Below are 144,179 nucleotides of genomic sequence, written 5' to 3'. Positions count from 1 at the left end.
GAAAAGGGAGCCCTCGTACACTGCTGGTGGGAATGCAAACTGGTGCAGCCACTATGGAAAACAGTATGGAGATGTCTCAAAAAATTAAAAATAAGAATACCATACAATCCAGCTATCCCACTACTGGGTATCTATCCAAAGAACTGGAAATCAACAATTCAAAGAGACTTATGCACCCCTATGTTCACTGCAGCATTATTCACAATAGCCAAGATGTGGAAGCTACCCATGTGCCCATGGACTGATGACTGGGTAGAGAAGATGTGGTGTATATACACAATGGAATACTACTCAGCCATAAAAAAGACAAAAGCACATCATTCACAGCAACATGGATGGACTTTGAGGGAATTATCTTAAGCAAAATAAGTGAGACAGAGAAAGACAAACACTGCGTGATTTCACTCATATGTGGAAGATGAACAAACACACGGATAAAGAGAACAGATTAGTGGTTACCAGAGGGGAAGGGGGTTGGGGGTGGGAGAAAGGGGTAAAGGGGCACATATTGGTGATGGATAAAAATGAGACTATTGGTGATGAGCACGATGCAGCCTACAGAAACTGATCTATAATAATATATACCTGAAATTACACAATGTTATAAACCATTACAACCTCAATAAAATAATTAAATGCTCTGCTAAAAAAATGACTATTTAAATATGTTAAAGAAAATAGCGGGAACAATGGACAAAATGGTGACAAGGTGGAGAATTTCAACAGAGAATTGGAATTTATAAAAACCAAATGAACACTCAAGAATTGACAGATATAATATCTGAAATAAAGAATTCAGATGGTCTGAGCAGCAGACTGGACACAGCAGAGGCAAGAGATAGTAAAGTTGAAGACAAGCCAATAGAAAATATCCCAACTAAAGTACAGAAAGATAAAAAAACAGAACAATGTTGACTACAAAGTTCTTATTTAATGTCTTCCCAGAATACAATATTTAGCCAAGAACATTATTCATTGAATCTTAGAATATTTGTTGTAGGGAATAAAAGGGAGTTTATTTAAACTGGAAATAAATGCACTTTATAAGTCATATTGTAGATGCTCGCTATTAGACTCCTGGATCTAGTTTTCCCCACACAAGTTGTAAGTAACATACAGTAAAGCTTCTAGTGGGTTTGAATCTAGAAACCACACTCAGGGCCAGCCTGGTGGCAAAGTGGTTAAGTTCATGCACTCTGCTTCCGCGGCCCAGGGTTAGCAGGTTCACATCCCAGCATGGACCTATGCACCACTCATCAAGCCACGCTGTGGTAGCATTCCACATACCAAACAGAGGAAGATTGGCACAGATGTTAGCTCAGGGACAGTCTTCCTCAAGCAAAAAGAGGAAGATTGGCAACAGATGTTAGCTCAGGGCCAATCTTCCTCACAAAAAAATTAACTAATTAAAACCACACTCATTTTACAATTCTGAATTTCAGATTCCACATTTGCAAAACGGAGGCAGTACTACATGTCTCATAGTTTGAGTATGAGGATAAGTGACATAAAGCCTTTAGCATCAAGCCTGGCACAGAGGAAATGTACATCTTTATTATTAATTTTTCCTCAGGCAGGTATATCTGCCATTTCAGAAGAATCATCAGAGGGCGTAGGAGGTAATGGACTCCCAATAAATGAGATGAACTTAAATGAGATCAGGGATGTGAAGCTCTCAGTCAAGTCCTTATAAATGGTGGCCTTGAGGGTACAGCATGAATATCAGCTCACCAATTTAGGTTTGCAACAAATAGTATTTTCTTTATTTCTATATAACAATTTATCTTTTGATCTCCCATCTGCTAGAGCGACAGCAAATTAACCTCAGGAATTTGGGGTTTTCCTTCCTTTCTGCTATATGATGTCTGAGTTCTAGAGGCTCACATTGTGCCAAGGAGTGGGTTGGACAGTGGTTGGTCCTTATTTTCCTTCCTCATTGGTCACAAAGAAGTACCTTGTTCCTGTGTATCCGCCTTCTTCAGGTCTGTAAACTCTCCTCAACTTCTATTCCTACTTTGGGGGCCCTGGGAATCTTTCTGCTGCTTCAGTGAGAAACAAGGGCATGGAAATCTGGGAGAGGCTGCCTGTGGCATGGCTTGCCTACACACCCTAGACAGTAGTGCCCTCTCTCTTCCTTGGGATGCTGCCCATGGAGCAGGGCTCTGAGCCTTTCGTTCCTGAACCCACCTCCTCACTGCTGTCACACATCAATTTCTCCTTTCTCTTTCCCCTGCTTAAAAGGCTTTTATCAAGTCTCCTTAGAGAACTCTATCTTCTTAATAGGCTTAGGTTTTTGGAAACTACTGTTTTTGGACTATTGTTTTCTGCTTTTATTATTGTTTCATCTCTGAGCCAAAAAACACAGAACTTGCTTAAATGGGTGAAGAGGAGGGGAAGGAAGGATGCCAGAAGGAAATAGAAATATATCAGGTAAGGGTTCCAGCTATAATGTAATTCCTGGTACCAGATTAGCCTTCCTGCCATAAAAAACCATAAAACTGGACAAAAGGTATGAGTAATCATTCCCAGGCATTGGACAACAGCCAGTGCATGAGAGTGTTTCCTAAAAGAAGAAGCATGCATGTGATGAGCCCCAAATCGCTTTGGCTTTCTGCTGGGGAAGGGTTTTCCAATTACAGCCCAGCAAGCTGGAGTCCTAGTAGAGTAGGGACGCCCTACTGTGTTGAAGAGGCAGAGATCAGAGTTCAGGGCTGCTGAAGCAACTGCAGTCTACAGGTCCTGGCACTGGAGAGGATGCTGCTGTGTGTGTGTGAGACAGAAATCTATGTGGCAGGTCCCCCATGAGTCCTTGACCACGGGCTGGGATGCACATGTGTAGGGGAAGACTACATGAGGTATCCCAGAGAGAGGCTGCTGCAGAGTTGAGAGTAAAACATATACTAGAGGTAAAGCAGGTAACAGAATCTGGAGCCTCTGCAGTGTATTACTCACAGCCTCCATTAAACAACCTAAAATTCTTACACATGTAAGAAAACGGGAAAATGTGACCCATAATAAAAACAATGATGACCAAGAGTCAATAGAAACTGACCCCAAGATGGTCCTGATGTTGGATTTAGCAAAGACTTTAAGAAAATTAAAAGTACGTTCAAAAATCTAGAAGAAAATATGTTCAAAGAATTAAAAGAAGGGGTCGGCCCAGTGGCACAGTGGTCAAGTTCACACGTTCCGCTTCAGCAGCCTGGGGTTCACCAGTTTGGATCTCCGGTGTGGACATGGCACTGCTTGGCAGGCCATGCTGTGGTAGGCATCCCACATATAAAGTAGAGGAAGATGGGCACGATGTTAACTCAGAGCCAGTCTTCCTCAGCAAAAAGAAGAATTAAAAGTAAACATGGTCACAATGAGTGAACTAATGGGAAACCAAGTCCAAAGGTTTGCGGTGGGTAAGAGGATCAAGGAATCCAACTGCTTTCAAACTGCTTTCATCCAATCCTTGTTATTTGAGACCCTCCTTTCGCTCCCAATTCCAGAGATACCTGGTTCTGTCAGTTGCTGTGCTTTTTTAGGATTCTGTGGTATAAACTGGGTTGATTTTCACCTTTGCCCACTACTGGCCCAGGAATTGGCCCTTCTTAGATCTGCTAAAACAGTCAGCACTCTTTTTTTTTTTTTAGATTAGCACCTGAGCCAACATTTGTTGCCAATCTTTCATTTTGTTTTCTTCTTCTTCTCCCCAAAGCCCCCAGTACGTGGTTGTATATTCTGGCTCTGCTATGTGGGATGCCACCCCAGCATGGCTTGATGAGCAGTGCCATGTCCATACCCAGGATCCAAACTGGTGAACCCTGGGTGCGTGCAAACTTAACCACTCGGCCATGGGGCCAACTCTTCAGCATTCTTTTTCTGCTATCTGGCTTCCAAAATTTTGTTACTGTTGTCTCTTATGTTCTCCTCATCCTTGTAGATTTATTGTAGTTTAAAAAAAACCCACTTTACTATGTTTTTTTAAGGGTTTTTAGAGTGAGTGAATCTAGGTGTGCACATTCAATCTGCAGTTTCAGCTCGGAACTCCTGTACTAATTCTTAAAAGTGATTTAAGTATCATAACATTTCCTGAAAACTGTGTTCTCATCCAGTACGGTAACAGCCGTCTGCTGGCCTCCTCCTCACTAAAAGGCCTCAAATGAGATTTCTTAATCTCCCTTTTCTCTTGTGCCCTCAAGGGCCACAGAGCCTCTAAAACAAATTACAGTTATGCCTGTCCCAAGCCTACTGCTTGGATGCTACAAATCAGTAAAAGAGAGACACGCATTTTCTTCTGGGGAATTAGCCATGCTCGAGCGACCTGGGCTCACCACAATCGCACAGATGCATACCTTCTTGGACACATCTGGCTTTTGCTGACAGTAAATATTAAATCGCACTTCAAATATAAAACCTCTACTGCATCTGACTCAAGAAGCTAACAACATTAGATGATTACATTAAATGATTATCTAGGCCTTCAAATCTAAAAGGCTTTTTCTTCCTTTAAACAAGTCCTCTTGGCCCCAGCATTAGGTATCCTCGATTCTGGTAAGTACTTCACTCTTTTCTGCCATTGAAAAAAGTTTACCTCTGTTGTACAAAGACTCATGGAGACAACTCCCTATCGCCTGTTATAATTCTCCTTGCAATCGGTAGACCCGGGTGTGCCTCCAGCCTGTGTTCTGTGGCTCGGACATCTTTCCTGTTGGAGAATTCTATTTTTGCCTTGGTGCTCCTCTAAATGGGGGACAGGGGAAGTCTGCTCCCCTTCAGGTACAGGGCTCCTTCTAAAAACCAAAATATAATTCCAACATACTAAAAAACTCATAATTTTTTGCACACGTCTGTTTGCCTTCACACAACCCCTCTCTCCTCTTTTTCATTAACAGAATCTTGATTTTGTGCAGACATCTATGCACATCCTTCTTCCCCTAGAGACTGACACTCTATGTAGCTCAAGGGCAAATCTGGATGAGTCAGGTACCGTTCCCTAGGATGGGGATTGGTCCAGAAGGGATATGTGATACATACATATCCATTCTGAGACACAAACAGAAATCTCCTGGGGAGGCTTCTGAGGAAAGTTTCCTCATTCCTAAAAGAAGATGCCCCAGGGGGCCTGGCCCTGTGGCACAGCGGTTAAGTGTGCAAGTTCCGCTTTGGCCGCCCAGGGTTCGCCGGTTCAGATCCCGGGTGCAGACATGACACCGCTTGGCAAGCCATGCTGTGGTAGGCGTCCCACATATAAAGTAGTGGAAGATGGGCATGGATGTTAGCTCAGGGCCAGTCTTCCTCAGCAAAAAGAGGAGGATTGGCCGCAGATGTTAGCACAGGGCTAATCTTCCTATAAATAAATAAATAAATAAATAAGGACCCTCTTCCCTCCCCAGGAAGTCATTGTTGGGCCTGAGTGTGGCACCTGGAGCTGCAGTGGCAACAACCTTCTTGTGACCAGGACAGAAGCTAACCTGGGGAGGGCAGAGTAGAAAGATGGAAGGACTTTGGGTCTTCCATGACATCACTGATATACCAACCATGGAGCTGCCCCACCTCAGAAAATCTTGTTAAATAAAATACTCTAACTTTTCTTTTCTGCTTTTTCTCCCCAAGTCCCCCCAGTACATAGTTGTATATTTTAGTTGTGGGTCCTTCTAGTTGTGGCATGTGGGACGCCACCTCAGCATGGCTTGATGAGCGGTGCCACATCCCCGCCCAGGATTCGAACTGGCAAAACCCTGGGCTGCTGAAGCGGAGCATGTGAACTTAACCATGCGGCCACGGGCCGGCCCCAAAGTACTCTAATTTTTTAACCCAATTGAGTGCGTTGGGTTTCTTCTGTTTGGCCCTTCAGAACCACTCTCTGCTCCCCTCCGTGAATCAGGAGGTTGGGTCTGCCCAATGGCACGCAGAGGGTGGGAGTAGAGGCCAGGCCGTGGTTCAATAGTGGTGCATCCTTTTACCAAGGCCATATTACTGAGGCTCCAGGAACTGCTCCTTCCCTTTGCCTTCTCGAGTCTGGCGGTAGCTTCCGTCTGTTGTTAGTTCCATCCCTTGCTGGTTCCCCCAACCTGCCCATATTTTTGTAAATAATCCCTTAATTAGCCTCTCTTAAATGCCCCCTTTTGAGTGCACCATCTCTTTTCTGCCAGGACCCTGACTAATACATTGGGTTTTCAACCGATACACAGTTACTGTCCAACTGACTGAACCTATATTGGCCTCAAAGGCATCTTACTATTATCTTTTACATGGACAGATCTGTTCATCGGTTCCAGGGCACGAGGTGGGGTAACGTTCCCCTTTGATGTCGGACATCTGCACAGTCATGAACTGTCTGGATATTTTATTTGTTTTTGTTTGGTTTTTTTTTTTGTGAGGAAGATTAGCCCTGAGCTAACATCTGTTGCCAATCTTCCTCTTTTTGCTGAGAAAGATGATCCAAACTCACAAACCCTGAGCTGCCGAAGCAGAGCGTGTGAACTTAACCACTGCGCCACCTGGCCGGCTCCTGAACTAACTTTTTTAATCAAAACATGTACCCTTCTAATCAATCTGTCAATATTTTTATTGATTCTGGCTATGACTTTTGGGTTGTTCATATCTATGGAGAACTGGAAAAACAATGAAGAGCAATAAATCTCCAAAAGTCTTTAGCTTAGTGACTTCTCATGCCTTACCAGCTATCTTCTAAAGAAGCCTTATGAGATGAAGATGCTTTGGCTACTGCAACCGTTTTCTCTCTTCTCATCCATGGCTTTGTTGTCCTTACCCACCAACTAGGCTCCTTTGGCAACTTTCTTAAATGTTGCTCTTCTCCAAAACCAGGCCCCAAACTCAGAGGGAAAGTATGTAGAGGCTGGTGGTCTTCACCCAGATCACCTTACAGGTATTCCCCCAGATGGCCACTTGAGGGCGCCCAAGAGTCTTCCCCTTGGCTTCACTCACATGATCCGTGGCGCGGCTCACGTGAATGAAGTGGGCAGGATGAAGGAAGTCTGATGGAAGCTTTTGATGTGTTCGAACGTGTTCCATTGTGGACCATAGTACTGTCATTTTTTAAGCATATAATGGAAAGGCACAATCCACAAAACAATTACTTCTGTTTAATTTCATCCAGATGAAGAAATATTTATCACATAAATATAAATCTATGTTCACAAGACATATAGAAATATCGCTATATGCAAAATATAATATACTATTGTCATCAAAGAGCTGTTAGGGGCCAGCCACGTGGCCAAGTGGTTAAGTTTGAGAGCTCTGCTTCTGCGGCCCAGGGTTTCACTGGTTTGGATCCTGGGCACAGACATGGCCCTGCTCATCAGGCCACGCTGAGGCGGCGTCCCACATGCCACAACTAGAGGCACTCACAACTAGAATATACAACTATGTACTGGGGGGCTTTGGGGAGAAGAAGAAGAAGGAAAAAAAAAAGATTGGCAACAGATGTTAGCTCAGGTGCCAATCTTTAAAAAAAAAAAAAAAGCTGTTAAAAGCTTTCACACTCAGATTTGAAATACCCCTGTCCTTTAATATAATGTGAAGTACATTTTATAGGACAAACTGGAAAGGAAGTCTGTGAGGCCTCTCAGAAGCAGCAAAAATTTACTGTTGACTTTCCCCGTAGATTCAGCAGGGAGGGTAAAATGTCAAAATAGGATTTTGAAAATGAAATTGGCCAAGACATGTGCAGAAACCTGAACCAAATGGCTTAGATCTTGCCCTTAGTTCTTGCAAGTATAAGATGCACAGCTATCAAAGAGACAAGATGTTCTCGGGGCTGGTCCCGTGGCCGAGTGGTTAAGTTCGCGCGCTCCACTGCAGGCGGCCCAGTGTTTCGTTGGTTCGAATCCTGGGCGCAGACATGGCACTGCTCATCAAGCCACTCTGAGGCAGCGTCCCACATGCCACAACTAGAAGGACCCACAACGAAGAATATACAACTATGTACCGGGGGGCTTTGGGGAGAAAAAGGAAAAAATAAAAAAATCTTTAAAAACAAAAAAAAAGAGACAACATGTTCTCACTTTGAAATATTAATGGGTTTGCCCATGAAACTTTCCACTATACTCCTAGGGGCACCCACTTAAAAAAAATTATATATTAAGTGATGCTCTACTAAAGTCGTGCAAAGCATTTTTTTAAGTGTGTCAAGGCCTTCCATTCCTAAGTGCCCAACCACAGCCAATGCTGTCGGTGCCTCGCCCATGTCCCCTTGAATCCCTCTAATGCTGATTCCAGTCCTGATATGTGGGGTTACTTCCCCACACCAAACAATTTCCAATACCTGCTGAGTGTCCTACAATTCAACTCAATTCTAACACTATCCACCTGGAGATAGTGTCAGATTCCCACAGGCCGAGGGCTCAGTCCTACAAGACTGCTCCCACCCCACTTCAGATGCCAATCGCAAATCCAGATTGTCACCTGGGCTTCTGACAGACCGGCTATAGGTCGGAGGTTCCCACCATCCCCTCCTTGGGTTTGATGAATTTGCTGGCGTGGCTCACAGAACTCAGAGAAACATTCTACGTACTAAATTACCGGTTTATTATAAAAGGATATAACTCAGGAACAGCCACATGGAAGAGATGCATAGGGCAAGGTATGTGGGAAGGGGTGAGGAGCTTCCATGCTCTCTCCCAGCTCGCCACTCTCCCCGAATCTCCACGTGTCACCAACCTGGGAGCTCTCCAAACCTCGTCCTTTTGGGGTTTTGTGGAGGCTTCATTACATAGGCATGATTGATTATATCATTGGCCACTGGGACTGAACGCAATCTCCAGGCCTTTTCCCTTCCCTGGAGGTGGGGGGATGGGACTGAAAGTTCCAACCCTAGAATCATGTGGTTGGTTCCTCTGGCAACCAGCCCAACCTGAGGTCACCTAGGGACTTCCCAAGTCACCTGATTAACATAATTTTAAAAATGCCTTTATTGCTCTCATCACAAAAAATTCCAAGGATTTTTGGAGCTCTGTGCCAGGAATTGGGACGAAGACCAAATATACACATTTCTTCTTATTAATCACAATATCACAATCCTTTTCACTGTTTCTGTTTGGTCATCCTGCAGCTTCTGTGCCCTTTGTTTCCAAGGGCTTGTGCCTGTGACCTTGTTGAGAGGATCACCCTCGGCTATTGGGGCTACTCTGCACACCAGCACACAAAGGGAGCAGGAAGTGCCCAGGAGTTTATGTGCCCCTCCTCCCCACGGCCGTGGCTGCTGACAGGTGCAGGAGTACAAAGCCGGGCTCCTTTGTTTGAGGAGGGACAAACTCCGAGGGGTAACTTACCCTTCAGAGCTCCCCTGTGGATCAGGCTGAGGTTGGGGCGTGGCCGACATCCTAGTCTTGCTGGCTTCTTCCCCTTCCTTTACTTCTTTCCCTCCGCTGTTTTTCCCTGGAGCGCTTCCTTAAAAAATTATTTGCACATGATTCCTGTCTCAATATTTGCTTGGAGGAACCCAACCCAAGAAACTAACCATTCCTGATAAACCATGCTGCCATGCAAGCCTAGGGTGAGGATACACATCAAAGTTCGCCAGAAAGAAACTGCACTGAAACATGCTGAAGGGAATCTTTGGTCTTGAATCTACAATGCAGAGAGACTTCTGCTCCACTGTAGGCAGAGAGGGGCTTGCAGAGGAGAGTAATGGTGCTTACAGCTTTGCTCCTGACGAAGAAACAGGAGCAGCCAGAGAAATGCCCACTGCACTCATTTGTGCTTCACGAGGAGCAGTCACAGGGGCTGTTGGTTGTGACTTTGTTCTTCCTGGTTGCTATGGAATGGTCCTGGGTCTCTGTTTTAACTTGAAGTGGAAGATTTGCAACCACAAAATAAAGATATTCTGCTGATCCAAACACGTTTTTAAAAAACCCAGTGTCTCCTGTATTGGGCACTCACTTGGCTGTAACTATAATTTTCTCACTCATCCTCTCACCAGAAAGAAAAAACAGTGCTTTTCTTTGACTGACATATCACCGTGCTGCGTGCATTTTTTCTTGTTGGTCTGCTCGCAGGGGACCCACAGTTCCTGGAAGCAATGATATGAAATATAGACATTTTCAGACAAGCGAAACAGAAAATCCTTTCTCAGGAGACCTGCGCTACAAGTGCTAGAGGTTGTTTATCAGGCTGAAGGGCAAGGGTATCAGATAAACACCTGAATCCAGAAAGGAATGAAAAGCATCATATATGGGTAGCTATAAAAGACTATATTTCTCCGCCATTTCGTGGACGCCGGGGTAGCGTGAGCATCTGCGGGGTCCGGGCGGGAGGGGAGCGGGAAGAGCCTTCCGAGGGTGTGTGGATTTGAGCCTCCGCATTTCTATCCCAAGATCTCGAAATGCATCGTGATTCCTGTCCATTGGACTGTAAGGTTTATGTAGGTAATCTTGGAAACAATGGTAACAAGACTGAATTGGAACGAGCTTTTGGTTATTATGGACCACTCCGAAGCGTGTGGGTTGCTAGAAACCCTCCCGGCTTTGCTTTTGTTGAATTTGAAGATCCCCGAGATGCAGCTGATGCTGTCCGAGAGCTAGATGGGAGAACACTATGTGGCTGCCGAGTAAGAGTGGAACTGTCTAATGGTGAAAAGAGAAGTCGAAATCGTGGTCCACCTCCCTCTTGGGGTCGCCGCCCTCGAGATGATTATCGGAGAAGGAGTCCTCCACCTCGACGCAGATCTCCAAGACGGAGAAGCTTCTCCCGCAGCCGGAGCAGGTCCCTTTCGAGAGATAGGAGAAGAGAGAGATCACTGTCCCGGGAGAGAAATCATAAGCCGTCTCGATCCTTCTCTAGGTCTCGTAGCCGATCTAGGTCAAATGAAAGGAAATAGAAGACCAGTTTGCAAGAGGAGGGGCGTACAGGAAATAACTTCATTTGACAGGAGTATGTACAGAAAATTCAAGTTTTGTTTGAGACTTCATAAGCTTGGTGCATTTTTAAGATGTTTTAGCTGTTCACATTTTTTGTCTCTTGGAACAGTGACACATAAAGTTGTAATTCTCTATGGTTTGAAATGGATCGTATGAGGCATGTAATACCAGTTGTTACTTTACAATGTTCCCTTAAGCAAAATTGAATTTGCTTTGAACTTTATTTAGTCTTGCGTAGACTGATAATAAACCTCTAACTCCTGCCCAGCTAAAGTGTGATGTTTAATATGAGGGAGACAAAACTGGCAGAAATTGAACTAAGACTGACTTTTTCCATAGCTGGGATATGGTGTACAACTGTAGTTGAAAAATCAGTCGTTAGAAGTTGCTGCGAACACAAGGCAGCAGGTAAAAATTAAAGTTGTACCATTAAACTAAATTGGTGGGGGTTTGGTTTTGTTTTAAAGAATCCAACTAGTCTTCGCACTGGGCAGAGGTTGTCTAGTTGGTGTAGAATCTAAGGAGTTTCAAGAAAGTTAGTTTACCTTTGCTTTAGGTCATAAGGTCCTTACGTGATTGCTGTATATGAATATATAACTCTTTGTAACATTCTTTATTTGGAAATTTGAGACTATTCAAGATACCAGTGTCCTGCCAGTTTAAGGGTACATTGTAGAGCTGAACTTTTGAGTTAACTGTGCGAGATTTTTTTTCATGCTGTCATTTGTAATATGTTTTGTGAGAATCCTTGGGATTAAAGTTTTGGTTACAAAAAAAAAAAAAAGACTATATTTCTTATTACAATTCTTTTAAAAGACAACTATTTAAAGCAATAATAATAGCAATTTATTATAGGGTGTGAAACAGGTGAAAGTAAAACATATGATTATAATATAACAAAGACAGGGAGGGTAAATGAAATTATTCTCTTTTTAGGTAATAAATTTTATGGAAATTGGTATAAATTAATTCTAAGCAAAATGTGATAAATTAAGAATATATATTGCAATCCCTGAGAGCTAAGCCAATAATATTATACAAAGAGGTGGAGCTAAAAAGCTAATGGAGGAAATAAAATGAACTGCTAAAAATCTTTGATTAATTGAAGGCAGAAAAGGAGGAACAGAAGAACCAAATAAAAAAACACCAAGTGAAACTAATATAAAACAAATAGCAGGATAGTAGATTTAAACCAAATCATATCAATAATTGCACTAAATGTAGATGGACTATGCACTTCAAATAAAGGGCAGAGACCATCAAATTGGATAAAAATGACCCAAATCTATGTTGTCTTAAGAGACACACCTGAAATATATAGACACAGATAAAGCAAAAGTAAAAAGATGGGAAAATCTATTATGTAGATATAATATAGATAGTAAGAAGAAATACAAACAAAAATAACATAAGAAAGCTGGCAGGGTCATATTAATATCAGACAAGTACGCTGCAAGACATGGAGTACTACAAGATATAGAGAGAGATATTTCATATTGATAAAAGGGTTAATTAATCAAGAAAATGTAACAATCCCAAATACGTGCACTTAGTAACTGTATTAGTTTGCTAGGGCTGTCATAACAAAGCACCACAGACTGCGAGGCTTAAAAAACAGAAATTTATTTTCTCACGGTTCTGGAGGCTGGGTATGTGATCTGATGATGCTGGCAGGGTTGGTTCCTTCTGAGGGCCATCTTCTCCCTGTGCCTTCACATTGTCTTCCCTCTATTCATGTCTGTGTCTACAACTCTATGCCCAATAACTACAGAATACACATGTTTTTTCAAGGACACATGGAACATTCTCCAAGATAGACCATGTGCCAGATCTTAAAATAAATAAACAAATATTAAGGGATTGACATCTTACAGAGTATGTTCTCTGATAACAATGGAATTATATTAGAAACAATAAAAAAAGAAGTCTAGAAAAGCCCCAACTGTTTGGAAATTAGCACACTAGTAAACAACTCATGAGTCAAAGAAGAAATCACAGGGGAAATCACAAAGGGAAATTCAGTTTATCTTAAACTGAAAGATTATGATAACACAACATATCAAAATATGTGGGATGCAGGTAAAGCTATGTTTAGAGAGAAATTTATAGCTTTAAATGCTTATATTACAGAAGGAGAAAAGTTTTGAATCAATGATCTAACTTTCTACCTTAAGTAGCTAGAAAAAGAAGGACAAATTAAGTCCATAGTAACAGGAAGAAAGAAAATAATAAAAACAAGAGCAGAAATCAATGAAATAGAAAACTAACAAAAAATAGAGAACACTAGAAGTTGGTTCTTTGAAAAGATTAATAAAATTGATAAACTCCAGCAAGACTTAGCAAGAAAGAAAGAGAGAAAGTAAAAGTGGGGCCAGGGTAAAGGCTATATGGTGGTTCTTTATACTGTTCTTACCAGTTTTTCTGTATGTTTGAAATTATATCAAAACAGGGGCCGGCCCCGTGGCCAAGTGGTTAAGTTTGTGCTCCACTTCGGTGGCCCAGGGTTTCGCTAGTTTGGATCCTCAGCACAGACACAGCACCACTCATCAAGCCATGCTGAGGCAGCATCCCACATGCCATGACTAGAAGGACCCACAACTAAAAATATACAACTATGTACTGGGGGGCTTTGGGGAGAAAAAGTAAAAGTAAAATCTTAAAAAAAAATTATATCAAAATAAAAATTTAAACAAAGCAGGTGAAATGTGCAAACTGATAATATTGAACGACTTAAATTTTGTGTCTATTTTTGCTGAAATGAAGATGGGAGTGGGAGAAATGTGGGAAGGAATAAAAATTATGGTTGAAGAAATGAGAGGGCCGAGTCCTTAGATGCGCCACGAAGATGCCCTTAACTGATCAGGTGCCAGTGCACGGCTTCTCTAACCCAGATGCCTACACAGCTGTGCGGTGTCGTTGTCATCTGGAGTCTCCTGAGCTGCACTAGGTTTCCACGCCAGTTTGCATTCTCTCCTGGATGTTTCTTGCACCCAACACTTAAACTCCTCTTGCAGCTCTAACCTAAACGCCATGTGAGGCCAAGTTTTTTCTACAATGTTATGGGAAAGAGGATTAACTTTTACAGGGGGAGAAGACAGGCATTTAAATTTAGATGTGATGGATGAAAGCAAGTCTCATATTGCATCTGAATCAGAAATGAGGCAGAGCCATTTCTTTATTCTAGAAGGCAACAGCTGCTCAGAGACTAGCAGACTGAACCACTTCCTCCCTGCTCAGAATTTCTGAGCACACACACACACACACACACAGGCATTCATATACATATATAGTTAGAAGAACAAAGAAAAGGAGCACAAAGATAAATAATTCATTGATAACGTCATTTACAACTTCAGCGCACCGTTATATGTTTCATACCATGTGATTTCCTGCAAGAAGCACGTTCATGAGTCCAGGCAATTCTCTCAAACCCAGAGGTTAAGGATTACCTTGCAGATAAGCACTAACCAACCAATTAAGATTGACTAGTTATTTTTTTAAAAGAGAGAGATATTTCCTTTTTAGACTTTTATTTTTTTCTCCCCAAAGCTCCCTGGTACATAGTTGTATATATTTTTAGTTGTGGGTCCTTCTAGTTGTGGCGTGTGGGAAGCCACCTCAGCATGGCTTGATAGCGGTGCCGTGTCAGGGCCCAGGATCCGAACCTGAGAAACCCTGGGCCCCCGATGCAGAGCATGCAGACTTAACCACTCAACCACGGGGCCAGCCCCTAGATTTTTATTAGGAAAAATTTCAAACATCACCCAGACTGAACAACCCAATTACACTGAGTTGGAAGAAGTCATAAAAGAGGAAGTCTGCAGACTGGGATCAGAGCAGAGCACAGTGAAATTCAGCTTCCCTGGGAGCTCGCTCCGATTTGATTAGTCAGCGGATCAAAGCTCTTTGTTTAATTTAGTTTCCTTATGGATGTAAAGAAAGGCTGTTCCCAACCGCCCCGTCTGCACCAAGTTTCTTTGGGTCGAGGTCAAATGCTCACGTTCTGCTCAAGATTCTTTTTCTTAGTTGATTCAATCAAGGTTGGGGGAAAAGACGGTTTTATGTTATTTTCTACATTTCTTTCAACAAATGTGAGGCTTACATTTTCTCACTACAATCTGCCGTGTTTGAGATGGTGACAGGGTATCTGTGTGGAGATGATCGTCGGGCAAATAGACCTATAGATCTGGATCTCAGGAGAGCGTTCTGGGGCTGGAGACCTGTTAGAAGTGGCAGTCCATAAAATTGGGAGACGATGTCAAGAAAAAAGGGTGTGGAAGGAGAGTAAGGCCTGGGTGGAACTCTGGAACACTCCCACTCGGTTACAGGAGGGACGTGCAAGAGCTAGGTCATGAAGCACGTGGCCCTGGGAGAAAAGAGGAAGTAAAAGGGTTACCCACCGACGAGAACTAAGGGTGCTGGAGCCCGTCAGAAGGAGGCAGGAGACAGGCACGGCCAAAGCCTACAGACAGAGATAATCTAATTTCTATCCAGCGCATCTTACTTGTCCTGCCCCCTGCTGGAATCCCTGGTCTCTTGGGGAAACGGCCCTTACTACTTCCCCCCACCCTCTTATCATCTCTTCCTCCCCATTCCTCCTGGACTGGGTAATTTCTACTCGTCAGTCAGATCTCAGCCTAAAAATCTCTTTTCTGACCTTCCTGTGAGATCAGATCCCACTATTATCTACTCTGTACTTTCCCTCTACAAAATGTGTAGGTTGTCATTGTGTGTTTTCATGACTCTTTGACTAACACCTACCTCGCTGAGTAGACGGTTAGCTCCATGAGGGTAGAGACCAAGTCTGTTTCATTGGCAAAGTCTACGCCACGTGCCTACCTCAGTGCCTGGGCCAAGCTGCGCTCAATAAAGATGGAATGAATGAGTGAGCGAATGAAGGCAAGGAGGTGTTGGCACATTCCCAGGACTCAAGGCCAGATATTCTCAGAAGTTCCACTCTATCATCTGCAGTTCCCGCTCAGGATCCTGAGCAACGCTGACTGTTGTTGTCCCCTGCTGCGGCTCATGTGGCCAGGGTCCCGCCTGGGGTCAGGCCAGCCTCTCCCCTGCCCTCCAGCCTCAGCGCAGCTCTGTAGAGATCACTGGCCATCTCAGTGAGAGGGGTTTCGGGGGACTGATGCAGTGGAAGCCAGCCCGAAACAAGTGGGAGGTGAGGAAAGGAGACAGTGGATGTAGACAGCTTTTTCTCACGTTTAGCTTTGAAAGAGAGGAGAGAATTAGGGTGGGAGCTGCAACAAGCTTTTGGGCCAAAGCAGTTGTTGGTTTTTTTTGTGTTTTTTTTTTAATTCTGAGAGAGATTTGTTTAAATCTCTTGCTTAAATGTCAGTGGTAAGTTTCCAGTTAGGAGGGAGAGGTTGAATAAATAGGAGCGAGACAGAATCCTGAGAGGAGGAGCAGAGGCACCTCCAGTGGGCACATGGATGTTCATACAGCTCTTTCTGGGGCTGGCCTGGTGGCCCAGTGGTTAAGTTCATGCGCTCCACTTTGGTGGCCCACAGTTCGCCGGTTCGGATCCCAGGTGTAGACATGGCACCGCTTGTCAAGCCATGCTGTGGTAGGCATCCCATATATAAAGCAGAGGAAGATGGGCATGGATGTTAGCTCAGGGCCAGTCTTCCTCAGCAAAAAGAGGAGGATTGGCGGCAGATGTTAGCTCAGGGCTAATCTTCCTCAAAAAAAACACAAAAACACCCCCCAGCTCTTTCTGCCTCACAGTGGGCTGAGGCCCCCAACAAGTGGGGCAGCTGCTCCCCCGTTTCAGCGTGGGATGCTAGACTGCCTAAGCAGGACTGGGAAGGGAGATGTCCAAAGACTAGTTCTGAGTCACTATATTGACCACCCACCTCCAGCTCATAAAGAGCTTGGATAGACAGAGAGAGGAACCAGAAATTACTAAGCAGATTTCTGTAGGAGAGGCTGGTACTGTGGAGCCCACCCCCAGCCACCCCCACGGAAGACGGGAGATGTGCTTCCCCTTTTCTCAAGTCAACCGAGGGGGACCGCTTGGAGAACTGGAAGGGCAGTCCCTGGAGCCACAGAGACAGAGGGGTGTCTGGGGCCCACCTGGAATGCAGAGGGGAGGCTGCGGCTGTGCCAGCTGTCACCGGCTGGGCTTTTACAAAGGGCTCTGTTTGAGCGGAGGTGAAGGTTGGTCAAATGTGTGCACTTCCTATGGATCAGATGTGAGCCACAAGCGCTAGACAGAGTGGCCAGCGGCTCTCTAGATCAATGATTTTCACCTGGGGCGATTTTACAGCCTAGGGGACATTTGGCAATGTCTGGAGACACTTTTGATTGTGATGACGAGGGGGTGCTACTAGTGGAGGTCAACTAGGGGACAGAGGCCAGGGATGCTGCTAAATGTTCTACAATGCACAGGACGGGGCAGCACAGAGGGGAGGAGGGTATAAGTTTGGGGTTGAGAAGTTGAAGGAGTCCCCATGTGATGGTCTAAACGCTTTCTGTGGAATAAGAAACTCATCTTCTGCTGAGAGTGAGGGGGAAGGGAGGCCCACGGAGATGTGAAAGAATGCAGAATTGAAACAGTCATTTCAGGAGTGAGGGAGCTAGGTGACACATGGTAGGGTTGCCAGACAAGATGTAAGAGAATGGACGGTCCAGAGGTGCAGCCCGGACAGATTCCTGGAGGCCACCCAGAGGAAGGGGGCTTTTAAAGGGATGCCATAGGAGAGCCTGTGTGCCCAGGCCCCTCAGAAGAATGCTGTTGAACCCTGGAGTGGCACTGAGGGTCTCTCTATTAACAGCCTCATCTTCCTTTGTTGCTGTAGGTCTCAGCTGTCCACTGGTCCAAGTTTGGCACCCCCACTGGTCACAATCAATGAGTCAGTTCCTGGATCAGCGATGACACAGTAACTGCAGGGAGCTCTCTGCCTCAATTGTTCCCATTTTGCCTTTACAGAGGGGACACCTGCTGACTGCACCCCATAAATGTCATCGAGCATGGCTCTGGCTCCATGCGGTCTTGGTGCTCCCGCACAAGTCTGTGGATACGGACGCAGGAGACGCTGCTCTCCGTGCTTCTTACAGAGATGACCTGGTGCTATGGTGGTGAGCAACAGACACGGACCCCGACCACAAAAAAAACTCCACTGGAAGGATATGGAGTCCCTCACAAAATAGAGAGGAAAGTTGAAGAACCTAGTCTGTAAAGGACAGGAACCAGGGAGTCGTTGGGGACCCAGAAGCAGGAACTGATTGATGGTCTCATCCAGCTACTACACGGATGTGTCAGCCCCCACTTCTCTGCTTTTGCTACCCTCCATCCAAGAGTCAGAGTCCAGGAGAGAGTGCCCGGGTGGGCCCAGTGTGCTCCCACCCCAGGGAGGAAGACACCGTCTCTGATTCCTGTGGGTAATCAGAGTACCGTTCCCAGAACCCGGGGAAGCAGAGGCAAGACTGAGAAAACAAGGTTCGTGGATCTCCTGGGCTTTGTCGGGAGAAGAGTTCTGGACGCTCATATCTGGAAGACACTCCACAGTCCCCAAGCGCTCCTTCCCCCATGATAGAGATTCCCAAACTCTGAGTCTCAGGCCCCCTTGCAACTCAGGTGGAAACGCAGGACTGCATGACAGTTTCAGGCATTGCTGGGCCTGCAGTCCAGACCCTTCTCTAGAAGTCTCTCAGCCTCTCTAGCCGGCGTCTGCCTGGCTCAGCTGCACGTCTCTCTGGGGACCTGCAGTTTAACCATTTCACGCCCACCGGCACGTGGGTCATACAGGCTGGGCCCTGAGCCTTGTCTTAACCTCGTAAATTTTTTTCTAAAAGGGCGAGACACTATTTCAGTCGCTGTTTTGCAGGGAGAAAAAGTCCCGTTTGTCCTTATGATTCATTTTGGTGGTTTTTGGATGATGTTGTATTGATTCATGACGACTCACTCGGCATCTGGTATGAATTAAACTGGACTTTCTCTTGGTGACAGTAAAACGAAAGATCTTAAACAAGGCTCACATTAAAAAGAGGCCTGGTGGGAATACGAGGGTTTGAGCAATCTTTAGGACTTGAGTCAGCTCAGTGAGATGCTGTACCGTCTCAGCAAGTTGAGCAGAAATCGACACGCGGCCTCAGTGTGGTGCTGCCCATGACGTGATGTCTGCTCCTCGTTTCCACCCCGCTGACTCCTCGCGGCTCAGTCGGCTTCCCATAATGTGTGGTTTTACCCTGTAGCCCTTGCCCCAGTTAGACACACGGGGAAACAGACAGAGGAAGCTGCCATGGACATTGCATCAGGGGCCAGATTTTCTTTCTTTCTTTTTTTTTTGGAGGAAGATTAGCCCTGAGCTAACATCCGTGCCCAACTTCCTCTGCTTTCTATGTGGGACGCCTCACAGCATGACTTGCCAAGCGGTGGGTAGGTCCACACTTGGGATCTGAACCAGCGAACCCCAGGGCATTGAAGCACAATGTTCAAACTTAACCACTGCACCACCAGGCTTCCCCAGGGGCCAGATTTTTCTCTGGTTTGTTCCAGGAAGTTTTCTGCGGAGTCCTAGAGGCCATCCAATAGTCCTCAATGGGGGATGGTTTTGCCACCCCAAGGGGCATTTGGCAAAGTCTGGAGACATTTTTGGTTGTCACTGCCGGAAGGGTGCTACTGCTCTCCAGTGTGCAGAGGCCAGGGATGCTGTTAAACATCCTGCAGTGCTCCAGACAGTCTCCACAACAGAGAAGTTTCCAGCCCCAAATGTCAATAGTGCTGAGCTTGGGAAACTGCTCTAATCCAAACTGACCCCAAATCCCAGGTGACGTAATGGTTTCAGGTCATTAACCAACTTCACGAAAAGGCCTCCAGCTACGTAAAAGTAGATCTTCTGAAAAACCACGTAATTTCTGCATTTAAAAAGTGTATATGTCAGGGACCGGCCCTGTGGCCGAGTGGTTAAGTTCGCATGCTCCCCTTCAGCAGCCCAGGGTTTGCCGGTTCGGATCCTGGGAGCGGACCTACACACCACTCATCAAGCCATGCTGTAGGGGCATCCAAAATGGAGGAACTAGAATGACTTGCAACAAGGATATACAACTATGTGCTGGCGCTTTGGGGCGAAAAAAAAAAAGAGGAAGATTGGCAACAGATGTTAGCTCAGGGCCAACCTTCTTCACCAAAAAAAAGAAGAAAGAAAGAAAAAAAAGTGTATATGTCTTACTTAGATCTTAGTCTCTAAATACCATTCTCCACTAAAAGGAACCACAGCTGCTGAGAAATGGCCGATCCAGGGCTGAGACAGACTAGTGAGGAAGATATCAGAGACTATGGGGCCAGAAAAAAAGGACACAGGAGCCAATCTGAAGGAGCTCTCTCTGGCCAAATATGGAATGATTTGAGCACCAAAAAAAAATAACGCAAATATGTCAAAATCCATACCTGCAAATTGAAAGAGGAACTTGTGATCAAAAGATGAAAAGCTAGCTCAAAACCATGTGGCTTCTAGAGGTTTCCTTTATTTAAAAAAAATGGTGCTTCCATTGTCTCTTAAACCTGGATGTTTTCATTTTTCTTTAGTGTTACCAACAATGGGGGAAAGGAAGTTTGCATCATCTTTGCTGAGCTCCTATATTAAAGCTGTTCCAGATAGACAGCCAGAACGAGGGTACACAGTGAACACACAGTCATCATCAAACAAACCGTGACGGTACACGAGAGCTGGGATGGCTGCAGCTCTCACATGGGAAAGAGAGAAGGAGAGAGCAACGCGTGAACAGGCGGAACAGACAGATCCATCCAAGGTAGGGCGCTTCAGCTGGATTCTTCTTATAATCGAAAACTCAACTCAAATGAGTTTAAACAGTGAAAAGAAGTTATTGCATCATATAATCAAGAATTCTAGATGGTGCTACTCAGAGTATGGTCCGTGGAGTGGGATGGCTCACAAGCTGATTGTTCCTGGTCCATAATGAGATAGCACCCCGTGCATGAAATAACCCTGTGCATGATCACCTTTCTGCAGACTTCCTTTCCTCCATTGTTGATAATGCTGAAGAATAATGAGAACACCTGGGTTTAAGAGGCAGTGGAAGTACTACTATTTATAAGGGAAACCTCTAGAAACCATACGGTTCTTTTTTTTTTTTCCTGAGGAAGATTAGCCCAGAGCTAACATCTGTGTCAACCTTCCTCTACATTTTATATGTGGGACACCACCACAGCGTGGCTGGTGACTGGTGAGTGGAGTAGGTCCATGCCCGGGATCTGAACCTGGGAACCCAGGCCTCTGAAGTGGAGCATACGGAACTTTAACCACACGGCCACAGGGCCAGGCCCCCTATTCGTTTTTATTGTATGTTACAAAAATATCGGTCAGTAAGATATAAAATATAAAAACTGGAAACAAAAAACAAAACTGCTTTTGTCATGGACAGTGTGAGAAACACTGGCCTGACATGGTGATTAGCAATCCTGGCTGCTCGTTACAGTCACCTGTGAGTTCTGACAACGCCTCACACTGGAGCCCATTCCCAGAAATGTTGATTTAACCGGTCTTGGGCGGGGCCCAGGCAGGGGTACCTTTAGAGACTCACCAGGTGGTTCTTATGTGTCGGCAGAGCTGAGAAGTGGCCGTCTGGATTTCAGCTGGCCTCAGATGAGGCTCGATGCGGACGTCCAGAATGTCACCAAGGACCTGTGTTCTCATAGCACTCAATGCTTATATTCAAAAAGAAGAAAGAGCTCAATCAGTGACCTCAGCTTCTGCCTTAAGAAACTAGAAAAAGGTGAGTAAGTTAAGTCCCAAGTAAGCAAGTGAAAGGAACTAACAAAGACCAAAGAGGAAATCAGTGAACTGGAAAACAGAAGAACAATAGGGGAAATCAATGAAACCAAAAGCTGGTTCTTTGAGAAAAATCAATAAAACTGATAAACATCTAGCCAGACTGACTAGGGAAAAAATAGAGAAAACATAAATTACCAACATCAAGATTAAGAGAGGGGACATTACTACAGATTCTATAGACATTAAAAGGATAATAAGGGAATATTATAAACAACTTTATGTCACTAAATTCCATAACTTAGATAATACGGACTTTCAGTTTCCTTTTAAGTCTCAAACTCCCAAAGCTCACCCAGAAGATGCAGGTGACTTGAATAGCCCTATATTTATTAAAGAAATCAAATTTGTAGCTAGAAAAACCTTCTCACCAAGGAAACTCCAGGCCCAGATGGCTTTACTGGTGAGTTCTACCAAACATTTAAGGAAAAAATAATGCCACTTCTACACAAAGGCTTCCAGAAGAACGAAGAGGAGAGAACACTTCCCAGCTCATTGAGTCCAGCATTACCCTGACACCAAAACCAAAAGCATTACAAGAAAATACACAGAAATCCTTAAAATCCCAACACCCACCAAATTGGCACCCTTTCTGGAGACAGTCGTCACTTGCCGCCTGCCCCTCCACAGCTCTTGTGAAAAGAAGTTACCCCAACCCAGGACGGGCCCTGAGATGGCCTTGAAATGTGCTACATGATTTTCTCCCCCTGGGTCCAGATGTTTGGACCCAAGGGCAGCCATTTAACTTACATCTGGAGGCTGGCTTGCAAAAGCGTGCTGGAACCCAATCAGATGCCCTTCTCAGGAGGCTGATCCAAGACACTCAAAGGGAAAGAACACTTGACTGTGGGAGCGGAGGATGGAGACTCATTTTGACTCAGCAGCTCTGGCAGCTATATTGGAACCATGAGGCAAAGCAGAGGAAAGGTGGGTCCAAAGAGGAGAATGGGGCAGATGCGTAGGCACTGGCAGAAATTGCCCGAGAGAAGGAGCAGGCAAGCGAGCGAGCAACGAGGGAATACCTCACGCTTCTGTCCCTTGTGAGGCCTAGCTCGTCAGATTCTTTTAGATTCATGTAAGATCCTTTATACTTGAGTGACACTGAGAGGGACTTCTGTTTCTTAAAGCCAAAACCACCCTAAGTAAACAAAATGCTCCACGAAACCCCCAATGTGGCTATCTTTGGAGATAAGATCTTAGGAGGTAATTAAGATTAAACAAAGTCATAAGGATGCGGCCCTAATCTGATAGAATTGGTGTTTTTGTAAGAAAAAAAGAGACCAGAGCTCTCCCTTCCCAGCCCACCCCCAACCCCCACACAAAGAAGAGGTCACGTGAGCACACAGTAAGATGGCGGCCACTTATAAGCCAAGAGAAGAAGCCTCAGCATGAAAGTTGTCTTGCTGGCACCCAGATTCCAGCCTTTGAAACTGTGAGGAAATAAGTTTCTGTTGTTCAAGGCACCCGGTCTATGGGATTTCGTTATGGCGGCTCAAGCAGACTAACATACCGTGTGACCCACACCTACCCTTGGTGGGAGCCAGGGCAACTGGCCCACAGTACAAGCAGGTGGCCTGTGCCCAGCGTGGGGCGGGAGGAGAGTGCCAGCAGCACAGCCCGGAGGGAGGCCGTCCCTGTGGCCACCAAGTCCAGGCCACTTCCAAGCTGACATGGACATATTGCAAGGAGACGACTGATAAATTTGGAACTATAGTTAAATGTCAACCAGCCTCTCACTCATCTGTCCCCTAGGAAGTGCTCCAAGATGTGCCAACGATCCAAGAGGGCTTTCCTTCCATTTTCCTGGTCCAAACATGAGCCTGGAGGGTAGACCCATCTGAGCACTGACTTGTTAGGAAAAGCTAACCCCTCCCGGGGGGATGGACTCAGCGCCATTCACCAGCCAGGTTACACTGGAGCACTTCCGGAAAGAGCGTGCTGTCTTGCCACTGCTTCACTCGGGTACTGAACGGCAGGCCCTGCTCGCCGGGATACTGCAGACACCTCGGCCCAGAGTAGCTGGGAGGGGTCAGTCCTGATCCAGCCCCCTTCCTCTGTCACTGCCCTATGGGTTGTCCACTCACAGACTTCTGTGTTCTAAGGTGGCCACTCACTAACCTTGTCCTCCTTGTGTGAGAGCTAACGGATCAGTGACCGAGAGCTCCTGGTCTCCGTCTCTGCAGTTGGGTGTTTCCATCTCTAAGGGAGAGTTTTCATGCCTTGTTGGTTGCTTCCATGATTTCTCCTTCTATTTGCTTCTGCAATGCTGCGAGGCAGCCCCTTCACCTGCCCGCCATGACCCACCCAGAGGCCTGCCCTCCTGGGGCTGCCATGGTGGGAGGGGGACAGGGAGTGGGTGCCTCCAGGCAGGGGGAGGGGACTCAACCAGAGAGGGACCCGCGGGGGCTTCAACTCTCTTAGTAACATCTGCTTCGTTTACTCACACTGGGTGATGGGGACGTGGGCGTTCTGTATTATTCTGTATGCCTTTTTGTATATCATGATTCATAAAAGCCTTGTAAAAAAAGGTTAATACAAAGGAAAGTGGGTATATATGAGTGTTATAAAGATAGCAGAGCAAAATTCACACGGCGCTGTGGTGCAGAGACCACCATCTCCCTAATGCAGCTGAGCACCACCTCCCCAGCAGAGCCCCGAGACCGACAGCAACACCTCACAGGCTGAGCTGGAGAAGGTGCTGGAACCGCTATGCAGTGGGTCCAGAGTCCTGGGAAATGCTGCCCTCAGCGCAGAGAACGAAGCTCGGCAGTTTGCGTGCACCGCAGACGCTGCAGTCTCCATCAGGAAGTTTGGGGCTTCTCGTTGATCTGAAAAGGAGGCACCTGGTGGACATGGTTGGGCTGGGAAAAAACCAGCAAGCATACAAACAAAAAAAACCCCACCCCTGTTTCTGGTCCTTGGGCGACCATTAAATGTTCTACCACCATGGAGGAAGGGACAACGGATGTCGGGGCCCCCACACTAGGGAAAAGCTGTATTTGTATGGGAGTGTGTAGGGGAGAGGTGCGAGATAGACAGCTTAATCTTCATTTTCCCTAGTAAGGGGTGGAAATCAGTAGATCACGGTTCAAACTGAAAAATCAGTCAATAGTCATAAAAGCATGTTATTGAGAATGATGGAGGTAATTATCAAAAGAACTAACCAAAGAGTCTGGACTTTGCGGGGCTAGCCTAGGACACGGTTGCTGTTTAACCGATGTTTATTGTACAACTGACCAAATACAAATTAAATTAGGAAAATAAATAAAACAGATCAAATCAGAGCGGCTCTGTCTGGGCTGGGAGGGCAAACCCCGGCCCCAGCCCACCCCTGGGACTTTCACAGCTTAATTTGAAACTAGACAAACCAGCGTTTCAAGACATTCCCAGGAAACAAGAGGGAACCGCCAAACGCCTTGGAGGAGAAACAGACCCTTGAACAACAATTAGTCTCTGTGATTCAGGACGGGAGAACTTTGCTGCGTTCCGTTCCTACAAAGAAGCTGGGCAGACATCTCCCTTTTGTAGTTTATTCAGCTTTCAGAATCTAGAAGCAGCTGGAGTCTCCCTCTGTGGCTGTAGTCCCTGAAACCTAAGAATTGTCATTGGCCCCACGTTTAAGCAGCTGTGTCTTTCTGAGATGTCTTCTCCTGGCTGAAGATGTGCCTTCCTGGTCCTTCACAGGGATGTGAGGAGGGGGTCTTGAGAAAGAGCACAGCAAAAAGCTTCTTGCCCAGAGCCGTCTCTGACAGTGTGTAGAATTTTTCAGACACAGTCTTGGCTAATTTAAATAAAAGAAACTGCACATTTTGGTTAGGTCCTTCCTGGGCCAAGTTTTTACATAGATTTCCAGCAATGTCAATGCATGGTATACAATGATAGTCTCTTTAAATTGGGAAGAGGCTGCATGAAGATGCGAATGCAGTTGGAAAAGCTTTCAGCCTGAATCATGTAGAACAGGGACGTATTTTTACTACATTATTTCAGAGTCACGTGTGAACAGTCACACGTGACTATGTCCTTTTTAAGCCTTAGGAATTTATATATTTATAAAATCTGCAAAAGGGAGCATTACATGTGGGGTCTGCCCAGGGATTTCCAGGAACACCTTTTTGGGGGGTTTGTAATGTAGAAGAATTTTTTGAGGTGTGTCCCAAAGGTTGCCTCTTTATCTGAGAACTCTCACACCCACTGCCATCCCCAAGGGTGGGCCCTGCCCGCTCCCCCATATGTTCATGCTCACTAAGTTGAGCTGTATGACAGTCGGGGGGTCTGACCCAGAGGAAGCACTCCAGCAGCTGAGCCAGTCGCCTTCTCTGCCCTGGGGATTTGGGTCAGTTAGTATAGGCACCAAATTCATTAGGGTTATGAAAAGACCAGCCACGTTTCAACAGAGAGGAAAAAGCCGGTCTGCAGAGAGACCAAGCGAGGAAAAAGCAGGTGTACCGGGAAGCAGAGATGAGAGATGCTGGGTCTTGAGTCAGATCATCAGGCAGAGACCGACAGAGGCCAGGAGACAGCAAGACCAAGCGACAGGCAGATGGAAGGACAAAGAGACAGAAACGCAGTAAGAGAAAAAAGAGAGGACAGAGAGACACAGGAGCATAGACTGAGAAAGACGAAGCGGGTGGGAGACCGTGCCTGGGCTCCCCACACGTGCCCCCACCCCCAGGCGGGCTGCTCCTCATTCCAGGATCCCAGAGCGGGCCCTGCCATCATCAAGTAAATCGTTACTCTTTCTTAACCTGGTGGACGAAACTCTGTCCCTTTTGGCACAATTCCTGGGTGAGTCAGTCATCAGACAGTTCTCGGGAGTGAAAGAAGCTAGGGCTGCTGTTTTGTGTCTGTTCTGATCATTTATTTTTATCTTTTTTAGGAGGAGGGGGCATCCAGTGCTTTTTTCTTCTTTTTTCCCAAAGGGAAGGGAATTAAGCATGTCAGTCAGTATAATAAAATTCACGAAGTACATCTCTTTGTTCAGACAATGGTATTTTTTTCCTATCTCCAGTCATTAAGTCATTGCTGCTGTAGGAGTGACACTTAAGTGACTGGGTTTTTATTTTTGTCCCCAAGGGACAAAAAGTACTGCCTACTTTCTCACTGTGCACAGGGTGGGTGATGTGTCCAAGGCGATTGTTCCAGAGCTTCAGAGAGCTGGGAATGGTTGACCTGTGTAGAGACCAGCGTTGGCCATCTCTGTAGAGTGAAACCCCACCAGCTTCTAGCGCACAGTAGGTACACAATAAATACAACTGAAAGAATGGACAAGGGACGCACATGAGTGCTCGTGGATATAACCTGGCCACAGTAGCCCAAGCTGGAGGAAAGGAGCGGTGTGGGGACCTGGGCTTCAGGAGTCTCCTCCGTTTCCTTTCCTGCCATGTGGCAGGCTGAGTCACCTGCCCACCTGGACAGAGCTGGGGAGGGTCCTGGGCTGTGCCTGCCCTGGGACCCTGAGGCTCAGGAGGAAGGGGAGAGAGTAGGCTTCTGTTCACTGCTGGTGTGGCTGATGTCAAAGCACAAAAGACTGCTCCAGGTTCAGAGGGGTCCAGCTCACTAGGGTGGGGGCCCCTGGGGATCTGCGGGAGGGACCTGGGCTGCCATTCCCTCATCACAATGAACAGGGGGAGGGGTGCCCAGTCCCAGCCCCCGTCCTACCCCACCGCGCAGAGTGATCACAGGGTCACAGCCCAGGGTCAAGGAGTCTGCAATGTCACAGCTGGAGTTGCCAGTGGCAGGCTGGGCTGCAACCTGCGCAGCTGCCCTATGGGGCAGATGGAGGCTGCCCTGCCAGCCCTGCTGCCACCAACGTAAGGCAGCAGGCCAGCCCTGCCCTCTGAGGGTTGATTCAATCATTCTTTCACTTGTTTGTTGACTGACTGCCTCCTCCCCCTGGAACCCAGAACCCAAGGCCCAGGAGAAGGGGACAGGCGGCCCACAGACGGCAGTCCATCAGCGTCAGCAGACTGACGAGAGCTCTCGCTTTCCAGGTGTCCTTTAGTCTGTGTTTCACTCAAGGCCCCTGAGGCCATTTTCCTGAGGTTCTGGGTCTGAGGTTGCCTTTGACTGTCTTCCGGGCTTCGGGTTTTGGGCACCTGGGAGGCACATGTCCCCTCATTGATTCTCCAGTTTTCACTCTGTTGTCTCAGGTGATGACTATTGCAGTGTGAAGTTCAAAGCTGTTCCAATTATCAAGATTTTTGAAAGTCATCCAACTGTTTTTTGTTTGAAATTTGGGAGAAGTCTTTATTTTTCCATCGGGTTTAGGGATTTCACCAGGCTAGATCTTCGAGTCGGGGTGGCTTCTCATTTTCATTGGTATGAGATGACCCATCCCAGTCCATTAGAAAGTCTTTCATTCATTTATTTAACAGATATTAAGGGCTTACTCTGAGGGAGGGAGGGAGAAGGAGTGAGAGAGAGAAAATAAGCTTTGATTATTGACTGTGTTCTACTTGATTTATTCAGAAACACTAGGAATTTTTCCCCATATTTTATCTTCACACTTTATCCTAAAAGTCTGGTCTTTTCCCTAGCTTTCCTTTCGTCTCTCCATTAATCCTCCCCATTTGCCACATACGTTTCTCTTGTCTGTCTTCTGTTTAATCACCCAGTCTCCTGTAATCCTATTAATCACAGCTTCCAGTGACAAGCTAAAGCAGTGGGGCCCCCGGTTCCCCCGCACTGTCCTTGTCTAATGGCCCTGAGAAGAGGGAACAGTTGTTCTCTAAAATCTTCTCTCACTTGGTGTGAGAGATCCTTTTCAGAGAACAGGGTTATCCATACAATTTCACTGCTTTCTTCTTTTACTTCTGTGCTGGGGGCTTTCTCACTGGGATCAGATTAATTTTTTTCCTCTCATATTCAGACTCCCTTGCCATTCATGTGTAAATCCAATAAGAGTAAGTGGACTTTTTTTTTTAAAACAATCACTAAACCTTGTAGTATATGTGTGTTCAAAAGGGAGGAAAGAGAGGAAAGAGAAAATGAGCGGAGGGGAGAGAGGATCCTGTTTACCACTCTACTCGAAGAGTGCAGGCCCCACACGAGCAGAGACAGAAGATGTGATGGCAATCTGTGCTTCTCTTAGTGGGTCTGGGGTCCCATGTGCCTCTTGTACTGTGAGCATCTCAAAGTGAGAATGTGATTCCGATGTCTAAAGATGTGTATTTTTCATATGACAAGACCCATAAGGCAAACCAACTACTTCATCTGGTGCTCAAGCAAAGAAACAGCCATCCATCCCCACTTGGAAGGGAAAACTGGCTGAAGTGGATATTTCATAGGTGATACTGTACAGTAGAGATGTTTGGGTAATTTAAGGAGTTTTCGTGAGTAACTGACTATATGGGATAAAGTCTTACCTGGAGATTTTAGAATCCAATCCTCAGATAAGATGTGACCCCATTGTACAAGACACGTCAACCACGGTGTCGGGGATGCCACAGCTCCTTCTGGTTGAATAAAGTGGACAGGCACCTCTCCTCATAGCCTCTAATTTACAGGTCCCCTGACAACCTATGACTTGGTCCAAATAGACAATATGAGCCAGTCAGATTCCTCATCTCTGAAACTGGGGACAAAGAATGAGGCAGTTAGCCATGGGAGCTGAGACTTGAATGTCACACACTGCCATTTCTGCAATGTCCCATCAGTTGCACAGGTCAGCCCTATTCAGTGTGGGAGAGGACTTTGCAGACACAATTCATTAACACTTGTGGGCACCTGTGACATTGCAGGCACTGTTCTGGGGACTGAGGGGGCAGGGATGAAGAAGATTCCTGTTCTCATAGTGCTTACCCAGAGGGGTGCTCTCGGCAAGGCATAAATAAATACGTGAGCAAGAGGGTCAGAGAATAGCAGAAAACCCTAAGTTCTGGAATGAAGCCATGAATTCTTTTTGCAAGTAACTATTTCCTTTTTGAGAAACCTCTTGGCTTGCTTTTGGGTTCTGTTCTTATCTGTAAGTTTAAGCATGGAGGAAGGGCTGATGATGAGGTTAAGTAACCAACGGGGTAGACTAAAGAGGATGTATGTCAACAACTGACTTTGGCTTCCCCAAACCAGGGAATACTCTGCCTCTATTTTGAGAATTCCTCACCTTATGGACTCACCCCTCCACACGGTGGAAGCCAGATGCTTTCCCAGCCTTGCTTACAGAATAGGCCGAGCATGCAACTTAAGAAACCACCACTCAGATGCGCCTGCATGAGGCTAAGTGACACTGAGAAGCAGGTGCCAAGGAATCCTTCCTGGCGAGGACGGCAGCAGACCCATACGGCTCTGAGAGGCAGCAGCAGCAGGCATCCCAATGGGGGAACCGTCTTCAAGTGCCCACCAGGGCAAATGGCAGTGTGTGTGCATTGGGGGCTATCTGAGGACCGGTCCATGTAAACAGCTTCCAAGCCTAGTTTTCTGCTTTCACAAGGATTTTATAAGGCACCTAATATCCTTTAATAAATTCCTCTTCAGCTTCCACCAGCTAGAGAGGAATCTGTTGCTTGTAAGCAAGGTCTCTTACTGGTATGTGGAGGGAGAAGGGCAATAATCCAATGAGTGAGATACTTTCTGACAGAGGTCATGCTAGGAAGATGTTAACACAAGGAGATGTGAATGGAAACGGAGCATCCCTTTGGAACTGACTGCACTTGTAAATACATCACACGGCAAGTCAGAACATGTAAATTGAGTAGTAGCTACAAATTTGTGACAGTGGAAACACATACACACACAAGGTGATGTGAGAGAAAGTGACAGGCAGGGGTGGGGGCAACTTTTGATAAGGTGGTCAAGATACCTGTCTGAAGGGGTGACATTTGAGCTGAGACCTGAAAGATGAGAAGGAACCAGCCATGCAAAGATATGGGTAAGCAGACTTCCAGGCAGAAGGCACAGAAAATATAAAGGACGAGTTGATGATGTTGAGGGACAGATGGAAAGTTGGAGTGTTTGAAGTTAGTGCAGGTGGGTGAACAAGGACACGCTGAGATGGAAAGCGGGTAGGAGCCAGTTCATGCCAGGCATTGCCGACCACGGCCAGGCATTTGTATTTTATTCTAAGAGTGCTGGGAAGCCATTAGAGGGTTTTAAACAGGGAGTGATATGGTACCCATGGTAGCCAGCCTCCAGAATGTCCCCCGAGGATCCTGACCTCCTGGTATTTACAACTTTGTGTAGCCCCTCCCACACAGAATACAGCTGATCTGTGTATGTACTAAGATATTGCAGAAGTGACAACATGTGACCTTCCAGGTTAGGTCATGAAAGACATTGTGACTCTGCCTTCCTATGTTGGATCACTCTCTCTGGGGAAGCCAGCCACCATGTTGTGAGGACACTCAAGCAGCCCTATGGAGAGGCCCACTGCTGTGGCACTGAGGCCTCATGCCAACAGTCTTGCAAGTAAGACATCTTGGAAGTGGATTCTCCAGGCCCATCAAGCCTTCAAATGATTGCAACTCCAACCAACATCTTGCCTACAACTTCAGGGGAGGCCCTGAGCCAGAACCACTCAGCTAAGCAGCTCCGAATTCCAGATCCGTAAGTGCATGAGATCATAAATATTTGTTGTTCTAAACCACTGAGTTTTGGGGTAATTTGCTACCTCTTTCCATTGTTCACAGCTGGTGTCTGTTTGTTTGGCGGGTGCCCATGCTTTAGAAGTTGTTAGGTATTTTGACTATCAGCCCTGAGTAGGAGTGATGACACAGAGAAGAGTCACGAGTGAGATGAGACCAAATGGTGGAGGCAGAGAGAAAAGCATCTCCCTGGGGAGGGATGACTCACTGGTGCTATTTGCAGGAGGACAGAGCAAAGATCTGCAGCCCAGCTTGACTGCAGTCTTGGCTCTTCCTGCATCCGAGTTGTTTTCCTGGGTTCCCAAGTTTCCGTGTCCTCATCATAGATGCCCCACGACTTGGGGTGAGACAGGTAATTTTCTTCCTTGTTCCATTCAGAGCAATTGTGAACCTGATCTTGGAGGCCTGGGCAGTTGTCCTGGTTCCCTTTCCTGGGCTGGGTGCTCAGCCCAGATAAGAGCACTGGGCGAGGGCCAGCGGCAGGAGCTGCCTTCCTTCTCCCTCCTCCGTGCAGTTGTGGCCACTCCAGCCAGGTGTGATGGAGGTTGTGTGAAGGGAATCCACTCCTTCGTCTCTTCCCATTGGAGGGGCTGGACCATGTGGATTCAGGATTCAGAGCTACGCTCCTCCATTTTTGCTCTGGCTGTGCCTGAGAGTTTGTTTGGGCTGATTTCAAGGACTTTTTAATGGGATTTAGGGAGAGGAGATGCTGGAATTTCAGCTCACTCTCATAATTTCCCGAAAATCAGACACAGCATTTCCCCCCTTTTTGGCATTAAATTTAAAACGTATTAAATAGAAAAAATTCAAACAATATAAAAATAAAAGGTGAACTCCCCTTTCTCTTCCCACTCTCTGATTGTTCAGATTATCTCCAGCTTTTCTCTAATACAAACAGTTCGGTGAGGAGCATACTTCACTTATCCATGTACTACTGAGCAGGTGTCTCCAAAGAACAGATGTCTGGAAGTTTATCTGCACATTTTACATCTTGACACGTTCTTCCAATGGCCTTCAAAAGGCTGTCCTGGCACAGAACGCCCCCAGCACACAGGAGCATTCCTTTCTTTTCGCCAATGCTAGATATTACCAAATTTCAAATTTGCATTTCTCTGATCTCTAGTGAGCATAAATGTCATTTCTCAATGCGAGGCCATTTGAATTTCTTCTCCTGTGAATTGCTTGTTCTTGTCCTTTGACCATTTATATACTGACATATAAAGCTTTAGCCTTTGATATGAAGGGACTCTACATTTTAGGGTTATTACGCATGTTGCACCTACTGTCTGTCATTTGTCTTCTATCTTTGATATGGTCTCTAGCCCTACAAAAGTTTTAAATTTTTATGAGGTCAAATCTGTCCATCTTTTCCTTTAGGGCTTCTAGATTTTGTCTTTCTTACGAAGGTTTTCCCCACTCCAAGAATATAAAAAATATTTCATCATATTCTCTTCCAGTACCTTAATAATTCTGTTTGATAGCTAAAGTCAAATTGTCCTCCAGAAAGGTCGTACCAATTTACACCCCACCGGCACTGTGTGAGAGGCCTCTTTCTCATACCCCCACCAGCCCTGAGCACCCGCGGGCTTTCCAAATCTTTGCTAATAGTGAACAATATGTATCTCGTTGTTTTAATCAGGATTTCTTTAATTATGAGTGAGATCCAGCATCTTCTCATATGGGTATTAGTTATTTGCATTTCCTTCTCTGTGAACTGTCTGATTGCATCTTCGCCCTGGATTTTCTGTTGGCTGTTGGTCTTTATCTTATCGATAGATGGCTCATTGTTTATGAAGGAAATGAGCCCTGTGTCCGGCCCCTTTGTGGTGAATAATTTCCCCTAGTTTGTCCTTATCTCTCTGCTGTCTGCTAGCAGCATCTGTCGCCAGCTGCTTGGTGCAGCAGGATGGGGAGGAGCAAACCCTTGCCACACCCCATCAGTCACCTTGTCACCTCTCCTGCTCCCCGGACCTGCCTCCCCTGTGCTCGGCACGCCCCGAGGACCAGCCCCACTTTACAGGCATCCTCTTCTGAACATTTATGGCTAGATTTTTACCTTCAACTCAATCCCATCTATCTGCCTTTCACTTCCCAGCATCCTTTATTCCTCATAATTTCTGATAATGAGGATATCCCTTTGTAGTTTCTAGCCCAGTTATAGATTTTTAAAGTACATATTTTTTCCAGTCACGTTTAGAGGTTGGGTTGGGCTGGGGCGGTTGGAACAAGTGCTCAAGTTGCCCTCTTTTTTTTTTTTTTGAAGATGTTATTTTTCCTTTTTTCTCCCCAAAGCCCCCTGGTACATAGTTGTGTATTTTTAGTTGTGGGTCTTTCTAGTTGTGGCATGTGGGACGCCACCTCAGCATGGCTTGATGAGCAGTGCCATGTCTGCAATCAGGATCCGAACCGGTGAAACCCTGGGCCACCGAAGTGGAGCACGTGAGCTTAACCACTCGGCCACGGGGCCGGCCCCCTCAAGTTGCCATTTTGATTCAAGCTTTCCACCGTTAATTCTTATATAATCATGTAACTGATTTCTCTTACTGTTTCTTCTGGTCTTAAATTTGATTTTCTCCAAGATTTCAGGTCTAGCATCATGTCATCTGCAAATAATGATCATTTTACCAAACACATTTTAGCAAGCTTGCGTTGGCGAGCCACACTCTCATTCATGCAAACTAGATGACCAGGAAGACATTTAGAATTGAAAGAAAAAAACAAACCCATCTTCTAGACCAGAGGCTGTTGGTCAGCACATCCCGGGCGGGGTGCCCCCTAACAGTTATTACAAGGCAGTGGGAGAACGCCACGGGGCACTCTGTAGGCAACAGTTCCCTCTCCAGTGAGTATTAAAGTCTCCGCAGGTGAGGCTCCTTGGCGGGTCCCTTATTCATATTAATACTGGTAATCAACAGATGTAATAATCATATTCATGGATTGGTCAGAGGCATCAATCAGACTTCCATGAGCCTGGGACCGCTGGGTCCTCCATGTTGGAAACTCTGGGTGCCCCCTCCTCCTTTCTGTGGGCTCTTTCTCCGTTTTTGCTCCATCCTTTCCTCCTCCTTATTTGGTCCTTTCAAAGTCTCTGATTCTCTCCCGTATCCTGCCCTCACCCATCCCTACATGTCTCCATGCCTTTCCCAGTGTGCCCCACAGAACATCAGACTCACAACGTGGTCCCGACAAAAACGACTGAGAGGTCAACACGTTTGAAAAATGCTGACCACCACGTCAGCCCCGTGGGGCTGGGCTGGCATTTTACAGCCTGTGGGAAGTCTTTTGGTGGAGATAGCTCTTCGCCGTGTTTACCGGGGCAGCAAGTACCCCGCGCCTGCAGAAGCACTGACCCGAGCACCCCTGGTTGGCACTCTGCAGATCCAGAGCTGGCCAGGCCTCGCCGTGGGGAGCACTGGCTCTCAGGCCCCTGGGCAGGAAGTGATTAAACACACTGTTCGCAGTGGCTAGAGGTGTGTGCTGGTGTAACACTGGAAGTTCCCCAGAGCTAGGCCAGCAAGATCCACCGGGGAGACGCAGAGCTGCAGCAATTCCTCGGAAAGTTCAGTCTTTGCAAGCTGGCAGGCTGAAGCAACTCTTCGCTCCAGGGGACTTCTGAGAAAGTCAGTGGGGCAGCACACACACTCGGAGGAACTGCTGAACAGCCAGGGCAGAATAATGGCTGCTCAGGGGCCTCACGGGAACCTTCTCTCCAGGGCACTGCCATTAATGTGGCTCAGTTTCAGTGACCCCAGACTCTGTCTCTCCCATTCAAGCTTCAAATCCCTGGGAGAGAAGATCTGGTTGGCCAAGAGGATCAAACAAGCATGGCCAGGGGAGCAGGTCTGTGAAGGCCTGGCTTCTGGGAGCCAAGGGCCCGAGCAGCCTCCAGTTTGCATGGCTCCCCCTGCAACCAGTAAAACCAGCCCCTGGCAGCTTGGTGGAGGGAAACATGGGCCCTGCCGAAACCAGTTATGGAAGATTCGGTGCCTATAAGGCCAGGCTTTGAGTAGGTGAAGAATAAGCACCATTTGAGGTTAGACTGGAAAGCTGGTGCCTTGAGAAGATCTGAGCGCGGCCACTGGTGCCCTGGTCACACTGGTTAGCAACGCCAGCTCCTTAGAGAGGAGTGGGGAGGCTCGGACAGGAACCCTGGGTGTGTTGAGAAAACGATGTCCAGTGCTCCTTTCAGAGTATGGGCTTGGTCTTCTCAGTAAACCCTTTTGTTGTGTTTCTGAGGTCTGGCAATAAAGGACTCGTTTAATAAAAAGAGTAACAGGGAAAACGATAGCTAACATTTAGGGAGTACTTACCAGGGCAGGCCCAACCCCCATTTTGTAGATCAGGAAACTGGAGCACCCAGAGACCACTGCCTCACTCAGGCTTCACTGCCAGGAAGGATAGAGACCAGATTTGAACCCGGGTCCCTATCACTCCAGAGCCCATGCACTTGGCCCCTAAGCAACACTAGGTCTTGTCCATACACATACGTCCTGGTCATGTCTGCTGTCCTAGCACAGGTATCAACACCTTTCACTCTCAAAGTGTCCTGGTTTGGATGATAAATTCTAAGGAATCCAGGCTAGATGGAACCGACATTATCATAGCAAGATGCTGGTGGGCAGAGTTTGGAAATCCTAGGCTGCAGCTGCCCCTCACTGTCCCAGAACGCTGGCTCCCAGTGCTCCTTCTCCCAGGGTGGGTCTGTGTTATGCTGGGGAGATGGCCTCATTGCCCCGATACCTGGGCACTTTGCAAAGCAGCCTTCCGAGATTTCCACGACTCCAAGGTTCTTTCTCTGTATTCTCCCTGCTCCCACCTGCTCCATGGACTTACCAAGCTCTGCTCCCTGTTTTCATGCCTTAGCCTGGCTAGGAAAGCAGTTGCTGTGGTCCCTCTGTTCCCAGGAAGGGAGTCACGCTCTGAGTGTTTTCCCCAGCCGTGGGTACGGAAGCTTAGGGCTTTTAACCTTCTTGTCCAAACCTGCAGGTGAGTCCTGGAAGCAGAGGTGTTGGGCTCTCCACTCAGACGGGGCTGTCCTGGAGAGGGCATTGATGGCAAGGATGGGAAGGAGGATACTGGGTGCCATTTAGTTGGGCACTGGGGAGCCACGATTGAGTCAGACACAGTCCTTGTTTCAAGTCGTTCATAGACCAGGGAGAAGGCACAAAAGAGGAAACGAACAGAGAAGGTGCATCAGTTAACTATTGCTGCAACAATGCTACATAGCAAATGACCCCATCATTCAGTGGCTTACTGTTACAAGTATTTATTTCTGGCACATGTATCTGCAGATTGACTGGGGCGGCCCTGCCAATTTCAGCTGGACCTGGCCAGATTGGCTCCTAGGCATGGGTTTGGTTGAGGTCTGCCCTGTCTCTCATTCTTCTGGAACCAGTGGGCTACGCAGGGGGAAGCTGTGCTCATGACAATGGCAGATGCCCAAGGAGGGCAAGCTCAGCCACCCACTCCCTGCCCCATCCCCCCCATGAATGCTTCGCTCCAGGTTTTGTCTCCAAACATCTTATTGGCCAAAGCAAGTCCTACAGCTGAGCACAAGGGCAAAGGGGCCTCGAGGGGTACCATTCCCACAGTGGGAGGAGAGGGAAGGAAATACTTGCCAAACAATAACCCAAATCTCACAGAAGGCTTCACACAGGATTTTTCCAAGTGAAGATGGGATAGGGCACTGCTGTCAGCGAGATGAAATGCGTGTGTCTGGGGAGTTGTTAGGAGGCCTGGTCATGGGGGTCCCCTGAGCCGGAAGCCTGGCATGTCCTTTCTTTGAACACAATACTACTCGCGCCCCCCCCCCCCAGTCATTTTCATTATTTCCAAACTCTAAAACTTCAACTCTATGTCACCAAACACAAGTTCAAGACTCAGTTTTCAGCAAGGAGTCATATTGGAAAGTGTAGCGCTTGGCCCTGCACTGGGGATTTATGCCAGTTTCACTGGTAATAAACCAGACAATGTTAGCCCACTCACCCCCATTTCAGGGTTCAGGTCTCCAACCTTGCAGCCCGGCAGCCACCCCGGCGTGGCTGTGACCAACGCAGCCCTTCCTGAACAGACTCCTTGACGACCAAGTCAAGGCAGCCATGAAGTGAACCCAAATAGCTCAGTAACGGAGGACTGGGAAACCCATTTTACAAGGACTGGCAGCAAGCGGGCGGCCCATGTGCACCAGGAACTGGGGCCAAACAATAGTGGGAAGGATGGCTACAGGACAGGACGCTCGTAGCGCAAACGTTGACAATGTAGAAATAAGAACTCACAGCATTGGGGAGGGGAAGGAGATAGGAAGTGGGTGAGCTCATTTCCTCATCCTAAATCGCAGGCTGTCAAGAGATACCATTGACAGTTGAAACATGTTTAAAGAATGAGTCCGGCCCCTTCATACTTTCCTTTTAGAGAAATAGTTTAGAAACAGAAGAGGCACAACTATTTACAGCTTGGCAACTTCTTTAGTTACATTTAGGTTTCCTTTTGTTCTGTTAAATTTAAAGACTTTTTCCAAAAAGAGCATGTAATGTGTGAGTCCTTTTTTGTAAACATTTCCATCCATCTCCTGTCCTTTTCTCTGAATGGGTGTGTAGAGAGATGTCTCCATTGAGGCTTCTGGGGGTGCTGGCTTTCCAGACCACTCGAACGTGTTTTTTGTACTCTTTAGTGTTACATGAATTTCTTATAAGGAGCATGCACCACTATTATAAAAGCAAAGGCTTTTTAAAAAAGTTGAAATACATTCTGGAAAAGAGAAAATTCTGCACTCCTTGGTTAGGCCCCTCTCACTTGTGCATCCTCCTGGCCAGGGCGGCCACATGGTGGACACTCCGTGACGGGCCTGGGATGGTTCCTTGGTGGCTCCAGGCCATCCACTGCCGGGAGGGGTGTGGTTCATCCCACTGGTGGCCCGGCTGGGGGCAGAGTGGGGGACCACTCAGAAGTCAGCAACGCTTGCAGTCCTGAGTGGGGAGGCACCTGGCCTTGGAGTTGGCCACCTGGGGTCAGAGCCTGTGCTCCGCATTCTGCGGGCTGACCTGGAGCCTCTCTGGGCCTGTCTCCTAGTCTGTAGACCCAGAAGCCATCCTCGTCCTGCTTTCCTTTCAGGCTGCAGTGAGGGCATGTGATGCGCAGAGTCTGATCGCCCACAGTCGTGTGGTCCACTCAAGAGACTTGTTATTACACTGTGCCATCACAGGATTCAATTCTAACCAACACCGCTGCCAACGCAGTCTGAAGGCTAAATCTGAGGGTCAGGTGGCTCTATCCCGCTGTTTTCAGGTCTTGACAGCCACTCTTATGGTCTCAGCTCCATCTAGTGTCCACATGGAGACACAGGCACATATAATAGGCTTATTGTAAAACTTCTAATTTTTCTTCTACTAATTTCTATGCTAACCTCTACTAATTTCCATACTTGCAAAGAGTACAGCACTCATCAGGCAAGGAGGACGCAAATAAGATCTGTATCGAGTATTCCTCCCCAGACTAAGATTTGGTCCTTCAAAGCAAGCGTTCTACAAATCCAGTACTTCTAAAGATTTGTGCACCCTGTCTTTGAAGGGATAGCATATTCACGCAACAAATAACACTTACAATAACTGACATTCATTGAGTGTTCACTGTGTGCTGCGTGCAATTCTAAGTGCTTTAATTGTTCACCTCACCCTCCACGACGCTATGAAGCAGGGGTGGGGGGTGCTCCTTGTCCCGATTTATAGATATGAACACTGAGGCACCCAAAGATAGTAAATCTGTCACTCTGCTAATTTCTGAGGGGAGGCAGAGGCTGCCTACTGGGGCTGGGGACGAGGAGAGAACCAAATGGGAAGCTACTGCAAGGCTAGGGAGACAGGGATTGGTGGCCGAGACAGTCCTTGGGGACTCTGGCTGGAGTGAAAGGTGAAGGAGGAGGGTGCAGAAAGGCCTGCTTTCTGGCCTAAGCATCAGGGCAGAGGCTGTGATCCAAGAGAGCGTATACAGTAGTCAGTAGTTTAAAACTATTTGTTGAGCACCTACCACGTGGCAGGCACGGGAGATGGAGAATTCCAGTACACAGGCGTGGCCCCCGTCCTCGCAGAGCTTAGAGCTCCACGGGGAAGGTGGGTGTCACAGGGTGACAAGGCACGCTTGCTGGCGTACACAGGTCTACACAGGACAGGTGCAGGTGGGGTGCAGCGTAGATGAACCTGAGCTGACAGGTGGGTGGGGGTGGGGGCCGAATGTGGGGTCATTGACTTGAGGACTGGACAAGGTGGCCCAGGGACAGTTGAACTGAAGAAACAAAGATGGAAGGAGGATACACACAGGAGATGGATGTGTGACCTGAGAGAACAAGGACAAAAGGGTTTACTGGGGCTGAAGAGAGGATTTGGGGGAAAGGGACTGGCCACAGGGCTCAAATGTCAGGGAAAGGCCATGGAGGAGAGACCGAAGAGGCCACCAGACTGGACAGGCCAGAAGGGCTGGCAAGAGCATTGGGCAGTGGGACTCTGCAGACAGGGGCTGTGGATGGCAGGGAAGGGGGTGGAGTTGAGCGTGAGGGACTTCAGGGCGAGAAGGAGACAGGACTGTGGCCTGAGGAGTGACCGAGGCTGAAGAAAGAGTTGTTTCATCCAGTTTGCTTTATCAAGGAGGAGCCAAGGCACATCCACAGGCTGACGGGGACGAGCAGCTGGAGAGGGCTAAGCAGGAGGCAGGGGCTCCTTGGAGGAGGAGCCAATCCATCACAAATGGGGAAACGAGAACCAACTGAGGCAGGGGGAAGGCGGTAAGATGGGTATGGGTTTGGGACAATTCTGAGAATGGGGATAGAATGGAGAGCAGGTGGGATGCTGAGGGAGCTGCCCCGATGGCCTGGAATTTCTGGACGTGAGGAGAGAAGGGAGGGCCTGAGGAGAGGAGAGGTCTGGAGCGCCCCTGGGTGGCAGGAGAGGACTGGGTTAGTGGACAGTGTAGGGCTGTTGGTTTTCTTTGGCAGGGAAAGGCCAAGGGTCAGAGCAGGAGGGCTGGTGAGGGAGTCAGGGAGGCTACCGACCCCATGGTCTAGGCTAGGGAAGGAAGGGAAGTCAGGAGTGGACAAATAGCCTGAGAGAAGAAGAGACAAAGGATAGAATTCTCAGTGGGGTCAAAGAACAGGGTGTGTGTGGACCAGAGTGGAAGTGGTGGCTCAGGAAGTTAGGGCCAGAGATGGGATTTCTGAGGAAGATTTCGGAAGAGTCGCCTTTACGATAAGCCTGGGTGAGGCTGAGGAAGTGGGTCTCTGAGGGACACGTGTGGCTGTGTGCTGTTGGCAGGCCTCACGTGTGACCATGCTGGGACAGGGGGAAAGGGGGTGGGGACGGCAGGTAGAAAAGAGAACCGAAGTCCTTGGTGAAGTGGGAGAGGGCCTAAAGGCCAGCATGTGACAGCAGAGCATGGGGGGAGGAGCACCAGTGGGCTGAACCTCCGCAGGGGAAGGGAGGTTCTAGGTGAGGGCAGGGCCAGGGCTATGGACAGGGTGCTGGCAGTGGGAGGCAGAATCCTGAGGCCTTGCCAGGATGCCGTCTGTCCTTGGTATTCACGGTTGAAAGGAACCGTGTGCCTCAACCTTCTGAACTTCTCTCAGGAGTGGATGCAACAGCACGTGTTAAGAATGCTTGATGAGCAGGCCAGTGCAGGCCCTGCCACGCCAGGGACCAGAAATCCCCAATGGCAGGCAGAGACGAGGCTTCCCACCAGTTCATCCCACCGAGGCTGAAGAAAAACACCAGATGCAGATGCCACCTTATTGTGCTGCTTTTAATTACGAAAGATGTAAAATGAGGCGTTATAAAACTCGGAAGCTACTTTACACAAATTCCAATCTTTAAATATTGTTTAACAAGGGGCTGGGACTCAGGACACTGGCGGGCAGGCTGACTAGTTGCTCTGATGGGTCCACCATGAAGCAATGGAACCATCTGTGCATAAATCAGAAGAGCCCGTGAGAGTCAGATTGGAAATGTCTTCAAATACACAAATGGTTGGAATACACAACATCTCAGCTCAGGTGACAGACAGTAGACTTAGGAGAAATGAAACAGGACAAAGGAGAATTTATGTTGATCTTGACATGATCAAGAAAATTCTCTCCTAACACTGTCTGTCCTAAAAACCACAACCACACAGAAAGAAAAAACGGAAACAGATAGGTTTTTAGTTCTATGCTATTTAACTGCTAGTAAATGAGAGTAGTACAGCCATAAATTTCTTGTGACAAAACTAAATATTGAAAAATAGTTTATTTTGAAGTATGCAGCCACTTCAGATGCCGAGGACCACCCCTGGTTTGTTGCAAAGGCAGCAATGAGTGCAGACTCAGCCGCTGAAGGCACGACACCTGTCCATGGGTGGCCTGGACACCATCTAAGCAAAGTGGATGGTCTAATGCCCAAAACCTTTTCACAGGACAAGACTGGACTGATGGACTTACGGACAAACTTAGTTCAGTGCTAAACCTTACTGTCATCATTACAGTCCCGCCAAAATGTCACTTTTCCTGGGAGCCTCCATTTCCATGTGTCACCTGGAGAATGCCCCAGGGGCAGCGCACTTCACAGTGTAGGTCTCAGGGTCTCCAGTTGTAAGGCACGGCTGCCCTGCAGACAAAGAGAGCTGGCACCCCGACATCGATGATCCCCATGGGAAAGGCACTGTGCAAGAGTGGATTATGCTGGGACCTCCATTTCTCAAAAAAAAACCCAAAAAACCCCACACCAAAAACTTCTTACTAACAGCATCACTCCCTGTCTCAAAGGCCAGATCAGATTTCGGGGACCTTCGACACAGGAAAGGCAGCAAGGAGGTGGCTTCTGTCGGCACACTGGGGTGCTGTGTATTGTTACAAGGAAAGGCCCTTTGAACAGAAGTCACCTCCGTCTGAGATCTCAAGTCTAAAGGGATCTGCAAGTTGCACTGGGAAGAAGGCTTGGGGGGGAGGCCGACTCCTCTCCGAGCCAGGGCTCAGGCAAGGACTGCGGGTGGATCTGCCGATTCAGCAGCAGGGGTTCAGGGCTAATGCGAAGCGAGGAGACCTGGGTCCCCCAGAGGAGGATGGAGTGGTGTGCCAGCAGGGTAATTTGAAAGACTGGACGTAAGGCAATCCCTCTGAAGACAAAAGAGAAACGGGACGAGGTCTGGAGATGTTGACAGTCAGGATCCTGCGACAGACTCTTGCCATAAGGCACAGAAGTGTCGGGTTCAGACCCTCCTAGCGCAGCCTGGCTTCTTTGCGGGAAAGCAGTCTAGCGACCTGCAGTGACACTCCTGGTGGCCCCAGGAAGGGCCATGGCTGTCCAGGCAAAGGTTCGGCATCTCTCATCTTCCTGCAGTGTTGCTGTCCTCCCCGCCCTGTCTTCCCATGCCTATGCTCTGCTCCACTGCCCAGACCGCTTCCCAGAAGTGCTCTGAGGCATCGTCCCCTCTGTTCTCTTCAAACCCACCAGTCAGGTTTCTGGTCAGGGGCTGGCCTAGCCTAAGTTGGAGGAAGCAGGCAGGGGTGGAAATGTGGTGACACTATTTTATACTAAGGTACTGATGACTAATGATGGTTTCATGAATTAGGCCTTCAATTTACTATAGACTATTTCTTCAACCTCAAAGAATGAGTCTCTTTTTAAAGCAATCTAGAGCAAAACGTGCATCTGAGAGGGAAGACCTTTTGCGGTGGAGGCCTGGCCAGGATCCCTGAAGCCCCAGCCTTGGGAGGCTCAGACATCCTGGAGGCGCTCAAAGATAGTCTGTGCCTACCTGCCACGCAGAGCAACTCAAGGAGAGCACAGCACCCAGTCGGATTGTGGACTTGGTCACCTAGTGTTACAGCATATTAAAGTGCACGCTGAACTTAACCACAGGCGTGTTAGAAAAGCTAAAGCTCTGAGATTTGGCAAGGAATAGGGATAGGTAAAGATTAGACTGCCTCCCGGCAAGGCAGATTCGCTCATTCATTCCTTCATGCACACATTCAACACGCAGTTACACAGCACCCACGCAGTGCTAGGCACTTAGGTACTAGGGGTTCAACGAGGAAGAAGGCACAGTTCCTGCCCTTAAGGAGCTTACGGTCTAGTGGGGTCATAGTGCCACTCCCGGTCCACAGAGAAACAGCTTCCCTCAGTCCAGACCTCCGGCCATCCCCTCCAGCTGGTCTGCAGAGAGGGAGGCCTGCACTTGCCTGGAGCTTGTCTAGGGGATGACACGTGTCTGTGAGACACCTACAGCCCCCTTCCTTCTTCCCCAGCCACCAAGAACAGCACTGTTCTCCTCAGGCTCGTCTATCACCAGGGGACTTTCTTTCAGTGACTGAGTGGAATAGTCTTCCTCTTCCTCTTGTCCACAGGAAAAGGGATCCTGGAGCAGCAGGAGAGACTGTAGACCGGAGGAAACAAAGTAGACTTCAGTTTGCTTAACTCAAGTCTGTTCTTGGCCTCGTGGTAGTCTTCTTCATATTAGAATTAAGGCATCGGAGAGAACACAGCTCTCCTCTCTGTTCTGGCACATCCCTGCCACCAGCTGGCGGGCGCACAGCCATAACAGCTAGATCGAGAAGGCCCGAGGTGCTGGGGTACTGCTGCTCAGACCCAAGCCCGTTCCCGAAAGCCTGTGGCTCCTGCCGGCCTCCCCTGCAGGGCCCTTCTTCAGTGTCGGCTGAGATCAGTGGTTCTGAGCACTACGCAACGCTACTGGGGCCTCCAGTGCATGGTATTTTCTACTTTTACACATCGATCAACCAGATGGCCAACAGAAAGATTTAACGGTCACGGTGAGGACCCACTCATCAGAAGCTCCAAAGCAGCCTGCCTGCAGCAGCACCCTTGCCGCAGGCCTGGGAGGCAGTGCAGAGCTCTGTGGTCGAGAGGGAGCCACAGCGTGCGAGACGCAACCTCATCCGAAAGCTGGGGGCCGTGGAATCGGTTCCTTCTACGTCAGAAGCTTGAGATAACTACAGCCCAGGGGTCTAGCTGGCTCCATTCTATTCCGTTCTATTTTAGCTGTTTCAGAAATAAATTCTCCTGTTCTGTTTCACTCTGTCACAGTCGGTCAGCTCGAAATGTCTCTTCCACAGAAGGGTCAAGCAGGCCCATGCTGGAGTCACTTAACATGTTGAGTCCGTCCAGGCTCAGGGGTTCAATTTGGAGCTCTTCTTCCAACGGAAACGGAGTGTCCACGCTCAGGCTGACCTCAGGCATGCCTGCCAGTGCGCTGCTGAGGTCTTTGAACAGGCTGGTGCTCGAGTCTTCTGGAAGGAGCAACGAGAGGGAGAAACAGTGCGGATTAGGAGGCGTGAGGGCCCCAGGCTAAGAGGACACAACTGATGACATCTCCCAAAACACTGTCCCTCTTATCTTCCCAAGCAGGACAGTGATGGCCTGTGTCCCAAGCACCCCCAGGTCTGCAGTTTTGCTGTGGAATCTACATTTTTTTCAGTCAGTTCCACAACTCCCTTTGCACAGTTGTCAGTCACTTGAAACTCAACAGTTCAGAAAAGGCTCAGGTCACCAGGTCCCTTCCCCAGGGCCTCGTGGTCTCTGGGGCTGGACAGCTGCATCTCAAAGAGGTAAAGCTGAGCTGGGGGACTTGCAGGTTCGCTTTATATAATATTGTTGTTTAAACTATCTTACAATGGAATCTTTAAAAACTAGCAAAATAAAAATAGCAAAGAAGCTGAGTGGTGGCCCACACTCACCTGTCAGCACGGTGTTTGGGAAATTCCCGCAGTTAGAATACAGGTTTGGTCTCAAATGAAATGAGTCCTGGGGTTCTCGTGGACCCTGCGGCACCAGGGGCACCTGGAAGCATCAAAGGTCACGTTGTAAGGGACCATCTCTGCTTCCAAGGAGTGAGAGTGCAACGTGCTCTCAGAGCAAAACCGGACATGAAAACTCTCTTAGAGGCCCTTCTCTCTAGGATCCGAGAGTGCTTTGCCATTATGATAACCTACGCAGAACATTCTTCTCAGGAGGCAGATGCTAGGGTGGAGGAGGGGTCCCTGAGGCCCACAGTTTGGTGACCTGTCCCCGTTCACACAGGGTCTGGCCCACTAAGCCATCCCAGGAGGCACCAGTGGTCATGGTTTCAGTGGCCCCTCTGGTTTCAGACACCCTTCCTCCTCAGTCTCACCAAGACTGAAAACCTTTGCAAACTCTGTGGTGGGAACCCTTCAAAGGCTCCATCTGTAAACAAGGAAGTGACAGGCTTTTTTCCTTTTTGGTGTCTAGAAAAACAAGAAAGCGGAAACTTTTTCTTCTCACACTCAGAGGGAGGAACCTCAGGCAAGCCCCTCTCTATGAGAAAGCTTCTGTGAGGACTGGTTCACCTTCTGACTCACCTAGACTAAAGCGGCTTCTTCAGAAGACGGGGAGGCAAGGACTACTGGTTCCTACCACAAGGCTCCACCACGGCCTACTCAGGAAAGATCTATCTTTATTTATTTTACTGTTATTATTAAGTTCTGGAAAATGCTCCACTCTTCCTTCTCTCCCTAATCCAGCCAAGAGCCCAATCCATACTTACTGAACACTACAGCATCCCGGGATATTAAAAATGATCAGTGTTAGGGAGAAACTAAAAAGCAAAAGGAAATGGCTGAAGGAAAATATCTTAGGGGAGGACCCCTGTCCCCACCAGGACCGAGCTCTCCCCAGGAGGCCACACACAAACCGTGTTGGTACAGGAACTCGGCCTGCAGGCAGAGGCCTTTTTGTGTCCCAGTCTCCTCAACATGACAGATTAGTGGACTGCTGTGGTCCCTTCTGGTGTGAACAATCCTACAATTCTATGACTAGAGTGTCATCAGAAGTCTTCTTGAACCAATTGTTCCAACAGTTTCTCTGCAGAGGCCTGACACTAAATAAGGCAGCCACACCAGCATCTTAGGGCCAGGGGAGAGTCCAGGCTCGCCTCACCACCGAGCACATCTGAAATCAGGGAAGTGGAGTACCAAGTCCATCTGGTGTGGGTTCCACACTGGGATGGCCCAAATGGGGCAGTCCCTGCTCCGAGGAAGAGGCAGGCCTGGGCGATCACTCACCTGTTGGGTAAATGCTGGGTCTGGCCTCAAGGACTGCTGGTCAAAGCTCACATCCGGGAAGAAGTTGGTCAAAGAAGAGCCCTTCAGGGAATAAGGAGGGGACCATTCAGCTTGGAACTCAAGGCAAAATGGGTGTTCCCTCCTGATATTCCTGCTGGGACTCACCTGGGGCGTGAGGAGCGGGAAGTCTGACTGTGGCAGAGATGAGGCTGCCTGGGGCTGCTGAGCAGGGGGCTCCTGGGTGCGGGGCTGCTGCAGGAGAGGCTGGGGGAGCTCCTGGGGTGTGGGGTAAGGGGGCGGTGGGGACACATGGGCTTGAGCTTCTGTTGGCAGGAAAGAGAGCGGGCTTCGATCGGAAGACACCATCTGTAACGAACAAAGCCACTAATCAGCGTGGCTTCTGAGCTTCTAGTGGTTAAGTCCTTTAAGATTAGGAAAAGCCTGAGCTCTTCCTCACCATGGTATCCTCTGCGATGCTCTGAGAAGCCTCTTTCTCCTCCTTCAAAGCATATCTCAAATCTCACTTCCCCATAAAGTATTTCCCATTCAATGACAATTTCGATTGTCTTAAACCACAAAAACAAAACAAAACAAAAAACAGCCAATTTCACAAATTTCCTTGCAGTTTTCTCAGTGAAAATCATGTTTTTTTTTTTTAAAGCCATAACTTCTGGTTAAAGATGGGAGACTGAAAAAAGCACTTACTCTGCCGTCTCCCAAAATTCTACTAAAAACACTAAGATAACATTAAATAACAATAAAAATTAAGAAACAACACTAAAAAAACCACGAAGACAAAGATAAACGGAGAGAAGAAAATGGTAACAAAATATGGAAAATGAAAAGCAGATGGGGGGGATGGCCCCATGGCCTAGTGGTAAAGTTTGTGCGCTCTGCTGCAGGCGGCCCAGTGTTTTGTTGGTTTGAATCCTGGGTGCGGACATGGCACTGCTCATCAAACCACGCTGAGGCAGCGTCCTGCATGCCACAACTAGACAGACCCACAACGAAGAATATACAACTATGTACCGGGGGGATTTGCGGAGAAAAAGGAAAAAAATAAAATCTTAAAAAAAAAAACAAACAGAAAAGCAGATGGACAAGTAGCAACTGTCTTAGCAGAGCTGAGAAAGCCAAATGCTAAGCTAGTAGCAGGGAAAAACCAAGAGGCAATGGGATTTGCAGCACAGCGGCCCTTAAGGGTCTGGAACCAGGACTGTGGGAGCAGCAGGGGAAGCCAGAGCCAGAGCCAGAGGGACCTCAGCAAAGTGGAGGTGAGCCGCAAGCAGGCTCTGGAGCCCTGCCTGCCAGGGGACTGGAGGGGTGTCCTCTGCTGGGAGCACCACTGAGGGTCTCGGGACAGGGGATACCAGACCCTGGAAGGCGGCACTCACATGAAACCCAGGGTTTATGAGAAAGCTCACCTCCGAATCTTGAGCCCTCCACCCTTCTTTCCCAACTCGGCTCTCAGAATGCTGGTGTCCAGGCATACACCCAGGTGCATGATTAGGAGAAGTGTCCTTCAGGCACCTGATAAGCCTGAGAGAAAATCCTAAAACTTACAACATCAGAGGTTCCCCAAGGAAATGGCCGAGCCAGATGACTCAACAATGAAGACCACACTCAACAAGCCCAGCCATCTACACAGAGCTCCCAATCAGGTTGTTTGTGACTGTTCTTAACTACGAGCAGGGCACCAAGGATCAGAGGACTATGAGGAAAGCAGCTGAATGAAACTCAGAGACGAAGGCAGACACACTGAGAAGAGAAGCTTAGAGAAATCTAGGCAGGAAGAAGTAGTCAGGAAAAACAAAATTACCATTATAATATTTAGGCTATTAAAGAGCTCCTTATCTGTTAGAAATACCCATTAAAATAGTTGCAATATGTATTTTGATATACATTTTTTAAAAGAAGGGATATGGATGAGACAAGATTACAGAAATGCTAATAACTGTTGAGGCTAGATGATGGGTATAGAAGAATTCCTTATATTATGTTCTCTACTTTTATGCAAGTTGGAAAATTTCTATTACAAAACATAAAAATAAGAGAAACCAGAACAAAAACTACCACTGAAAACCTCAAAGAGATAAAAGATGATATTGCATCCATGGAATAAGTATGATGCTATAAAAATGGAACATTCAGAGAACAAAAAAGAATTGTTGGCAATTTAAAAGTATGAGAGCAGAAATGAAAAACTTAACATAAGGGTTGGAGGATAAAGTTGAGAAACTCTTCCAGAAAGCAGAGAAAAAAGACAAAGAGAGAGAAAAGAGGCGAAAGAAAAAAATAAGGACATTAGAGGAACAGTCCAGGATGTCCAACATTTGTACAACAAGAGTTCCAGAAAGAGAGAACAGAAAATCAAAGGGAAGAAATCATCAAAGAAATAATTAAGGAAAACTTCCCAGAGATGAAGGATATGAGTTTCCAGAATGAAGAAACCAACCAAATATCCAGACTCATGTCAAGCCACATTATCTGGGAGTTTCATAACACCAGGGACAAAAAGATCCTACAAGTCTCCAGAGGGGAAAAAAGGAGATTTCATTCAAAGGAGTAAGAATTGGAATGCAACTGGATTTCTCAGTAGCAACTCTAGAAACTAAAAGGCAATAGACTAACACCTTCAAAATTTCTGGAGAAAATTATTTCAAATTTGAATTCTATAGCCAATTATTAATTAAACGTTGGGTAGAATAAAGACATATTTAAGGCATGCCAGGTCACACGTACTCATTCTTATAAAGCTACTGGAGAAGTTGTTTCTAAATGTATTGAGAGAGATCTACCCAATTCTGAAGGTTTGGGATTCAATAATTAACACACACATAGAAAACCAGATTAACTTCAAAGTGAGACATTGATTAACTCCCAGGAGAAAAAAACTGTTATTTCAGAGTTTACTATATGGTTCAATGATGACTACACTATTTTAACTATAAAAACACTAAACACTGAGTAGTGCTCTAATCAGAAAAACAAACCACATTGTTGGAGACGAGGAGGGTAAGTAGGAGTGTGTGTGTGTGTGTGTGTGTGTGTGTGTGTAGAGGGTTCAAAAGAGTTGAAAGAGAACTGATTCCTAATCTTCCATGTAGGATGCCATTAGATACTGCCTAACACTAAACATCTAGAACAAAGTAAGCATGAAATAGCAGTTACACCCCAGAGATTAGCTAAAGTGGTTGAAAGCAGCCACGTCTAGGCAGAAAGAAATATGGTTAGTGGGAGGGGAAGACAACTGTTATTTCATAACAAGCCCTTTAAAACTATTTGACTTTTTAAACTACGACATGAATAACACTGGGATTTTTAAAAATCTAAACATTAAGCAAATAACAAATGAAAACATCTGAAAGACGACACTCTCTATCCCCACAGTCTCCTTAAAATGTGGCTAGAAATTAAGAGTGTATTCTTTATATCCTATAAAATAATCTTGCAAAATAAAATAAAAGGCAATCCAAGAACACAGAAGAACCATTAAAAGACAATTATGAAATATCCTCTCGCCCTCTCCCGGAAGGGATTACTCATATAATCAAGATCCCGTAGTTAGCGACTGGTGAAGAGTGACTAACAACTGATCTGCTAACTCCTGCTGCTGTGTTCTGACTCCCCCTTGCTAAATCATCACTCATTTACAGCGAAGTGGTGAGTAAACGACGTTATAATGTATCTAGAGAGTGACCAATAGGTTAAAAATATTGATGGTTATGGTAAGGGAACCATCCTAAGGGCTTAGAACAAAGACAAAGTCAGCAAGTTAAAATATGATGTTTCAACTCCTAAATTCCTGTAACAGACTTATGACTTCAAAATGTGCCTCCTTCTAAATAGACCTCTTTGGGTCCTTTTACGGAGCTATGATTTTTATTATACCTAGTATTTCATGAATAATAAAAGTATTGTTTCTCAAATCTATAGTCCTAACTAGGGAGGAGGTCTAAGCCAATATCAGAGCTTCAGGAAGGCTCTAAGTGTCTTCCTCGGTGTTCCCCTGCAGCTTAAAGAACTTAGAGAATCAATTATTGATTTTCCATGCCAATTTAAAAATCCTAACCTGGTGTCCGCTGCCGTCTCAGATATATCTGGATTGCATCCTCTATGCCCTACTCTTTCCCCCAACCCCAACTTTGTGAGTTAGTGATTACAAACTGTCCAATGTTTGCTTAAGAGTAATCTGCTATCGGACCAAGAAATCTGCTACTAGAAATCATTAATGCATTCTGAATTATTCACACTCCTGCTCTCTCTGATTTAACATATAAGTGAGAACTGACTGCACTGGAGACCTCAGGGACCACGCCTGGCGTAACGGACCCTATCCATTTCCCACATGCTTCCGTCTGTTCCACTGTGAGTTTGTGTTTGTTTTTACCTGCGAGGCAGGGTATGGGTTCAGTGGGCTGGTTGAAGAGAGCTGTCTGCTGAAACCTTGAGGTGCTTCAGGGCCAGGAGAAAGTGTGAGAGGGCTGACGGGAGGCTGCCTACGCCGAGAGGGGCCGCTCAGGTTTGTGGTGGGAAGAGAGGGGTTGCTAAGGGAGAAGAGACGGAGTGAAGGGTGAAGAGCAGAGGCACTGGGAGCGGACGTCTGCGGGTGGCGACTTAGGGAAGAGGAAAGCGCCGTCTTGTTGAGCGTGGCCTGGATGGAGGGGTTACTCCGAGAACTCTGGAGACCTGGGAGACAACAAATTCACAAGTTACTTGCTATAATTTCAGAGAGTTTTCCAAAGATGAAAGGAAACTTAACTTCCTACCATCCGTACTGACGATGATTCTGTATGTAAAGGAGCTCCTGGGCAACTTTCCTACTGAGAATGTGTCAGATGGACCAACGCAAGGAAAAGACGAGCTCAGACGGAGAGAGAGACGCCACTGGGACAAGGATGAGTTTCTCTTAAGAGGAGTGAGAGCACGTACACCCCCTGGGAGGGCAGGCCTAGGTAAGCATGGGCTAGTGGAAGCGAAATGTTCGGTGTGCTCAGCTCCAACACAGACAAAGACCCCAGGGCTGTACAACAAGTTCTGTTGAGTCCCGAAGGTGTCTGTCCCAGGCACACTGCCCGGGTCCTCTGCTGCCTTTAGAGATGTCCTGTCACTAGGGTCGTGGCTCTGGGGGAGCTGCCTCAGTGGAGCCTTTAAATACCCTGAGCACCCCAGGGAGTCATAGGAACGGACACTCTCACGTCTCCTGCCCCGGGTTCCTTTCTTTTTGTTTTTCCGGCTCCTGAGAAATTGTTCACCACAGTCTATTCCAATTCAGGGAAAATGAAGTTCTTGCTGGCGCTTTGCTTTATTTGTGGGGAGGGTAGTGAATTTTATAGCAGGAGCAAGAGAGTTTGGGAAAGGCATTTCCATGACACAGGCTGCTAGGGCACAGGCTCCATGAGGCCAGGGACCCTGTCCCATGCCCTGCTGGATCCCTGGTGCCTGGCACGGGGCCTGGCACAGAGTGGATTTGCTCCGTGAACAAGGCTGCTGCTGCTGCTGCTGTGTATCTCAACTGGCAATGCCCCTGTTTCAAAGCCCAGCCCATCATTCTTGTCCAGCAGTTGGGGTGAGCAGAACTGTCAGTTGTATCATATTGATGAAAAACTAAGTGTTAGATAAACGTTATGGAAATGAAGAAATGATAAAATAAAGCATTTTTAGTTGGCAAATTATTTTTAAAAGGTAGGAAAGATGTCTCTGATAAAACCCTAACTAGTTAACCCACAATTCAACTCCATGAAAAGGGCAGAGATTCGGCTGGCTCAAATTAGAATCAGAGCTAAAGTTCTGAATTTAGATTAAAAAAAAAAAAACCACCATTCATTCATTCAGAAAGCTCAAACACTTTAAAAAAATATGTGCAACTTTGTATACCATGCATTTTAAGGAGTCGGTAGAAAGTGTTAAAACTTGACACTGGTTCTGACATGTTCCAGAAAAAATAATGCTTTTTTGAGGAAAGTAACAGCCAGTGATTAAACATGGGATTTTCAGCTGCAGCAAAGTGTCAAAGGCAGCACTGGAGAATGCTAGCTTCCCCAAGACCTGCGGGAGCCAAGTGCCAGTGCTGCTTCACTTATGTGACCTTGGATGTCCCTGTTACAGAGAATTCACCAGGGACACATATATAGCAAAAGGATAATAACATGACCAAAAATAAAGGTTGCCTCTGAAATCAATTCTTCAAATGTAATATTATGTTGCACAATGGCAGCATCGCTGCAACCAATAGGAACCTTCCAGGTGACTACCCCAAAGGGGATCACTCTCATTTGATGGTGAGTTCTGATTTGCATGGACAAGTCTTGCTGAACCCAGAGTGAACCAGCAAGCACTTCCCCTTTAGTCTCTCTCGAAATTGAATGGGAAATTGGAACATTGGTCAGGGTTCAAGTAAACATAGTCATGTTTCAACATGGGGCCCGAGCTGGGGGCACTCAGACTCCTACAGTGACACCAAGACACATTATGGGTAGCATTTTAATACAGCCGTATTCTGCATTTTTAAGCACTTCTGAAAATTTGAACCAGTAATTTTGAACTGTGGTAGATTTGTATTTAATATACATATCCATTAAGCATAAATATTTTCACCGTATCCATTATAAATTTTCTAAAATTTAAAATATTCTCTTTTGAAATCCAATGGGAAATTGCAGGGATCTAGAGAGACACCTGTAATTACAAAATATCACATGTTGACAAGAGCCACTAAACTTGTTCAGCCAACAGAACAGAATGACACTTTTCTTGACTCTTGAATCTTATTCTCCAAGCCCCAGCACGCATGGGCTAGAGAAGGCGACAGAGAATGAGGTTTAGCAGAGCCGCTCCAGAGCTCATGAAATCCAGCAGACCTAGATCACCAAAGTGAAATGCCAGCAGGGTCAAGAGCTACAAAAACAGGGAGGTTATCATCTCTAACTCAGATGCAGTCACTCTCATTCAGCAATTCACTAACAGGCCACCTGGGCCGAGACCCCCCCAGGATCAAGCGCCCAGAGGACACGGCACGGTCCTTGCTGAGCGGGGGATACTTACCAGAAGAGCTTCTGAGGCCCAGGTGCGTCATAGCAGCGGGGAGGTTGCCCACACTGTGCCCTACACTCATGCTACCAAAGACGTGGTCACCGGTGTCCAGGGAGGCAGGCAGGGGCGTGGAGTAGTGGAGGTTGGTTAGATCTGGCAATGACCCCCCAGTGTTCAGGGTCCCCAGAAAGGGTGAAAGGCCTATGTTTTGACCGTTGTGTGGAAAAGTGCTGGAAAAAGAAAGGTAAATGTTACTTTCTAAAATGCACTTGGCTGTTGGGGAATAGTACACATATGATACTTTCCTTGTCAAATAAAGCAGTGGGTATCAAGGACCCAAGTCCTCAAACAGGGTCTGACTCTCGCTCATCTGAGAACTTGCGTCCTTGGCTTGACCTCTGTGAAGAGCAATTTCCTGACCTGTTTGACTGGAGTAAGGATGTCATCTATGTCTACTTTACAGGACTATTGCCCAAGACCAGATTAGATTACGGATGCAAAAGAACTTTGAAACTTATAAAGTACTATATAAAATGTGACGCACTGCTTTGTATTTATAAGGTTCTTTTTGCTAGATTTCTAAATTACCTTTCCTCAAAAAAAAAACAGAATCTCTATCAACCAGATAACTTCTAAGATAGAGTTTTTCAGTTACAGTTTTCACAAACTTTAAAGTGAGAAAGAGATGCTACCATTCATTTATCAAAATCTGTTGGTTGGTCACTGTGTGCCAGGCACTAGGCTAAGTACTGCAGTACAACGATCAGGGAGCAAAGTGTGCACATTGGTGGTCAGGCCTGCCCCTAACATCTGCAGGCCTGGAGTGAGAGTGCACATGGAGGCCCATATACCATCTCTTCAAATTTATAAAAGTTATAAATCAGATGAACAAACCTTTAAATGAACCATGTTCTATGTTTCTATCTTGACAAATCATACCTTCCTAAAAGCCTGGAAGGCCAGATGCAAGCTGAGAATTCTCCTGCTCCTTAGAGTTCTGCACCGCAGGGCATACATGTGGCTATTTCAGCCTATGAGCCAAGCTCTGGCCGCACTCCGCATCCCTCTTGGCCACCCCTCAGGCAGGTGGTGTCCCCCCTGTGGCCCCTTGGATTCTATACTCCATGGGAGTGGAGGGGCTCAGGGAGGGGCTCCCAGCGCGCGTCTGAGGAGGCACTGCTCTTGGATTCATAGGCAGGCAGGAGACAGACTGGTAAAGCGAGCAACTGCAATATGGAAGGAAACATGCTGGGCCACGTCTGATATGGGGTAGGATAACCATTAGGTACAAGCGACACTGGGAACACAGAAACAAGAGTCGTCAACGTCAGGATGGGCTAGAGAAGAGAAGGCCTTACCAAGGACAGGACAGTGTGTGAAATGGGGTAGCAGGAGATGAGGTGGGAGGGGCAGATAAGTAAGAAAACAAGGGCAAGATGACACGCTGTTCTGAAGAGTCTGGATCAGAGACTGCAGGAAATAGGGAACCCAGGTTGAAGCTAAGAAAACGACATTTTCTTATGACTATGATTTTGGTTACAGTGTAGAGGACGGCTTAAGGGAACAGAAAAAGATGGAAGGGAGAACCAGTTAGAAGGCCACTGCTGGGCTCCAGGTCTGACTGAGGAAAAGAGCAGTGAGGTTGAAAAGGAGGAGAACGGTTGGAGGAAGGTGCCACTAGCTAGGAACAGGCGGAAGGTGATGAATTAGCTTAAGGATGAATTCATTCTTAGGACAGTGTGGCTAGCAGACTTGGGGGAGGGAGGAGCAGGGTGTAAGGAGCAGAGCCGGGAGGCAGAGAGGTGAGTTATGATGCTGCTGAAAGGTCAAACAAGACACAGTGAAAGCATGGGGATGGGGAGACAGAGAGGAGTCCAGAGATATTTCAGGAAGTACTCAAGAATGACTCCTGATTTTCTGGCACGGGGACCCGTGGAGCCACCCACTAGGAGAGGGAACATGGGCTGCACAAGTAGACTGGGGATAAAAGCAGGTGGTATGGGTAAGATAAATTCTGTTTTAGACGGTGAGTTTCTGTGATGTAGGAAGACATGTAACAGGGATGTCACTTGAGGACAGCTCCATCAGAACAGCAGTGGTGGCCGGCCGGCCACAGCGGCTTGAGGAGTGGACAAGCAGTAAGGAAGGCTCAAGAGTCAATATCCTTTCACAAAGTGTGGCTGAGAATTCTGGACGAGAAGGAAGGAAGTAACTAAAAGGGAATGCAGGGTCAAGGAAGGACTTTTTAGTGAAGAATCCTTAAGTACATTTAAATGCAGAGAGAAAACCTACTAGAGAGGGAAGGTTGAAAATGCAGGAGTGGGAAGGGTAAGCAGGAGAGAGAGGCCTCGGAAAGGCCGGTGGGGACAAGGGCCAGGAATGGGGAAGTGACCGGCCTTGAACAGGAGGGACACACCTGTCTCTGAGACCTGGAAAAAAGGATGGCGAGAGGGGAACTAGGGGCAAGTGGGAAGCTGAGCATCACTCCTGATGGCTTCTCTTCTTGGTGAAAGTCGGAGGACTGTGACACCTGTGGAGGCCTGACAAGAAACGGGAGTTGGGAAAGGTGGCCAACTGGATGGATGGGGAGGAAGGATGATTTTGGTTGTAGAAAAGCTGAATTGGGTATCTTGTCTTTCAGATGGCTAGACGTAGCAAACTTGTTATAGGGTTCAAGGTCAAGGACTAGAAAAATAAACTGGAGAACCCAGAGCTGCTCACTCTGAGAATAGATGAGCTCTGACTGAGAGAAGAAAGACCCACGGGCAATCAGGTGGGAGTGAAGGCAGAGGGAGGAAGGCAGAAGGCAGAAACAAGTGCGCAGTGGCACAGAGCAAGGATGCAGAGTGAGAAACTGTGACCGATGTGAACAAGGTCTTTACTGATGCTCAAAACAAAATCTCTCCAGATGAGAGAAATAGAAGTTGTAACTTTCCAAATATAGTGACTACCTGCTGGAGTCACCTTTTGGATCTGATATAAGGCAGGTGATGCTCTCCCTGGTTTGAAACCCTTTGATGATTCTTATCTTACCCTAGTCAGATCTAAGCTACCTCAGCCTCCTTGCTCTGCAGGTACACTGCTGTCTCAGGATCTTTGCACTTGCCGTCCCTCTGCCTGGAGCCCTCCTCCCCTTCACTTCGTTCCAGGCTCTGGTCACATATCACCTTATCAGAGGACCTTCCCTGACACCCATCAGTGACCCTTTCTGTACTTTGCCTCTTTTTCTTCATTCTATTTGCCAACACGTGACATACAGTACATTTACGTGCTTCATTGTTTTTGCCCATCTTGCTCCACTGGAGCCTTAAGCCCTTGAAAGCAGGGACTTGACCTGGTTCGTCCATTGCTCTACTCCAGTGCTGAGAATTAGGGGTTCAATAAATACTTGAACGAATAGCAGTCACTGAATGGAATTCTACCTCTAACGTAAGAGCAAGAAACCGACTACCTAAGAAATACCTGCTGTAAAACTTGGCGGGTGGGAAGGGGTTAAAGTGCTGCAGCCTGACTCTGTAACGCAGGCCTCCCAAGCCCGCCTGGGTCACTCATTGTCTGAGGGCTGAGCCAAAACTGGTTCTTGAGGAAAACCTTGGCCCTGTCTATGGGGACATCCTACACCCCCAGGAGTGCTGGTCTTCTGTCCAGGTGGGAGTCCTGGCAGGCTCTGTGACTTTCTGAAAAGAAGGTCAGCCTCACCTCGGCTCAGTGGGCTGTTAATTACATCAGTTTATATTTAACCAGCCGAGAAGAATGTCTGCACTCTAGGTACTCAATAGTGAGGGCCTGAACTCACTGCTGGCAAATACTCACAGAAAGCTCTACTGGGGGAAACAGTGTTTATGGATTGTCCGAAATAGGGTTAGTTCATCCACAGACCCTCTAAAACCTGTGCTTCTTCTCAGCTAGATCATGCAAAGGTCCCATTTTCAAACCACATTATTTTGGCCCTGGGAAGAGGTGCTGTTTCTGAGCTGGTTTTGGTTCCAAGCCATGGGACAGCACGGAGGGACGCTGTGATAAATAGCCCCACGCAGCTCCCTTGGTGCTCTCTCAGGACACTGCCCATCAAGTCCCAAGGGGCAGTCCTCTGTGTGAAGACCTGTGGGAGAGAGTTCTTCCAGCCGGTCACAGCATCAGGGAGCCGCTGCTCCTCCCCTGCAACTGCCTGTATGCATCACTTAACTCGTCTTCTGATGGGTTTCCTCTGCTTCATCTGTTAATGTGTGGGCTTCATTACCTCTCTCATCTTCTCGTTCTTCCTTAGTCCCAATTTCCTCATGATCCTCTTTACTAATTTTTTGTACTATACGTATTTTTGTCAACTGTCTCAAATCTTTTAGGAAGTAAAGTTGTATAATACTAAATACATTAATTAATAAATGGCTTCATAGAAACTTTTTATATTGCAAATTTTCCTATTCACTCATCTTCCATTAATTTTGAACATTGTGGTAAAATATACATAGAATAAAATTTATCCCTTTTGGGGCCGGCCCAGAGGCGCAGCAGTTACGTTTGAACTTTCCACTTCAGCAGCCTGGGGTTCGCCAGTTCGGATCCCAGGTGCAGACATGGCACTGCTTGGCAAGCCATGCTGTGGTAGGCATCCCACATAAAAAATAGAGGACGATGGGCATGGATGTTAGCTCAGGGCCAGTCTTCCTCAGCAAAAAGAGCAAGACCGGCAGAAGATGTTAGCTCAGGGCTAATCTTCCTCAAAAAAAAATTTATCCCTGTTAAGTGTACAGTTCTGTGGCCTTAAGTACATTCACGGAAACTCTCTTAATTAACTTCCACGTAAGCAAGTTGCCAGGTGCCCAGAGCCTGCCAAAGGCATGAGGCTGGTGGGTGCTCTAGAAGCCCTCTCCCTTCTGCTTCTGCCAGTCCAGCTGTGTGTTTACCAAGAGTCAGTGGTGTTATTCTGAAACATATTTACGGCGGTTTTATTTGTTATTACAGTTATGTAATTTAATTACTTTAAACAAATGAAATATGAGTACCAAAACAGAGCTGCTGTTTTTATGAAAATTCAGTTGACTTTCAATTTATACCTAACAAGTGAAGTTTCCCAGATTCTGTAACAAAGTAGTAAGACTTTCCTTTTGGGAAAAGCTGAAGGACAGTCTCTGAGCCACGAACAAAAGAACATTACTTACTTGCCACCTCCGACATCACAGGATCGAGGGCGCCCTGACAGGGACTGCATCTGGGGAGAGACAGAAAGCTGGGCTTACATTGTGAAGCCAAATTCAAATTTTCAAAAAGTGTCTTTCTAAGTATCTTGGGCTCCAGTTAGAACAAGTGAAAGCAGCCCATACAAACAGCATCCTCGCACAGCAGCCATTTAAGTTTTGACCAGACTTTTCTAGGCATAAGGGTAGCATAACATTAATAAATTTTCTTAATTTGATGCTTTCTTAATTTATCTTCTAGATGAATATTATTTCCTTCAAAAAGGCCAAGGTTTTCCATATAGAGCTTTTAAATAAACATTCCTTTTCCAATTGGCCTGAGAGGAAAAGAAGAAAACAGAAAAACAAAACAGGGTGAAGAAAGAGGAAATTAAAGTCAGAAGAAAATAAATATTTCAATTAGAAAACAGGCTCCAGGGTGCAGGAATTCTTACTTTTTTTTTTTTTAAAAGATTTTACTTTTTCCTTTTTATCCCCAAAGCCTCCCGGTGCATAGTTGTATATTCTTCGTTGTGGGTCCTTCTAGTTGTGGCATGCGGGACACCGCCTCAGCGTGGCCTGATGAGCAGTGCCATGTCCGTGCCCAGGATTCGAACCAATGAAACACTGGGCCGCCTGCAGCAGAGCATGGGAATTTAACCACTCGGCCACGGGGCCAGCCCCTTATTTTTTCTTTATTGCAGTATCTCTGCACCTGGAATGCCTGGCAATAAGTGCTCAATGAATGTATGTTGAAAAAAATGAAGGAACCTATTGGCTGAGCTGGTCTCCCCGAAATGATCTGTGGAGGACTGCAGACCCACGAGAACTGAGGGAGGGGCTCCTCTTCCCAGGGAGCAGTCCCTGGCATGCAGGGAAGAGTGGGCACTTCTGCCCTCTTCGCCGGAGACAGAGCTGTCCTCTGACATAAGTCCCTAAAACCACTGTGCCTCCCACAGTGCGGCTGCTCCTCCTATGTTTAAGAACGGGAACTTTACATCATATCTCTTTTCTTCCCCCAAAAGATCAAACATCAAATACTTCTTGCTTTTACAAAAGACCCTTCAAGCCCATCCTAATGCTAATGATGACTTTGGCAGACTTGGCAGAAGGAAGTGGAACCGGACCACAGGAAGCCTAAACAGGCGGGGACAGTTAGGAACGGAGACAACACAAGCAACTGCAGCAGAGCATCACTAAGGGCTGCGACACATGAACTCTTTTCCGTCAAAGGCAACACAGCTTGCCTCTGGGAAGAAAGGCCAACTCAGGCACCGTGCGGCTCACAGAGAGAGCCATGGGGGAGGTCAGTGAGTGCAATGTGGACACAAACACTCAACGCCTCACGGGAACCACAGAAGACTTGCCTACTGACTCCTGGTGGACTCAGGTCAAATGCTCTTGATTAAAAAAAAGGAATATCTGGTGAACCAGCAATTCTAGACAGGAGTTGTGACTGGTAGAAGGTGTTAGCTACAAAACAGAAAAGCCTGCCTATGACATTACCAGATTTCTGTGCTTTTAGTAATATGAATGAAATATGAGGGACTAACAGGTTTTTCTCAATGAGTAAATTCACATGAAACTGAAGAAGTCAAGAGATCACTGCACTAATCCATCAACACAATTGTGATAATTTTTATTTGAACCATCATTCCCTAGTACATTCTTCCTATCTTTGTCCCCAGACATCCTCTCTTCCTCTTTCCCCAAATCCTCTTGTTTTCTCCTCTGCAGGATTTTACAATGACCTCTGAAACGCAAACAGTCAGGGACAACAAACATAGCTGAGCGCTCTTCACCCACCTCCTTGGTCTCCCACAGCTGTTTTGGCAGTGGCTTGGGAACATTTAACAGATTCTCTTCTTTCAATGGGCCAGGGAAAGACACAACTAAAGGGGGAGAAAAAAAGCATCACATTCATTGCATGAGAAGGCAGCCATCCCATCTCTGGCCAAACAAATTATCTTTATAAAAAAAAAGATTGATTTCACAAATATTTATTGACTGTCTACTGGGGAAGGTGTTCGGGCATGACTGTGGGGCTGCATAGACAAGCAGGACATGGATTAGGCCTTTAAGGAATTTATAATCTAGTCAAGGGAAAAGGATAACACATACACACCCACGACTGAGAGGAGAAACGAGTGGAGGCCCACGAGAGCAAAGGCTGCTGTGCTGCTGAAGTGCCGACAAGGAAGAGACCATGGCAGGCCTCTGGAGCTGGCACTGAGAGAAGCCCTTGAGAGGCACAGAAAAGGCATTCCAGAGAGGGGAAAGTAAGAAAAAAGGCCCAGCGAGAGGGCAGATGGTGACAACCATTGAGTAGAGCCGCTCTTTTCAACTGGAACGTAGGGAAGTAAAGAAGAGCGGTAGGAAATAAAGTTTGGAAGGCTGAGGCCAGATCAGGGTGGACCCGCAAACTTGGCAAGGAGAGAATGGAAGAAGAGGGATGAGGAGAGACCCATGATCTAGGAGAGACGAAATATCTCTAATGTCTCTAATCTAGGAGAGATGAAACGAGGAAAGCAGCGAAGAGAGAAGAGGACATTATAAGGGAAGACATGGTGGCAGTGAAGCTCCTTGGAAATGGGCTGGGAGTGGGGGATAAAGAGGAATCGAGAACCCAGATGATTTGAGGCTGGGCAGCTAAAGGGACCCACACTGGCCCTTCAATGCTGTGAAACAACCTGGCTCTGTTCCCAGGGATGGTTCCGGCGCTTTCTGCTTTAACACTCTCACTCACACCAGGTAAAACAGGAGTGCTGAGTCATAAAAAAAGGGAAAACGTTTTGTTCTCAGAGGGAGACCAGAAAAGGTCCAGCCCTCAGGAATTGAGGCATCTGAAGTCAGGAAGGGGATTCAACATTACAGACACTGGTGACTTCTTAGAGCTACAAACACTGTTAGGTTCTGGTGACCACGTAAGCTCCAGTGTGTCGTGACTGTCCTGTCTTAGTGCCACCCAGGATAACCTGTTTATCCAAGGATAGCAGACCCTAGAAAAAAGTCACTTAGAGACCACAATTTCAGAGCAAATTCTGCGCCTGATGTGATGCTCTTTACAGTTAGCCTGCTCGGTACCATCACACAGCAGGCGTCTACGCTCACGTATTCCAGGGCTCATCAGTGTTCCCAGCTCTCTCAATCCTGATAGTCACATCGCTCTCTTTTGGAAAGCTTATTTTGTCAATATCCTTGTTTGACTTCCTTTCCTTCAAATGCTACCTTGTCTAATTGTTAATACATATAAACTGCTTCAGAAATTAACTCCGGGAGGGAGGGCCTTTATTTTATTCGCTGCTGGGAAGTGCTTAAAACAGTGCCTGGCACACATGGCCCCACAGCTGGCTCTCAGCAGACTGGAGGACAGGGACGATGGCTTTGACAGCCTTCACACAGCAACACAGAGAGTCAGGAACAGAAAATTGCTCTGAAAGGTACTGTTGGATGATAGGAAAAGTTTCAAGGGCTGAGAGAGGTGGCTCTGTGACCCGAGGCTGCCTCTCATACGAGTCTGGTCACAGGAAGATGGCTGGGGCCGATCCTAATGCCTTAAAGGGTACCGTTTCCTTAGAGACGTTCATTGTTTTTAGTCTCTTTTCACATCCAAGACTGGTTGGGAATTCTTCAAAGAATTCACTGGCGGAATGCAAACAACCTTGAAGCCATTTCTTTATTTCTGTCCTAGTGGATTAGATATTTACTGATGTTTCAGCTTTTCAAGATTTTATTCCTGCCCAGGAAAGGAGTATACAGGATGATGACAGGGAATTGTGCCCTGGGACAAGATGTTCCTCATTTACATATTCCCTGTGAGTCCTCATCTCTGAGATATATAAACCTAATTTAGTTGTTCACTTTCAGACTATGAAAATTAAATTTCAGATTATAAAGATTTCAGGAAAAGGAAACAGTGCCTGATACTGAATGATTAAATGAACTGTGTCAGACCCTCATTTGTCAATGGCTTTGAGTGTCATTTCAGTAGATCTCCAACATTACTTCATTAGCTTTATGAAACTCCTCTACAAGTTTTGCAATTTCATTTTGCAATTAATTTGCATTTTCCTCAAACTGTTTATTTATATCTGTCAATTACTGACTCACAAAACTTTCTAAACTGGCAAAGAGATATCTGAGGAAGGAAGGATACTGGAATAACTGATGGGTTAAGTGACCAACTCATTAATATTTTCATGTTATTACAACTTTTGCTTCTCCACATAGCCTTGTGACTGTGACTGTGGGACTCCAATGATGAGGAGCCTTGTAATCTAACCACATGCTTTCTTTCTCATGGCCTTGATCATGGCTAGCCTTAATTTTATAGAGCAGCTCAGGAAAGTAAACCAATCAGCAGTTGGCAGCATTTGGGGAAGTCCTAAAAACACGAGTATTAACTAGTTCAGAGACTGAAAGAAGGTATGTACACTGCAGTCAGTATTCCACTCGGCACAGGCAGGCGAAATCAGTTCATACCTTCCCCGTGTGCGTCATTCTCACCATCACAGAAACCTAGTGGGAAAGAAAAAAACACTTTTATGTGGTGCTTTCATGTTTATTTATTCATGAATTAGTAACTCTTTCTGATTTAAAAGTCCATGTTGTATACTGTTATATATCTTTTTGCAAACAGTCAAGTTATTTTAAAAAGAAATTTATCTGGAGTCTCAGTCAATTTAAATTATATACATGAATAGCTATTCAAGAAGTTTTAAAAATTTGACCTGGAATAAATTGTGGCTGAATGAAGTATTTTTCACCTTAAAAATATATTACAGATGCCAAGCATTGTATATCCTATTGCTCTAAGCTAAAACCAGAGAATTATGCCAAGAATATAGCATGTTAGCATTCTCCTGGGAGCAATCAAATATATCAAATGAGCTTTCAGTATAAAATCAGGACAAATTTTCAAATGTAGCTTATTTAAAGTTTAGATACATTTCTGGATAAGCTTAATCTATAAGTTTAACCTTATTAGTCTACAATCATTCATTCAACATATATTAACTAAGTTCCTGCACTGAGTAAGTGCTAGGGGTGGTCAGGCGATGCTGTGTGGGAGAGACGACAGAGCAGGGCAGCACCTTCTAGAACGCAGGTGGAAGAGACCAGACTGCAGTGGAGCCCAGGAGTCGGGCAACACGGGGAATCCCCAGGAGCACTAGGAGGCGGGTAAATCAAGCACGTTCCTAAAGACAGAATTTCTTTCAGGCCTACGGAAAGAAAATCTAAGTGATTTAAAACTGTGTATTAGTGCACATAAAGACCACTTGGGTTAGCTTGTTAAAATGCAGGTTCATGGGCCCAAATCTCAAAGATTTTGATTCAGAAGGTGTGAGAATGGGCCCAGGAATCTGCATTTTTCATAACCGCCTCAGAGGACTCTACTACAGAAGGTTTCTCACTCTTGGAGAAACTTGGACCAGGCAATAGCTTAATCATGATTTTAACACGTCTAAAGAAAGGGAATGTGAGCAGAAGAACACCAGAAAACGAGGTGCAGAGAGACAGAAGGTGTGGCTCTGCAATGGCACTGTCAAGAGGAGAGGAAAAGCAGCTTCTGATGCATATTGTGGTGTCCCTAGGACCTCATGTTGGAAAAGGGCAGGGAACCTGACCATTCTGATCACTAAAAAGTGATTACCCTATTACAAATAAAAAACCAAGTTTTATACAGCCCTCTGGTATGGTTTGTTGAAGCATCTCTTCATCGTCGAGATACCAATCCCTCTGGGTTTAATGAGAAAGGCCAGTTTTCAGTTCAAAGCAAGACTGATCTGTCCCTGGAGCATAAGAACTCACCTGAGGACTACCGTGTGAAACCGCCTGAGTGGTGAGCAGCTACCCCACAAGATACCCCATTAGTGCCACCCTCTCCATCAGACTGGAACAGAACGAAGGCTTCATGGAGGAGATGGCACTGAAGGATAATGATGAGGACTAGAACTCCAGGACTAGAACTCTGGCCTGCGTGCCTTCAGAATGTCCATACTGCTGTACCTGGAGCGATTTAGACCCTTGGGAGTGAGGCTGAAGGGGATGCCCCAGTGCAAAGAGAGGGGGAGTGGGAGGAGGGTGTGTACAGCAGGGGCAGAGAACGGTGTGGTCTGGCTGGAGCACAAGACAGGAGGAAGGAATGGGAGGTGAGGCTGGACTGAAGGAGGCTGCCAGAAACTTGGCATGATGTCAGGAACAGGAGGTTTCAGTTAGAGAAGTGACATGATTACAGCTAAGCTTTGGAGAGCATGTTCGTGCAGCAAAGAATGAGATGGATTGCAAGGAGAAAGCCTACAAGCAGCAGGACCAGGTAGGAAACCAACATAATAGGGTACTGGCAATGAGGATAGAAAAGAGGAGGCAGGATAGAAAATTTGAGGCACCCTGAAGGAATCGAATGAACAGGACTGGGCTACAGAACAGGTGTGACGGGCACGGGAATGAGAGTAGTTACAGACGACTCCCAGGTTCTGAGTTCTGGTGACCAGAAGAATGGTGGTGGTGGTAACTGATATGTTAGGCCCGAGCTAACATGTAACCAAAAGATTCAAGCCTCGATTTTTACTACTGGATAAAAAGCATCATAGGATACGACTATGAATGAAGGGTTAAAAACAAAAAGGAACAAGTTGTGACATGGTATCTGGAAACAGAAAAAATTCATTCGCATCAGTCCTGCAGGGGATGGGACAGCAATGACCAAGGCTGCCTCTGTGTTCCAGTAAATCTCTGGGTCTCGCAGCCCCAGAGGGCTGACTTCCCGTACAACACAGTTCTGAAAGAACTCCCAGCACAGTCTTGATTTGCTCAGTAGACGGGTGCCAGAGGTAGATCCCTTAAGCACAGCACGTCCTTTAAGAACCCTCTGATGCTTCAGCCTCCCCATTCTGGGCCCTCCTGCCTCCTGGGTGACACCTTTTGCCTCTCTTTAGGTCTGGGGTGCTTGTGCCCTTCGCCTCTCCCTCCTATCTGTGCAATTAAGGGTCACTAAGAGGCTCACTACTTTCGTCGCTATTTGCATTTTAAACTTTCTCCTTAACTATGAAGGGGAGAGCTAACAAAAAGTGTTGAATGATCTGTTGAAAGGTCATTGAGGTCCAGGCACACCGCTTTCCCAGAGAAGGAGCTCAGGGCTGTCCTTCCCAAAGCTGGCAACAGTCAGCATCTCCAGCTCTCATGCACTCTTCTGCCCTGAGCTCTAGACTGCTCCCTGAAAGGATACGGATGCCCCAGACTCCTCCTCCACAGGCAGGCGATGAGCGCAGGGGAGTCAGGAGACAGTCTTGGGCTACGGGACAGGTCAAGTGTCACAGAGAGCCCCTTAGACTTGCCCGGCTGTGTGTGTGTGAAATGATCAACATTTCTCTTTATAGATTCTGGATAATTAAACAAGAAGAGAGAAATTATAAAAATCTTGTTTGGTTGAATAAAAGTTTATTTCTGTCATTCATATCAACTGCTTACCATTTATGCCTAATTGTCATGCAACTCAATAAATATTATGAAAATTACTAAGCATGTATCAGATTAATGGCTTTATTTTCTTGAGACACAAACCTCTACTCATGAATGTATCATCGTTTATTGCTCATGTAGTTAGGCTATGAGCAGATGCTCTCTTATCATCCGCTCACAACCAAAAAAATAAACAAACAGTGGGAACATTAATTGAGGCTACATCATTATGCTCAGGGACGATTCCCAGGAAAAGAGTAGTTATTATTGCTTCTGCTAGGGAACCCAATTCTGGGTTTCAATTTTCCCATCACTTTTTTAATCTTGACTTTATTTGGTTGGTCCTATAATAAGAAATACCTTTTTGCAAAGCTAGTTGATATTTTTAAAATCCAAGAGGAAAGAAAATAAAAAATTTTAATGAATTACAGGGGAAAATACATGAAACTATTTAAAATAGCTCTCACCAACAAATATAATTCTCCAGAAATAATTCCTATCCTTGGAGACTTGAATAATATTTTAAACACACTGGCTTTCCCATGTAAACACATCCATATTTGGATGTGTTTCTGAGTTCTGCTATACTTGCAGGGCAACTATGCAGACGCAGGCACACAGTTCAGACATTCGGGCTGGAGGTCAGCCCACCTTCCATGGTTGTCAGATACTGTGGCCCAACAATTTCTAACTGCTGATTTGAAAAGGAGTGACCACCATGATTCTCCAGTCCACCCAGGAACTCTGCTCCAGGATTTCTTTCTTTCTTTCTTTCTTTCTTTCTGCTTTTCTTAGGGCTCTGCCTACCAGGACCAACAATTGCACCCTTTGCCTTCCTTATTCATCCTTACTCACACTTTCTGCCTTTCTCCCCTCCTCCCTCAGAGCCTACATCACTCAGCATAAACACTTCACTCAATTAATCACTTTTTTAGTTACTTTCTTTTCTCTCTGCATGGAGACCTCAAAACCTCCTTACTTAAATTATCCATGATTTCCTTGTTCTCTCTAGGCCTCTGTCCCTTTCCAGAGAAGCATAAACTCTGCACAGACAGCACACAAATGGAGGAATGGCAGAGGCAGAAATGCAGCTCTTGGGGCTGGCCCGGTGGCGCAGTGGTTAAGTGTGCATGTTCTCCTCCTCGGCGGCCCGGGGTTGGCCGGTTCAGATCCCCGGTGTGGACATGGCACTGCTCATCAAGTCATGTTGTGGTAGGCATCCCACATATAAAGTGGAGAAAGATGGGCACGCATGTTAGCTCAGGGCCAGTCTTCCTCAGCAAAAAGAGGAGGATTGGCAGCAGATGTTAGCTCAGAGCTAATCTTCCTCAAAAAAAAAAAAAAAAGAGAGAAAAGAAATGCAGCTCTTTATTTGAGGTTACAGGGTAAAAACTTATCAGTCTGGTCCCCTCCCAGTCCAGGGAGACTCAGATCCTGCTGCACTCACCAGGGAGACCCACCGATCCCAGTCTCTGCTTTTTTAGGCTTTATTTATTTTTTTTTTTAAAGATTTTATTTTTTCCTTTTTCTCCCCAAAGCCCCCCGGTACACAGTTGTGTATTCTTTGTTGTGGGTTCTTCTAGTTGTGGCATGTGGGACGCTGCCTCAGCGTGGTCTGATGAGCAGTGCCATGTCCGCGCCCAGGATTCGAACTGACGAAACACTGGGCCGCCTGCAGCGGAGCGCGCGAACTTAACCACTCGGCCACGGGGCCAGCCCCTTTTAGGCTTTATTTTTATATTTTCATCTCTACCTATCATGAAGCTAAACTACTCTGTCTTCCTATATATCCCACATCTCTAAGCAGTGAGCAGTGGACCCATATCCAATTCCAAAAACATTGCCAGCTTTACTCTCATATTCCCATGAGTGAAAACACAGCTAGAGAGCCCTCGCCAATTCTAAAAGATCTCATACTTTACAATCAAACAACTGTTTAGGCAAACGTAGTCATCTCTGAACTGCACCAAGGGAACAAATACAGTGACAATTACTCTTAAATCTCATTCCTACTATATGCAAGGAAACAAGACCTGGAATGTTCTCCTCAAAAGGAACAGCGACTACGTAGGCTTTCAACTGTCTAAAAACTAAAGAAAACCAGAGAAGCTGGTATTATCTTGGTGAAAGATTTACTTATTCCTGTTTCAAGATCAAACACACAGCCCTAACTGTTTGAGGACAAGAGTCAACGTGCATATGGAATGGGTAATTCAAGACCATTGTTCCCAGCAGATTATAAACCCCAGAAAGGCAGGCTTGGAACATGTCTTAGTGAACCAGCCTTGTTTCACATGCAGGTGAGATGTGAGCCCAACAGTATGTTTTAGCAAGAGCTCTATAGACTTAAGGCATTCTGTAACTTCTCCACACTTCTCCATCATTGAGGGCTCTTCTGTGCCAGGCCCTGAGCTAGAGATAAGGCCATTAAAATGCGACTTCAAGAAATCTACACTGAGCAGGAGAGAAGCACATCCATGAAAAAGGCAGTCAAGTGACACAGGTGCCAAGACAGCCATCTACATGTAGGAGCTTTTGGATCTTAGAAGGACACAGGTAGTTCTGGGATGGCAAAGAGAGGAAGGTCAAGGATGGCTCCACAGGAATGGTGACAAAGCTGAAGTAGCCGGTCAGGTAGGCCAGGAGTGAGTTAAGAAAGGAAGAGTTGGGAAAAGGATGAAATGTTAGTAGAACCCAAAGTGGTTCACATGGCTGACTCGGAATAAGGCTGATGAGTGAGGAGAGAGGGGAGAGAGGTGGGCAAGGGCTGGATCCTGGAGCTCCTGTCGTTCCCAATCGGGAGATCTGGACTCTCTCCTGGAGGTAAGGGGGTGGTGATAAGGATTTTAAGCAGGAGAGTCATATGATCAGATCTGGGTTCACTCTGGAAGCGGATGGTGTGAATATGCCTTTTCCCCATCCTGGTCACTGTGGCCTCTCTCCACCCTGTGACTCATTCTGGCCCAAGGGAGGTGGAACACTGATCCGACAGGTAGAATGGGGAACAGCTGAGCAGGCAAGGCCGGGCTCTGGCTCAGCTGCTGCTTCTCCTGCTCAGGAGCGTGCCTTTCCTCAGAGAGCGTGCCTTCTCTGCTTGGCCCTGCCCTTGAGTCTGTCCTCAGTACTTCTCCCATGGGAGGCCACCCTGAGCCAGTGCTGCTGGCCACAGGGGGAGTCGGCCTCATTCTGGGGTTCAGTCATAATAGGCCACTGACCCACAGAGAGAAGCCACTTCCTCTTGGCAGTAATAAAGGTGATACTGAGCTCCATCTGTCACTTCTGGTTTGATTTCTCAGTTTGCTCAGATCCTGGATGGGAAAAGAGGACCTTCAGAGAACCCAACATACAACTGGATTAGAAGGATATAAGACCAGAAACAAGGAGCCCAGTTAGAAAATTACTGTGAGTCCAAGTAAAATATGAGGGCCTAGGGGCCGGCCCAGTGGCGCAGAGGTTAAGTAAGCACGTTCCGCTTTGGCGGCCCACGGTTTGCCGGTTCAGATCCTAGGTGTGGACATGGCACTGCTTGGCAAGCCATGCTGTGGTAGGCATCCCACATATAAAGTAGAGGAAGATGGGCATGGATGTTAGCTCAGGGCCAGTCTTCATCAGCAAAAAGAGGAGGATTGGCAGCAGATGTTAGCTCAGCGCTAATCTTCCTCAAAAAAAAAAAAAAAAAAAAGAGGGCCTAAAAAAGGGACAGTGTGGTGGGGGAGGAGAGGAAGCTTGAGGGCCAAGAGATGCCAAGAAGGGAGAATCTGCAGTGGAAGAGGCAGGAGAAAAGCACATGACGTCAAGAGCTCCGTTCTCCTTTTACCATGAACACACACACATCCCCTGCTGGGAGCTTTTTCTCCGACAGCTGTCAAACTGGGGAAGTGCATGCGCCACTTAAGCTTTTCTCCCTCTTGGTTCCAATAGGACAGAATGAGAAAGCACAGACCCTGTTAGCAGTGGGCCTGTGTGTCTTACCCATGTATGGGGCAGGCCAGGCCGACTGGGCCCCTCCTCCATAGGGGTCCTGGGGCTTGGTGCTCAGAGCACTTGTGTGAAGAGCAGAATCAGAATTGGTCCTAAGGGGAGGAGGAGAGAGTCTGGCTGAAAATCCATTTTTCCTTAGTGAAAATGCAATATTCTTTGCTGAAAATTACCAACAGGAAAGAAGGCAAGAATAACTGATTTACAATCATTCATAAAATGAGGGCTTTGGACCTACCTGAAGTCCCTCACATCAGTAACAGCCTCTGAGGATCACCCGCACCCAAAAAGATTTTAATTTGTACTTGTATAGTCTTACACTTTGAAGCTAATGGCATAATCATCTGTTTCAAGAAGGCAGACCTCGGATTCCTGGCTTCCTCTAACTAACTTTCTTTTCTTCCTCACAACTCAGAAGATCACCGTGACCAGTATATTCTCCATGGCTGCACTAGATTCTTCTCCACCTGAGATAACTCCTCCTATATGAAGGATCACCCATAGCCATGGCTCTCAAACCCTTCCAGGGAGAATGCAAGGTCAAGGTCTTTGTCCTTTCACCCTCCTTCCCTCATGAGCACAGCAGGGTCTTCCAGCAGCTGCGTGATGTGTGATGGCACCACAGACTGAGCACATAAGCAGAGAAGCCAGCCATCTTCAAGAGATTTGTAAGAAGTACAACGATGCCACTCTTCTCAGTAAACTGTTTTGTTTTAGAAAATAAACTGTGCTTCCTAAAAAAGATATTATTTATGTTGACATGTACTGAGTTTACTATCGTCATTTTGTTATTTTTAAATGCATTAATTAGTATCTTTCATAAGTCTCTCAATTTAATTTCCAATATCAAGAGAAAATATCAATAGATACACTCACATAAACAAACACTCTTTGAGGGCCTCAATGGTTTTTAAGATTATAAAGGAGTCCCAGGACAAAAAGTCTGGGAACTGCTGATCTCTAGCAAATTTCTCAAATTCTCCCAGATAGCTCCAATTTATACACAGCTTTGACTCCAAGAGATGATTACTTCTCTCATCCAAGGGTCAAACTGTCTGCCATAAAGAGAACTTGTGAGCGACTTCAAATTAGCCTAAAATTCTTCTTTGTGCCAGCCTGGGGGCCTGCCTGAGTGCAGTGGCTGTGTTGTATTCAGATGTGGGAAGAGGCAATTCAAAACCTTCCTGATGCAACAGGAAGAGTGTAGACTCTGGGATCAAAGAGCGCTGAGTTCAGATTCCTGCTCCTTTATAAGATTCAAAGAGGTTCAAAAGAATATCAATCAAACGCAGAGAGACAACTGGGAAAATTTGAATATGGACTGGGTAGTAGATAACAGTAAGGAATTACTGTTAATTTTGTTAAATGTAATAATGGCACGTGGTTATGTTTTTTTAAAAAAAGGTTCTGATCAGTACACTGTTAGAGGTATTTACAGGTGAAATACTGTATCTAGCCAGAGGTGGAATGGGGGTGGGAGGCGGGGGGGGGGGGGTGGGCAGAGAAGAAACAAGACTGGCAGAATGCTGCGAAGTGCTGAAGCTGAAGGACGGGCCCAGGGATTTATAACGCTTTTCCCTTTTGTGTATGTTTAAAATTTTGTACTATAAAAAGTTTTCTTTTCAATCCCAGTTCCATCATATATTAGCTAAATGGCCTTAGACAAGTCATTTAACCTCTTGGAACAGAAAATAACACTCATTCTTGTAGGATGTTATCAGGATTGAAACAAATGACCTATGGAGAACACTGACCACTGGAGTCGTGATCATGGTTAACTAACCATGGATAACCATGGATAAGCTAACATTTATTGAACACTTGTACTTCCCATGTTTCTTATTCAATCCTCACAACCATCCCTTGACATACGTACTATTATCCTCCTTTTCCAGATGAGTAAACTGAGGCATAGAGAATTTAAATAACCTGTTCGAGGTTACACAGTAAGAGGCAAACTCTGGAGTCCCACTCAGCCCTCATGTTCTCACACTGTGCTACTGTCCCACGTAGACATTCAATAAATGGTGAGAGATTTGGGTTATTTTTTAACACTTATAGAAACACAACTGATATGAACATACTCTGGCAACCACATAATATATAAAGAACATTAGGACAATCCAATGGATTGGTCTTCTCTAAAATTTATTTCTACTACGAAACAAACCACGTACCTGTTAAGGGCAGACGTTAGCCTGAACCCAGGGTGCTTTTCTTCTTTCCAAGGAGGCTGCTGCCTTTAAAAACCAGAATAAAATAAAAAGAAAAGAAGTTCAATCCACAGGGAGCAAGGGAGAGCCTCAGGCCTGGGTTGACAATGGCTCTTCTATCTACCAGCTCAGGAACCCAAGGAAAGTCGCTGCGGAGTGCTCTGCGTCTCACTCCCTCTGTCATCCTTGTTAAAATGAGGTCAAGCTGAAGGATCTCTCCAGTTCCTATGATTTCTGATTCCATGATGAAAACTGTCACAGCCTTGAGAACAGGATTAGCCAGCTGGGCACATAACAAATGTTTGTTTGTTTGTTGTTTATTTTAAGAAGGGCAAACAAACACCTCTGAATGTCTTTTGAAATTGTTCAAATCTATGACCAACTCCTCTCCAGGGGGTCTAAGGCGTGTGTGTGTCTCCAGGGAGCCCTGGCGATCCTGGATGCAAAAACTTTGCATTTTCATACAGATGGCCATGAACAGAAATATAAATGTTATAGTTGCCCAGTTTATGAAAATATTAATCTAACTAATCCTAGAGCTCTGGAAAGCATAAGACATTTTTTCTTGGATAGAAATTTTTTAAATATCAGTTTGGAGATGTCTTTTTATGATTTCAAATAAAATACTGTATTAATCCTACAACCTTGGATGCCAAGATTCTTGAGGGTAGTTGAAATCTACTTGAGGTAGGGGCCAGATGTTACCCATCTGCACGCCAACCTTGGCCAGGTCCTGACTACCTACAGTAAGGGTCAGCCAGTGCTCGCTCAGAGAATGGATGGCGAGTAGACCTCAATCCGGAGAGCTCCACTTTTCAATATGTACATTTCAAATGCCTCCTAAGTCTGACTTCGTGATGTGAAAATGATACTACATACGCAATGGATGTAGCAGTCTTTTCAGTTTATTTTATATTCTATCACCCTCTATGCTCAAAACTACTCATTTTTTTTTTGTACCCATACTCTATGTACAAAAATACTCAAAGAGACCCTAAATCAAGTCCTCTGTGCAAATTACCATTTTAGGAGCTTACTAAAGCTTTTGTTCCTTTCAGTAGCTTACTAATACACCCTGAGAAAAGAAATTTATTTTTCCACATCTCAAATATAAGAATACCAAATCAGAGTATTCTATTAGTAAATGTATTTGAAACGTGTTTCTATTTGGTTTTAAATATGAAGATCTAGATTTATTCAAATAACTTTTCATTTTAGACTTTCATATAACCCTACGATTATACATGCAAAGACTTAAGTTTTATAAGAGAAAACAAGATTCTATGCTTTATATTACAAATTTCTAAAACAACATTCAAGGTGGATAAAATAAAGTAAAACCATCCAAAATAACTCATGCCCATCATATTTTTTAAAATACAGCTTGCTTACCTTGGCCAACTCTCATCCAGGGGCTGTGAGGAGTAAATGCCTCCAAAAGTACTACCATCAAAGTAGAATTTTTAATAAAGGAAAAATAAAATTAATGGAAAGGTGAAGCAGAATTAAGAAGCTGGAAGGGTGGAGAGTTAAACAACTGAGTTTTCGGTTCTTATCTGTTTCTCTACATTCGACAGCTCTTCCTCTGCGCTTGCTCTTATCCACTTCCTCTGCCAAGTCTCTTCCTCCATCTTCTGACCAGCGCTGTCTCTGCATGATTCATGTGGGGTGTTTTTCTTTGCCTGCCCAGCATCTTTTATTTTCAAGAACTCCATCCACCCCTACCCACACCTGGGAAGGCTGCCATGCTGTGCAGGCCTTCTTGTCCCACGGGATGTCCCCAGGTCAGTACTTTCAGGTACCTTATCCCCCTGGAAACAGTGATTTGTTCAGGGATGGGCTCAGGACACAAACAGGACCAAAAACAGTGCTTTTGAGGGGAAAAAAAGGATTGCCCCCACTTGAAGTGGTGGGCCCGAGGACCAAGTGAACCTGGGTTTCTCTCCTTGGAGAAAGCCTGTCTACGCATGGAGTCAACACAGACGTAGCACCTCACAGATGCAGTCTGAGTACGACTGTGCGAGCCCCTGGATGTAGCCCTCCGGCTTCCAGTGACATAAGCCAGTAAGTTTCTTTTTTTCAAGTTAAGAGGGTTCCTGTTACTTATAACCAAAAGAGAGCTGCATGCGATTTGTGAAGAAATGTTAACTTCCTTGGGTTGTCAGGGGCTCTGTTTTATAAACTGCATTCTCCACTGGGTCTAGCAAGCCTTAGAACATATTCCAGATGCAGAGAGAAACAAATGTGATCCTGCACTATACACGCTGAGTGTAGCAGAGCCATTTTGGTTAATTTATTTAAATTATACCCAAAGAATAGTTTTCTTAAAACATTTTAAATCATGCTATTCTGCTAAAAAATCTTCAGTGATTCCTTATAAAAGAAGGCATCATCTCCTTGGGCTCAGGAGGAGATGGGAGCCTTGATGGACAGAGGATCATGCAGGCCTGGGCTGGGCATCCCAGGTAAATACAGAAAGTGGTATTAGTAAAACACGGCACTAACGCGTTCTTAATGGTTTAGTGTAAGATGCTAATCCTTTGCCAGGAGAAGCATTTTGATCAAAAGTCTCACTTTCTGTGTATTGGTTGAGTCATATCTAGTTTTCTTATTTCTTAATCTGAATCTACTCAATACAGCAAAACAGATATTTACAAAAGACAGATACTTCTTCAACATTAACTATTAGGCTTAATGTATGTGGAGAACAGATGAAAACAGACCACAGGAGGAGACAGAAGAGGAAACAGTGACAGAGAAACAGGAGTCTCTCTGAGAGACCCAGCATGCCAGTATTTTAGGCAGCAGAGCCATTAGGGAGAGACAGTGAGTCTGATCACCTGTGGTTATCTGCCTCTCCCTTTTCAGCAGTCTGATGAATCTCTGTCCAGAAAGCTTAATGTCATAAAGCAGATGTTTACCACTTCTCTCAGCACACTGCCATCTTTAAAGTCAGTAAGTCCAATTATCCAGTACTGGTAATACAAGTTAGAATGCAGTGAGGTAAGAGTAATGTAATAATCAAGCACTGATTGTTTCAATGTTGAGATGTTAGTGTTTTAGCTTTTCTGATGTATATCAACAACATGAAAATGTCGTAATTTCCTTAAATTTTTACTATGACTAAGCTGAGGCATCAAAAGTTAAAAGATGTGGGCTGGCCTGGTGGTATAGCGGTTAAGTTTGTGCGCTCCACTTCAGCGGCCTGGGGTTCACCAGTTCGGACCCCAGGCGCAGACCTATGCACCACTTATCAAGCCATGCTGTGGCAGGTGTCCCACATATAAAATAGAGGAAGATGGGCACACATTAGCTCAGGGCCAATCTTCCTCAAAAAAAAAAAAAAGATGTGACCTCTGAGCTCTCTCAATTCTCAGTGTCACAACTCATTTAATGGATATTTAAAAACCCAAGAACAGTTGGCATCAAGAGAACCATTAATGTTATTAGCTTACAGTTAAACTCAACAGAAGGAAAACCCAGAAAAGGTTTATTTGTTCTTCTGAAGATGTTAGAAAACTTCACTCAAATGGCTTTAATTACTCCACCACACTGATAAGTCCTAAAGAACAACTTAAAGACAGAAGAAATACCCTTATTTATAAACTTGAATTTACCATTTATTTAACATTTTTGGAGAGCCTGCCAGTTGCCAACAAACAGAAGAGCAGCACAGGTGACAGGTTTTTAACAAGCCAGACCAGCTCCTTATCCATTACTGCCTTAGTTAGTTATGCCTAGGTTAAAAAACAAGCCCACATTACCACGGACCTTTTTATTTATTCCCATGCGCACTCCTTGTCAGCTCCTTTGCTGGTTCCTCCTTCTCTGCCTTCAGTCCTGATGTTCCCCGAGTTCTGTGGCCTCATGGCCTCTCAGCCCACATCTGTTTGCATTGCTCTCAAAGGAACAGGATGAGAAGGGCCTCCAAATCACCGGGTACCACCGAGAGTGGGAGCCAGGAAGGCAGCTGCAGACTCTGGGCAGACACTTTGGGAAGAGCACCCTAGAAGACTCTGAGAGCTGGTACCCACCCCTACCTCCATGCTTGCCTTGGTCAGTCCCACCCAAGTCTTTGGCTCCAACTATCACCCATAGTCCAGTAACTTACAAATCCATACCTCCAGCTCCCAACAACTCTCATGAACTCCAAGTCCATATTTCCCATTGCCTACTCGGCTTCTCCACCAAAATGGACCTCAAATTCCACCTAAAACCCAAATAATCATCCTCCCTCTCATCTGCTCCTCTCCTCATAGTCCGTCGTATCTAACGGAGGGTGCCATCTACCCAGGTGCTTCAGTTGGAAATCTCAGTCATCCAGCCTGTGCTCTCTCTCTCCAAGTGCCTGCGGTTCTGCGCAGGAAAATCCTTCTCCTGTTCCTGCCTCGATCCACTGACAAGGGGACTCCTACTTCTACTCCTTCTCAACTTGAGGAGTCTGAGAGGGCAAGTTCTTACTCACTCTTCTCCAAAGGAAGGGGAGGAGCTCTTCTGTTGGTAAGACAGGACTCTGTGGGCCCACTTACCCGTGGGGTCATGGAGACAGAAGCTCCAAACAAGCTTCACCCTGTCTCCCTGCTGCCGCCTCAAGGCTGTGAGCTTAGCCAGGGTTCTTCCTTTGGCTTCCTGTTTCCGCGTGATGAGTGCACCTGGGGCAGCTCAGGAACTGCCTTCTAGAAGCAGCCTGGAGGCTGGCTGTTTTCTCTCCTACCCTCTGGAACTCTGTGTCCTATCAGGGGCAGTTTGTGGGGCAGGTCTGTGACCTTCCACGCAGCTGGTGGAGTAAGTGAACTCAGAGTCTGCTGAATAGAACCTATCCACCAAGATGCATTCCGAGTCAGATTTAATACAGAAAACCGGGCACAATTTGGCTCCTTCCTAATTTCTCAAGCATGTCTTCCCCACCACTCTACTTCCTCTTGTCCCTTTGCCTCCAATTTTGTCCTGCTAGAAAACATCTTAAAGTCAAATTTTAAAGCAGGCATATGAGTGGGGTCATTTTGACTCTGCATATACGAGAAGTTTTTCCTGTTTACCTCAGCACATGGGTGACAAACAGGTTGCATGTAGAATTTTGAAGTCAGAATATTTTTCCCTTAAAACTCTGAAGATTAGCATTTCCTTGTCCTTTGCGATGGAAATCTCTAATGGGTGTTAGGTTAAAAATTGGGGTTTGTGATCAAATAAGTTTTGAAAACACTGGGTTAAAGATAAGATGTTTCTTAACCGCAGGGCTTCTCAGAGCCCTAATATAAACTGGGAAGCTCCAAGAGGGAACAGGGAGTACGGTGTTTCTCAAAGGTAACAGGCCATGCATTTCACGGAAACAGAGTTCTACAGACCAACGTCCTAAAATTTTCATCTCATTCTACGAAGACAATCAAAGCAAGGCCTGTTCCAAAGAGGAAAGCCATTCCTAACATTGGCAGGTCTTAAGAAATCTCTCCATGACTGTCCATGCCAGTTTCCTAGATATACCCTCAAACAGTGTTGGGAATACAAATCAGAAATTTTCTAAACACTTGTTTTTCTTTCTAAAACACACTTCTTTTAGAGGAAAATATTTTCCATGATTCTTCTGCATGTCCCCTTCTTTTTCAGTGTATTACCCACAGGTCTGAGACAAGACTACATTTGCTGCAAATTGATGTTAATAGTTCAGAAACTCAACAAGACAGTGTTTGGGACACACATTTGCTGCCCTTGAGGAGTGAGGAGAGAGGGCTGCTGAAGACATAAGCGGCTGGAGGAAGGCAGAAGAGCTTCTATCCAGAGTTCTCAAGCCCAGGCCCCAGCCAGCCACCAGCCCGAGCAGTGCCTTTCCTCTGCCTCGAGTGCAGCCCGAGGACTGGGCCCAACTGCAACAGAGCCCTGGTCTTTTCTTTTGGTGGCCACCCAGGCCAACAGAAGCCCACTGCACTAGTATTCTGTGCACTTATGGCCGCCCACTGCAGAAGGAATCTCCCTGGGCCAGAACTCTGCTTGTGGCAGCTGCCCACTCTGGGAGGAAGCTGGAATATTTTTTAAACAATATGCATTTTATTTGAGATCACTGTATCACAGGACTGAACCCTTGTCTAGGCCAGTTTGCCTGTTCTAAAATAACGCCCAAGCCAAGAAACAACTGTAAGAAGAGAATCTGAATGTTTTTTTCTTCTTGATCTAACAAAGATTCAAACCAGTGTTAATACTTTCAAACAATAAAACTTCATTAAGGGGATAATAGACAAGTGTGAAAGGCAACCATTTTAAGCAAATTATTTCCCAACGAACAGAATGCAGGCCATGGAAGGAAAGATGGTATCACAGACCACCTCCTCCAAGTTCTCCTAAACATATGAATATCATCACCTAAACATATTAGTATCATCTATATAAAATCATCCTACTTTTATATTTTACTAGGAGCTCATGGCCCCTTGATTTCTCCAGAGACTCGCTGTTCATTAAAGGGCAGGCCTACACTAAGGGACCTTTTTTGCATCAGCAGATGCCCAGTCCCAGGACCCAATTAGGTGCTTAATAAGAGAACGTGAAGAGATGTCTCATGGTCTGTGAACCAGACTTGCACTCTCTGATGAACAACTTTAATTTTTCTGTATATTAATTTGGTTTTTGCCTCTCCTTCCCTTACGAGTTGATCTGCTTTGCTCCTGCTCTCACAAGTTGACCCATATATAGGGTCAGGTTATGCCCTATGATAAAAGACCGAGTCCTCTGAACACACAGTGTAGTCTCCTTCCTGGACTTTGCACAGCTATTCCCTCTGCTGGGAACACTCCCTCTCCAGCTGTCTTCCTCTCTCGATATCGCCTACAACCATCTGAAGCTATTTTTCTTAATGTTTTTTTTTGCCTGTTTGCTGTCTGTCTTCTTGCACAGGATTGTAAACTCAAGAAGGCAGGGACACGTCTGTCTTATTCACTACCGAGTCCCAGTGCTTAGAACAGTACCTTGCACAGAAAAGGGGCTCTGTAAATATCTGCTGAATAAATGAATTTATTATCCCTTACTTCTTACTTATCCTTCAGGCCTCAGATTTTCCTCCCGGATGCCTTCCCCATCCCCATCAGACTGGTTTAGGCTGCCCCTCCATGAGCTCGCACAGCCCCTGAGCTGCCTCAACTACAGCTCCCCACACCATGCATGACCCCTTCTTTGCCCAGCTGCCTCTCCCCCTGAACTAGGAAGAACTTGAGGCGGGGGTCATATTGTCTTCGCCACTGTATCTACGGTGTCTAAAATGGGGCCTGACACTAGCAGATATTTAAATCATTTTTCAGTGAATGAGCATTCTTCTCTGTCACTTTTCTTCAATCCTCTCCTTTTCTAAGTTATTCCTTTGGTTAAAAAAGCTGTGGGTATATGTATATATGCAGACTACACTTGCTGCAAAAAGGATCTGGGATAGCTATAAATATATAAATAGCTATAAATACATATAATATTTAGAGAGAACAACTACAAGAGAAAGAGGGAAATGAGAAATCAGAAAAACACATATTGTTAAATCAAGCAAAGAAATACTGTCTTTTGCTTGAAAATTCCAAGCAATTTAAACAATGGTTTGACGTACTACTCCGCCCACACACTGTGAATTAGCTGAAGAATTGCCTCAATTCTCCTTTCCCTTTTGCATTCTATGTAAAACATTCTATGTTATTACACATTCCAGAAAGGAATTCTCAAAACCAGTTGTCATCTTCACTTTGCCAGATAATGGCCACATAATATACAAAACTGGAAGTCAGGGTATCTCGGTGGACCAAATGTAGTGTGTCCCTGGGGGTGGACGTGGGGGGAGAAATAAACGTTCCCTGGGGTCATTATCCTTGCCTCCAAATGGATGAAAACTGCAAGCTTAAGAACAAGAAAAGTAGCAGTTTCCTCTGTGTGTCCCCACAACTCCTCCCACACGGTCTCTCTTGCAGGTGGCCCTGGGAATAACTCAGTGGTAGAGGGAGGGGAGGGACCGGGGCTGGGGAGTCGGCTTGAGCTGAGCTAAACCTGGGTCCCTCCAACTTCAGCAGTGGAATCTTGGGCAAGTTACTTTGAAACTCAGTTTCCTCACTGGAAAATGGGGGTTAAAAAAATAAACTACTCAGTGAGTTTTGAGGACTAAATGACATAAAAATTGCCCAGCCCAGTGCCTGGCATGAGTAGGTGCTCAGTAAACAGGAGTGCCCTCCCCCCACTTCCTGGTTTCGATGCTTGTGAAGCCAGCTCTGCCATCACTGCCAGGAATTCAGCTCTGCAGTCAGTCTCGCCCCGCCTCTCTTCGCCTTCCTCCACCCCTGCCCGTGAAGAGCCGAGTGAGCGTACAGGCCCTCCTGGCACACTCACTCTATGTCTTCTCCCACAAAATCCATCTCAGTTCTGTGTCCCCAGAGCCCTCAGCACAAGGCTGGTCACCCATGAGCACACTCCTCCCCCGCCCCTGAGAAGTACTGGTCAAATAGAATTGTCAGATGAATTCACAGTCTCCTCTTTATTCCTACTTAACAGCACAGGGTTTGGTCTAAGTGTACATCACTGTACGAGAATGTTCCTAAATACCAGCTTTATATTTTAGTTGTCCTTTATTGACTTTGAAACTTCATAAATAGAAAATCAGACGAAATTTCTTCTGTAAGTTCCAAGAGCAGGGTCAACAGAAGTAAAAATAAATCACATATCTGAATATCTGTTTTAGTTGGACTAAATCCCTCTAACCTGATTTAGGGTCAGGTTTAACTGACATTGCTGATTTCTGAAGAAAATGCTGAAACAGCCTTGCAATGGGCTCAATTCCCTCTTGTTTATGCTCAGTTACTTCACCAAGCCAACGTTTTCATAAAGTAAGCATCTACAATGATCTTCCCAAGTTTTGCCCACAGAGGTGTTTCTAGTGTCCAACTTACTTATTTTTATTGCCTTCGTTCATCAGATAAAACGAAGATTTTAGGTCAAAACGGAATGGCAGGGAAGATAAATCCGGAAAACCTTGCAAACATTTCCAAACGTATGACCTCCTCAGACAATGAAAAAGGATATCTGTCGCCCTGGTTTGTCCCCAGACCGTCGGTGGAGGGGGTGGAAGCGGGTCCTGGATGGCCTCTCCACCAGCCCATGATGGCGAGTCCCCCGTAGGCTATCAGCTTGGTGAAAGGACGGCTGCAGAGAAAAGGGAAGAGGAGTTGGCCTGTGATCATGACATTGCCACTTACCTAGGAACAACGATGATAACAACAATAGATTAAAGATGGATTTTAATATTTTACTAGTGTACACAACTGTGCCTTAAGTCAAGGTGAATAAAACAACGCAGTACATGGAGCTGCTTCTACATAATTACAGAATAATTTAAAAGATTCTTTAATGTGTTAAGATGAAAGCTGACAGAATGATGTATGAAAAGCTGTCACAATTAGGAGTGGAGAATCAGGGGAATAGATTCATACATCAAATCCCAGAAACCAGGGGCTGGCTCGTGGCCAAGTGGTTAAGTTCGCGTGCTCTGCTGCGGCGGCCCAGGGTTCAGATCCTGGGTGCGAACATGGCACTGCTCATCAGGCCACGTTGAGGCAGCGTCCCACATCCCACAGCTAGAATGACCTGCAACTAAGATATACAGCTATGTACGGGAGGGGGGGGGCCCGGTTTGGGAAGATAAAGCAGAAAAAGAAAAAAAAATCCCAGAAACCAGGAAATACCCTTGAAAGTAAAAGAGGTATATTTAAGAAAGAAAGAAACTGGATAGCTACAGTACCCAGTATTCAGAAATACAGATACAGTATCCAGAAATAAAATGGGATACCTACAGACTCTGTGGTATTTGTTCTGCATGGTGTCTTTTCAAAATTTTTATTGAATTGACAATGTACAAAAATTCAGTAGGGGGGCGTAGCCCAATGGCATAGTAGTTAAGTTCATGCACTCTGCTTCAGTGGCCCCAGGGTTGTGGGTTTGGATCCTGGGCGTGAACCTACACACTGCTCATCAAGCCATGTTGGAGTGGCATCCTACACACAAAACAGAGGAACACCGGCACAGATGTTAGCTCAGGGTCAATCTTCCTCAAGCAAAAAGAGGAAGACTGGCAACAGATGTTAGCTCAGGGACAATCTATCTCACCAAAAACAACAACAAGAAAACAGATTTGAGGCTTTTAGTAAAAAATCAGAACATCTTGGCCACACTAGTCCCACATTCCCAACATGACAATAATGGGCTGAACTTGAGAATGGCTGCTCTCTGTAGGTAGGACACCCACTCTCATGCTTTTTATGCTTGCACCAGACCACTTCATTGACTCAAGATGTTAGACATTTGAGTTTGTAACCCCTGAGTTAAGGAGAGAAACAAGAATACTATCTAAATACAAGCGGAAAACATGCAACTTATTATTCCCAAAATGGCACAAACAAAAGCATAAACAGATTCAAGATAAATCCATGGTCAATAAATCCAAAATTCTTTATTAAGGGATGCTTGAGGTATATTCTTAACATTTTTTGAGATGGGTATCATAAAGGAAAACCTTTTTGGTTGTGAAAGACCAAATACCAGGCTGGACCATTATATCTCACATAATGGGGAAATGTGTATACATATTATGCAAGAGATGTGCTTGTGAAATATACAAAACCAGATTTTCTTTTAGGTAAACTGAACCATATGTGAAATAGGTAGTTACTATGAAAGGAATCCTATGAGAATATGTTTTTATAGGGGACCTTTCTTTAGCTAAGAATTGATCGCTAATTTTTTTGCTGTTAAACATGGATTTTCTCATACAGGATTTGGGAATTACTCCTATTTCTTTTGAGGGGGCTGATAAAATGTCTGAACTAGTTTAGTTTAGCAGTTCCAATCTATTTTTACAATTTAAATCTATTAACTCCTAAAATAAAGAGATCTAATAAAAGAACAACTTCTGGGCCTGGAAGACTAATATTCACTGTGACAGGTAAGCTGGACATTGATCTCAGACAACAGAACACACTCTCTAGGGCATGACAAATTGAAACACCTTTGTTCATCAAGAGGATGCATACCCACAGCACACTTTATTATCAGAACCTGTTTACAAAATAGACATAATTAAGAGACAGATGACTTTGTTCCAGGATAAAAGAAAAGGGAGCATTCTCTGGTGATACGGTCACATATTCTCTAAAGTAATGTTAAATGTATTTGAAAACAGCACATTTTCATACAGGAGTCTTAGCACAACTACTGCGGCCTGGGCTCGTACAGCCCACCCTCAGAGGAGGGGGCTGAGGATCTTGAGAAGGGGTCCAAACAGCAGAAAGCACAACAGAAGAAACATCTTCTGGACTTCCTATCACACATGCGTTTTCTATTCACCCTTGCCTTGTCTGCACTAACCCTGCTGGCCCAAATCCTGTATTACCGCTTGGACTCAGTTTTGGGGGATAATCTGTGCTTACATTTGGTATTTTCTTCTCTTCCTCACTGTGGGCCAGCTTCAACTCTCTGCCCCTGTAGTAGTTGATCTGATCTTCTTCCAAACCATTTTTGGCTTTGGCCTTCTCAATTCACAGGGACCTGCCTTACTCATCAGATGAGCTAGAGCAGTTGTTCACTCAGGGAAGCTGGGCACTGGAGGAGGTTTCAAAGCAAAGGAGCCTGTCAAACACTACAGTGTTTGGAAGCTGGCCTAAGTCTCTGGGTCTCAAAAACGCTAGTGCGAAATGGACACATGATTCTCCTGGTTCCACCAATTGCCAATCTTTTGCTTGCTGAGGGCAAAAATTCTGTTATTTAAAAATGTATTTAAGTCAACTTTAAAACAAAAAAAAGAAGTAAAACCCTGCCACCCTGAAGGCAAGTACTTCATTTTTTCTGATCCTTTTCAAGTTTTAGCCATGGTTTTATCCAAGTTTTACATGGTTGTACTCACTTGTACATATATCTTTGTGATCTATTTTTTTGTACTTAATATTACTGTGTAAACAATTTTCCACATATTATATAATCCTTAGTCATTAATTCAATAATTATACAGTATTTCGTTTCTAATGTTCATAAAGCCAACATTCCATGTTCCAGTTCAAAGAACATGTGATTTGGAGTCAAAGAAACAGTTCAAGCCCAGGATCTTCCACTTACTAACAAGTTAACTTTGTCTTTCTTTTCTGTAAAGTAGAAATGATGATGTTGATAACTTCCTCACAGGCTTGTTGAGAAAACAAAATTAGATCATGTATGCGAACACTGCCTCATCCCAGGGATACTGGGTGCTATAGACTGAACTGTGTCCCCCAAAATCCAGAGGTTGAAGCCCTAACCCCCAATGAGAGTAAATTTGGAGATAAGGCCTTCAAGGAGGTAATTAAGGTTAAGTGAGGTTACAAGGGTGGACCCTGATCAAACAGGACTGGTGTCTTTATAAGAAGAGACACCAGGAGCACGTGCACACAGAGGAAGGGCCACGTGAGGACACGGGGAAGGCGACCACCTGCAAGCCGGGAATAGAGACCACATCAGAAACCAAGCCTGCCAGCACCTTGATTTTGGCCTTCCCAGCTCCCAGAACTGTAAGAAAATAAACTTCTATCACTTTAGCTACCCAGTCTGTGGTGTTCTGTTAGGGAAGCCTGAGCAGACTAAGACATTGGGCATTAGGAGGATGGATGTCCAAGGGGTGAGACATTAGAAAGAATCTTGTTAAAGGTGAGGTCATCCTACAGTCCTCTCATGGACAGCAGGCATCATCGTCAGGGGCTTCCCCAGCATTCTGAGACTCCCAAAGCCTCCCAAGGGACCTAGATTTCAGTTAAGCACCCATCTGCTGGCCATGTCATGTCACCTCTAAAGTGACAGCCTGGGATGAATGGCTGAAAAGAATGCTGGCAGGGCCTCATGACTTGCTTTGGCTAATGGCTCATGGGCAGACATGATGTACATCTTGTCCAAACAGAAACTCTCATGTTCTTTTCCTTCTGCCACGAGAATGTCATGTCCCAAACAGGGGATGTTCCTTCAGCCTCAGCTGCAGAAGGATAAGATACATGGAGAAATGAGCAGCAGGTGCCCTGCAGCCACCAGTAGGTAATATGAGTGAAAAATAAATGTTTGGGGAAAGTCCCAGAGTTCTTGGCTTGGTTGTCACTGCAGCAAAACTGGTTAATATGGTAGTGAAAGCAGAGAGAGACTGCACTGAGATGGAGAGTCTCATTTTTCTTGAAGAGCAACAAGGGAAGTGTAAAGTCAAAAGAACTGCAAATTGGTGCCTTGGTGTTTGAGGAGGGCCTCAGGCTCAGGCTGTGAAAAGCACCATCCTGTTTCAGAACACGGCACCCAGACATTAAAAGAAGAAGATAGGGCTCCCCCGCTTCCATATACAAAAGCTCCTCCACATCGATGCCTGGGATCTGGTGCTGACTACCCACAGGTAGGCCATCAGCAAGGCAAGGGCAACACAGAAGATGACTCTGAGAGAATTTCCAATAACATTCAAAGGGTTCACTCTGGGAAAAATCAGAATGTAGCTGAATTTCTTTACCTTTTTGTTTTCTTGTTTGTTTTTGGGTGGCTTAGTAGTTTTTATTTACTTTACTTATATATATATATAGGAATAGGAGGTCCATTATCTCTTCAGGGCCTAGGCCAACACAGGTCTTAATGTGGGCCCCTGGTACTAGGAAGCAGATGGGAATGGCACACTGGCAACGACAGTGCTCTCAGTGCAGCCCGAACACTGCAGAGGTGCCAGCACCAGCAGCCTGGCAGTGAGTTACCACCAGGAGGCTCAACCAGCAAGCTCAGCAGCACCCTCTGCTAGAGGGTGGGCTATCGAATTCTGTTTCACATTGTGACCTAATTGCCAGGGGCTGAGCAGGAGGAGAAATGACTTAGTGGTAACCCAAGGCAGGTGAAAGGTGCGTTCTGGGCGTTAAGTCACCAAATCTGAGAAAGGGCAGACTGAGGACGGAGCACAGAACACCAAGGTTCCATGCGCCTCAACACTGAAGCGCAATGGTGGGGGGCGGGGGGCTAAGGGTGATTCCTGAGTTGGCAACTAGATGGCTACAGCCAATTCTTACTTAGTTTATGTGGTTAGGTGTGGGGGGCAGGGAGGAGGCACAGCCAAAGTGGTTCAGGTACCTCTGGGAACTAGATCTCCACCTGCAGAGAGCTCCCACCTCAGGCTCTCCTCATCTTGCAGGACTGCTGGTTCCTGAGGGCTTCTGAAAATATCTCCATGTCGATGGCAAATTGGTTCAGTTTTGCAGATATTGAGAGTGGCTGACAGGGTGGGGATGACACAGCTAATGCTGATGGCAGAACTCTTTCTGAGATGAAACAGGACATGTGAATCTTCCAAAAGAAGCAGAGTTGCAGATTTCCAGGCAGAAGTCTGGAGCTCATGGCAGACAGTTCCATACTCACAGAGCACTCCCCCTAGGGACCTCGATCTTATTCAGGCATCTTTATGTCTAGGCACCCAACTGCTGCCCACATCCGTCACCTGTGAAAGCTGCAGCCTGGGATGGATGGCTGAAAAGTTGCAGCTGGATTTTTTCCTTTCCTGGGAGAAAGATTACTTCCTCTAATTAGACACTACTGATCTATCAATGTGACCTATATTTGCATGAACTCCTTTAGCAGACGTACCACACTGCTGCCACGTCATTAAGTTTGTGGTTAATTAGAAACCCCAGATCTTTCTCACATGACTCATAAACCACAAGCAGATTCCTATTAAGCCCATGTTTACTCATGAAATGAGCTGAAGTCTGAGAATTGGAGAGTTTTTTATTGTCAATTCAAGGAGATTATCATTATTAAAGGTATATATGCTACAGTATATTCTTTACTAGTGAACAACCAAGCCACACTTTTTTCTTCTGCAACAAAATCAATTCTAGCTTATGGTTGTATTTTGAAACAATGTTATTAAAAGCAGGAGAAATATAATTTGCAAATTCCTTCAAGTGAAATATGGATTTCTAAATGCTAATAGGATGACCAAGTACATTCTTACATGTAAGAAGTTCTACCAAGTTTCTAAAAATGTATTTAAAAACATATAGAAGACCAGGATTAACCATTTAAATGGTTTCTTTGAAAAGTCTTGATCCAGAATACCAGAACATCAGCATCTTTACAAAGAGGTGCCTAATAGATATTCTCAAAGGAAGCAATTCTACATAAGACAACTCTCAATACCTTCATTTGTAGAAATTACGATGACTAGAGAGCAAGAAAAAAAATAAACCTCCTCTAAGAGTAATAAATATTTTTCTGGAATACCACTGTCAATACTAGAAATAAGGTACTGGCAGGGAGCTTTGACAGTATGGAGGAATTGCACTGGAGTGTGATGTCACCATTATTTTATGGTATGACACAATGTGCTAGCTTGAACCAGGGGTCATTCATTCATGTGGCAACTTCACCCATCTCAGCAGCAAGCCAGGAAGCAGAGAAAGTCTCTAAGCAACAAAAACACCTAAGAACTCTCGAGAAGAACACTCAGAATGGAGCCCATTGGATTCTCCATTATGCATCGCCCAAGTCTAATCAATGGGGCCACCTCATTTTCTAGCCCCCAGTGGGTGAGAATAAGCTGGGGATGAGCAAAAGAAGGGCCCAAGGGCTGCTGGCTTATCAGAGTGAGCTATACAAATAAAAGCCCAAGGACTGCTGACCTCAGTGGAATCCAGTTCCATCCTTTCCTTCTAGAGATGAGAAACCAAGATCCAGAGAGATGAAGTGACTTCTCTGCAGGTCACACAGCTAGCAGCAGCCTGAAAACTTGAATTCAGCATCCCGAGCCTTATCTAGTGTTCTCTTCACCTCGCCGTTTTGCCTCCTTTACTAATTAGCCTACATAAAATCAGTTATTTTTGAGATTGTAAGTGGATTTTTGCTGACATATACTGAAAAGAGTGAAGATATTAAGAAATTTTCCAGATAAAATTTTTTTATGTCCTTGTAAATCTACTGAAGATCTAAGATTCAATTAAAGGATAATAACCCTGCTAAGATATCTGACTATCTTGTAGCATCAACAGCACATCTACAACTTGCTAGTGGATCTAGCGGTCTCATTCCAGGTAGGTGTCTAACTTCTTATTTTATAAATGGTTAGCTAAAAGTCCCAAGACTATTTATTGACCATATCATGCTTCCTCCTACGGAATGAAGATGCCACCTCAATCACTCTAAATTCCTCTATACAGCTGAGTCCACATCTGTTTCCCCCATTCCCAACAGAGCTTAGGTGGGATAGGTGACTGGTTGAAATTTAACAGGTGGGAAAGTTACTAGATAGGGTGAGTTAATGCTTGGCCCTGAGGTCACACTTACACTCACTATTTTGCTCTACAGGACCTCCAGCTTGCCCCTAATCGAGGTCAATTCTCTTCAGTTCTTGGTATATGCATAAGAGACTTGGCCCCTCGCACTGGGTAAACTTCTCTTGGGGAAGAGTGGAGATTTAACTAGCACAGGAAATAAGGCAGCTTCCTTGAGCCTGTAGGCCTTTTATTTATATGCAGGCTACAGTTAATGGAAGACATCACAGGCCCCCTCTTTTAATAAGGGCAAGTCTAACAAAGGGACAACTGTGCCTCTCTTGGAACTCAGCTGGAGATCATTCCAGCCACAGCCACACCTCCTTTGGTTCTCACGATGAGGGGAGGGAGTTGTAAAGACCTGCCCACAACAGAGAAGAGGCTATTAATTCACTGCCTTGGAGTTAAATGGACCGTTTTAATTTTACCTTGTAAACTGAGCAGAATAAAAAGGATTTCATAGCTTAGTTAGAGACTCTATTTTACTACCATGAAAAAAAAATTAAAGAAAAATTCAAAATACTTTACAAATCTGCAGGGTCAGACCTGCCAGCACCCTGCCAGCCCTCCCTGATGCAGCTCCCCAACCTCTTCCTTTACCCTCTGTGGTGTCACAACTGGGCAGGAGCTGGTGCTCATACAGGCCAGAGGGCCAAATCTCGAGTTCACAAAACTCCTTTAGGGCTCCTAATTGTTCTGGGAAGAAAGCAAGGCTGTTCTCCCAACAGTCCACCAGAATTGCACTATCTTCAGGGCTAGTCTTAGTCCAGTGTGGCAGGGTAGTTTGACCCTCAGAGTCCCCGAATTACCCGGAGGTGTAGTTTGTTGTGTTTTTTGTTTGTTTCTTTTTAACATGGAGGCTATGCCTTTTTTTGATCAACTGAATGTGGGATGTGATCTTCTCCAAAGGACCAAATGATTCCTGCTGTGAGGATGAAAAGAAGACATGAAGAGCAAAGCAGACCAGAGAAGGTGCTGGCACTTAACCTTCCAACCTGAGACTTGGCCTGTCATCATGTCTGTGTCCCTTGTGTTGCCCCTTCCTATCCTTATTTTTAAACGAAAGGTAAGAGGGAAGTAAAGTCAGCAAGATAAACTAAGCTAAAAGATCACTGTAAAAAATGACAGAGACAAAATTGTTTTTTAAGGCAGCAAAGGTCCAAACACAAAATCAAAGCAATCAAAATGACCTCAGAGGGCTAGATGAAATAACCTGTCAAAATAAGAAATAACAACAAAGGATAAAACATGCCTAGAGTGTGGGGTCTAGGGTTCATGCTGGGGGCTCCTGTTCAGGAAGAGGCAGATGACAAGGTCAGTGTCCCAGGTAGGGCTCACACACGCTCTCGCTGGACAGGTCAGTGTGACACTCTACTGACCCAGCGGGCTATAAGCAATGAGATCTGTCATCCTGCCCCTAGCATCTTCCCTCTCAGCACCATACAGTGTCTGCGACAGTACATGTCCAATACATGTTTGGTGAGTTATTATTATGTTTCTAAATAATTGGGCTCCCAAGCAGAGTGGATGTGTACAGGGTGTAGAGAAGACCTTAGGAGCTCTGTTTCCACTTAGCTTTCAATTTTTTGTGTACATGACACAACAGTAGTGATATGTGTATATAATTTATAAACAAAACAAACATACCCAGATTGGGGATACAAAACTCTTTTTTACTACTAGGATGCATGATCAAAAAGTTTAAATGACACAATGCTGATTATTGAAACTAGTGATGGCTATATGGGAGCTTATTACTCTATTCTTTCTATTTTTCCATAAATTTTCCATAATAAAATGAAGAATTTCAACTTCAGATCCTCAGGGATGGGCATGGGCACAGCAGGGGTTAATGTAGACCCCAAGCCTCTAAAGCCACATTGCTGTCTTTCCAGAAAATGCCACACAAGCCCCACAGAGGTAGAAGTTCTAAACTGCCTGTTCCTATCTCCACCTTCCTGCCTGGTGCGACGTGTTTGGTGGAGAGGGAGGCCTCCTGTTAAGTGTAGTTCCCCTTTTAACTTTGCTACGGATATGACCGTGACCAGAGAGATTAGTTCCGGGTGAACTGAGTCTGCCCATTTATTTCTTCCAGAAGCTGACTGCTTCTTATGGCGATGGCAGAATGATGGAAAGGAACTGCAGAAGGGAAGAGCTGGTTTTCTCGAGCTAAGATTTGAGCAGTGACAGGGCAGAAGGAGCCTGGCCTACAGGCAGGTTAAAGAGGAGAGCAACTGGCCAACAGAGTAAGGCCAAAGGTGTCCTTGGAGGCCAGAAGGGTCAGGCAGGCACTTCAGGTCAAGAAGGAAAGGAGTCCAAGCACCTGATCCAGCTTCTTCCCATCACCTGCCTCTTCCTGCCAAAGGAAATGGTGGTAAGAAATTCTGAATCACACCGGACACACCACTGTGATTAAACGTAGTAAGACATTTCACTGAGTTTAGAAACCATCTTCCCTTTTGCTGGCAAGCTGTAATAAAATCATTTCTCTCCTACCACCTTGCCTCCCGACTTACTGGCATGTCTTGTGGTGAGCAGATGACCCCCACTTCTTGGGTGGTAGCAAATTTGGCAACTCTGGTGGGATCTTGAGTCCTTTTCGTGGACAGTCGACCTCAGACAGGCAACCTGTTGGGTAAGTCCCTAGTGGCCGCCAAGGCTCTCTCTGTCTTGGGGAACTGCCCTTCCTGCTTTTCCGTACTGACCCTGGCTGCCTCCTAATGCTGACTGCGGTAGGAAGAGAAATGGCTGCATCTGGCGAGTCCATGGGCTCATCTGGAATACAGTAAGTCACCTTGGGGATGCCCGTGAACTTCCTTCGCCTCCATCTTGGGTCCTTTCGTTTACAGCAGGGCCATCTGGGGTCCAATAGGACCATCTGGGCTTGCATTTGGAGTGGGAACAGTTGTAGGACTTGCTACCCTAAATCTGAAAACTAGTTCACTGGTGTCTGGTTTTTCTGTGTCTGAGTTCGTAAATAGCTTAAAATTGGCTTTTTGGGGACTGCGTTTCTTGGTGATCGTAACAAAGTCTCTTTAGAAATTACCTTGTTTGTTGCAGCCACCTTAGGAAAAGCCCCCTAAAATGGGGATAACTGTAAATGGCTGGCAGGATAAGCCAGGATAATTTAAAATTACAGTAGCCACTTTGGGCTTCATTAGAGCTTTCAAGGAGAAACAAAGAAATCCTTAAAGAGCCAATGGCTCCACCTTTTTATCTAAAGCTTCCAGGAGCTGTAAATGCTTACAGACAACAGCAGAATCTTACCAAACTTGTTTTGTGTCCTGAGGGCTTGGCTGGATAATCATCAGGTTGGGGGGTCCCAAAACTACAGTGGGACAAAAAAATGCGGTTGCACTCCATTTTGTGGTTAGAGATGGTGGGACAGAAACACAGGTTGCACTCTGGTCTGTGGCTAAGGATCCCACCAAACTGCCTCAGCCTCAGGGAAATTACATTAGCCATTAGAAGAAAGTCTTGGCTTGGTCTTAATTCAAGGGTCTTGGTTTCATAGATGCCCGAAAATTTTCACGATCTGGTTCTAGCTGCAGCATAAATACACTTTTGACCAGTCGTGTCTAAATTCTGAAATAATGGAAAGCGCTAATTTGATCCCCACCTATAGCCTCTTAGGCTGCATTTCCCCAAATTGGGCAACTTTTAGCTACAAGTATGTAGTACGAACTACTGAGTATTCATGGGTTTACTGATCCTTTTCCTCCCAGAGATAGTCACTATTTTTCCTAGTTCTGTCTTTTGTGTCACTTGTCATAAAAAGGAAAAACCACAGGGCAAGAAGCAGGTATCTCTATAAGCATATTGTCTGGGAATATGGGCACAAGGTGAAAGCTGTTGCTAAGGGCATCTTGGAAGCCAAAAAGGCTGCAAATTTGGTGGGCATGGGTCAAGCAGTTAAGAGCCATTAGGGCACTTGCCACCTAAAGAAGACTCCCATGAAAGGATGAGTTAGTCACAGAATGGGGTAGATGACACAGGTCCCCACCAATGTCAAGAAAGTGTCCGTGCAACGAGGTACTCTGTAAAACCACACACAATCCCAACCCCGCGGTACCTCCCTCCTAGGTATAATTTGGCTCCAAGAGACCCAAGGCTTAACTGAAGCTGTTAATGTGCATGTAAGATGAGCATTGTTTCTTTTGCCTTGCTCTATGTCTTGAGAGCTTGGCTTTGTGACCTCTTTGGTCTCCAGCATCCAGAGGACACACGTACCGGTGTGCATTTTGTCAGTCAATCAAATAGACTGGGGTTCCAAGAAGCACTCTCTGTCCAGCTGCATCAGCTCTCGGGTGAGTTTGTCACAGGGGTTCCAGTCGCTTTCATAAGGGCCTTTGTCGTCTCAATCTCCGTTGCTTGTCAGTGCACTACCGCCTGTGCAGTGGAAGCCTTTGCTTTCTTGGACTGTTTTCGGGAGAGAGCTTTCTGGTGTTGTGAGGGCTGCTTCTTTTGCACTCTCTTTCAGGGATACCTCTTGTGTCCATGGTTAAGCTGTAAGAGGCTTACTGATTTGAGTCGCTATTAAGATCCTACTCATCAATATGGCCAGGCAAAGGATAGTTTATTGGAAAAACTTCTAAATCGGAAAAAATTTTTAGAGAGCTCTCATCATAATTGTTTTATTGATACCTATGAAAAGACCAAATTAAAAGGAAATACAAAAATACGGACTAAGCGGCGGCCCCGTGGCCGAGTGGTTAAGTTCATGTACTCTGCTTCGGCGGCCCAGGGTTTCACTGGTTCAGATCCTGGGTGCAGACATGGCACCGCTCATCAGGCCATGCTGAGGTGGCCAATCTTTTTTATTTGAGGAAGATTAGCCCTGAGCTAACATCCGTGCCCATCTTCCTCTACTTTATATGTGGGATGCCTATCACAGCATGGCTTGATGAGTGGTGCCATGTCCACACCCGGGATCCGAACGGGCGAACCCCAGGCCACTGAAGCGGAACGTGCTCACTTAACCGCTGTGCCAGCGGGCCAGCCTCTGAGGTGGCCGATCTTCAAAAATAAAAAATAAATAATGACTGACCTTAGAACCCCTCCTCTCCTACCACCTTGCCTCTCGACTGTTGGCATGTCTTGCGGTGGAGACACGACCTGCCCCCCTCAGGCAATAACATAACTTGGAATTAAAAAAAGAAAAGGAAGAGGGGATAGATGAAACAAAACTGACAAAATGTTGAAAATTATTGAACCATGGAGGGGTAGAGAAAATGGGCGAAGGTGGTCAAAAAGTACAAAACTTCCAGTTTTAAGATAAATGAGTTCTAAGAATGTAATGTACAGCGTGGTAACTATAGCTAACAATACTCTATGGTATATTTGAAAGTTGCTAGGGAAGTAGATCTTAAAGGTTGTCATCACAAGTAAAAAATCTGTAACTATTTGAGGTGACCAATGTTAACTAAATTTACTGTGGTGACCATTTCACAATACATATATATAGCAAATCATTATGTTGTGTACCTTAAACTAATACAATGTTATATGCCGATTATATCTTAATACAACTGGAAAAATTTATTGAAACTGGTGATGAGTATAAGGTGGTTCATTATTCCATTCTTTACTTTTGGGTATATTTTAAATTTTCAAAAAAAAGTTTAATTTTTTAAAATTAAAATTGTGATACTGTAATAAATTAAGGGTGACTTTTTCAGCTTTAATCCAACAACTTCAATAGACATACAAAGAAAGAGATGAAGGCTAAGTTATCTACCATAAAGCCAGCAAAAATTATTACTGAAATACTTCTTTTCACATGACTTTAAAGGACAAAATAAGTGTATAATTTCACAAAGGAACCAGAAAATTGTCATAAGAGAAAAAGTTTCTGGAGGGAATAAAATAGTCTGGAATACTTAGATATAACAGCACATGGCAATTCTAAATAAAGCATTTTGAGTTAGAAAAAAAAAAAGTACATCCTGTTTTTGATTTAAAAGAGCAGAGGGTACTTTTCCTCATCTGGCTGTCTGCTCACAAAGAGGCACACACAGTGTCCTGTTCTATCTGGATTCATACAGTCATAAGAGCTAGGAACGCCCTTACAGGTCAGTCAATCCAACCACGCAGCATCCTGCCAATGGCCATCCATTCTCTGCTAGACCCCACTGGAGATGGGAACCCACCACTTTCCCAGGCAGGCCACTCCTTTTTCATACAGCCATGCATGCTTCTGGTCTGTTTTCCCTTAGGCTGAGCTGTAAAAGGTCCTTGACAGAATCTCTTGGGGGAATCTGCCCAGATGAGAGGTTTCTAAAAATTCACCATTGTTAAGTTCATTCTTCTCCATGAGGAACCAAGCTACCAAAAGTGGAAGAATAGGTCCATGTGACCAGGATCTCCATTTAATTTGAGTTAAAACTGCAAATGAGTCTGGTTGATTATTTGGAGACTCCGAGTTAAGTTGGTTTGGAATTCCTTTTGTCAACCAAATAGAAAAACTGGCAGAACTCATAAGGAGGAAGCCTTTTCTTCTTATCTGCAGGTGCCCACCTCTGCCAACAGGCAGGGTAAGGAAAACCAACCTTGAGCTCAGACCAGAGCTGCTGAGAGCCATGCTGAGGCAGCCCTCCTCTGGATGGGTAAATGGGCTACATGCCTGGGGCAGCGCTGACTGTTTTTGGGTTCCCAACACTAGGGCAGGGTCTGTCCCTCACAAGGAGGATGGACCTTTCTCCAGTTCCGGCCTGTGACCGGAGGGGTAAGCCAGGTTGGCTCTGCCTATGCAAGCTCAGGAGGCCTCACTTTGGGAAGAGGAAGGAGGGTGGAGGGATGTTTCATTTTGAGCCCACAGCCCAGCCCAGTGGGGCCTTGGAAGCTACTGAGCAGCCAGTGATAAAGCTAATGATTTGGTCCTCCCTTGGCTCCCCACCAATAAGAACCCAGGAAAGGGAATGGTGGTGATCAACCAGCATCCTCAATCGCCAGAAGAATGACATAGTTCAGCTGACTCAGATTAGGCACCATCAACACAGAACCAACAAGGTATATCCCTCAATTTGGGGAATTTACCTGGTACCCTAAAAAATGGATAAGTAAAGTTAACATGTGTGAATTTGGTTATTTTTGTGAGATTTCAAAGTATTGAGGTGATTTTTCCATGTCATGTGATGCTCCACAGTGGGGGTGTGCAATCAGCATGGAATATAGAGACAGAGATTAAAAGTGAAATATGTTTAATCAATGCAGTAATTCAGCCATTTGCTCTAAAGCCACAATGAAACTTACTGAAAAATGCTAAAGAATTTTCCCCCCATTTTCTGCATATTTTGCTTGTTTGTTCTTGGGAAAATTTTTGAGATTTTTTGGAAAGGTTTTGGAATTCCTGGGAATAATTTATAATAGTAATGGAGAGACTGATAATCACAGGATTAACTGTCACTGGGATGTGCCGCAGCTAAGAAGGGGAGAGATGGTGCGAGGCTTCTGCTTGTTTCAGGATGATGACTGCCCCCTTTCTCCTTTCCCTTGCCTATAAACCAGCTTTAGAGCTGCAACACTGGGATTTACAATAAGAAATATCTATTTGGTATTTGTCCCAGTTTCTGGCACAAAGCTTCTAAAACCCTCGGGAATTTCCTAAGTGATGAGAGCAACACAGCTGTCTTTTTTATGTTAATGAGGTGACTGAGAACACACCTAAGGGTGGGGGCTGGTGGTCAGGAGAACCCACCCTGAGATTAGAGGGTTGGAACCTTGGCTACGCCCCATCCCCCTACTCCCTGGAGCGGGAAGCAACTGAAGTTCAATCAATCGCCAACGGCCAATAATTTCATCAGTCATGCCTGTGAAATGAAGCCTCCACAAAATCCCAAAAGGACGGAGTTCAGCAAACTTCTGGGTTGGTTACCATGAGGAGATTTGGGGAGTGTTGCACTCAGAGGGCATCAAAGCTCTTCATCCCTTCCCATATACCTTGCCCTATGCATCCTTTATCATATCCTTTTATAATAAGCTGGTAAACATAAGCAAACGTTTCCCAGAGTTCTGTGAGCTGCTCCAGCAAATTAACTGAATCCAAAGGGGGAGGAGGTCACAGGAACCTCCGATTTGCAGCCAAGTCAGACAGAAGTTGCAGGTAAGCTGGGGACCCAGCCTTTGGACTTGCCACTGGCGTCCTAAGTGTGTGTGTATTAGGGGCAGTCTTGTAGGACTGAGCCTTAACCTGTGTAATCTGATGCCATCTCCAGGTAGATAGTGTCAGAACTGAGTTGAATTGTAGGAGAATTGCTTGTTGGTGTGGGGTACCACCACACCCTCCTATGGTGGAACTAGGTGCAGAATCCTTAACAGCCCAGGCAGCCAAGCTGTGGCTAATAGGGCCAGGATGTACCAGGCCAGGTCGCAGTCCTCTTTCCTGAACCAAGATCCAGGACTATCCACTTCCCCAGGGCTGCTGGTCTCCAGTGAGTAAGAATGGAGAAAAGGCAAAGATCCACACCTCACAGGCATAAAGAAAGAGTTTGCGGGGCCGGCCCGTGGCCGAGTGGTTAAGTTCGCGCGCTCCGCTGCAGGCGGCCCAGTATTTCATCAGTTCGAATCCTGGGCGCGGACATGGCACTGCTCATTAAGCCATGCTGAGGTGGCGTCCCACATGCCCCAACTAGAAGGACCCACAACTAAAAATATGCAACTATGTACCAGGGGGCTTTGGGAGAAAAAGGAAAAATAAAATCTTAAAAAAAAAAAAGAAAGAGCTTGCTTCTTAGTGGTTCTTAGATGTGAAAGAAAAGACAGACCACAGACACTTACAGCCCTCAGCAACTAAGGAAATTCAGGTTCTGCTGGAACCATTACTTTTAAAGAGAACCAACTAGCTTAGATCAACTTACTTGAATAAGTAATATATTTATGTTCTTAAATAAAAACTATAAAGATGGACAGGGAAGAAGCAACCTCCCACTCTTGTTCTTCTACCCAGTTCCTACCTCCCAATGGGTAACCAGATCATTAAGTTTCTTGCGTGATTCCTTCCAAATACTGATTATGCATGCACAGCAAATACGAATATACACTATTTCTGCTCCTCCTTTTTTACACAAATGGTAGCATACTAACACACTGTTCTGTACCTTGCTTTTTAACTTAATCTCCAATTAAATTTCTAAACCTGATTCCAATTTCTTAGTTCTTTCTCCAAATTTTCTAAATACAAAAATAGCCAAACAAAATATTAGAAAACTCAACAAAATTAAAAGTTGAAACTGTCAGAGAACATCTATCAACATTATAACTGAATTACTCTCTTCTAGACAGTTCATGCTGGCCAATTTTACTAAGCCCTTATATCCATCTCAGTACTGCCTGGTCCTCAAAGACTAGGATCACAAACCTCTTGCCCTCTCTTGGCTCCCTCCCAGCTCCATTTAACCACAGCCAAGCTTCTCCCATGGTGGGGGCCGGGGGTGAAGAATAACTCGATGCGTCATTCTTCTCCTCTTCACCCGGTGCTTCTTCTCCTCTTCACAGCCAGGCTTCATGATGAAGGCGTTGCCTCTACCACTTCCTCAATTCCCATTCACCTCAGCCCCCAACCCACCCCTCTACTCCGCTGAAATTTCTCTCCCCAAGATAACTATGAACTTTTCTTGTTACTAAATCCAATTGGACTTTTTCAGCTCTTAAGTTACTTGACCTCTCAGAAGCATGTGAAATTATTGATAATTCACTGTTTTGAAAACGTTTTTTTCCTGGTTTCTGTGACTCCATGCTCTCCTGGTTTTCCTCCTTCCTCTTTGGGTGTTTCTTTCCAGTCTTCTTTGCGGACTCCTGAGCTTCCTGACCATTCTTTAAACGCTGGGGTTCTTCAGGGCTCCATCATACAGCTCTGTATCTCCAGCCCCGATCTCTCTCCAAAGCTTCAGATTTATATATTCAACAGCCCACTGGACAATTCTTCTAGGACTGCCCGCAGGCATTTCAAACTCAACAGGTTTAGAAGTGAATTTGTCATCTTCCTCTCAAACCAGCTCTGTCTCCTGTGTTTCCCATCTCTAGGAATGGCATCACCTAAGTGCCTAGCCCAGGAAGCTTGGGGTCATCCTTAAGCACTTCCTCCCCGATCTCTCCCCATTCCAGACATCACCAAGTCACTCTAACTTTCTAAACATTTCTCAAACCCACCACTATCCTCAATCTCCCGTCTATCCACTCTCCCCAGGATTACTGCAACAGCCTTGTAATCGGTCTGTCTCTAATCTTGTTTCCTCCAACCTAGTTTCTATACTGTAGTCAGAGTAATCTTCCTAAAACACACGTCTGATCACATCACTCAGCTGCATAAAACCCATTAATGCCAGGATTTTTTTTAAAAGATACTAACAAGCTGATTTTAAAGTTCACCTGGAAAAATAAACGTGCAAGAAGAGCCTGGAAAAAAACACTGAAAAGAAGCATGAGAGTGAATTAACCGTATCAGAATTTTAGAATGTAAAATAAAGCTACAATAATCAGTTAAAACAGTGTGGCTCTGGTGTATGAACAGACACGTAAATCAATAAAAGAGAATAGGCAGTCTCAAAATATAAGCAAATGTGGGAATTTAGTATATAATACAAGTGGCATTTGAAATTAGTGGAGAAAAGATGATTTTTCAACAGTGTTGGGGCAACTAGCTAGGAAAACGAGAACAGTGGTCAGATCTACACTGCACACTTTATTTTAGCATAAGCTCCTGATGGATCAAAGATCTTAAATCTAAAAATAAAGGTACAAAGTATTACAAGAAACAAAGGGAAGAAGACTCTTTAGCATAACAAAAAACCTAGAAGTCATTTAAAAAACTAATTTTTTTAAAAAAGATTGGCACCTGAGCTAACAACTCTTGCCAATCTTCTTTTTTTGCTGTTTTTTTCTGCTTTTTCTCCCCAAATCCCCCTAGCACATAGTTGTAGGTCCTTCCAGTTGTGGCATGTGAGATGCCGCCTCAACGTGGCTTGACGAGTTGTGCCATGTCCATGCCCGGGATCTGAACTAGCCAAACCCTGGGCCACCAGATCAGAGCATGCGAATTTAACCACTCGGCCACAGGGTTGGCCCCCTGAAAAACATTAAATTTTGATACATAAAAAATTTAGGGGCCGGCCCTGTGGTCGAGTGGTTAAGTTCTCACGCTCTGCTTTGGTGGCCCAGGGTTTCACTAGTTCAGATCCTGGGCACGGACATGGCACAACTCGTCAAGCCACGTTGAGGCAGCATCCCACATGCCAGAACTGGAAGGACCCACAGCTAATAATATACAACTATGTACTAGGGGGATTTGGGGAGAAAAAGCAGAAAAAAACAACAAAAAAGAAGATTGGCAATACTTGTTAGCTCAGGTGCCAATCTTTAAAAACAATTTTTTTAAAAAATTTAAATGTCTGCATGGAAAAAAATCCCATCATAAAATCAAAAGACAAATGGCGAACTGGGAAAATATTTACAATTCATATCACAGATAAATGTTTACTTTCTCTAAATGTAAAGAACTCCTAAACAAAATCAATAAAGAAAATAACCGCCCCAAAGAATTAAGGGTAAAAGATATGAATGGATTGTTCTCAGTAAAGGTAACACAAATGACTCATAAGCATAGGGAAAAAAATGCACCACACTCACAATAAGAGAAATGGAATTTAAAACTACACAGAGGGGCTAGCCCAGTGGCACAGCGGTTAAGTGCACGCATTCCACTTCTCAGCAGCCTGGGGTTCGCCACTTCGGATCCCAGGTGTCGACATGGCACCGCTTGGCATGCCATGCTGTGGTAGGCGTCCCACATATAAAGTAGAGGAAGATGGGCAGGCATGTTAGCTTAGGGCCACGCTTCCTCAGCAAAAAGAGGAGGACTGGCAGTAGTTAGCTCAGGGCTAATCTTCCTCAAAAAAAAAAAAAAGAAAAGAAAAACTACACAGAAACATAACTTTTCATCTATAAGACTGACAAAGATTAGTTTGATAAAACACTGAGTCAGGGAGGATGTGGGCAAACAGGCACTCTTATACATTGCAGGTAGCGAAGTAAACTGGTACAACTTCTATGGAGGGTGAACTGACAATCTATCAAAACTATAAGTGCATATATTCACTGCCCCAGCAATTCCACTTCTAGAAATTTTTCTTGCAGCTACAGTGCATGTGTACAAGGTCATTCATTGCAACACAGTATATTTTTAAAAGTCTAAATAAATGTTCATCAATAAGGAACTTGTTGAATAAATTATGGTAATCCATACAACAGAATACTGTGTGCTCAACAAAAAAACCCAGAAGACGTATGCTCTTTGTGAGCTGATACGAAAAGATCTCCAAGATACATTGAGTGAAAAAAGCAAAGTTCAGAAATGTGTATGGTTAGCTACCTTCTGCGTAAAACGGTGGGGTGAGGTGGTTTATATATTCACATTTGCTGATATCTACATGAAATGTCCCTGAAAGACTGAACAAACACAACACTGCCTGTGGGGAGTGAACTGGGTGACTAGGACAGAGAAGGAAATGATACTTTTCACTGCACATTCTTTTGATTATCTTTAATCTTGAACTACATGAATATACATACCTACATATCTATTCAAAACACAAATAACTAAAATTAAAATCAAAGAACATATTATAAAGCCACAGTAACCACACTGATGTGGAAATGGACAGAGGAATAGACAGCCATGTCAACGGAACAAAACAAAAGAAAGAACCATATAAAAAATAAATTACTCAAGAATGACAATAGGTTGGCCAGAGAGGTAAAAAGTGAGGTCTCTGTCTCAAGGGTCACTTCAAAATAAATTCCAAAGTAATAACAGTATTAGAGTAAAGTATGGGTTAAAAAAATGGGTGAATGTTTGAGAAATTTTGAAGTGATAAGGCCATTCTAAACACACTGCAAATTATGACATAGAAGCCATGAAAAGACCAACACGTTTGCCCCATAAAAATTAGAGCAGAAAACTCCCAAACAAACTAAAGTTACTAAATGGAGAAAGTGTTTGGAATATATATGCGGCTGTGATAGACATACTCTAGGGTGTCCCCAGTGAAGCCCCGCCTCCTGGTGTTCAAGCCTTTGCACAACTCCCTGCCGCTGAGCGTGGGCAGGACCGGGACTCTCTTCTGACCACTAGGATATGCAATAGAATCATTATGTTTTGATAGTTAAGACTGTATTGCTTGCAGAGGTGCTGGGAGAGTCTCCTCTTCACTGGCCTGAAAGAAATGAGCTGCTATGAAGGGAGTGGCCACGCTGGAGAGGCCCACATGGCCAGGAAGTGAGGGTGGCCTGTAGGGAGCTGAGGGGAGCCTTGGGCAAGAAACTGATACCTCAGTCCTGCAACCACAGGCAAATGACTTCTGCCAACAACTCCAGGGAGCTTGGAAGCGCACACTCAATTTAGCCTCTGATGAGACCGTGGCCTTAGCCGGTCTCTGGATCGCAGTCAGGCGGGACCCTGAAGCAGGAACTGAGATAAGCTGTAAGGAGACTTTTGACCTACAGAAACTGTCAGATAATACAACATGTGTTGTATTATGTCACTAAACTTGTGGTAATTTGTTACACAGCAACCGAAAACAAAAACCCCATTTCCTTAATATATAATAGAGAATTTTTATAAACCAATAAAAAGATAAAGTACTCAACAGAAAAACAGGCAAAAGACTTAAAAACATAGTTCTACAGAACAGGAAATACAAATGGCCAAAGAAATATAAAGAGATGCCCAACTTGTCTTTTGTGTTATGTCCTTAGCAATTTAGAAGAGAGCCACACACACGGTGCCACTCAATATTTATTTGTTGAAAGAATTAACAAATTTCACTCATACTTAAAGAGATGCCAATTAAAACAATGAGATGCATTTTTTACCCATTAGGTTGGCAAAGATGAAAAAGACAGATACAACTGGAATTGACATTTCTCCAAAGATGATATGCAGAGTTCCAGTGAGCATAAGAAAAGTTGTTCAACATCAATATCACTAGAGAAATGCAAACCAGCCACAATGAGCTATCACCTCACACACATTAGGATGGCTACTATCAAAAACACAGAAAGTATCAAGTGTTTCGAGAGGATATGGAGAAATTAGAATCCTTGTGCACTATTAGTGGGAATACAAAATGGTGCAGACACTATGGAAAACAGTATGGCTGTTCCTCAAAATATTTAAAATAGAATTACCATATAATCCAGCAATCCCACTTCTAAGTATACATCCAAAAGAACTGAAAGCAGGATTTCAAAGAGATGTTTGCATACCCATGTTCATAGCAGCATAAGTCACAATAACCAAGAGATGGAAGGAACCCAAGTGTCCTTTGATGAATGAATGGGTAAACAAACGTGGTATGTTCATACAATAGCATACTATTCAATCTTAAAAAAGAAGGAAATCTTGTCACATGCTACAACATGGATGAACCTAGAGGACATTATGCTCAGTGAAATAAGCCAGTCACAAAAAGACAAATACTGTATGATTACACTTATATGAGGTACCTAAAGAGGTCAAATTCATAGAGAGAGAAAATAGAACGGTGGTTGCCAGGGTCTAAGGGGAGGGGCAAATAAGGAGTTGTTTAGTGGGAATAGAGTTTCTGTTTTGCAAGATGAAAAAGTTCTGAAGACTGATTGTGCAACGATGTGAATGTACTCAACACTACTTAACTGTACACTTGAAAATGGTAAAGATAGTAAATGTTATGCTATATGTTTTTTACCGCTATTTTTTAAAGTGAGTACATCCCATGGTGAAGACAATATGAAGAAATAGACACTCTTATAACGCTGGTGGGAGCAGAAAGTGTAATTACCTCTATAGGGACTAATTTGGTAATATCCACCTTAATTTTAAGTGTACCAACCCTGTTCTCCAGCTATTTTACTTCTAGGTACATATCCTACAGATACTCTTACATAAATACCCGAAGATACACATAACAAGGATGTTTGCTGCAGTTTTGCTTTCTAACAGGGACACTGTCTAAATGTCCTTCAATAGGACACTGCTTAAGTAAATGATGGGATAACTATATAAAAGTATATGATGCGGCCATTGAAAATAATATATATCTTTTTGTGCTGATATAGAAAGATGTCCGAGATGTTCTAGTTTTGTTTTTAAGGTGGAAGTTACTTAGTATGGCACGATTCCATCTGTGTAAAGAGAAAGTAAGTATATACAATATGCTTGCATATACACAGAAAACTCCTGGAAGGGCGTGAAAGAAACACTTAGCAGTAGGTACCTCTGGGGATTAGACTCGGGGAGGGAGTGAAGGCGAGAAGGGGAGATCTTTTCTTTTTATATGCTTCTATATTATTTGAGTTTTTGCAACAAACGTATTATTTTTATGTTAAAATTAACTTGGAAGAATAAATGAGAAAGCAGGCAAGCAAATAAATATTTTTCCGATAGCTTTACACTGCCCTTAGGACAAAATCTAAATTTCTTAAAAAGAAAGTAAGGTCCTTTGTGATCTGGTTCCCGTTCACGGTCCAGCCTCATCTCTCACCACCCCCACCTCATACTCAATCTTTGTTCCAGTCTCACTAGACTACCAGTTCCTCAAATAAGACATGCTTTTTCTTGCCTCCAAGCTTTGCCAAATGCTGTTTCTTTTGCTTGGAACACTCCCCACTCCAGTCATCAGTTATCTAGCCCTCAAGTCCAAGCTCAGACATCTCTTCCTCCAGGAAGCCTTCCCCGGTGTTCCCCCACCCCTGGTCTGGGTTAGATGTGCTGCAGCTGTTCTCAGAACCCCTCTCCCCTGGGTTTATCACAGGGTCTCACAGCGACTTGTAAAATCATCTGCCTCTCCCGCTGGCCTGAAGTTCTGCCAAGCAGTGACCGTGCCTGTCTGGGTCACTGTCCAATCTTCAACATCGAGCACAGTGTCTGGCACACAGATGACATTCAATAAATATTTGTCAAATTGGACTTTTATTACAAAAAGAAATAGAACCATATTATAGACAATTGAGGAACACAGAAGCAGAGAGGTAGAATTATAATTCTACCATCCAAACACAAGCACTGTTTTCATCCCATGTTTTTGTTCCCTGTGCATGTTTTCTCATAGCTGTATTCCCAAGCTGGACATTTTGACAAGACCCTTCTGACACAGTCATTTTGGTTGGGGAACATTTTGTTGCACCCTGTCAAAACATGAGGCTTTTATAAGCCAAAGTAAAGATCGCTGTTTTTATAATCAAGTAATGAGCTCAACAGACCACAGACATCCCAGACCCTTTCTCATCACTAACCTACCTCTCATTCCTGGGGCCATTTACTTTGCCCTTCATTAATTACTGAATAAAACTCTTAAGAGGATGCATTACTATTATAAAATTTTTTAAAAAGCAAAGACTTAGTTTATAGCCTCCTGGATTAGCTTCTAAAAATCATTATTCCTTCCCCAAAATAATCATTATAAAGAAGAGTTAGAACATTTAATATAACATGTGTATGACTGAAGGAATTGTGAGGAATTTCATTGAGGATGTCCCTAACTGTGGTGAGGTCAAGAGTAAGATACCACACCGATGCCCACGTATCCCTCCCCATCCCCCTACCGAGGGTCTACAAGTTCAAGAATTTGAGAAGAAACCCATGTGAGCGACAAGTGACTCCTGGGAGCATCTCTGAGCTCTGCCTCATCCCTCACTACTCTCCCTCTCTCACCCTCTGCCCAAGATTAGAAGTTGGCAATACGGGATGAGACTCAGGAATGGGATTAGGTTCTATGTTTTGCTCATCAGCTCATAAGTTTTTTTGCCACATTAAAAAAAAAGAGTAGCAACAGAGTCTAAAAGACCCTGGAGAGGGGCTGGCCTGGTAGCTTAGTGGTTAAGTTTGCGCGCTCTGCTTCAGCAGCTGGGGGTTTGCGGGTTTGGATCCCAGGCGCAGACCTACACACCATTCATCAGGCCATGCAGTGGTGGCATCCCACATAGAAAACAGAGGAAGACTGCCACAGATGTTAGCTCAGCAACAATCTTCCTCAAGCAAAAAGAGGAAGATTGGCAACAGATGTTAGCTAAGGGCCAATCTTCCTCACACACACACAAAAAGACCCTGGAGACAAACCAGCTGTGTGAAAACTTCATATATTCCTATAATCATTGGTGCATACAATTTTGTATCTTTTAAATTTTTGCTTAACATAGTAATATAAGCATTTTTCCATGTAGCTGCAGTCTTTACAGTCATAATTTTAAGGTATACTGAGCAGATGTATCATATTTCACTCACATCAATTATTCACTCTGATAAATAATACTGTAACATTATCAGGCCTAAAATTTTCTTTTCACACCTTAATTTCTCAGGATAGAGTACCAAAAGTAGAATTTATCAAAGAATAAGAATATCTTAACACACTTCATACATATTCTTAAATTGCTTTCAAAAGATACATACCAATTTACAATGTCTGAATAATGTCTACAAGAACAAATTTTATCCTGGCCTCACCACCACTATTAACTCAAAATGTTTTCCTAATTTAATGAGCAAAAAGACTAAATTATTATTTTGATAAGAATTAACCTTTATTGGCATTTACAAGGTTCTAGCTACAGCGCTAGAGGCCTCACATACCTCCTCTCATTTAATCTTCACAACAACCCTGTGAAATGGCACTATTGTTATCCCCATCTTACAGATGAAGAAACTGAGACCTAGAAAGCTTAAGTTCTTGAACACAAACCCCATAAAGGGCGGAGGAGGCTTTGAACCCAAGCTGCCTGAATCCTGAGTCCACAGCTACCCACTCCCACCTACGGCATCTCATCATTATTTCAGTCCACGTGTCACTGCTTATAGTGACAACAAACAGACTCCCAGCGATTTCTTTGCCGGGTAAAAAGGCCAGATTAGGGCAGAGAGAATCAAGAGGAGGGTCAAGGTTGTGGCCCTCCAAACAGCTTCAAAAGTTCCTGAAGAACTCTCTCCACTTCATTCTTGTGTATGAAGGCGAGAGAGCAACTATACCAGCCCTAATGATGTCACAGGGTTAACAAATGAAGAAATCAGGAAATGGTTTCTTTTCTCTTCAATACTCTGGTTGAATTTCCTCAACAGGTTTCAACTTCTGCATTCAGAGAGAACAGTTCTGTTTTAGTAATCCAACAAAGAACAAAAAAACTGCCAGAAGGATAACTAGTAGTTACAAGCATGAACGCCAGAATCAAAGAGCCCAAACCTGAAATCTGGCTCTACCACTGATGGCTGTGTGATCTAGGAAGTTCCTTAGTTCTCAGCCTCCATCGTCCCCCTGTAAACAGAGACAGTAACAGTACCTACCTCTAAGGGTACTGGGAAGATTAAATAATGTATGCAAACCACTTCATCACAGTGCCTGATGCAGGGTACAAATTCAGTACATTCTCACCAACAGCAGTAGGCGAAGAAGTGGTAGTAGCACTACACCAACGGTGGTAATCTTGGAAGGAAGGAGTAAATTTCCTTTTCCATTGCATTCAGGAACAAGGGACAAATGTGTTGATCAAATGGTTTGGAGTGATTGAAAAACTCCCGACTAAGTAAGCAAATTTGATACCAGCACCAGCCACTTACTAGCTGGGTAACATTAAGCTAACCACCTAATTTTTCTTGCTTTCAATTTTCTGACGTACAAAGTGAGAGTATTGCATCAAAAGAGTTACAGGGTCTATTCTGGTTCTAAGAATTCTGATTCATCTGCCAGGGCAAGTAGTCAATATGGAAAGATCTCTGTTCCAAATTAGAACCGTCCATTATTGGCAAGAGCCCAGTCGAGGCTATGTTTTGCTTCCCATAAATGTTTCCCCTTTAATACTCTTCTCTCTGCTTCATTTTGAGTTACATTTTAACTTATAAGCTGTTTCAAACATTTTAAATGATAGTTCTAAATTAACCCTCAAGACTACTTAGAGATTGAACAGGCACAGACTAGCATACAGTGTCTCTTGAGCAATTTCATGTATGACAAGATGGCGGGTGAGGGCCACTGAGACGAGCTAAGTGCAGGCTCTAATTCAGGTCCCTGAGCTCCTCAGGCACAGGCATCCTGGCAGACTCAGTGGCCCATACTCAGCAGCCACAGCAATGAAGAGCCATGACCTGTGTGGCCACATCTGCTCTTGCTGAATCCTATCCTCACAGGCTCTCTGATCTTTGGGGACCCTGCCTGCCTTCCTGGTCTTGCCTACTCCCTCCCTTGTTAACTGATGCCCCTCTTTCATCCTGGCCTTAGCCTCCCAGTTCTGGCATTTCCTGACCAAGTTCCAGTGTGAAAATCTCTGTTCAGGGGAGAGTTAAAATTAACCCAAGGGCAGATTTCCTAGATAGTCAAGGGAAGAACTGAAAGTAGGATTAAACTAGCAAAAAGACTTCTCAGGTGGCTAAGGGGGTGAACAGAATATAATTTAAGAGAATGAACCAAGCAAAAGTCACATTGAACTGGGCATGTGATGGCCCCAGGGGACTAGAAAAAGGCATCTATGCAGACTGAGAAAAAGAAAGAATAAAACATTTTTCCTAATTGAAAACAAATTGATTTTGTGTATCTCTACTTGTTCAATGTGCAAAATAAGAGCAAAAGCCTGGGAAAGATAGTCTGAGTTTGAATCCTGACTGTCATCTACCACTTGTATGACCTTGGGCACATTACTGTTTAAGCACCAGTAAAACAAGGATACTACTACTCAGCTCAGAGGGCTGATGTGAGGCTTAAATGACACAGGGTACACAAAGCTTAGTCAGGTACTCAGTAACTGTCTGTACTCTTCCCCTCACTGCTGTTAAATTTCTATCTAATTAAGGTCTGTGGGGAAGCCTTTTCTCTTGCACTCAAGCAAACCAGTAGAAAAGAAGGTGGTTACCGTGGTGACCGACTCCAAAGAGGCTGCAGGAGAAAATGGGGAGGAGGGAGCCTTCTGAAATCACATTCCCAAGAGGCTGGGGGTAAAGACAGAACAGGGCTAAAATGTTAGTTAGCTGGCTGTTGTCAAGGCAGCCAGTTTCTATACCCAGGAGCTCCCTGAGGCCCAGACTATGGCCTTTGAGCAAGGAAACCACTTTGGTATCTGGCATCAAGCCCTGTGTAGAATCTTCTACAGATGTTATCCTGACTCTTAGGAAATATCCAAAGTAATAACAAACAACTACAGCTTCATTTTAAAGTATAAAAACTGACTGTTTATAACATAGGGACCAATTCTGACTCCTACTATTGTGAAACTTTGTAAGGAACTGGAACAAAACTTTGGCTGGTCCTACTACCCAAAACTGCAAGAACTGAGAAGTTGAGTTAGAGACGCTCACGGCTGCACATGTGGTGCTTCTCCCTCTTTAGGACTTGGCAGTCAGAGGCTGGCTTCGAGGAGAAAAGCAAAAGGATTGCTTCATCTCAATGTGATCTGAACTTAGCATGGAATCAAAACTCGAGGGGATCTGGTGACCTGGGCTCTGTCCTGGTGCTGGCTCTGCCGCTACCCAGATCTGGCTCCTCTCTGGGTCTTCCCTCTGCCTCTCCTGGAAGCTGCACCGGGTCAGGGCATCGACACACAGCCTGGCTGACCCCAAGACTCAGCAAAAGTGTTCTCACCTAGTCAGCAAAGAATGAGTGGGATGTAACTAGCCTGTCTGGAATTTAAGAGGCTTTATATAAAGAGCAAAAGCTTAGTTCTCTAGCCCTGGATAGCACACCTGCAATGAAAGAAGGGCAAATGGCACTAACAATTTATTGAAGTCAATTAGGAGGCTGGTATGCCCAGCTTCTAATACTTCACTCAACAGGAGGGTTTGTACCACGAACTTTGCAACATTTATTGAGCAATAACTACGTGCTGACATTGTTCTAAGGGTATACATGCCTTAACTCAATCCTCACCACCACTTTCTATGAGGTACTATCTAGTAGCCACATCTCACAGATGAGTGAGCTGAGGCAGAGAGAAGTTAAGGATCTTATTTAAGGTTCCCATGCTAGTTAGTGGTAAAACTGGTAACTGGATTCCCAGTCTGACCCCAGGGACCCCCCACATTTGACCACATGCTGAGACAATTTTCATGGGGTGTGAAAACTGTGTTTATTTTAATGCACTGGATGGCAGGTTGTAGAGACTTATGGAAGAGATTTACTGAAGCTGCTTTTCAAAACAAGGACTTGAGTGTTATCAAAGGCTTCTGAGAGGCCCACTTTGTTGAACCCAAACTGGCTTAAAGATAGTTCTTGTGTGAGACATCTCGACAAACTGAAACCGGAGGGTGAAAATAGGAGCAGTGGTGATTCATTCAAGGGGCTTCACTATTCAGACTCGATCTGGACCTGTAGCTCAGGCAGGTAGCATCCGGATGCCACACTCACTCCCCATTGCTGCAACACCCAGACCTTTGAGGATCTGCAGAGTGGGTGCCCTGATCTGATGTCACATGACTTCAGAAGAGCCTCCCAGGTTTTGAGCATGTGCACTACAGTCTAGTTCCTGAGGCTGCCTTTGGATTCACCCCACGTCTGGGGACGTCTGCCGTGTGTATCATCCGCCCTAGGCATGCTGTGGAGTTGCAGGGAGGCTGGAGTAAACTGAAAGCGAACTCTGCCCGAAGAGAAGACAACGTATGCCTGATCACTTGGAGCCAAGCCCACAAATTCCACAACTTTAAAATTTCTGATTATGTGGCCAAAGTCTGGAAAATGTTTGGGTCTACTTGCCTCTGAGAAAACACATTCTCTTTCAAGAATCTGCTAAAACCAAAGCTGAGAGCCACCATCAGTGACGCAAGCTGAAAGTCAGGATTTAGAGCTGTCATAACTTAATGAGTATCCCACAAAGTTCTAGCACTCTGTAAATACTTGTTGAATGAATAAATCTGTATTCTCACTGACTGATCCATCACTAACACTGCACCTCGAAGTATGTGAATAACAGAAGATTCCAAAAACATTATCAAAAGACAAATGATAGTGTAAGGAGAACTATTTGTAATACATAGGACCACATGTGTCTCTAACATTCGAAGAACTCCTGCAACTTAATAAGAAGAAGAATAAACAGAAAACTGGGCAAAGGTTATGAATAGGAAATTCCCAGAAGGAGAAATCTGAGTGGCCCATAAATATATGAAACAAATGTCAACCTCACCAGCAATCAGGAAAATACACGTGAAAATAACATACACCTGATTTCATGCAATCCTTCCACCTGAGAGGTAGAATCATTGTCCATATTTTACAACTGAGGAAACTGAAGCCTGGAAGGGTTTTAACTCCATCAACAGAGCTGGGACTTGAACGCAGGTTTGTCTGATGATAAAGGCCATGTTCATCCTAACATGCTGCCCTATGGAAATATTTGTGTGGCGGCTCCCATCCTCTTGGTCAAGTCACTTAACCTCTCTAGTTAGGCTCGGTTTGCTCATTGGCAAAATGGGAATCACCAAAGTACCATCACATAGGGTTACTATGAGAATTAGATGATGCATATACAACACTTGGAACAGTGCTGACACATGGCAAATATTCAACTATCTGACTCACTCATTCAGCAAATATTTAACAAACTCACAACCTGGTCAGGCACTGTTCCAGACTTCGGAAACAGAGCAGTGAGCCAAAGTGCCCTTGCCCTCATGGAGCTGACATTCTAATGGAGAAGACAGAATAGAAATCAATGCATAGAAATATATATAGCATGTTGCATAGTGAGAAGGAAAAAGAATTAAGCAGGAAAGAGGGTGGAGGGGGTTGCAAATTTTAGAGCAGGAAGGCCTCACTGATGTGATCAGAGGTATTTGAATAGAGTTAAGAGAAGTGAAGAAGTAAGCCATTCAGATATCTGGGGAAAGAGCATTCCTGGCAGAGTGATCCCAGGGAGGGTTCAATGAGCAGAGAAAAAGGCCAGTGTGGCTGGAGCGGAGTGAGTGAGGAAGGGTGCCAGACAGACACGTAGCAGGTAAGAGCAGAGAGGTAATCGGGGCCTGGTGGGGCAGCGTATGCACTTTGACTTTACACTGAATGACATGGGAAGCCATTGGAGGATTGTGAAAAGAGAAGATAATCTGGCTCATATTTTAAAAGGATCATTCAGACGGCAGTGTTGAGAATAACTGAAAGGGGATAAGGATAGAAGCCAGGACACCAGTCAGGAGGCTACTGCAAGAACCCAGGGTGGAGCCGATAATGCTTCAGATCAAGGCAGTCAGATTCTGGATATATTTTTAACATAGACCCAAGAATTTGCTGGAGGCTCAGATGTGGGATGTGGGAAACTGGGAGGAGCTGATGATGACTCCAAGCTTTTGGCCTGAGTAACTGGAAGAATGAAGTTGCTCTGTGCTGAGATAAGCATCCAGAACAGAGGCTTCCTGACTGAGGGCACTGCAGAACAATGAGAAATCTAAGGCACTCTGGAATCCACCAGAAAGGCAAAATGGGTGGCTGACATCAGGAAAGTGCATCAGTCACTGTGTTTCAGGGCAGGACTTCAGGCCCTGGGAGAGAGGCTGATAAAAACAAGGCAGAGGGACATGAGGCAGGTTACCAAGGGATTCTGGCACCCAGGAAGCAGACAAGAGTCCAGTTATCAGAGCTAAGACACAAGGCCAACAATGGTGACTTGAGGCCAAATTACAGAGTGTGAGGCAGCCTCACTCCCTGTGTTTCAGCCCGGACTGTGTCCCAGAGATGGGCAAGAGGCTAGCTAGTCAAGGGTCAAGGGCCCCAGGAGCCTGGGGAAGAAGGTTACCACAGAAGCCAGAAACCAGACAAGATCTGACTCGATCTGCACCCACAGCCATATCATCAGGCTGATGTCGGCACACTATAGACTGACTTGAGGACTCTAACATACTGGGCAGGGCCACAATGAAATGCCAGAGCACCATGAAAGATCCAGGCACACAGAAATATGAGTCCCTCCAAGAGGGACCCCATTTCATGTGTCTAAGACTTGAGGCCTCACCAGCCTCAAGGCCCACATGATTGAATTTTGTGCTTCAGTAAGCATGCAAACTACTTTATGTCATGAACTTTGGACTCCTTCTTCAAGAGTCAACACTTGAATGTCAGATCTGCAAAGGCTAAGGATCTCCTGTACTTAAGGTAATTAAATATTCAAATTAATCAGAGTCAAAAATTTTGTTAGGTTAAATATCTTTGCCAAAAAGCAACAAAGCCACACGTATTAATACCTTACAAATATTTCAAGTATTTCAAATACTCTTGGACTGAATTATTCTACCTACGGAAATCTAGGATCAGAAACACAAATGACTCATCTACCAAGGTGTTTATTACTATGTTGTTTATAATAAAGAAAAACTAGAATCAACCAAAATGTCCAACATATAGAGAGTGGTTATAAACTGTAAGTCATATATGATGAAACGTTATTTAGCTATTAAAATTAGACTTATAAAGTATTTTAACAACACATGGAAACAATGGTTATATAATGGCTGAAATGAAAAAGAAACAGGATACAAATATGGAGAATACCACTTGTATAAAAGTTGCACGAAAAATAACTAGAAAAACACATTAAAATGGTAATTTCTAATTGATGAAATATGGATAATTTTTCTGTTCCTTTTTAATTTTTACATATTTTCCAAATTTTATACAATGTACATGTATTATTTTTATAATGAACAACAAAGAATTAAAGACCAAGCTATAAACAACTCTGAATGTAACAGTTTAAAAATGGAAGCTAAAAAAGAAAACACTAGAGTGAATGCTTTTCTACTAGAGTTCTTGTGTACACAACCTATCAAACTTGGTAAGCTCCTTAAAGGGACATTGTCTGAATTATCTTCATAAACCCAATAATATCTTACTCATCACAGGACTCAACAAATATTTATTAACGAATAAAGTTAGTGCAAGTTACAGTGGCTGTTTAATGTACTAGAAAAGTGATTTTAACAATAAAAACAAGTATTTTCCTGGTAGCTACATACGTTTGGAGAGGCTAAGAATGGCTGGGTTTTGGGGGCTTGTGGCACTTCGGTCTGAAGGAGCAGGGCTTTGCCACAAGGAAGAGCGTGAACAGCACCCCCTGCGGCAGAAAGGACGGCGCCCCAAGACCAGCGATTCTCTAGCACGTTTGCTGCCTCGACACAAAATGGTCAACTTCCAAATGAGGACACCCGTGCCCTTAGGCGTACCCAGGTGTGCCCAATCCTGGGAGCCCAGGACTGTCTCCTCCAGGCGCTCTCCACTCCTCAAAACAGAAGTGAACAGCAATAACATTAAGGTGGGGACAACCTTGACTTAGCGCTAATTAATTTTTAAAAATAATTCTCAAGCATTGGTAGCTTATTAGCAAGAACAAATTGCTTGTGACACAACTCACAGCGGAGACCAACACTCTACTGTGGGCGACGCCTTGATGGCCGCTGCAGCGCCAACAGCAACACAGCAACAGCACTTACGGCTCCAGGTACTGTGCTCAGCGCCTCACACTAGCATCTGGGTCCTCTTCACCACAACCCTGTGAGGCAGATGCTATGAAGAGCCCTATCTTACAAATGCAGAGACGGAGGCTTTTAGACTTAAACAGGACACCCAGACGGCAAGTGGCAGAGCTAGAACTCAACCCTGGCTGATGCCAAGCCCGTGATGTAGTAGTGGCCGTAGAGGTGGTGGTGGAAGTAATTACAGTGGTGGTAGTAACACTACTGAGAACAAGAGGAAACACCTCTAACGTGCTCACCTCGCACCAGGCACTGCTCTAAGAGTGCTATGTAATTAACTCATTTATTCCTCACAACAAAACTCTGACATTGGCATTACTACTATCCTCATTTTTACAGGTGAAGAAACCGAGGCTAAGAGATGTTAAGCGATTTGTCCAAGGTCACACAGCTGGAAAGCAGCAGAGGCCAGATTTGAATTCAGAGTCGGACCTTGTGGTCTTCCTTCTATGCAGCCTCTGTACCGCCCTAAAGCTTTTATTTTAAAACAAAACGTATGTTAGCACTTCAGTCCTCAAGGTATTTCTTTTCAAATAGACATCAGACTTATCCAAAGGATGGACTTCTCAGGAGAAGCTCCCATCTCTTCCAACTTTTCAGGCATAGAGATTTTAAATTCACGGAATACAATTCAGTCTTTCCAAGCACTATTTGGAGCATCCATACTATCCCGAGCCTCCACTGCAGGAACAATTGGGAGCATGTGAAAGGCGGAACGAATGTGGCAGGGTTCCAGTTCTCTTGTGCAAGTTCTCATGGATGCAGATGTTCCTAATTCAGTGAGTGGGGCCAACGCTTCCTTGCCCCTTCTAAAATTTCAAGACCTTTACTCCCCATTACTCAAGATTCGCAAGTTGTCTACTTCTCTCTTTCATTCTATAAATCTACTACTCAACACATATAGTTAGATAAAAACACAGGGAAAAAAGTACTACCCAAATCTGTATTAAAAATGTGACAACCATATTCTTGGTCACAGTTCCTATTTTGGGACAGATGCACATTCCAAAGCTATTAAGTAAGCCCCTAACTTTCTGCGCTTCTATTTCCTTAGGCAGAAGAGAACACGCTGCTGGAAGTCAAAAATCAAAGGCAAACCAGTGAGCAAATCAAACAGAGAGAGAGTAAGAAATCACAGCAGCAAAGTGCCTGCAGTTTGGGAGGTATGGACTCCTAAACGGAATTTAGGGAGAGGGTGAGAAAAATGCCAGTCTCTGAAAAAGAAATTAAGATATAACACAAAATAGATATTCATAATTAGTGAAAATCTTTCCTGGAAATAATGTACATAAAATAATTTGTAAATGAGGTTTTCTAAATCTCATGAAGAAGCCCAGGGTCACTGTCCTATCTCATCATATCTAATAGTATTTAGATAAAAGGGTATTGTTTCAGGGCTGACAGAAAGCATGCTGTACCCATGAGCAGGGCTGGCTAAGGTTTATGACCTTGGAAACAAAATTCCTTCTCATTTTTAAGTTTTGAGCAGATGACTATGCCACAAAAGCCACAAACTATGACGAGTGAGCATACATAACCAGAATTCAGTTCTTGGTTGGGAAGGAATCAGTTATCTTTACACCCTAGTTCCCTTAACTCACTCTCCATGCCTCCCACTATCTCAGTTTATCCTACGGGTAATTATTAATATCCCTATTTTACACAGGAAAAAACAGGCTTAGAGAGGTTGAGGAAATGCCACAGATTAAAAGAGTGGTGGAGCCAGGGCTCACACCCAGGTCTGCTGGACACCCAAGCCATACTCGTCATCACATCATAGCCATGTCCTGGGCAGTACCCAGAGGAAGCAGAGGCTTAGGGCAAGTTCACCTTGCAAGTCACTGCCACAACTCCAAGAGACAGAACTAGATGAGGATGGTCAGGAAATAAGAGAAACTAGGAGCTGAAGGTAGAGATAGACAGAATTTCTGAACACCAAGAGACGGCACAAGAGGCTGTTTTGAGGTCTCCGAAGAGACTCTTTCATCTGTGACTCAGGACATAACCATTTTGGGATAGGCTCCGAAACTCCATGGTCATTCATGACTTAAGGCAGAGCAGCTCTCCTTCAGTGAGGGGCAGTGGCTGGATGCAAGCTGCCCAGACCTCAGGACACAAAACTGATGGTGCTAAACAAGGACTAACTGGGCCACAACTGACCTCTGTGGAGGGGCCAACTTACTCATTTCCATGCTTCCCATGCCTCATACAGAAAGATTATATTTCTGCCATCATAGTAGGAGCTCAAGAAATATTTGCTGAATTTATTTAATTATCTATCAATTAATTAGAAGTGAAAAGAGTAATTAACTCCTCCCAGAGAGGAGGGAGGGAGCAAAAGAACACAAGCCCCGCCCCCCCGGGTCAGTTTGTTGGTGCAGATGCTTGCGTGCGTGCGTGCGTGCGTGCGTGTGTGTGTGTGTGTGTGTGTGTGTGTGGTAATGTAAGGATAAGTCCTTTCACACAGGCTTTCAGATTACCTGCCTCCTTTTATTCTGTGAAATTCTGCCAAGTAGAGATTTGATTTTACAGGCATCCTCTTTTGAAATGTATGTGCCTCAGAGTAGTTAAGTGGAGGCTAAAATTTTTTATATGAAATTTAATCAGAATACTTTTCTTATAATCCAAATAAGCACTTTAGCCAAGACACAGAAATGTGATTGGCTGATGAAGGGAAGGAGGAAGGGAACATCATCTTCGAGCACTGGGTTTTTAGGGGAAGGGAAGGACTTAATCCAGTGCTGAAACTGGGGACCAGAGTGCAGCATGCGAATGCTAACTGGCTGGAGTTGCACTGTCAATGCCCTAGCACCAGTCACACGTGGCTACTGAGCACTTGAAACGAGGCTTGTGCCACCAAGAAACTGAACTTTTCATTTTATTTAATCTTAACTAATTTAAAGTCAAATAGTCACATATGGCTAATGACTATATATTGGACAGCATAGGTCCTGGGTGTGGAGGGGGAGGCGGGTGAGAAGAGCACAGACAAAAAAGGGGCAGAAAGTGATAGATACAAACTTCCTACTTCAAAATTGCCCCTAAGCACTATTTGGGTTCATAACTGAAGGTTGCTTGGTACTTTACTTTCCAAAGCTCTTCTGCATTTATTCTGCATTCATTAGGTCCTTACAACAACCATATCAAGTAATTGTCATTACCGTCATTTATAGATGAGGTCAGAGAATTCAGTGATGTGCCTAAATCACAGTGGGAGGGTGGTCTGCAGCCCTTCAGGTTGTTTAACCCCAAAGCTATCCGGATGGCATCAAGGAACCTCAGCTCTTCCTTTCGGAAACAGGAAGTACAAGATGGACAGGTGCCTTGTTCATCTCATCACTCTGCCCTACACAATCTGCGAGAATGTTCAGTGAGAATCCGCCTCTCCTGTTTCACTACAGATGTTTTGCACCTGCTTGGAATTCAGCTCCTTGGAGCTGGGAGCGTTCCCTGTGCTGGGTGGAGGGCGGGCACTGCTCAACCCTTCAACCAAACCTGCTTCTGCTGCCCTTCCCCCTTCCCAGGCCCCCACAGCCTACAGTGAGGAAGACAGGAGCCTGGGGGAGCTCTGAGAGGCGAGCTTCAGCTGCAGAAAGGAAGCTTATGCATGGTGCTACCTATAGGCCACTTACGATATCACTTGCAAATTCAAAGCAGCAGCTCTCAAGATCAGGCCTGCAATTACCCATTCAGGAATGGATTTTCCGCATGAGGACAGAAGTGATTTAAAGGCTGATAAAGGATGCTTGAGGATTAAGGCAGCAACGGCAAAGGCATAGGTGTTTCAGACAACTTCTTTTCTGCCTGTCTAACCCCATACTAAGTTACTGAATCATTTTCCACAATTTTCCTCTATATATATTTTACAGATTCAGAAAACCAGGTACAGAAAGATAAAGGGAATTATTTTTTATATTTAAAACAAACTTATAAATGTAAATCATCCTAGGCCAAGAGCTCTTGATATGCGATCAAGATACATGCAAAATACACACAAAATGAGTGTAATATGTTTGAAATTTTCCCTACTAAAAAGTTTATTTAAAAAAGAAGTGGATGAGAGTATGTGTACATCTGTATATATTTTTCTCAGGAGGGATTCACAGCTTTCATCAGATTTTCAGAGTGAAGGCAATCTTTTAGCTTTTTATTTTCACTGATGTTTTTTAGATTTTTTCATATAGTTCTTATAAATTTTTAAGTAAAACAAATGTTTTATACATATATACTTTTAAGCTATTATAAATGTGATCTTTTTCCCTTTTATGTATTCTAACTTGCCACTGATAATGTACCTTATAGTTTTTGAAAAGGATTTAAAAGTTTTTCAAGTGGCTGGATTTTTTAATTTAAATTTAATTATTTATTACAATTTTATCATTTATGCTCAGATTCAATTTCTCCTTTTTTAATTTACCAAGAATTTATTTGGCCTAGTATATGATCAATTTATACAGACACACGTATCTTATGAACAAATGGTGAAAACAACCCAAATGTCCAACAATAAGAGAGCAGTTAAATAAACTGTGGTACATCCATGTCATGGAATATCCTAAGTCACTAGAAATGTTTTGAAGATCATTTAAACATATGGGAAAACGTTCATGACACACAAAAAAGATACAAACTATACAGCAGTATGATGTTGATTTTGTTTAAAATATTTATAGTCACAGCAAAACTATTGAAAGAAAAGAGCCAAAATGTGAACAGGGACGTTACCTGTTTTCTATAATAAGCAAGTCCCACTTTTTTTTTGGTGAGGAAGATTGTCGCTGAGCTAACATCTGTGCCAGTCTTCCTCTATTTCGTACGTGGGATGCCACCACAGCATGGCTTGACGAGCAATGTGCAGGTCCACACCCGGGATCCGAACCCGGGAACCCCAGGCCACCAAAGCAGAGCGTGTGAACTTACCCAGTACGCCACTGGGCCAGCCCCCAAGTGTCATTTTCATAATCAAGAGTATCTTATCTTTTTATAGAATAAATTGTTGTATACAGTAATTCTGATTGTTAATGATATCACTCTCTTTTATCTTTATTTTGAATACTGGCTCAGCCACTACAGTGAATTAAAAATCTACAATTGTGCTATTGTCACATTCATCTCAGTTTACTAGGAGTTGTTGTCTTTCGCAATTTGTTGCTATCTTGCTTCATCACATAAAGTCAAATAATGCTATGACAATTAACAAACACATATACCAACCCCAGAGGGTTTTTGTGAAGACTAAATAATCTATGTAAAGAGCTCAATGCATTGTCTGGCACATAGCATGTACTCAATAAATGTTGGCTATTATTAGCAGTATTTTGAGATTAATATTGATACTTATGTTTTCCATTTGTTTGAATTTAACTACCTTTTGCCAATCATTTTTTTTTTTTTTTTTTTAGATTTTATTTTTTTTCCTTTTTCTCCCCAAAGCCCCCCAGCACATAGTTGTGTATTCTTCGTTGTGGGTTCCTCTAGTTGTGGCATGTGGGACGCTGCCTCAGCGTGGTCTGACGAGCAGCGCCATATCCGCGCCCAGGATTCGAACCGACGAAACACTGGGCCGCCTGCAGCGGAGCGCGCGAACTTAACCACTCGGCCACAGGGCCAGCCCCTTGCCAATCATTTTTTAAAAGAATTTTATAAAAATTTGAAAGGAAATGCAGCAAAAGAAGGCACCGAAATTGAACTACGAGTCAAAGGCTTGATTTCTAAGTTTTGGTTCTCTTACATACTTGCTATACAAGCTCTAGGCCTCATTATACCCACCCGTATTGGTAGTGGGCCTCAAGAAAATCACTGTTCTGGACCTGGCCCTCCAAGCCTTTACTGTCATACAACAAGGCTTCCTGCCTTTAGCCACCACATTGTTCCCTAAATTAGTTAGAACTATAAACCCTCAGTTATAAACAAGATGATGCAATTTTGTAAAACTGTAATAGTCAGAAACGTAGAAGTGTGATTAGTTTTTAGTGATACAATTTGAAAGGACTAGTTGGATCACATGAAGACCATGAAAGGCTACAACTACACCCAGATAGCCCTACGCAGAGAGAAGCCCTCTGTCCCTCTCTCTGTAGCTGCCTGAGAATCAGGCCACACAGCCAACAGGTGCCCTGGCTGCTATGCAGGCTGGAACATGCTAGAGAACAGTTATCCTTCCCGTAACCAGAAAAGACAGCCCTAGCCCTCAGAGAAAAAGATAAAGCCCACTTCCTCCTGTCTGCCTTCAACGTACTATTGCAGGCCCTGGCTGGAGATATGAGGGCTGTAACTCTAGCCACCTCACTGAAGACCTGCCCCTTGCTAAGGATTATCAGAAGGCAGCCTGCAAAGCTTGCTTTGGTTTACTCATCTGATAAGTCTGTGTTCTCTGTGTAAGGGACCAATGGGTTAGAGGAAAAGAATGTGCTTTTAGATCTTCCTTTAGGATAGAAAATTGACCTTTAATCAACAATAAAATAGTATGATGCTTACCAACTAATGCTGTAAAGATCCATTAAAATAACAGATGTGAAAGCATTTTATAAATTCCAAAGTGATCTACAAACACAAAAGGAAGGGGATTGTGTTTAAATAAATAATTATAAGCAACTTAACTTGAATCAAAATCTGTGCTTCTGTACCATGTTCATGGATTAGAAGACTCAGTATTATTAAGATGTCAGTTTTCCCCAATCTGATCTATAGATTCAATGCAATCTCATTTAAAATCCCAGCAGGTTTTTTTGTAGAACTCAACACGTTGATTCTAAGATTTTATGGATAAGCAAAAGAATAAAATAAGCAAAACAACTCTGAAAAAGAACAAAGTTGGAGGACTCCCACTATCTAATTCCAAGCCTTCCTATAAAGGCACAGCAATCAAGACAGTATGGTATCAGCAAAATGATAGACACAGAGACCAATGGAACAGTAGAGTCCAGAAATAGACGCACACATACATGGCCAGCTGATTTTCAACAAGATGCCAAGGTAATTCAATAGCAAAAGGAAAATATTCTCAACAAATGGAGCTGGAACAATTCAACATCCATATGCAGAAAGAGTGGTCCTCCAACCTATATTTTGCATGACATAAAAAATTAACTTGAGGCCAGCCCGGTGGTGCAGCGGTTAAGTTCACACGTTCTACTTCTCGGAGGCCAGGGGGTTCACCGGTTCGGATCCCGGGTACAGACACGGCACCACTTGGCAAAAGCCATGCTGTGGTAGGCATCCCACGTATAAAGTAGAGGAAGATGGGCATGGATGTTAGCTCAGGGTCAGTCTTCCTCAGCAACAAGAGGAGGACTGGCAATAGTTAGTTCAGGGCTAATCTTCCTCAAAAAAACGAAAAAAACTATAAAACTTCTATAAGAATACATAGGAAAAAAATCTTTGCTTGACCCCAAGTTAAGCAAAGAATTCTTAGATAAGACACAAAAAGGCACAAATCATAAAAGAACAAAACTGCTAAACTAGACTGCATCAAAATTAAAACTTCTATACTTCAAGACTTTGTTAAAAAAATGAAAAGAGAAGCCATGGACTGGGAGAAAATATTTGCAAAATACATATCTGATATAGAAATGGTATCCAAAATATATAAAGAACTCTCACAACTCAATAGTAAGAAAATGAATTCACTTTAAAAACCGGGCAAAAGATCTGAAGAGAGGCTTCACCAAAGAAGATATAAAAATGGTAAATAAGCATACAAAAAGGTGTACAACATCATTAGTCATTAGGAAAATGCAAATTAAAACCACAATGAGGGGCCAGCCAGTGATGTAGTGGTTAAGTTTGCGCATTCCACTTCAGCGGCCCAGGGTTCATGGGTTTGGATCCCAGGCACAGACCTACACACCACTCATCAAATCATGCTGTGGTGGAGTCCCACATACAAAATAGAGGAAGACTGGCACAGATGTTAGCTCAGGGACAACCTTCCTCAAGCAAAGAGAGGAAGACTGGTGACAGATGCTAGCGCACAGCTAATCTTCCTCACCAAACAACCACCACCACAAAAAACACAGTAAGATACCACCACACAGGCACTAGAATGACCAAAATTTTTTAAACTGAAATACCACTACCTCACACCCATTAGGATCACTACAATCAGGAAAAAAATAAAATAAAATAAACAGAAAATAACAAGTGTTGGCCATGATGTGGAGAAATTAGAACCCTTGTATGCTGTTGGCGGGAAGGTAAAATGGTGTAGCTACTCTGGAAAACAGTCTGGGGGGTTTCTCAAAAAATTAGAAATAGAATTATCATATGATCCAGCAGTCTCACTTATGGGTATATACATAAAACAACTGACAGCAGGATCTCCAAGAGATAATTACACACCCATATTCATAGCAGCATTATTCACAATACCCAAGAGGTGGAAGCAACCCAAATGTCCACTGATGGATGAATGGATAAACAAAATGTGGCATATACATACAATGGAGTATTATTCAGCCTTAAAAAGGAAGGAAATCCTGTCACATGCTTCAATATGATTGAGCCTTGAGGACATTATGCTAAGTGAAATAAGCCAGTCACAAAGACAAGTACTGTATGATTCCACTATATGAGGTAACAAGAGCAGTCAAATTCATAGAGACAGAAAGGTAGAATGGTGGTTGCCAGGGGCTGGGGGAAGAGGGAATGGAGACCTATTTAATGAGTACAGAGTTTCAGGAGGTTTTTTGTTTTTTGTTTTTCTGAGGAAGATTCGCCATGAGTTAACATCTGTGCCAATCTTCCTCTATTTTGTATGTGGGTCACCACCACAGCATGGCTGCCAACAAACACTGCAGGTCTGTGCCTGGGAACCAAACCTGGGCCGCTGAAGTGGAGTGCACCAAACTTAACCACTAGGCCATGGGGCCAGCCCTGAGTTTCAGTTTTATAAGATGAAAAAGTTCAGGAGATCGGTTGTACAACAATGTGAATATACTTAACACTACTAAATCATACACTTAAAAATGGTTAATATGGTAAACTTTAAGTTGCGTTTTTTACTACAATTTAAAAAAAACAACGGAAATACCAAGGCTGGAGAGAGTGCAGTCACTGGAACTCTCATACACCGCTGGTGGGAATGTGCAATAGTATAACCATTTTGTAAAACAGTTTGGCAGTTTCTCATAAAGTTAAATACACACTTACCATGTTTCTCAGCAGTTCCACTGCCAGGTGTTCACACAAGAACTGTATGTGAATGTCTATAGTATCCTTCTTTACCCACAACTGCCAAAAGGTAGAAACAATCCAAATGCCCACCAACTGATGAACGGATAAACAAACTATAGCACCTCCATACAATGGAATACTACTCAGCAATAAAAAGGAATGGACTACGGATAAATACAATGAAGTGGGTTGAATTATGTTCCCCAAAAAGATACGTTCAAGTCCTAACCCCAAGTACCTGTGAATGTGACCTTATTTGAGAAGAGAATTTTTGCAGATGTAATCAAGTTAAGATGAGGTCATACCAGATGAGAGTGGGCCCTAAATCCAATGACTGATGGCTTTATAAGAGACGGGAGAGGGAGATTTGAACACAGAGACAAAGAGGGAAGAAGGTCATATGCAATGGAGGCAGAGAGTGGGGTGATGGAGCTACAAAGCAGGGGACACCAAGGACTGGTGGCAACTAACACAAGCCAGGAGGAGCAAGGAAGGCTTCTTCCCTAGAGCCTTCAAAGAGCATGGCCCTACTGACAGCCTGATTTCAGACCTTCAGCCTCAGAACTGTGAGAGACGAAATGGCTGCTGTTTTAAGCCACCCAGTTTATGTTCTCTGTTATAGCAGCCCCAGGAAACTAACACACACAACAACATGGATGAGTCTCACGTGCACTATGCTACGTGGAAGAACTCGGCAGGCTACGTATTTTTGATACCATTTACAGGACACACTGGAAAAGGCAAAACTACAGCTCAGTGGTTCCAGAGGCTGGGAGCGGGGGGGTGAGAGATCACACGGGGACATAAGGGACCTTTCTGGGGATGATGGAACTGTCCTATTTCTTGATTGTGGTGGTGATTATACAACATAGAACTGTATACCTAAACAAGGGCAATTGTACCATATGTAAATTATACTTCAGAATGTTTACTTAAAAAAGAAAACCTAGGGGCTGCCCCGGTGGCACAGCAGTTAAGTTCACACGTTCCACTTATCAGCAGCCCGGGGTTTGCCGGTTCAGATCCCGGGTGCAGACACGGCACCGCTTGGCAAAAGCCATGCTGTGGTAGGCGTCCCACGTATGAAGTAGAGGAAGATATGCATGGATGTTACCTCAGGGCCAGGCTTCCTCAGCAAAAAGAGGAGGATTGGCAGTAGTTAGCTCAAGGCTAATCTTCCTCAAAAAAAAAAAAACGAAAAGAAAATCTATGCTTCTGGGATTCCCTTTTTTCCTCAGTTTGTCAAGAAGAATCCCGGGAAGAGGGCTCCCATTGGCCTAACTATCCCCTAAAGGGATAATGTGAGGATCAAAATAATAACAATAATAGTTATATATTATAATGCATTGACTAAAATAAGAAACCACAAAATCATATATACAGAAATAAATAAATGTATAAATTGAAAGTTTGATGAGAATCAGGATAAAATATCTCCTCACAAAATATCTATTAATACAAAGAGGAAGTGTAACTTAACAGTGGAGAAGCCTAACAGACATCACCTTAATTGATAAAAGTAACAGGCCAAATGAAAATCACCCACTTAGTGGGATACAATAACCACATCACTTCTGGGTTATTCTTGCCAAAGATGCATAGTCACGAAGAAACATCAGATAAACCCCAAGTGAGGGTTATTCTACAAAATAACTGGCCTATAATCTTCAAAAGTCACAAGGTCACAAAAGTCAAAAATTATTTTTTTTAATGTCAAAAATAAAAGACTGAAAAACTGCTCCAGACCGAAGGGAACTAAAGACAATAACTAAATACATGTCATTCTGAACTGGATCCTTTTGCTATAGGGGACAGTAATGGACACTAGGTGAAACTTGAACGGCATCTGAGGATCAGACGGGAATAATGTATCACTGTTAATTTCCTGATTTTGATGGTGCTATTTTAGTTATGTAGGACAATATCCTTGATTACAGGAAATACACAGTGAAATATTTTGGGGTGATATGGCATCAGGTCAGCAACTTATTCTCAAAGGGAAAAAACATTACTTGTATGGTACTTCCAACTTTTCTGTAAGTTTGTGATTGTTTCAAAGTGAAAAAAGTATTCAAAGAATGAATCCCAGGAAGGCCAAGGCTGTCACTTCATCCCACTCCCCAGTGAAACAGGAAAGGGACCTGAGAGTAAATTCTGTATTCCTCTAAATCTGACAATAAAGTCACATTTATATAAAGACCACAAAATCAGGATCTCAAACACAACAAACTCTGACAATGCTCTATTTTCTTAAGCATGAAATCCAGCATAAAGCAGAGATCTACTTTATTTGGATACTGAATGATCCAATAGGCCAACATATAAGACAGTTCGATCTACAGAAGCAGATCTCTAACATCAGCAGTACTATAGTGAGATTCCAATGTCATTATATTAAAGACAAGATTCCAGGGAAGTAGGATAGAAACATGTTTACATTGTACTTTTTCTAATCACCATTATAGTTAAGGGTTCCTATTAACACTCTCAAATGGAAGTCTCCAATTTAAATAATACTTTTGTACTATGGGACATAATCAAACAAGTGAACCCAGTTTTTACAACAAACAAAGATGACAGTACTTTTAAAATGGAGAGGCATCCAAAAGAATAAAGCTACGCTTCATCTTAAAGTTCATATCTCACCTTTAACACCAAATCTTAAATTGTGTAATTAGAATGACATGCTCCTGATTTTTCAGAGACTAGCATATCTAAGTAAGTCTAATTCTGTTCTTAACAAAAATATCATATACCATTGTCAAAACAATTCCACACTGTTTTGCACAAGGCTCTTTACTGACCTGAATGGTTAAAGCACCTGAGACACTGCACTAATCTAATGCAATACAGACCACTTATCTTTGCCTTAGATCTGCACTGTCCAACATGGCAGAAATGGCCACATGAAGGGAGAGAAATGTGGCTAGTCTGAATTGAGATGTACTTTAAGTCTAAAATACACATCAGATTTCAAAGACTTCATACAAAAAAAAGAATGTGAAATATCTCATTAACGTTTTTTATACTGACTATATATTGAAATGATAATATTTTAGACGCTTTGGGTTAAATAATTATTTAAATAATATTAAAGTAAAGTATACGTTTCTTTTTCTTTACTGTAGCTACTAGAAAAGTTTAAATTACATAGGTGGCTCACGTTGTATTTCTACTGGATGGTGCTGCATTAGACTATTTGTGAAATAACACAATCTTACGCTGCAGAAGCCAGGAAAGAGAATAATGATGGACTTCCCAGGAGAACATTGAATTGTATCAAGGTCCAGTTTATCCTTCAAGATCTAATCTTTTAAAATATAATCTCTGCCTATCTTTTTACACTCCACTCAGTTTAAAGAAAGCAAATATCTGGAGGTACCTGAAACTCTGGCGCACTGCTCCGCAGCTGGCTCACATTTGGTAAGGATCCTCCATGGTACTGTGTAAGGCGCAGTTGCTGAAGCTTCTGAAATTGAACCTGGAAACAAAGCGATTTCAAGACTGTTGAGAGACGACAGCAAAGATCTGAAAGAAGCATCAAAGTATGGTGCTTTGTAGAGAAACGGCTCCAGAATGAAAGTCTTGGTTTCAATTTCTTCTCTACTTAAAACCTCCAGGTTTCAAGTGCCTTCTGGCTTGATTAGTCTATTTTTGGAAAGAATTTATCCAGGTTCCAAATGCCCCATGCACCAGGACAGCTAGGGACTCTTGCAAGGTCTTTGAGGGTGTATGTGTAGGCATGCAGGCACAATCTTTAACAACCCAATAAAAGAATTTCTCAAAGGAAAACTAAGCCTCTATCTATGACTCTAAGACATTAACCGTTTTTCCTTCCCCATCATGCTTTTTTTCAGTCTCCATTTACATTTATGTGTAATAACTGCACAGTTGTGACCATAAAACATAGGTACAATCTCACATGCTTACATCATAAGTCTTTTCTATGATATTACATAATCATTTTCAATGGCTACATAACATTTCCTCTTCTGAATTATTCCCTTAGAACATATTCCAAAGAATAATTCCTAGGTTTGGGTATGGGCCTTTTGATGGCTCTCAACACATACTGCCAAAATGTTTTCCCAAAGGGTATACCAATATATATATGAGAAAACAGTCTCACCAAAAAACTCACTAACACTCGATATTATCATTAATTTGGGGTAAAGAAGAAGGCCAATTCAACAGGTATAAAATGGTATCCCACTGTTTTAAGATGCCTTACTTCTGCAAGTTCTTCCTTCATTTTCCAAAAGGCAGTAAACTGGTTACAGTTCTTGTAAACCCCAAAGTGGTCATTTGGTCTTTAAGAGTTCTGTTTCTTAAATAATAAATTTCTTCTGTGGTTATATAACCCTTGGCACTTATAATTCACGTAGGGAAGAAAGGGTAGACAGGAACCCTGAGGCAGATTTTTACCCTTTCATTACTCTCTGCCTTTGTCTAATGATAATAATAATAATTACCAGATCTGAGCCCCTAAGACGAGCCAGATGCTGCCCTCAGACGCACTACCCACTTCATCCCTAACCCTCTCCACAACCACCACAGGAGACTACATTATCCTGCTTTTGCAGACCTGGAGCCCCAGACCTAGGAAGTTCAGAGACTTGCACAAGGTCACACAGCAAGAAGAGGCCAAGCTAAGGCTGTCTAACTCAAAACCCACATTCTTATTTCTGCCATATTCTTTTCCTTTCTTCTATTTCTCCCTCGATGGTCACACTATTTAAAAGTTCAGAGAAAAGTGAAGTTTGAGTGACCAAAAGCATTGCTGTGCCTATGAAGCTCTCTGATTTTGTTTTTACATTTATTATGATAACTTTCAAATACATATAAAATAAAGATGAGTATAATGAAACCCCATCTATCTTCCAGCTTCAATAATTATCAACTTATGTCCACTCTTTTTTTTTTTTTTTTTTTTTTTTTTTAAAGATTTTATTTTTTCCTTTTTCTCCCCAAAGTCCCCCGGTACATAGTTGTGCATTCTTCGTTGTGGGTTCTTCTAGTTGTGGCATGTGGGACGCTGCCTCAGCGTGGTCTGATGAGCAGTGCCATGTCCGCGCCCGGGATTCGAACCAACGAAACACTGGGCCGCCTGAAGCGGAGCACGCGAACTTAACCACTCGGCCACGGGGCCAGCCCCAACTTATGTCCACTCTTGATCCATCTTTACCCCCTCTGCTATCACAGCACCCCACTAAAAGAAATCCCAGGCATTCCGTATTTCAATACGCATCTCCAAAAAATAAGGACTTACATCTGTCTGGAAGTTTTAAAAGTATACAAAACCCTTTGGCAGCCTTAACTTCCTTATACCCACAGTATCTGATTTCTCAAACATATTGCCCTGGGAGACGGTTATAATCTATTAATCAAAACCCAGATCCGAGAGCCAAATACGAGAAGGAGGACATGGTGAGCTTTTTCCATCTATCAGCTGAGTTGTAAGAATAAAGTCTCAGCTTTTGATCTTAACATTCTCAAAGCACTTACCAGAAGCATTTGACTCTATCCTTGAAATTCTCTAGGCAAAATTCTCAGCCCCCTTGATCTAAAGCCTTTGATCCCTTCTTCCATCAATCCATCCATTTACTCACTTACATAAAAATTTTTTTTTTCTTCACTTTTTTTTGAGGAAGATTAGCCCTGAGCTAACTACTGCCAGTCCTCCTCTTTTTGCTGAGGAAGACTGGCCCTGAGCTAACATCGTGCCCATCTTCCTCTACTTTTTATATGTGGGACGCCTACCACAGCATGGCATGCAAAGAAGTGCCATATCCGCACCCGGGATCTGAACTGGCGAACCCCGGGCCACCGAGAAGTGGAATGTGCGAACTTAACCGCTGCGCCACCGGGCCGGCCCCCATAAAAACTTTTAACTGTGTGTCAGGTACTGTGCCAGGCTCTGGCTTACTCAGAGGAAAACATGCCAAAGTTCCTGATTTCAGAGTCCTCACAAAGGCTTCAACTCTTACCCAAAAGCCGTGACACTTCAACCAAGCTAAATTCTAAATCTAGCTAGAGACCTGCTTTCAGCTGAGCTGAAGGCTCTCTCACAGTCTCCTATATCTGCTCTCCCTCCCACAGCGCCTATTTCTGGAGCTTTCCAAGACCAGTGCACTACAGTAAAAAGAGCACTGGAGCTGGAACTGGAAGACCTGACTCTGTAACCTGGAACTCCCCTGGGGTTGGGCAAGCTATTCTGCCCTCTATTTCACAAAGACAACGTAAGGGTTATAAGAGAGGATAGACATGACGGTGTAAAACGTAAAGCTCTGGACAACTTCCCAAAATACTATCTTTATTGTTGATATTCTCAACTATCTTTTTTGTTTTTAAGGATTGGCACCTGGGCTAACAACTGTTGCCAATCTTTTGTTTTTTTTCCTGCTTTATTTCCCAAACCCCGCACCCCACCCCCTCCCCCCCGCCGCCCCCGGTACATAGTTGTATATCTTAGTTGCAGGTCCTTCTAGTTGTGGGATGTGGGACGCTGCCTCAACGTGGCCTGACGAGCAGTGCCATGTCCGCACCCAGGATCCGAACCCTGGGCTGCCGCAGCGGAGCGCACGAATTTAACCACTCGGCCATGGAGCCGGCCCCTCAACTATCTTCTAAACCCTTGAATAATTTTGATATTTTCCTCTTTTAAAATTCAGAATCATTGAGCTAGAAAGAACTGTAGGGACTGTCTTCCACACCATCATGCTCACTGGTGATGAAAATGAGAACCAAAGAATGACTAGCCTAAGGCGGAGAGCACCAACTGGCAGGAAACAGGCCACGTTTAGCCTTGAGAGTTCTGTATGACCCACATGATACCTACTCAATGCTTGAAATTTTAACTTTAAAATTGGCAGACTGCATAAATATCTGAATTTCCAACTTCTCTTGATTGAGAGATCAGACAACACTAAACCCACATTCTTGCATGGCAACAATGCCCAGCGCTGAGAAGGGACCGCCCCCTTAGACGTGGCTTGGGTTCCCCCGTTGTCGAGTCCTCATTGTACCCTATTATTCCTCCACTACGACCCGAGATCAGCAACCATTTATCATCTCATTCCTGGCCCCTTCACTCCTTTTCCTCAACTGCCTCACCCTGTAACTTGAGTTAACAACTGTTAGCCTATAGTCACACATTTTAGTGGAATTTCCTTCAATGTCTTTATGAAATGAGATCTAAGCCTCACTAATTCCTTTTTGAAAAGGTCTCTAATAGTCAACACAATCCCAAACAAAACCCCAGCAGGCCTTTTTATAGAAACTGACAAGATAATTCTAAAATTTACAGATGAGCCAATAACCTACAGTAGCCAAAGCAATTTTTAAAAAGAGCAAAATTGGAAGACTTAAGTTACTTCATTTCAAGACTAATTATAAAGCTACAGAAATCCAGGCTATTGCCCAAAAGAGAGATGTATAGATCAACAGAACAGAAGAGAGAATCCAAAAATAGACCCACACATATATGGCCAATTGATTTTTGAGAAAAGCATCATAGCAATTCAATGGGGAAAGAAAAGTGTTTTCAATAACTGCCACTGGTACAATTTGATATCCTTATGGAAAAAAAAGCAGCTGAGTATACAGACATTCAGTGTGACAGTCAGATTCAAATCGCAGCTCAGCCACTTACCAGCCATGCAACCTTACCTCTCAAGCAAAATGAAGAACATTCTAGAAACACACTCCATAGGGTCATTATGAGAACTACGTGAGATAATGAATATAAAGAGATCAGCACAGAGCCTGGCAAAGATAACACTCAACATTTAGCCCAAACCTAATCTTTCTAGTCTCCTTTCTCCACCCCCTCAGAGGCCTCGCTACTCCATAACGTATCTAATTTATTTTAATCTAAAAATAATGGTTTTTTAAATATTCAAGCCAAATTAACACTCCAAGTCGATGTGCTGAGTTTATCTGGCGGTTTCTCAACACTACAAGTTGTCCTTCTAAGCCGACCTTCTTGAACAAGTTCCCAACCTTGTCTCCATTTTCTCCCATCCATTCCTCAGTGCCCCACAACCTCCCTTCCACCCAGCACTCTGCGGACACAGCAACTCTCCCCAAGGTTAGCAACGACCTCCACGTGACCGGACCAAAGCACACGTCCTTATCACGCCAGACCCAGTCAGCAGCACCGGGCTCAGCTGGCTGACACTCCTTCCTCTTAAAAAGGATCCTCCTGGCTTTTCCCCTACCTCTGGGTGCTCTTCAGTCTTTTTTTCTGGTTCCTCCTCCTTGCCCTCCCCTATAAATGGTGGAGCTTCTTGGGCTTCTCCTAGGCGCTCTTCACACCTCACTCTACAGGAGGGGTCATAAACTCAAATGCCTACAGGTGCCAGTACGGAAGATAACTAAGTGAAGAGGGCTGGAATGACTGTGAGGAACACCACAGGGAGTGGTAGGGACTGTGGCAAACTGAAAAACATACACATGCCCTATCTAATGGGGGCAGCCACTACTCAGCTCCAGGCAACTGCTGCCATGCAGAAATGTAGGGTGAATGTTGTTAGATAATCTCGTTTTTCAAAAGAAGCCAAAGTCCAGATTTTAATATAAAATCTCAACATTCATTCTTGGCCCTAGTTTTTTTTAAAAAACACATTTGCCTTCCCCCTACCACCCCAAAATACATCAGAGGGCCAAATTAGAATTTAGGCCACCAACTTGCAAGATCTGTTCTAGAAATTCTTCCTAGGCAGCTGAATCTACTCCCACAGCTACACACCAAAGATTCCCACGTTTATATCACTAGCCTGAACTTCCCTCCTGAGCTCCAGGACCACACACAAACTGCTTGCTGGACCATCTCTACTTAAACTTTGCCTCTCAGCACCTCGAACTCAGCATCTCTTGACATTGAGGAGTCTGCTCCCGACTTACTCTTGCCAGTGCTCCCTCTCTTAAAGGAGGACATCCTGAAATGGCTCAAGTCTGAAAGCTGAGGATCATGCTCGAGTCCTCCCTCTCCCTCACTTCCCTCAACCGTTCACCAAGTCTGGTCCTTTCTACCTCCTAAGTATCAGTCTGTTCCCGTCTCTGCCTCCCTGTTGCTATCAGCCCAGTCAATGCCATCATCACATCTCCCAGACTAGTGTTTCAACCTCCAAACAGTTTCTCTGCTGCCTCCTCCTCTTTCCACCCACCATTCTGGAGCTAGAGGCATCGTTTAAAACGCAAAGTTCCCCTGGTTCAACAGCTGCAATGACTTCCCACTGTCCTCAGGATCACATCCCAAACCTCGTCTCTACAATCTGACCTCTGTGAATGCCTCAACTCAAATCGCCCTCCTCATCCCCTTGTAGAAACTTTGCCCCCTGTGCTGGAACATTCTTCCTCCCTCAACACATAAGCATATACCCCCAAATGCCTTCCCCACTCCCAGGAATCCTCCGGGCCACTAGATGAGGTGAGGACTCCCTACCACACACTCTCAGAGCTCCATCTGCTTGTGCCTTTGTAACAGTCAACAAAATGTGTCCTTACTTGTCAACTGGATGTCTTTCCCATAAAATCCTAAAATCCATGAGGAGACTGTGTTTGGCCTACTCACCACTATATCCCCAGTGTCCATCCTAACTCCTGACACACACTAGGGACTCAGTAAGCACCTGCTGAACAAATTAATAAGCTCTTTGAAGTGAGACACCACATCTTCAGCTCCCCCACGCACACCCCCTAACTACAGTGGGCACTCTAGTACCGACAGATTAACAAAGGAACAAAAGGACGGCCTCCTTCTGCGCGTACCTGCCTCTGCTTCCATCCTCGCCTTACCAGCCCAGGTACCACCTCCGAACTGAGCCTCCTAGGATTCTCTTCTCAGAATTTTCCCACTGCTTCCTGAGAAGGCTGAACCCCTAAAGCTAGAGTAAAACATTCTCCATAATCTAGTCCATCCCACCTACTAGGCAAACAGGATTTAACTCCAACTCTGAAGGATTAGCTGTGATTATGCAGAGAAGGACCTGAAGCCCAACACATGCTCAGAGAGGTAAAAGTACTGAGACTGATTAGCAATGTCTGCCCCATGAGTAAGCATGTCTGCCATAAACCGGGAATGGAAAATCAGTATATCTGCCATGCGGTTACCAATAAAGAACTAGATGGATTCTTCTGCACCTGGGATCTTCAGACCCTTGGAGGTTCACACATACGCTTGGGGATCTAAGAGTTCTCTATGAGAAGTGTTAAGTTTTGTGACTTTATTAGGAAAATAACCCTTAAAATTTTTAAATATTATTGGGGCCGGCCTGGTGGGGCAGCGCTTAAGTTCGCACGTTCCGCTTCGGTGGCCCAGGGTTCGCCAGTTTGGATCCCGGGTGCGGACATGGCACTGTTTGGCAAGCCATGCTGTGGTAGGCATCCCACATATAAAGTAGAGGAAGATGGCATGGATGTTAGCTCAGGGCCAGTCTTCCTCAGCAAAAAGAGGAGGACTGGCAGCAGCTGGCTGAGGGCTAACCTTCCCCCCCAAAAAAAATTTTTTTTAAATATTACTGGCAAATTCAGTGTTATCATTTGCCTTCATGTTTATGAACACAGTGGAGCCCAGTAGTATTACTGTACTAGCAATGGGTAGAGCAGAAAAGAATACAGGCAGAATTAACATGTAAATGATGTCCTGAACCAGGTGAAGGGCAAAGTGACACCATGATTTTGTGGTAATCAGAACAGAGAAGAGGAGTGGCCTGAGTTATCACATGGGGCACAGCTCATCAGGCCTGCTAAACTCAAGAGAATCTGAGCTATAGTGGTTAGCCGCATATTCACAGTGAGAGCTTCAATTCAGTTCAGCTGAACAGCATTTCTCACATTAAATTAATGTTGTTACTCTGAATTTATTGAATTTATTTTTACCTTTGGTTGAATTTATTTTGTACATGTGTTTTAGTTTGCAGTTGTATCACAGCTTTAAGCAAACGATGTTATATGTGAGTTTATGTCTGAACACAATTGAGTAACATAATCAAATTCATTTAAAGTGAACACTGAGGATCTGTGAAAAAATTTTGCCTTTAAAAGAATCTGTACGTTACTCATGGCTTCATCCGTCAGGGATGTTTTAAAGGGAATTCATGAATTGGGTGAGAGATTGGATCCACTCTAGGTATACAGACATATAGAGTGTTCGTATTTGTACATATACAATTTATGTATCTAAACAACACAGGCCCCAGCATTAATCCTCAGTTTTCACACATTCTCCTCAATGTGCTCTGAGCTTGTAATGTTCATCCCTGAATCGAACCAAGATCACAAACGTAAATGCCTGTGGATATCAGGCAGGTAATAAATGAGTGAAGCTAGTAAGGCGTGAGAAAAAAAATTTTTTTGTTTTTGGCAAGGAAGACTGGCCCTGAGCTAACATCTGTTGCCAATCTTCCTCTTTTTTTTTTTTTTTCTCCCCAAAGCCCCAGCACATAGTTGTATATTCTAGTTGTAAGTCCTTCTAGGTCCTCTATGTGGGACCCCACAGCACGGCTCAATGAGCAGTGTGTAGGTCTGTGCCCGGGGTGCAAACCCATGAACCCAGGCTACCAAAGCACAGCTCTGGAACTACCACCACTACACCACCGGGCCAGCCCCCAGAAAAAAAGTTTCTTGAAATCCTCAGTCTTCTTTATCCACATATTTTTTTCTCAGCATGACAGAAGTGTAAGTGTAAGAAATATTTCACTTTCCCCTTAACTTCACTAAAAGAAAACACCATCGAAAATATGACAAATGGCGAGTGACACCTAGCCCCAGTGTGGGGGATCATGACAGGGTGTGGTGACAAGTGTGGCCAACTAGAGAATTCACGCTCCATTGGCGGGGCAACCACCACCCAGCTCCAGCTCCATTCCCATATGACTGTCATATGGGAATTCAGGATATATATAGAGAAAGAGAGAGAAACAAAAGAAAAAAGAAAGAAATTTTGATTTTTAAATGAAAATCTCACAATTAAAAAATTCTGGCAACAGAGTCAAGCAGTTTTCCCAAACACAGCCCTAGCCAAAAAAAAAAAAAAAAAAAGATGCCTGCAGCTCGCTGAGCCAGGGACCGCCAGTTTGCAACTCTGTTCTCAGCTCTTCTTCAAGCTGCGCCCCCGGCCCCAGCATCTGCAGATCCTCCCCCATCATCCCGATGGTCCTTCAAGGTCAGCCTTCAGGATGCTCAAGGCCGGCCCGGCTCAGGCCGACCCTCCTCCGGGTCCCGCGCGCACGCTAGCGCCGGCTCTCCATCCTCCACCGCTTCGCTCAGCAGTCAGCCGACCTCGCCGGTGTTTGTCCCGGCTCGCGCCTTACTCATACCCCCGGGCCCCCCTCGGTCTCCTGCAGCGCCATGCACCTTGCCGGGTCTCAGGAAACACCGGGAACCGGACTCGAGGAAGCGCCTCCCAGGAGCGCGAGGAGCAAAGCCTCACGCTCGCCGCGGGATCACACGCCGGTACCCGGCCCCGAAGCGGCTTTGAGGGCGACCGCGGCCCGCGGCCCTGCACGCCGAGGGGGTGGAGGTTCCGAGCAACGCGGGGCCGCGCCGCCCGCCTCCGGGCCCTTCGCGATTTCCTCTCGGGGCTGCCGGCGCCTCCCCCGCGGCCGCTCCGCCCGCCCCGGCCCCCGCACCGCGGCCCGCGCCGCAGTCCCCCCTGCGCGGCGTCCGCCAACAGCCTGAGGCGCCGGGAGGCGGGGAAGCCCCGAGGCCGCGGCCGCCCGCCCGCCCCGCTCCCGCGCGCCCTCTCCCCGCCGGCGGGTCCCGCCCGCGCCCCTGGCCGCCCGCGCCGGCGCAGGCCCTCACCCGCGACAGGGTGAGGTCGGTCATGAGCTGCTCGAAGGCCCGCGTCTCCTCGGCCTGCCGCTGCGTGTGCAGCGCGATCTTCTCACTGAACTTCCGCGGGTTGGCGCTGCCCGAGCCCGGCGACGCGGCCATGGTGCGGGCCGGCGCCGCCGCAGGGGCACGCGGCGGGCGCGGGGCCTGCGCCTCCGCCCGGCCGTCCGTCCGTCCGCAGGCCGCCCAGGCCGCCGCCCGAAGCACGGCCTCCGGCGCGACCCGGCAGAGGAGCCGCCGCGGCCCCACAGCCCGCGAGCGGCCGGGAGCGCGCCAGGCCCGCCCCCGCGCGCCGGCCCCGCCCCCATAAGGCCCCGCCCACCCAGCGCCGGCCCGGGCGCCTGGACAGGCCCCGCCCACCCGCGCGCCAGCCCCGCACACGGCCTCTCGAGCCCGCCACACGGCGCCCCAGCCCGGCCTCCGGAGCCCGCCGCCCGCCCCGGCCCAGCGACTCCAAGCCCGGCGCAGGAGCCCGCAGCGCGCAGAGACACAGGAAACCCCGTCAGCAAAGCGAAATGGCTCGGCCGCGTGGGAGAAGCCCCGGGCCCATGTTACTGCAATACTCCCATTTGGGGAAATCCTGGCCTTTGGATTTACGTGACGATTTTGGAACAGTTTTAACACCCTTCTCCCGTTCCCACAATTATAACGATTTACTTCAGGGGCGGAAAAGCGGGCGACCTAAGCTTGAGCCGGCCTCTCGCTTGGTCCCAGGCTGCGGGGCCCGCGGTCCCCCCGCCCCCAGCCCGCTTCCACCCGCGCTGCGCTCCGCTGACAGGCGCGGAGGCCCACCCAGGAGAGAAGTGCCTTCATCTGGATCTCAGTTTGTAAACTATCTCCTGATGTGCACGAACTTGAGACACCATCCCCGCCCCGGTGGAACCTCGTGGCTCCTCAGCCCCGGCCCCTTTTCACGGTCCTCTCCAAGGCTCCTTGTGGTCTCCGCAGACTCCGGCTCCAGCCAGGGCTCAACCTCACCTGTCACCAGCCCGTCAGCCTCAACGGTTCTCCTCCTCCTTCACAGTCCAGAAGCGACTCTCAGCACAAATGCGGATGTGCATAAAGATGTTCTGGACAGCTCTGAAGAGGGTCTGTGTCTTGTAGATTAGGAAATATTAGAGACATGCAGAAGGATGCAAAAAATAATAACATCCACGACCTCCGCTATCAAGATTAAACATTTCAAAACATTTTACATCATTACTTGGTATTTATTAAAGAAGTATAAAATCAGACACAAGTAAAGCCCCACCCTGTTCTTTCCGCTTCCTCCCTAGAGATAGTCACTGTGCTCGGATAGTTAGTGGACACCATTCCCCTTCGTGTTTTTATGCTTTTATTGCATATGATATATGGATCCACCAACTGCTTATGGAATACCAATTTCTAAATTTTACAAAAATGACTTCATGCTGAATAATCTTTTGCAACTTTTTTTATTTACCGTCACGCTTTTGAGATTCATTTGTGTTGATTCGTTTGTTTTAACTATTACACAGTATTTCATTATGTTTTTCATGTCTCACATGTAGCTGGATTTTTTAGGAAATTTAATATGAGAATATATCTATTAACTAGAGTTTAGCTTATTTTATTAATTATAATTGGATTTATTCTGTTTATTTTGTGCTATTTACAAGGCTTTTTATTTATATTTTATTTTCTGCTTTCCTGTTATATTGTCTGAGCTCAGTTTCAGAGAACAGACGTCATTCTAGATGGTTTAAGTACAAAAGGATTTATTACAGGGTATAAAATGGCTTAAGGACTTGTTGGAGGGCTGAAAAAGCAGACTCCTGGTAGAATGTTCAGGAATGACTCTGAGAGCCATGCTACAGAACCAGGGCACCAAAGGAGCCACTGCCTCTTCTAAAATCTGGAAGCCACCTATTGAATTGGAAAGCTATCACTACACTTGCCAGCTCCTGAACCAGATGGCCGTTGTCATGATAAGAAGCCACTGCAGGAAAATCAGATGCCTCCACAACAGTCCTCACCAACAGAACAGCACACACACAGGCTCTGCTTCCCTTCTGCCTTACAAATCAAATAAGAGAGAAAATGTGATTGAAAGAGCCAAAATTGCTTCCAGAATCCTGGCTATAACAACATCTAGGAAATGGAGTTGTAGCCTTCCAGCTTCTGAAATACAGGAAGACGCAGTAGGACACTGGAATGGAGGTTGAGCTAAATCCACCATATTCATCCACCAGTTCACCAATGCAGGTATCTATCTTTTTTTTCCCCCCTGAGGAAGATTCTCCCTGAGCAACATCTGATAGGCTGCCTCTATTTTTTAGTATCTAGGTTGCCAGCACAGCATGGCCACTAACAGAGCAGTGTAGGTCCCCACCTGGGAACAGAACCTGGCCACTGAAGTGGACTGGGATGAGCTTAACCACTAGGCCACCAAGGTTGGCCCCAATCTAATCATTTTTAATTTAATTTAGTATTTTTTTTTCTTGTGAGAAAGATTGGCCCTGAGCTAACAAATCTGTTGCCAATCTTCCTCTTTTTGCTTGAGGAAGATTGTTGCTGAGCTAGCATCTGTGCCAATCTTCCTCTTTTGTATGTGGGATACTGCCACAACATGGCTTGATGAGCGGTATGTAGGTCTGTGCCCAGAATCCAAACCGGCAAACCTTAGACCATGGAAGCAGAGCATGCGAATGTAACCCCTATGCCACCAGGCCTGCCCCTAATTTAATTTTTTAACCAAATAAATACATGTGAATTGTTTAACAATAGTTTTACAAGGTCTATAATTTCAAAAAGAAGTAATTCCCAATTCCCACTGTAAATGTTTATCCTGCTGTTTTGTGATTTTTTTTTTCTATTTTAGATATTAACTATGCATTTTCTATTATGAAATAGCAGAAAATTTGGCTATTTTGTGCCCCCAACAAAAATATGACTTTCCCTGCTCCCATTCTTTCAGTGTAGTTATATGATAATTTGTGGTAAATCAATATTAAGTGTTTACAGAGAGTCCTATAGTTCCATTTTTGTACAAATTTTTTTTTAAGATTTTATTTTTCCTTTTTCTCCCCAAAGCCCCCTTGTACATAGTTCTGTATTTTTAGTTGTGGGTCCTTCTGGTTGTGGCATGTGGGATGCCGCCTCAACGTGGCTTGATGAGTGGTGCCACGACCGCGCTCAGGATATGAACCGGTGAAACCCTGGGCCGCTGAAGCGGAGCGCGTGAACTTCACCACTCAGCCACCGGGCTGGCCCCCAGATTTTTTTTGGAGTTAAAAATTGCCTCTTTTTTATTTGCTTAAATTTCTCTCAACCCATTGTAAATCCTTTCCCCAACTCCCTGATTCATAGTGTTTGTATTTGCAACCCCCTCTCTCCCGCCTTCTGGTGCCTCTGGTCCTCTCTCTGGAGTTCTCTGAAGAACTGTGAAAGACATTACTGAGTCTGTGACTGATCGGGTTCAGGGGAGCTTCTCTCCTGGAGCACTTGGCCTCTGCTCCGTCCTGGACTGGCTGCCCTGCGGGCCCACTGTGTGCTGTGGTGCTGGCTCGCCCCTCGTCATCACCCCGAGGGCTCCTTCATCTCCCGTCTTCTGACCTCTGCTTCCTGCATCCCAGGTTGTCCTCTTGCTTCACGTACTCCTTCATTTTAGTGGAGAACATTCTCCAATGGTTTCCTGAGGAAAAAAAGAGTCCATAAAAAATAAAATCCTTGAGACGTTATGTGTGTGCAGATGTTCTCATTTTATTCTCAGACTTGATTGATAGTTTGGCTAAGAGTCTTCTTCGTCAGAAATCCTTTTCACTTAGATCTTTGAACGTATTGCTTCACTGTTTTCTCACTTCCAGAGTTGCTGTTGGGAGGGCCGCTCACGTTCTGTTTCCCTTTCCTTTGTAGGCGACCTGGTTTTCTGAGGGCTGTTGTTGTTTATTTTATTTTTGTCTTTTCTCACCTTCTCTGAAGGCTCAGCATTCTGATGTTTTACGCCGATGTGCTTTGGTGTGGGGCTTTTGTTGTCCTTCATTGCGCTGGGCAACGGGTGTGTTTGTGTGAAAACTGGACATTCGTATCCCTCAGTTCTGGGAAACTGTCTTTTTGGCATTTTTCTTCTCCTCTTTTTCTTTACTATTTCTTTCCAGAAATTCTGTTAGTCAGTTAATGGGTCTTCTAGATTGGTCTTCTAATTTTCCTACTTCTTTCTCTCCTATTTCCTGTTTCTTTGTCTTATGTTGTTCTCTTGCCTGCTACATTTTCTAAACTTTATCCTCCAACCCTTTTGTTGAACTTTTATTTCTGCTATTATATTTTTAATTTCTGAGAGCGCTTTCCTGATTTCTGAATGTTTCTTTTCTGGTAACATCCTGTACTCATTCATGGATGTGCTATTAATTATAGGTTATCTCTGTTTTAAAATTTTCTTCCACTCCTTGCATTGTCTGTCTCTGTTTTGTCCGAGTTCATTTTTTTAGTTTGTTCGTTTTGGTCTCCATCTAGAGACTTTCCTCAAACTTCTGGTGATCCTTCATTCTCGATTCATAATTAAGACAGAGACACTAAATATGTATAGAGCCCTTGTTTCTAGAAATAAAAAAGGCTTAAAATATATTTTTTAATATATTTTGTAGCAGAGGTTGCTAGTTGTCTTCCAATATTCATTCTGCTCTCCCTCCTTTATCAAAAGAAACTCTTAAGTTTTAGCCTCGTGCAACATTGCCTGGCTAAAACCCGCTAAAGACTTCATTTCCCATGCTCCCTTGCAGATAGTTATGGTCATGTGACTGTGTTTCACCCAACAGGATGTGAGCAGAAGCAAGAGAGGCAACTTTGGGATCAAGCCCTTAAATAGAAAGGAGAATGGCCTTCTTTTTCAAACTCTTCTCTCCTGCTCACTGGCTGGGATGTGGGTGTGATAACTGGATCCGGAGCAGCTATCTTAGCCAATTAGATGAAAACTATGTGTTGAAAATGACAGAACACTGGTAGCAAAAGGACCTGGGTCCCCATCCTAGTGGAACCAGTGTTAGCTCTCGACTGATTCTAGACTATTACATGACTGAGAGATAAGCATTGACTTCGTTTAAAACCCTGTTATTTTGGCCTTTGTTACAGGAACCAAACCAGGACCTCTTATACTTAAATAGAAAAATGTTTGAAAACATATGAAGATATGGTTAACAGTAGTTGTCTTTGGGGATATAGCAACTATTGGGAAACTTTTATCTTCTACTTTACACTTTTCTAAATTATTTGGGTTTTTAAAAACAAGTATGTATCACTATTAAGTTCAGGAAAAAATAATAAAGAATACCATTTTGTTTTAAATAACTGACTGAAACCTCTGTGTGCCTGTGTGGGGCTTCCTGACTGGTAAGCTCACTGTAGGCTGAGTGGAGACCTAGATTTTTCATTGTGTATCCCTCAAATAACAATATCTCTAGAATTTTTTTTTTTCACTTGGGAAGATCAGTTTCTCCTGCCTGAAGAATCTTCCAGTTTGCTATCCAGAAGTATAAGCCTGGCTGCTGGCATTCTGCGAGCCAAGAGGGGAAAGAGAGCTATGGGTCTCTCCATTTGATGTGATAACTTTCTCTCAGTCCCACTGTTTTCAGATGACACCTCAATCCCAGCTTTTTTTCTGCCTCTCTCTAAGTCCAGACGCTCTCTGGCTCAGTTTCCCCAGAGTGAAGCTCTTGTCTACAGTCACAGAGGGAAGGGGTAGTCACCTAGCTCTGAGCACTTGGGGAGAGGATCTGGGCATCCCGCTGCTCCTTGTACCCAGTTTTGATCACTATTTGTATTATCAGCCCTGTCTCTCCCCTCTTCTGGTGCCTCTGCTTCTCTTTCTGAAGTTCTTTGGTGTAAAACATCTTGCTTCTTAGTAACTTTTCCCCTTTCCCCTGGTTCTCAGGTGCTTTGGTTTCAGCTCTCTGTGTTTTGCTTTGTTGATGACCATTGGTTCGTGTGTGGTGAGCCGTGGCTAGGCCTGGCACTGGAAAGCCCCTATCTGGACAAAAGTTAAAAGTTAAGGCACATGCAAGGAGAGGTTGCATCAGTGGACACACCAAGAATGTCAGGACCCTGACCCTGGACCTGGAATCAGGACCCAGATGACCTGGATTGCAGAGCGGCAAAATTCTTTCCCCTCATGCTACCATAGCCTCATTTGTTTCCAGGTGCTGATATGGCCGCTCTGGCAGAGGTAGAATTAAAAACCTGGAACTTTGTTTTGAAGCTCCTCAGGCCTGTTGATCATAGCCACCACCATCCTGAGCATCCCGCTATGAGGAATAGAAGGGAGACACAGGGAATTCACACTCATGAGATGTACCCTTTGTCTAAATCAGAGATTGGCAAGCTTTTCTCTGTAAAGGGCCAGATAGTAAATATTTAGGTTTTGCAGGCCATTTGGTCTTGTCTCCTTGTAACTATTCATCTTTGCCATTGTAGCATGAAAGCAGCCATAAGCAACACATAAATAAATGGACATGGCTGTATTCCAATAAAACTTTATTTACAAAAACAGACTGTGGGGTGGATTTGGCCCATTGACTATGGTTTTCTGACTTCTGGTCTCAGTTGTTCTAATACTTGTCTGTAAGAGAATCACTCAGTATCTGTGAGTATCAATTATTTTCAGGTCAAACTCAGAACTTTGAAGACATTTTTTTTTTTTGTCTTCTGGCCCGTTTTGTTGCAGTTGCTGTTACTGTTAGCTTAAGTGCTGTTCCTTTGTAGATGATCTGTCTCCTCTCCTTGGTTACTTAGAGGTTTTGTTACAGTGTGTTGAGTTGTAGATTTTGTTTTTGTTTTTAATCTTGTTTGGAACTCAGTATATTTCAGTTTCAAGACCCATATCATTTAGGATTAGATTTAGCTGTAACAGAAAACCTCCCAAAAAGTGACCTTAAACGAGATGAAAGTTTATTTCTCTTATGTAAAAGTCAAGGAACTATTTTGTTGCTCTGCCCTTCATGGCCTCGACTTCATGGTGCAACATGGTGGCATCTACATTCTAAGCAGCAAGATGCATGAAGGTGAAAAGAAAGGGAAAAGGGCACATGCACTCTGTCTCTTAAGGGAGGTTCTCAGAATCTGCTACATGAACTTCCTTCTATATCCATCCTATTCAACAGAACTTAGTTACATGGCCACCCCTACATAAAAGACAGCTGTATGCCCAACTAAGAATCACAATTCTGTTATGATGGAACAGTGGTTCTCAAACTTTAGCATTCATCAGAATTGCTGGAGAGCTTGTTAAAACAGACTGCTGAGCCCCACTTCTGAGTTTCTGATTCAATAGGTCTTGGATGGGGCTGAGAATTTGCGTTTCTAACAAGTTCACAGGTAATGCTGATGCTGCCTACTCTGGGACCTCACTTTGGGGACCATTACTTTAGATGAGGGGAGAACAGATACTGTAAAGCAATTGGGAGACTTTGTTAAATGTGTCTTTCACATGTTCTAGAAAACTTTCTAAAATCTCTTCAAATATTGCTTCTTCTCTGTATTCTTTATTCTTTCACACTAGAGGTTCATTCAGATGCATATTAAACCTCCTCATTGTACCCTTCATGTCTTTTAACCTTCCTTTCCTATTTTTCCACTTTTTTCTTTGTGCTACATTCTAGGTAGTTTCCTCAGATCTATCTTCCACTTTACTAAATTCTCTCTTCAGCTGTGTCTGATCTGCTGTTTAACCTGTCCATCGAGTTTTCCCTTTTTCAAGTACTATGTTTTCCCCTCTAAAAATTCTGTTTAGTTCTTTTCCAAATCTGCCTACTCATTACTCATTGTCCTGTTCTTATTTTTTTATTCCTTCTTTTATGACTTTAGTTATACTAACTTTATATTCTCTTTCAGCATATAGTTCTATTATCTCAAGTTTTGGGAGTTCTAATCTTATTTGTTGTATCTGCTGGCTCTTGCTTATGGTGGATTTTTTTTCCTAATGTTTTAACTGTGCTTTCATCTTTAGGGGGACTTGCATTTTTTTCCTGTGGGAATCTTGGATAGTGGGAATATAACTCAAAGGTAGTTTTGTTTTGTTCCATGAGCTGCAGGAAAATAAATTACTAGACATGGGGATTTTATTATATGGATACTGTAAATTCAGATCCTAAACCTAGATAGAGCCAAGTTTTTCATTTCTCCAGGAGCTTTCTTCCCCCTCCTTAGATCCAGCCAGAAATAGCTGAGCTTCTCTGCTAACTTTTCCAGTGGGTAGACTTCACCCTTTCTGGGTGGGATTCTACCCTA

At 44.7% G+C, this 144,179-nt stretch overlaps 2 protein-coding genes and 2 long non-coding RNA genes across 5 annotated transcripts; 2 read left to right on the top strand and 2 right to left on the bottom strand.

Annotated features, from left to right (window-relative positions):
- Window positions 1-10,226: 10,226 nt before the first annotated feature.
- Window positions 10,227-11,655, top strand: LOC103546215 (serine/arginine-rich splicing factor 3). Its single transcript, XM_008512649.2, has one exon. The coding sequence runs from the start codon at window positions 10,337-10,339 to the stop codon at window positions 10,829-10,831; it is 495 nt and encodes a 164-aa protein (XP_008510871.1). The 5' UTR covers window positions 10,227-10,336; the 3' UTR covers window positions 10,832-11,655.
- A 13,221-nt stretch (window positions 11,656-24,876) lies between these two features.
- On the bottom strand, window positions 24,877-31,504 carry LOC139075314 (uncharacterized). Its single transcript, XR_011525576.1, has 2 exons — window positions 29,038-31,504; window positions 24,877-28,063 (listed from the first exon to the last, which is right to left on the bottom strand). It is a non-coding gene; the product is annotated as an uncharacterized lncRNA (long non-coding RNA).
- A 9,511-nt stretch (window positions 31,505-41,015) lies between these two features.
- On the bottom strand, window positions 41,016-136,210 carry CRTC3 (CREB regulated transcription coactivator 3). Of its 2 annotated transcripts, none has more exons than XM_070570977.1 (15): window positions 135,912-136,210; window positions 126,490-126,588; window positions 81,198-81,317; window positions 73,554-73,615; window positions 72,126-72,188; window positions 69,943-70,043; window positions 62,992-63,027; window positions 60,316-60,401; window positions 58,495-58,544; window positions 53,348-53,565; window positions 50,694-50,992; window positions 46,469-46,669; window positions 46,304-46,384; window positions 44,960-45,062; window positions 41,016-44,512 (listed from the first exon to the last, which is right to left on the bottom strand). In XM_070570977.1, the coding sequence occupies exons 1-15, from the start codon at window positions 136,041-136,043 to the stop codon at window positions 44,304-44,306; spliced, it is 1,860 nt and encodes a 619-aa protein (XP_070427078.1). In that variant the 5' UTR covers window positions 136,044-136,210; the 3' UTR covers window positions 41,016-44,303. The 2 variants fall into 2 exon arrangements, with proteins under 2 accessions (XP_070427078.1, XP_070427088.1); XM_070570987.1 differs by having other exon boundaries at window positions 41,016-44,509.
- On the top strand, window positions 86,338-90,974 carry LOC139075315 (uncharacterized). The gene is made up of 3 exons (XR_011525577.1): window positions 86,338-88,231; window positions 89,381-89,537; window positions 90,567-90,974. It is a non-coding gene; the product is annotated as an uncharacterized lncRNA (long non-coding RNA).
- Window positions 136,211-144,179: the final 7,969 nt, after the last annotated feature.

The sequence above is a fragment of the Equus przewalskii genome, chromosome 1 (assembly GCF_037783145.1).
Source record: "Equus przewalskii isolate Varuska chromosome 1, EquPr2, whole genome shotgun sequence".
Classification (NCBI taxonomy): Eukaryota; Metazoa; Chordata; class Mammalia; order Perissodactyla; family Equidae; genus Equus; species Equus przewalskii.
Note: the sequence above shows the minus strand (reverse complement) of the source record. Positions and strands in the feature narration are given on the sequence as shown.

What these genes read in the sequence shown, in the direction of transcription:
- LOC103546215 (XM_008512649.2), top strand. Translation starts at nt 10,337, where the DNA reads ATGCATCGTGATTCCTGTCCATTGGACTGTAAGGTTTATGTAGGTAAT.
- CRTC3 (XM_070570977.1), bottom strand. Translation starts at nt 136,043, where the DNA reads ATGGCCGCGTCGCCGGGCTCGGGCAGCGCCAACCCGCGGAAGTTCAGT. An exon ending in GAATGACGCACACGGGGAAG is followed by an intron (nt 60,402 to 62,991) that starts GTATGAACTGAT and finishes CTCCCCCTTTAG; the next exon opens with TTGTGTCTTTCCCTGGCCCA. An exon ending in AGCTGTGGGAGACCAAGGAG is followed by an intron (nt 58,545 to 60,315) that starts GTGGGTGAAGAG and finishes GTCTCTCCCCAG; the next exon opens with ATGCAGTCCCTGTCAGGGCG.